General features: G+C 47.0%; 4 protein-coding genes across 4 annotated transcripts; 2 read left to right on the forward strand and 2 right to left on the reverse strand.

The window, feature by feature from the left end:
- Positions 1-7,071: 7,071 nt before the first annotated feature.
- LOC144179715 (uncharacterized) lies at positions 7,072-7,971 on the reverse strand. Its single transcript, XM_077708158.1, has one exon. It carries the CDS (start codon positions 7,969-7,971, stop codon positions 7,072-7,074), a length of 900 nt encoding a protein of 299 aa, XP_077564284.1.
- Positions 7,972-12,269: 4,298 nt separating this feature from the next.
- On the reverse strand, positions 12,270-30,974 carry Boca (LDLR chaperone boca). Its single transcript, XM_077706431.1, has 5 exons — positions 30,619-30,974; positions 30,398-30,551; positions 30,126-30,207; positions 27,523-27,667; positions 12,270-12,496 (listed from the first exon to the last, which is right to left on the reverse strand). The coding sequence occupies exons 1-5, from the start codon at positions 30,769-30,771 to the stop codon at positions 12,464-12,466; spliced, it is 567 nt and encodes a 188-aa protein (XP_077562557.1). The 5' UTR covers positions 30,772-30,974; the 3' UTR covers positions 12,270-12,463.
- Positions 30,975-32,470: 1,496 nt separating this feature from the next.
- On the forward strand, positions 32,471-50,662 carry LOC144178517 (beta-secretase-like). The gene is made up of 11 exons (XM_077706432.1): positions 32,471-32,729; positions 32,870-33,126; positions 34,964-35,052; positions 36,265-36,475; positions 36,783-36,890; positions 37,401-37,523; positions 37,612-37,707; positions 38,756-38,893; positions 40,124-40,199; positions 42,151-42,285; positions 48,016-50,662. The coding sequence occupies exons 2-11, from the start codon at positions 32,917-32,919 to the stop codon at positions 48,204-48,206; spliced, it is 1,377 nt and encodes a 458-aa protein (XP_077562558.1). The 5' UTR covers positions 32,471-32,729; positions 32,870-32,916; the 3' UTR covers positions 48,207-50,662.
- Positions 50,663-55,730: 5,068 nt separating this feature from the next.
- LOC144178518 (protein maelstrom homolog) lies at positions 55,731-99,842 on the forward strand. Its single transcript, XM_077706433.1, has 14 exons — positions 55,731-55,938; positions 56,641-56,751; positions 67,918-68,011; positions 68,161-68,304; positions 68,382-68,423; positions 72,425-72,616; positions 75,724-75,862; positions 80,621-80,683; positions 82,590-82,707; positions 85,850-85,999; positions 91,750-91,795; positions 91,879-92,088; positions 94,988-95,155; positions 99,624-99,842. Exons 1-14 carry the CDS (start codon positions 55,825-55,827, stop codon positions 99,644-99,646), a joined length of 1,614 nt encoding a protein of 537 aa, XP_077562559.1. The 5' UTR covers positions 55,731-55,824; the 3' UTR covers positions 99,647-99,842.
- Positions 99,843-131,580: the final 31,738 nt, after the last annotated feature.

The raw sequence follows: 131,580 nt of genomic DNA on the forward strand, positions 1-131,580 counted from the left end.
AGAGGGTTTCTTTTTTTCTCGAAGAGCCTATTTTAAAGAATTTTTGAAAGTGTTCGCTGAAACACCCTGTATCTCTTCGTGTTTTGATCCTTCGCGTTTCTGCAGCGTTTTTAGATGTTTTCAAGTATGTACACATTCATCGAAACGACAATACTATTGGGCTATCTCTTTTAGCGTTCTGTGCATTCCAGAGCAATCAACGGATTCATTAAGCGTAGTCTGAACGACGCGTACTTGGTTTCTTTCAGTTTTTTTATTGTATTATCGATAGGCCCGCAGCAGCCCGTGACTACACAGCTACCGTATGTGTGTTATTTACAACTTTGCTTTAAGAAAAGAAGCAATATAGATTTAAAATCCGTAAACACGACGGTGCAGCGCTTGTGCCAGAGCACACACAAGCCGTTCCCGGCCGAAGTTTACGGTAACTTACTTCGAAAAATAAAACCCCATTGAAGGCAGGTGATTAATACAATAACCGGACTATTCATCGCTAACTACTACGAAAAAAAAAACGCAGTTAATCAGCGCGCCGACAATAAAAGCAGCGAGCGTTTGCACGCCAAGAGCTGGCCAATACGCCGCACGCGCGGCGGCTGGATGACCTTCGTGCGGAGGTGGCGCCTGCAGCGGCGCGCGCGGTCCCTATATGAACCGAGAGCCGAAGTTTCGTGACCAGTAAAGCATTGAAGGACTCTGGTAATACCTACTGCTGACCAGTTAAATCAACTGCGAACCCCAGTGCCTCAGGAAGTAGGACTTTCCCCAACTCTATCCGGCTGAATTTTTTGGCATTCTATTACTATGTGGTCGATTGTTTCTTTATCTCTGCCACATCCCACACATGTCTCATCCTGTGACGAATATTTGCTCGTGTAAGTTCGAGTTCTCAAGCAGCCAGCCCGCGCCTCAAAGAGCAACGCTCTACCTTTATTGTTGTCATAAAAGTTATCTTTCCAGATCTCTTTTTTGCTTGCTTTGTAGATTCCCAGCGATCCCTTCTTTTCCATTCTCTCTTTCCACATGACTCAGTTAACGCAAAACAAAACAAACCAACCCCTTTCTTCTCACTTGGTTGTGGTGTCAACCACAAGAACCGGTATGTCGCATGCGCAACGGGAGTTGTGTACAGAATTTCTTTGCCCTGTGGCCAAACTTATGTGGGACAAACTGGCTGCTGTATCAACGTGCGTTTGAGAGAACATGAATTGTCATTGAAAGGCCCTGTATCATCCCATCGTTCTTCGCATTGTGCTAAGTGCAGCCAATGCAAACCTAATGTTCCTGCCACTAACATTTTATTTAGGCACCGTAAGCAAACAACCCGCGAAATCATGGAGGCATTCCACATAGCAGAACGAGGTGATAAGTGGGTAAGCCAAACAAGCGTGTGTCTCCATCCTAAAGAAATTGCATATCTGCGTGTGCCATTGACTGTAACATGTGTATACCCACTAGTGGTATCACCGTGACCTTTGCAAACTTGTTTCGACCATGCGCACTGTCCTTTTATTACTTTATTGTTTGTTTTCGGTACTTATATTCACCCTTTCTGATATTAAAATTTAGTTGTTAGACCAGCGGCTGTCCTTGTGTTGCACTTCTTTCGTCTTCGTCTGAGTTCGCGCTGGTTTTATCCAAGAATGTCTTTCCAACTAGCCCAGCTTGCAACCCTCCTACACAGGCAAATTCCTCTGGCTGACAGAAATCTGGCTGAATAATTTAACGATGCACAAGTTCGTAACCTGATTAAGAACGAACGAATAAATTGCAATGCGAATCCACAAAATATAGCTGCAACATGCAATCAAAAAAGCTAAAGTCAAACCTGTACGGTTCAGTCATAGGTACACATCGAGTGCATTAATGGCCGATTGAACACCATTTGTGATGCAACTTCAAAATGGCATTCGCCCTTCCGCAACACGCGATTAGAATGGAATCTCTTCGTCGTGAGGCATTCCCTTGAGAATGAACAAAGGAGTCCGAAGCGGCTAGGTGATGGGTCAAAGAGAGAGAGAGAGAAAACATCATTATTTGTCCTGCAACTTGGACGCTGCCTTACGTCGTGTCGGACTGCCGCTCGTTGTCAGTCACCTACTCATGCAACGCCTCCGGTGGAGACAGCACTTTCGGGGCGCTGACGTTTGAGGGCGTCCAACACCTGCTGGACGGCCATATGTTGTGTTTCGTAGTCCTTGCTCATAGCCGCACTTGTTAGGTGCGGCGGGAACGTCTCGGCTGTACTAGCTTCACTTGGATATACTCTGCAGTCCCACAGGATATGAGCTGCCGTGGCCCTATCCTTCTTGCTCAGCACACACACATCATTCGGGAACACCTCTGGGCAAATGTGTTGAGCTAACACCGGAGCTATTAGCGCATTAGTCTGTAGCTGTCTAAACATAACTGCTTCCTGCCTCGTCAGATTAGGGTGGGGTGGTGGGAAAGTCCGACGGTTGGTCCGGTACCATTCTAAGGTGTCCTTGTAAGTGGTGAGTGGCATCGCCTCGTTGGGCTCTTGCGCCGCAAGTTGGGGACTCGGGCTCGCGCCGCGGCTGGTGAGCGCGTGCGCTGCCCGGTCCGCCTCCTCATTGCGGTTTTCGCCCGTGCTCAGCGGGCCAGCGTGCGCCGGGAACCACTTTATAGTCACCGATGTTCTTCTGGGATGTAGGGCCCCGCACACCCTCACAGCACCGGGGGAGACACAATTGGTGGCATAATGTGTGATCGCTGTTCGTGAGTCACTGATCACAGTGGTGCATTTCGGATTTGTGAGTGCCAGCGCGATCGCTATTTCTTCGGCGTGGTCCGTGTTCTTGGCCTTGACGCTGCCTGCCGTGTACAATGCTCCAGAGTTAGCGGCTATTACGGCTGCGGCATATGTATTCGGTTGGTCCGGGTATTTGGCCACGTCCACGTAGTATGCTCCGGTGTCTGAAGCGTGCGTTGCCGTGAGTGCCTTCGCTCCGGCGAGCCTTCGTTCTTGGTTGTGTTCAGGGTGCATGTGGCGAGGGATTGGTGGCACGTGGAGGTTATGGAGCAGGTCCCGTGGGAGCGAGGCCCGTTCTTTGCTGTCTTGTAGTTCTTGACCTTGATATCCAAGCCGTTGTAGGATGGAACGGCCCGTTCTTGCCTGCGATAGTCTTGCGAGCTGCGCAATGCGCTTAGCTTTAGCTATTCGTTTAGTGTGTTATGAACTTCCAATTCGAAGAGCTTGTCTGTGCTGGTATGTATATACAGCCCGAGTGCCGCTTTGTATGCCTTGCGGATGATTGCGTGGAGCTTTTGGCGTTCAGTCGTTTTCCAGTTGTGAAAAGCCGCAACATAAGCGATGTGGCTGATTGCAAATGACTGAACAAATCGGAGGAGGCTTGCCTCTTTCATGCCTGCATGTCGGGTGGACACCCTTCGTATTACAGTCGAACACGGATATATCGAACTCCAAGGGGATCGCGAAAGAATTCGATATATCGATAATTCGATATATAAAATACGCCTATCCGAAGAATATCTGACAACTCCGCACATCACTGAGAGTTTTCTGAAGTCGTGGAAAACGGTAGCTTACCGTTTTGACCCTCAAAGCACGGAAAATCCGAACCGCAGCATGGTGACCACCGCACTTTATTTATCATTGAAATGTCGTTGAGCTTCGCTTGTTTTTTTCTCCCGCGTCGTAAAGTTCGCCAAATTGTCTTCAAGATTACAAACACGCACAAATGAGAAAATCAACGCTGTACACTGTGCCACAACAGAGGCGATTAACGCTGACGTAACCTCGGCTGCAGTAGGCGGTTGGGAACGTTGTCAGGCACTGAGGGCCGTTAACTTCAGTATCCGAACCGAACACCTCCCCCATCTGGAGGCGTGCAACGAAGTCGCTTTACGCCCGACACGCTCCGGAAAAGCCGGGGCGGGTTGTGCTGCATTCGCCTTTACTTCAACGTTGATGCGTGCATCGCCCTCAAAACTACTGCAAGGAATTCCGAACGCCTTTTATCCAACATCTTTTCAGCAGCCTGCACCCGACGAGTTCTCGCCTTATTTGCTCCGAAATTAATGCCTTGGACAAAACAAACATACAACGCCGCACCAGTCCCCCTGCACGAGCCACCTAACAGCTAAATCACAGAAAAAGAGTGCCTCCGGTCAATTTCTTTTGCTCCTTTATGTCCTTTCGCCCCAACCACTATCCGCGTTCTAGCTATCATGGAGCTGCCCGTCGTGCTAGCGTGAAAACAGCTGTTGAAGGCCATCGAAGCGACATAATGCCGCCAACGCCGCCTCTGTCTCCTCAAGCCAGGCAGCTCCTGCGATGAGTACATTATCATCAACTCCACCCCATCACAGGAAGCCAACTTTCAGGGACACCTTCGGCACGGAATTCGATATATCGAATTTGCCCGTGATCAGGAGTTCGATACACGCGCACTACAGCCCTATACTTTTGCATGGGATTTTCAAGGGGATGTTTGCACTGTTCCATATAGACAATAATTCGATATATCCGTGTTCGATATATCCGTGTTCAACTGTAGTCGGATGGCAGTCGCTACCTCGGTTTCCAACTTACTGATGGTGAGTTCATTTGCCTGAGCGCGTTTATGTGGAGGCCGAGGACACGCAGAGTTTTGACGTGTGGGATAACTGTACCGTCCCTCGTCCGAAGGGTGATGCTTGAGGTGGTAGGGGTACTTTTGCCTCTTCCATGGGGTGGTAGGATGAGAAGCTCCGACTTTGTAGGAGAGCAGATTAATCCCGTTCCCTGCAGTTGGTCCTCAATTGCTTCGATCGCTTGCTGTAGCGTGGTCTCAATGTGGCCATCGCTGCCTCCCGTCATCCACAAAGTAATATCGTCAGCGTAGATGGTGTGCTTGACGTCCGGGAGGCTGGCGAGCTTGTTGGCCACATCAATCATTACCAAATTAAACAGCATGTGGGATATCACCGATCCCTGCGGTTTCCCCATGCCGCCCAATGACTTGGTGGGGAGTTGTATGTCTTCGACGTCGATCGTTGTCGATCGGTCGGTAAGGAAGTCTTTGATATACGTAAAGGTTCTCTGTCCCATATTGGGGCGGGATACTTGTTTGAGAATGGCTGAATGATTGATTCGGTCGAAAGCACTCTGTAGGTCTAGGCCCAGAACCGCTCGGTTGTCTAGGGAGTGAGTTGTCTGGTCAATTACTTCTTGCTTGAGTAGCAGCATTGCGTCTTGTGGGCTTAGCTTTGCTCGGAAACCCAGGATCGTATTTGGGTATAGCTCCTCGTCCTCAAGGTATGATTGCCACCGCTTGAGCAGTACATGCTTTAGGACTTTGCCCACGCAGGCTGTGAGTGAGATTGGACGTAAATTGTCGATGTGGGGGGGCTTACCCGGCTTGGGGATGAGCACCGTTTTCGCCTCCTTCCAGCGCTTGGGTAACCGGCCGCAGCGCCAGCACTCGTAGAATCGTGTGAGGGCGGAAATGGCCGCGTCGTTCAGGTTGCGAAGTGCTTTATTCGTCGTTTTGTCAGGCCCTGCCGCCGATCTGCAGTTGATCGTCTGTAGCACCGCCCTAACCTCCTATTCCTCAATGTCTCTGTCGAGATGGGTGTTGACCGCTCCCGTGTAGTTCGGAAGAGGTTCAGGGGGGGTAGAGGACGGCAGGTATCTTTCGTTCAGACGTCGGCGGACTTCTGACTCGCCAAGTTCCTGCTGGGCTTTGTGTAGGGTGCGGGCAAGGATGTGGCGTTGCGTCCCCTTGGCTTTAGTTTCGTCAAGTGGCGGTGTAGCTGCCAGGTGCGACTCTTATGTATCTGCCCATCGGCTTCTTGGCAAACCGCATGCCACTGTTGGCGGCAGAGGACGACGCAGTGCTTCTCTATCTCTCGATGGAGCAGTGCCACTTTCTTGCGAAGCTTTCGGTTGTTGCGTTGTTTCCTCCATCTGTTCTGTATGGAGTTCCTTGCTTCAAGGAGATGCGCGAGTCGGCTGTCGGCTTCGGGCGGCGGCCCGGATCATATTTGTAAATGTTAGGCGGACGCTAGACACATCGCCAACACTTCTTGATGACGTGATGCGCACGCTTTCTTCGATGTCAGGCGTTCGTTACACAGCATAGCAGAAGGAGCAATTGGATTGGAGAAACGTTTATTGCGCCTGCAGTAAAGCGCGCACGCGCGCTTAGGACGTGGCCTACGTCGTCGTCTTGGCGGGTGCTCTGCGAGGATCCTCGCTCGCCGTTGCCGGCTCGCGAGGTTCCTGCCTATAGCAAGCGCCTCGATGACCTGCTGGACGGCCTGGAGTTGCGTTTCTTGGTGGTCACTCCACATTGCTTCCTCAAGCTGCGGCGGTATACGTCCTGAATTAGCTTCGCTTGGATGTTTGGAGCAGTCCGAGAGCATGTGCTCGAATGTGGCCGTCTCCCTGCGGCACACTCTGCACTTGTCGTCGGGGGGTGATTCCGGGTACATCCGGTGCAGTAGCGCCGGGCTCGGAAGCGTCCTCGTTTGCAACTGCCTGAACAGCACGGCCTGTGACCTGCTCAGCCCTTTGCAGGGCGGCGGGAGAAGTCTACGGGCCAGCCGAAGGGCCTTGGTCAACTCGTTGTAGCTGGTCATTCGGTCTTTGGCGCTGAACCACAGCGGGAGGCCGTTGCACTGGGCGCGGTCGGTTAGTCCTCGCGCTCGGGCGTGTGCCGTTTCGTTGTGGTTGGCATTCTTCTCCGACGCTGCGCCTGCGTGCGCCGGGAACCACTTGATACGAATCCTCTTGTCGCGGTCTGCCTGTCGGATCAGAATTCCTGCCGCCGTTGAGGCAATTCTTCCTTTCGCGTAGTTTCTCACCGCCTGTCTGGAATCGCTGAGGATCGTGTGGCATTCTTGGTCTACGATGGCCAGGGCGATGGCTATTTCTTCCGCTTCCTCGACTTGCTTGCTTGACGTGCTAGCGGATGCCCGCAAGTTGCCTTCGCAGTCGACCACGGCAATCGCGAAGCCGTTGCGGCCAGCATATTCGGCTGCGTCCACGTATCTGGCGCCGGGGTCTTTCGCGTGCAGGTCCGTTAGTGTTTTGGCTCTAGCGCGTCATCTGCCTTCGTTGAAGTCCGGGTGCATGTTCCTCGGCAAGGGGTGTACCCGTACGTTCCGCCGTACGTGGTCGGGAACGGGGCGTTTTGGTCCCTGTTGTTCGTGATAACTGATGCCTAGTTTGCACAGGATCTTTCTGCCGGCCTTGGTCGACGACAGTCGTTCCAACTGAGCGGATCTTTGCGCTTCGGCGATCTCGTTGAGCGTGTTGTGCATGCCCAGCTGGAGGAGACGCTTCGTGTTGGTAGTTTCGGGTAGACCGAGGGCTGTCTTGTAGGCCCTCCGGATTAGGATGTCCAGCTTGTTCTTTTCGCTTTTCATCCACTTGTGGAAGGCTGCCACGTACGCTATGTGGCAAAGTACGAAGGAGTGTATGAGTCTGGTGAGGTTATCCTCCTTCATGCCTCCCTTCTTGTTAGTAACGCGCTTGAGCAGTCTTGTCGCGTTCGCCGCCTTTCCCGTGATGCGGGTGACGGTGCCTCCGTTCCTACCGAGTGCTTCGATCGTCATCCCTAGGACTCGGATCTCGCTGACCTTCGGTATTGTGTTGCCGTCTCTGGTTCGGATTTTGATCTTTTCGTGCTCGATTTGCTGCTTGATTCTGTGCGTTTTGTTCGGTCGGTAGATCAGGAGCTCGGACTTGGTGGGGGAGCAACGCAGTCCCGTGCCTTCCAAGCTTTCTTCGATCGCGTCGACAGCCGTCTGCAGTGTGGATTCTATGTGGGCATCGCTGCCGCCGTCCACCCACAGCGTGATGTCGTCCGCGTATATCGTGTGGTTCAGTCCTTCGAGCTGGCATAGTCTTTTGGCAACTTGTATCATAACGAGGTTGAAGAGCATGGGTGAGATGACGGAGCCTTGGGGGGTTCCCTGACTACCTAATGTCTTCTCATCCATCTTCAGGTCGCCAGCTCTGAGCTCTGCCGTTCTACCGCTGAGGAAGACCTTAATATATTCGTACGACCTTTCACCTAAGTTTAGATTGGATACCTGCGAAAGGATGGCCGAGTGCGTGACTTTATCAAAGGCACTCTGCAGGTCAAGCCCGAGGACGGCTTTGGTGTCCCTGGTTTCGACGTCGATGACTTGATGTTTGATTTGGATCATGGCGTCCTGCGTGCTCAGGTGTTGGCGGAAGCCGATGATCGTCTCGGGATAGAGGTCTTCGTTTTCGAGAAACTCTTGCCATCGGTTGAGTACGACGTGTTCCAGGACCTTGCCCACGCAGGACGTGAGCGAGATCGGGCGGAGGTTGTCCGTGCTCAGTGGCTTCCCGGGTTTTGGTATGAGAATTGTCTTGGCCCTTTTCCACTGCTTCGGCAGGGTACCGCTCCTCCAGCATTTGTTGTAATACGCCGTGAGGTTCTCGATGGAGTGGTCATTGAGATTTTTTAGGGCCTTGTTTGTGATGAGGTCCGGCCCAGGTGCCGAACGGCTGTTCAGGTTCAATTTCTATATCCCTGTCCAGACGCACGTTGGGTCGGCCGCGGTATGGACCGTGGTCGACCGACGGTGTCGTCGGGACGTATTTGTCTTCGAGCTTCTTTCGCAGGGTGGCAGCTCCTGTCTCCGTAGTCTCTCGATGCAGAAGTTTGGCGAGACGGTCTCTTTGGTGGGACTTGGTTTTGGTCTCGTCAAGTAGCTGTTTGAGTAAATTCAATGCCTTGCCGTTGTGTAGCTGGCCGTCAGCCGCATTGCATAGCTCGTTCCACTGCTGGCTGCAGAGCGTGCGACAGTGCTCTTCGATCGTGCGGTTGAGCTCGGCCACTTTTTTGCGGAGCCTTCTGTTAAGCCTCTGCCTTTTCCATCTGCTTTGTATGGATTTCTAAAGGTGTCCGAAGCGGCGAGGTGAGGGGTCCAAGATGCATGGGTCGCGTGGCGGCCTGGTTCATACTTGCAAAGTTATGCAGGCGTTAGACACATCTCCAACACTTATCGATGACGCGATGCACACGCGTCTGATGTGAATAACGCTACAAACCGCTTGTTTCTAGCTGTCTTCTTCCCAAACGTACACACACGCCAACCGCACTTTGATGTTTGTCGCCTTATTGGCTACCCAACGAAGACCATTGAATGGAATTGGCTTGACTTCGTTGCAGTCTTTCCGGCTTAGATTTCTTGCTCTTCTTGCAACTCTGCTTCTTGCGGCCTCGCAGGCGCAGCACTTTTAGCGTTCTTAGCTCCCATCAGGGATACGAGTGCAATAGCTTTTCCTTCACGGTAACAGCCAGAGTTACTGAATATATCCAGTAACTCTGGGTAACAGCAGCGTCAGACGTCGATGTGGATTGTGATCCAAAAGAAATCATACAACGGATCATTTTGGGATCATTCGCAATTCATTGTGATCCAAAATAAGCTCTAGTATGGACCATTGAGGGATCATTTATAATATCTAATCCTGTGGATGCCCCGTGAACGCCCAGTATGGGATCCAAGACGTTTGGACTATTTGAGGACGTCCTCAGGACGTTTTGCGTTATCTGGGGAGCGTCTCTGTTTCCTTCACTTGCTTTTTAACTGCCCCGGAAGCCGGGCGCTGCGAAAACGGAAGCCGGTTTCGCAGCGCCCCCTGTGCAGCGCAGGAGCCCTATGGCGAAAGGGGGCCAGGGGCCCTATTCTCGACTGCACAAATTGCCGGCAACTCGCCATTTTTCCGGCAATTTGCCGGAAGTCTTTTTTGATTGGCTTTCAATTTTGGGCACGTGCTTCCGGTTGACAAAGCGGTTGTGTGTGCTGTCGTCATTTTGACGTTTTATGACGTTTACAGGCACCAGTTCTAAAGTTTGCCTTATTTCTCTTTACTGAAAGCGCATAATTCTTGGCCGGCAATGAAAAACCAGACAAAAAGCACTAGACATGACAACGTAGGCCTGTCTTTGCTATTCAACGACAATACAACAATAGTGCTTGTAATACACACCCCACTGTGATTGGCTGAGTAGGCGTGACGTAATTGACGTAATTTAAACAGTTGGCGGGAACGATTACGTCATGCATTGGCAACTTCAGCCTGCGTAAAAGTGACGTAATGCTACGTAACAGCTTGAAAATGGCGGCTGTTTTTGTCGCAAAATACAACCAAAATAGGGCAAAAAATTGCCCCGGCTTATGGCGCCGCGAAATGTGCGGCAATTTGCAGCAGGCGCAGTTTCGCATGCGCGCTGTTTAAAACATGTTTCCTACCGAAACAAATTATAGTTTCAACTGCTTCCAAGTCAGCGATCATGGAGCATACAAATAACGTGCAGTATTTTGCTTTCATGTTTGGCAATAAAATAAAAATTATTTGTTTGGCGTAACCGCAACATAAGAGGGCAGTACAAGCCTCTCCATGACAGAGAACCCAATGCATGGCATTTGTCCATACTCGTCCTAGTAAGCTGTTGGGTCACATGATCGAACTTAAGAAAAAAATAACAAAGAAAAGTGACTATTTGGTTCATTACAGCGCTGATTGAAGTCGAGCTTGACGAATGAGTGAATCGGCGACATCGGTGCGCTCCGCGGTTATCAGGCGTAGCGGCGGTGGCGGCAGGGAAGGTGATAACGCAACAAAGCTTGCATTGAAGCAGAGAGCCCAGCTATGTTACTAAAAGCGATTGACAGAAATAAATAGATACGGTAAAAATATTGTGTGATGTTCTTTAGCTCGACATCAGCCTTTCCATGGAGGAAAAGAAAGTTTTCTTCCTCCATGCGCCTTTCGCTCGCTTTTGGATCAACGTTACTCGATCGCCTTGTGGTGTTGACGCCAAATTTGACCTCGAGAAATGTGTTTTTCTTGTCAGCCTCAGCTACCGTCTTCATTTCTATAGTACATGCCAAGTGTTTTTATATCATTCTTGCGAAATATTTGATACCTTGATTGCGATCTTTATGAGTCACTCGTCAAATTACACTGCATGTCGTCTAGCTATATGTGCAGCACGTCACTGATTGCTTACGTCGTGCTTACGCAAAAAAACATGGGCGAATTTCCGGCAATTTGTGCAGTCGAGAATAGGGCCCCAGGGCATTTTTTTTAATCTCCTTGGGTAAAGCGAGCTCCGACTCCGAGACCGTACGAATCGTGAGCGCTGACATGATACAATTCCCATGGTTGCCAGATCAATTGTATTCAGCCTTCTAAAAAGTTGTTCCGTACTTATTTAACTAAAACATTGAACTGAAGCAAAATAGTTACAAATACTTGCCTCAGTAATTAAAACTAGCTCTATAAAAACTTTTAGTAGAATTAAGCTCTAATTAGCGAACAAAGAGTAAGTGCGTAGTTTAGTTTTGGTTTCGATTTTTTTTAGGTGTGCTAGGAAGTGGCGAGGCCCTTGCGCCTGACTTGCGCAGTGTGTGTTTGCAGCATTTGCAGTCTCCAGCTCAGATCTGCGTGCGCACAAAATGTGTACTACTGGTGCAACTCGCATGCACGCGCTGAGCAAGTGCATCCCCGGGCGCTTGCGGAGGCTGTCATTCGTTTCACGTTGAGCACCCTATCTATTGCCCCTGAACTGGCGCCAAAACAGCGATTCCGATCTGACTGGCTTCCCCACATTGTGTGTCGCGCAGCGAAGCCTAAACTAAGAAAAAGATCCGACGAACGGGGCTACGAAAACGGCAACGAGAGTGTTATCGCTGACAATGTGCAAATACTAATGCGGCGTTGGACAAGAATTCCTACAAGGTGACATGTAAGCGACAAGCGAGAACCGACAGTGCATATCACGAGTCAGAGAAGGCCGCAAAGTGCCTTCGGCGCCAACTTGGAAGAGTTCAAGTGTGCATACACCAGCTTCCAGAGAGACTTCTTGATGTCGAGTTGCAATTTGCGTGGCAGACTGATGTCCGATAACGACATGACCACAGGTGTAAAAGTCCAACGCGCACTCATTGGACTCCATCCCTGATAACCAGTAATGCCATATAAATTTCATGCAACCAACTCATGTAGAAACACTAAACATGATCCAATTTTGAAGCAGATGTGCTAATTATGCTAGACAACATAGGCCAGTACAGCAAAGGGAAAAGACGTTGCATAGCGAAGTTTACCTTTAAAAAAACTGTCAAACAGCATGGTACATTTTCACGTGCCTACTAAAAGGTGATAACCCCACAAACTATATCAAATTCTTTTTTGCCTATTGCTGCAGCTTTCTTTATATCAGCTGTAAAGAACCACCAATGAAAACGACTCATTTATTATAAATTATGCAGATTTTATTCCCAATGTTCATAACGAGAAATGCTTTTTAAACACGTTTTCTAAAGGAATGTAACAAAATAAACGTGCTTTACCAGGGTGCACATATGAACAAAAAAAGTGATTTTGTTGACTAGCTTGTGACGTCGAAAAGAAGAGACTGCACATGTCGCGTCACAGCAGCAGTGGTCAGAGCTCGTCGGTTGCTTTCTGGCTGCCACCCTGCAGTGGAAAGTATAACACCATGCTCAAATCTCAACACTTCATCTTGTGAGTCGACAAATCAGGGCCCATTTCTCAATTGAAGGAATTGGTAAGAATGTAGGGTATGACAACAGGCGATGAGTGAATTTACACATGTGCGAACAAATCCACCCCACCTCAAGCCACTCTCCTAATTTGAGCAGCAGATGTCTCAATTACTCCTTTGAGAAGGCAAATCATGATTCCACTCTTCAATGTGGCAGGCAACAGATAACTTTTACCCTCATAAGGGCTGTGATTATCCCTTTGTAACATGGCATGTAGAATTGTACACGCGACCGTTAAGAGCATTCTCGTCATCATCCCCACGTGAACTTCTCAGCTAGCATTCGCATCTCCCGCTTTAAGGCTGAGCGGTTGAAGTCGGGTTCAAGAACACCTACTGAGCGGTTCAAGAACACCTACTTGACACGCCAAATACTCGGTGCGCCAAGTAGGTGTTCTTGGTTTTAAGTTTTCTATCTAGTTAATTGTTTATTGAAGCAAAACTGAAGCTATCACCTTAAAATATAAAGGCTACAGATCGCAATAATGTTCACCTAAATATATGAGGGCTACAGATCACAATAATGTGTAAATGTTTTCTACTGGAGCAATGGTTAGGAAACTGGTCACATTTACGATATCGTGTTAATGATTAGGACACGACCTAATTTATTGACTACTTATGAGATCGAGTGTTTAAATTTTGGTTATCAAAAGCATACACAGGCAGTTTCAAATTTTTCTAATGGCTACATCCTAATGTGTCACAAAGGGTTATGGGGAGGGAGGTCATGAAATAGATATGGACACATCTTGATGATGATGATGGTTGGATTTTTTTGGCGCAAGGCCAACTGGGGCAAAGAGCGCCAAACAAAAGTATACAACAGAAAACAGTGGCTACTAAAACGTTGTAGGGACGCAGCCCCTACGTGCGCCCGCGGAGGGTGATTACACTGCTGTGAGAGCCGGTCGAACACCGATAGTGGCGTCAGTGCGTCATGTGCCCGTGCGCGCGTGTGTGATGAACAGTGAGCCACAACGAACACGTGTAGTGCAACAGAACCTGGAGCATGCGCACAACCAACAGAGTGGCTTAAAGGCGGCGCTCACAGTAGCAGTTGGACAGTGCGCACCGGGGGACACGCGAGAGCAGCTGCGGCCGCGGGCGGCCGCGAGCCACGATCATGACGCCCAGACAGCGAGAAGCAACCAGCGTCCGCGGCGGACGCTCTTCACCCTACGTCGGCACAAGGGACTGAAGACGTCGTCGTGAGTGTTCAGCACCATGCTGTAACTTTCTGGACAAGCAGTGCTTCAACCGCCGCAAGGTTTTCTTTACGCGCTTTCCGTGCTTGCTTACTGTACTCTTTTTACATTGCCTCCTAACTTGCTTTGTTTGTTTTTTCCTGCCTTGGTTTTCCCGGAATAAACCGGTGATTCGTTCTCATGCGGATCGGTGTTACTTCGTCGGGCGGGTTCGGGCTCGCGAACCCTTTACGCTCGAAGGGGGATCCTTCAACGTGTAAGCCAGAATAACAGTAAAATCAATTAAAAGCAATGGTGATGGCTGGTGTATAGGGCCAGTGTTGATTACGCATGATAGGATATGAGGTTTAAAAAAAGTTAACATCAGACAAATATTTAAAAACGCGTAGCACAGAAACCATGGCATTGCCACCCCCAAAAACAAGGAAGGGTGTAGCGGAATGTGTTGTCTGTAAAGTTCCTTGAAGTGTCTGTGTCTTGTTGTGTCGAGTGCCTTGCATGTGATTAAGATGTGGACTACGCATAGGTCCTCCCCACACCTGCTACACATGGGTCTTGGAGAGTCAGTGAGCAGGTGTGAGTGTTTTACATGTGTATGGCCTATCCGCAACCTAGCTAAGGTAACTTCAATGTATCTGTTGTGTGAGTCAGTAGTGTATGATCCCAAGTGTGGTTTTACTGCGTGTAACTTGTCTGTCTGTTCACTCCAGTGTGTTTGCCATGTGTTGCGAAGTTGGTGTCTAATGTGTGGCTTCATGTCTGTGTACGGCACTGTTGCTATGTCCACAGTATTCAAGAGTGTAGCAGCAGTGGCCACTTTATCTGCCGTTTCATTCCCGGCTATTCCACAGTGGCCAGGAACCCAACATATTGTTATTTCAAGACTTGAGGCGTATGCCGACATAAGGGCCTTAAAAACAAGATTGATTACATAATTTTTTGAGCATTTTCTAGACAAAAGTGCACGTACAACACTAAAAGAATCTGTAAACACTATAGACTTTGAAATTTGATGTTGAACGATGTGATGCAAAACAAGAAAAATGCTGTGTGCTTCAGCCGTAAAAATGCTGTTGTGGGAGTTCATTCTTTTACACACATTGAAGTTCGGCCCATGTGCAGCACAAGACACAGCCGTAGCTGTCTTTGATGCATCGCAGTAATACCCTGCACACTGATGCTTCTCCTGCAGGAAGAGGAAATGCTGCATAATGGCTACCCTTGGTGCCCTGTTTTTATCGAAATGCAGGGAGGACAAGTCACAACAAACAGCCTAGAGTTGCCACGGTGCAATAAAATCAGTGATGGGTGTCTTGTGGATGTGTGAAAATGACACCGCTAGCTCACAAGCTTCTGCTCTCACTCTGAGAGGGAACGGCATGGAAATAGATGGACGGTTTACAAAGAGCTGCTGTGAGGATGCATCATGAATGGTTGAATTAAACGGATTATTTGTCATAGACATTATTTTAGAGGCATACAAAAAGTTAGTGTACGTCCTCTGGTAATACAGGGACCATTTGTGACACTCTGCATAGAGGCTTTCAACGGGGCTAGTGTGAAAGGAGCCACAGGCAAAATGAAGCCCCAAATGCAGCACTGGGTCAAGCATTTTTAGCGCCGTCTTCGTCGCGGACCCATACACGACACTGCCATAATCCAAGCGAGATCCTACCACTGCAGTATAAATGCGCAGGAGGAGCTGCTTGTCAGCACCTTAGGATTGGTGTGACAGGACTTTAAAAATGTTCATTGTTTTTAGGCATTTCTGTTTTAACTGCTTCAAGTGAGGGATAAATGTAAGTTTACTATCGAATATTAAGCCCAAAAACTTCTGTTCCCCTCTGACAGGAATTACTACACCATTAATAGAGATATCAGGGTCCGCATGAATCCAGCGCTTCCAGGAGAACACAACACAAGTACTTTTTACAGGGTTCAGTTTAAAACCGTTTGTGTCCGCCCATCCAGCTAGTTTGTTCACCCCAAGCTGGACTTGGCGTTCACAAATTGAGAAGTTACAAGACTTAAACGATATTTGGGCGTCATCTACATATACAGAACAGGAAATGGTTGGTGGCAATGTTTTTCGGAGCGAGTTCATCTTAATGAATAGTGTGCAGCTCAAGACAGCGCCTTGAGGAACGCCATTTTCCTACACATATACATTGGAAAGTGCACTACCAACCCTCACTCGAAAGGTTCTTTCCGACAATTAGCTAGCGAGGGCAGTCAGCATGTTGCCGGAGACACCAAACGACTTGAGGTCACTCAAGATGCCGTACCGCCAGGCCATGTCATAGGCCTTTTCCATATCAAAGAAGACTGTTATGCAAAACTGATTATAGATGAAGGCATCTTTTACATACAATTCCAATGCGTAACCAGTTGATCGTTGGTGGATCTCCCAGCCCTGAAACCAGCCTGGCAGCTGTCGAGAAGACCATTGTACTCTAAGTACACGAGTCTCCTATTGATCATCTTCTCGAGCAGCTTACACAGGCAGCTTGTCAGGACGATGGGACGATAACTTGAGGGAGAGGAAGGGTCCTTCCCCTCTTTCAAAAAGGCAACTACGATGGCCTCCCTCCAAGACCCTGGAAGGCACCCCGAAAGAAATATTTTGTTGTAGAGGTGAAGGAGGGTTTCAAGTGTCTATGCGTGTAAGTGTTGTATCTTGGTGTATGTAATGTTGTCTGCGCCTGGAGCTGAAGGTTTACAAGTACTGAGTGCGATCTTCAGCTCATGAAGTGAGAAGGGGGTGTTATAAGATGAAGTCGACTTATTACTATCTCGCAAGGACTTCTTCTCACAGGATGTTTTGTGTTTTATGAAAGTGTTGGTGTAGTGTGCTGAACTGGACGTGTTGGAAGTGTTGTGCGAGTGCGTTAGCCTGGTCTTCCAGTGTGTCCCCTGTTGTACTAACCAGGGGCAGGCTGTGTGCCTGTTGTCCTTTTAGTTTTCGTATTCGTGTCCAGACTTTGTGTGTGTCTGTGTATGAATTGATGGAAGTGAGGAAGGTGCGCCAACTGTCCCTTTTCGCCTCACGACGCACTCGCTTCCCAAGAACCTTGGCCCGTTTAAAAGAAATGAGATTATCTGACGTGGGGTACTGGTGAAGAACACCCCACGCCTTGTTCTGGGCCTCTCGCGCACGCCTACGGTCCTCATTCCACCAGGGCCTCCTTGGGTTGCACAGGGCACCGGAGGCCTGGGGAATGGACTTTTCGGCGGCGGCGGCGAGGCTGTGTGCCGTGATGAGTTGGGTGGCTTCTTCAATGTGTAGGTGTGTTATGGATGTGTGGTGTAGTTTGGATGTTTCTGTAAATGTACTCCAGTTCGCTCTAGCTTCATTGAACCTGTTATGGGAAGGTGAACTGTTCGGGCCTTTACCTATGTATATTAATGGGGTTGGGAATTGGTCACTACCATATGGGTTAGTGCCAACATCCCATTCAAGAGATGGAAAGAGTACTGCAGAACCAATAGCCAAGTCGAGGTGTGAATAAGTGTTGTGTCCTATATTATGGTATGTAGGCTTGTTTTTATTGAATAGGCATGCTCCCGAAGGTGTTAGATATTTTTCGATAAGGTGACCTCGGGCATCCGTGCGAGCAGGGCCCCAAAGAGAGTTATGTGCGTTGAGGTCGCCTAAAAGAATGAAAGGTGCGGGTAGCTAATCTACAAGGCCCTCAAAATCTGAGCTCGAGAGCTGGAAATCAGGAGGGATGTGAACGGAGCATAGTGTTATTACCCTATTCAAAATTATGGTACGAATGGCAACAGCCTCAAGGACGGTCTGTAACTGGATAGAGTGACACGCCAAGGACTTTCGGGCAATGATGGCCATACCTTCCGGAAGATGTACCACCGCCATCCCTGTCCTTCCTAAATACCAGGTAAGTATTCAAAAAATTTGTATGTTTATAATTTAAATGTGTTTATTTTAGACATAGGACACTTGGCTGATTGGAGTGCAGTATCTCGTACACATCGTCAAGATTTTTAAGGCCTCTACACTTCCATTGAATTATGTTTTCTCTTCCCATTATTTAGTGTGAGAGCTACTGGAGTGTGTATGTTTATGTGTCGTCTTTCGGGGCTGTGACTCTAGGATTGGGCTTTTTGGGCCTTTCTGCAGGCTTGGAAGTCGGAGGCCGCTCCTTGCGCTGCGTTGCAGGCAGGAACGGCCTGGCATCCATCTCCTCGTCAGATGTCAAAGAGGCGCCCATGGACCGGGCCCCCCGTACTTGTCCCCCACTCAGGGATTCTTCGTTTGACCCGCCACCGCCGAGGGCGCCAGAGGTGGCACGGGCGGTGCAGTGGCAGTGGGAGCCGATGCGGGGCTCTCGGTGTCCATCCCCTCGGCACCCTCCAACGTACTGGAGGAAGGGGATTCAGGGGCGGAAGCGGCACCAGTCCCAACAGAGGCGGTTGACACCACAACCGCTGCTGCCTTAGCAAGTGGCGTGGTGATGGGTTGGGCTGCCTGAAGCAACCCAGTGGGGGGCGGGGGAGGGACCAGGTCAGACTCGCTGAACTGGGTCCCTGTGGAAGCCAGACGCCACCCCACCCACCGGCGAGCTGCGTCGGCGTACCTCCCCAGGGGGAAAGAGGCAAACCTCTTCCACGCCTCTGGGAAGGTGATGTTCTCAGTGACCTTGATGTTGATTATCTTTTTTCCATTTGAAATTTTTCGCACTTACGGGAGTACGCTGCATGCGGCCCCCCGCAGTTCACCCAAGAGAGGGTGTCGAATGGGCAGTTGTCGCTCGGATGATCGTGTGCCGCGCATTTTGCACAGGTCGTTCGGCCACGGCAAGGAGTTGGTTCCATGCCCGAACCGCTGGCACTTAAAGCAGCGGCGCGGGTTTGGAATGTATGGCCGGATGGGGCACCGGATAAAGCCTGCATTTATATGTTGTGGAAGTACTGCGCAGTTAAGAGTCAAGATGATGTGCTTGGTGGGAATCTCCTTGTCGTCTCTGCGGATGGTGATGCGTCTCACGGCAGTGACGCCCTGATCCTTCAAGCCCGCAAGGAGATCCGCATCCGTTTCGTTCAGAAGATCTGTCTCGGATATCACACCCTGCGAGCTGTTGAGACTCCACTCCGATGGGGTGTGACCCTGATGTCTAGATCAGCCAGTCTAGTCTGAGCTAGAAGCTTTGTGGACTGCTGCTTGTCGTTTACCTCGATGAGGAGTTCACCAGTCCTTTGTTTTATGACCTTATACGATTTTCCTATTACGGCTTCAAGATATTTTGCGATCAAGAAGACTGACTGCGATGCAAGATGGTGGGCTGAATTGAGGGATTCCATCACAAGAAATCGAGAAAAATTATCCGGTTCAGAAAAGGTTACAGATGGCAACGGGAAAAAAGATACTTCGATGCGGCCCCTTTTCAGGGACCGATCACGTTTGGGGAGGGGTTTTAGAAAATACCATATGGCATAGTATAAATGCAGGGAGACGGGGGTACTTTCTTTGTCAGCATTACCCTGATAGCTGAAGAGGTCCCGGAGCTCCCTGCCTGGTAAACAGACAGGGAGCCCATCCGCCGGAGCTTGACCTGGGCTCCGACGGCCACCTTTTGTGGTTTCTGCCCTTCACCTTACAACTCGTAGCCACGGTAGATTACAGCAAGAGTATGGGGGCTCGGGGTTCACGGTGTCGCCAACACAGTCACCAAGATTGCTCAAGGTGCCCCGTGCGGGGTATGGACACATCTTGTTTGGCTCAGAGCTATCACATTCTACAACATAAAATTATACTTACTACAGTCAAAACTTGACCTAATGAAACCCGATCTTACAAATTTCCTGATAAAACAAACAAATTCGGATTCCCCACAGGTGCATTTACGGATCAATGCTTTGATGAACTTTAACTAACGAAATACATTCAGCACCATCTCCGATTTACTAAAGTATTTCGAGAAACACACATTTAAAAAAGGAGCAATTTTGCGTTTCGTCAGAACACCACAATGATTATTGCGCCACGTCAGAAAAGACAAAAACGAGGCCTCTAGTTTTGTTTTCACAGAGCTCCATGAGATAAACTCAGCAGTTCCGTGGCCACAGACCATGGTGTCCCGGCCAGCACACTTTCCACAATCTTGAAGGGACAGGACGCCATCATCCATGCCACTTTATCTAGAATGGCGTCGAAGAAAATAACCTCAAGACCACCCCGCATGAGAAGTTGGGGGAAGCCCTGTTTACACAGTCCAAGGATTTGAGAGCCAAGAACGTTCCGCTAAGCGGGAAAAATGGTAAAACAAAAATGTGCTGTGTTTCGTGCATCTGCTGGGGTGCGAAAACTCCCCGGCTGGCTTATTATTTTCACCGAGGACTTTTAGTGCATTGCTAAATTATTGACAGGCAAGTGCCAGCGCCGCTGCAATCGCGATATCATGGTAGCTGCTGAGATGTGCCTCCCTTTAGACATCAAATCTATGGAATCAACTGCTTCTAATGTGGCAGTCCTGATATTACAAAGTTCTCAATTTAACGAAAGATTTCGCAGTTCCTGGTGTCTTAGTTAGATTGGGTTTTACCTATACACTTCACTCCATGGTACAAGATAGGGAAGCTGAACGCAGTCCAATATTCAAAGCCGCAGGATAAATGAGAATGGCACACACAAAATTAAAAAGAAAAGAATATTAAGAGCACCATAATGAATGGCGCACTGCATTAACAGTGTTGATTTGATGCACTCAAGCTTGCCAGGAAAGCGTATGGACCATCAGGCATGCAGTAAAGGCAGGCTGTGTGATAGCTATCTTAGATTCTGTCATGCAAACTAAACAGTACAGAATGCGCCTATCCCATACAAGAGTCTTTTTATAATGCGTGCTCATTGAAAATACAGCTTAGTATATTTACCTACACAAGTTCTTGTTAAAAACTCCCAAGCATTTCCCCGAGGGGGAACATGGTTAAGTGCGAATGCACGGGGTGATGCTATGAGGGGGAGTAAAGTTAAAATCCGTTGGCATTCGCCCGTGAGCGCGCGCGAGCCGACCCACGGAGGTCTGGCAGTTTATCGCTGCATATATAGGGGGGTACGCCGCGCCGAGCGCGCCGAGCCAGGTGGCTGAGAGAGGAGGCGAGCGCAAGGGGAGAGGGACAGCGGCGCACGGCAGCTGCAGCCGAGCGATGGGGAGAGGAGAGAGTGTGACGTCACGGTGGAGAGAGAGGCGCGCGGCAGCTGCTGGGGAGAGGAGGCGCGCTGTGACGTCATACCATGACGTCACGGCGCGAGGAGCGGTGCGGGGAGCGGCGCGCACCCGCGCAGCCACGGCGAGGAGGCGGAGCGAGCGCGGTCACGTGGTGAAGTGACGTCACCGCGCCGTTGCTACCGACGCTCCTCTCCGCTTCACGCCGTTGCTAGGGAGAGGAGGACTGCAGACGCCGCCGCCGCCGCCGCCGGCGGCGGCGGTGGAAGGTTTGGGGTCGCTTATAAAGTACATTCGCACTTAAAAAACCAGCCTGGGCCTTAGAAAGATTGATTGCGAGGTTTAACGTGCCGACGCATCACAGGCGATGAGGCGCGCCGTAGTGGAGGGCTCTGGATTAATTTAGACCACCTGCAGGTGATCTAACGAGCACTGAAAACTCGAACAGACACGCGTTTTCACTTTTCGCCTCCATCGAAAAAGCGGCCACCGCAGACGATTGATTGATTGATTGATTGATTGTGGGGTTTAACGCGCCAACGCAACGCAGGCGATGAGGCGCGCCGTAGTGGAGGGCTCCGGATTAATTTTGACCACCTGGGGATCTTTATCGTGCGCCGAAATCTCGTACACACGGGCGTTTCTGCTTTTCGCCTCCATCAGAAAAGCGGCCGCCGCGGCCGGGAATCGAACCCGCGACCTCGTGCTCAGCAGCGCAACGCCTTAGCCACTGAGCCACCGCAGACGGGAATCGAAGCAGTGTCCTTGGGCTCAGAAGCCCAACGCCATAGCCACTGAGCCACCGCGGCTGGTTGCGCCTTAAAGGGACACTGAAGTGATATGTAAACATTGCGGGATTACTTGCGCAAATTGTAGTCCGGAGTCCCCAGACCATGTTTCGACCACCCTGGGCGCGTTTACGCGATTTTATTTAGTAGAAAAATTAATTCGAAAATGCTGTCCTCCTCTCTTTACGCTCGCCCATTCTCTGCGGCGTTTTCGTGTGACGTCGAGAGGAGCCGAGCTCGCAATTGGCTGCGCTACTGCACGGCTCCCCTGCCTTCAGACAGTCAGTCGGCCCAGCGTTTCGTCCGCCGGCCGCCGACGGGTCGTCGCAATTCGTTCGCTCAGTTGAAACGAAGCCAGGACACGTTTGTGAATGGTAGAATCTGCCTTTCTTTACTTGGTTAGTTTGTACACTGTATCTAGCTCCAAGTCAAGGTCGCTTCACACAAGCGCTGCACAAGCGCACATGCGACGCTTCGCTGACTGGTACGCCAGTAGGAAAATATAAGGCCTCTTGAAGGCGGGAGAAGAGTCAGCGAAGTCAATATAGGTACTAAGGAAATAAAATCAACTGATATTTTTACCGTACAGCGTAAAACTAGGGTGCGGGAAGCACTTTTTTGAGCTGGGCGAACAAGCACAGCGGTCAGCAGCACGACTATGCATCTGCGAACGCTTTTCCGTCTACGAAATGCAATTGCTAGACGTGAGCTATTGTGGAAACTCGGGCGACGCTTACTGCACGAGCGCAATACAACAAATAGTCACCTAAGCTGCTTGAAATGCCAAAACTAAATAAAAGTGTAAACTGGTTGTACAATATATACCTTATATTACCAAAGCCAGCGGAGCCCGCTCCGTGGCCGAGTGGCTTGGGGGGCTGGATATGCCACCGCAAGTATTTTGCAAGTCAGGAGTTCGAATCCCCGCGGGTACGTGCTTTCTTTTTCTGTAAGTTAACTTTTTCGTTTTCCGCCGATGTTTTCTATATTGAGTTCACCTTTTTTTGGGCCGCAACGTTCATGGCTCCACGAACTAGTTTACAAAACGCGCGCAGGCTGGCACTGGCGCGCTAGCGAGTTCTCGTTGGCGTGCTGCTGCCATAAGCACCGACTGCTTGCAGGCAGTGGGCACAGGCCAGAATGAACAGACCCTTGGCCTGGTGCGAACACGCTTTTTACGATACAGGCATGAGGGAGGCAAGCTCCAAGTATGGGGGAAAAGCGCATGACATTTGGGCGTCTGCGGGTACGCGGAGGGCGTTCATGCACTGCGTAGGTTTCGGCTAGTGAATGCTACGATTCCAAGCCGTCCTAGGAGGCTTATCTTTATGCACTTTTTCAGCTGACAACATGGCAGAAGTGCGGTACGATGATTACTGAGTTATTGAGAATGCCCATCCAACAACGCCAACGGTTGTGTTTTACAGAACCGAAACCGAAACCGCAACTTGTTTGATTGCTCACCTTGGGCATCGTCCAATCACGGTGCCCGCTCCTCCTAACGTCACAGCTTTAGTTGGTGCGGCCGCCGCAAACCGCGCATGGTAGTTTTTCTTCTTTCACGCTTTGTAAAATAATTACCGATTTGTCAATCGTAAAAACGATGAAAAGTGTGCTAATTTGAGCCAGTCTACGCAGTGCAAGCAAAAACGGGAGCTTGACAAATTCACTTCAGTGTCCCTTTAAAAAGCAACATACTAGCTTTTCTCGGGTGTCCTGCTTGTGTGGCTACTATTTCTGTTCCTGAAGATGAACATTTGACCACAGCCGTCACAATCTGATCTGATTTTGAGCTTTATTATCGGCTCCTTTCCTGCGCGTGGAACTTTATTTTTGGCAAGAGTGCGTTTTTGCGCGGCGGTTATACCTGTCACTCTGGCTACGTGTATCACTCCGTGAACGCGCCAGCGTTCAATCGCCCCTCGCCGGGCCACACGTGTGAAGTGACGTCACGAGTTTTTGACAAGAGTTGGAGGTACACGGCTATGTCACTTGTTTTCCCTCTCATGGAGTGATGTCACACTGATGTCCATTTGCTGCGCACCTATCCGCGTCCTGTTTCAGCGGCGCAATAAATCGGATCAAATTGAAGTATGTTCCATGCGTCGCAGGCCACTCATATTTCAGCCAGGGTAGTCTGTTGAGTAAAGGAAGCGAACTGTGTAATAATATTAACACCAAAACCTGGTGTCAGTACCCCTTTAAAAAGGTAACTACACACGCTCGCTTGCGCGCTCACAATGCCGTGCGCCACCTCATGACTGCCACAGACAAGGCGCAAGGTGAAATGCGTTGAGTTTCCCATGGTCTGGAGATGCTAGTTATTTGGGCACATGCCAGAATCTACTTAACTCTTCCGTTACCGCGGAAAATTGACCAATTTTGAAGGGTATAACAAAACATTTTTTTGTGCTATACATATTGGTTAGGCACACATTGCAGTGACCTACAATGCAGATTATTCCACGCGCTTTCCAACGACATTAGTTTTAATAATGTTTTCCTAAATAATGATGCCGAAAAAAATTATCGAATTCGAAATTTTTGTCCACGCGTCGAAGAAAAAAGAAAAAAGTAAGTTGTGTATAATAAACCACCTGTAGTAGAAAAAATTTAGAATATACATTTTGTAGGTAGACATTTCAAAGACCCGTCCTAGAAAAAAAAATTGACTTGCGCAGTACAATTTGTCAGATATAAAAGAAAATGTTAGCCCACGTGGTGCCCGTGCCATGTGGTGAAGCCGAACCTCTATTTCAAGTTTTGCTATTTTGGATAGCTCTCTAGAAGAAATCTGGTGGTTTGACATTATTAAAGGCCCAAATTAGCCTCCACGTGATGTAAAAACACCTTTTCAATGATTATGACCGGCACAATATTGAAGGCAAGCAAGCGATGTGAAAAAATCCGCTTGGAGTTGAGAACCAAACTCTTTGATGCTTGTTGACGTTCTGATGAGACTTTCATTTGCGGTTTATTATCATGTTCTGACTCACTATGGTAGCCCTGCTTGCAGGAATAAGGTACGATGCGCTAGAATCATGCCCAGCAAGCTTTCACCAAGCTGCCGTCGGGCTGTGAAGAGAGTTCAGCACTATGAGCCTACTACATTGCAGCGCCACCTAACAATTTTGAAAAGAAACAAATACAAGGCTGTTGGAGACTTTGTCAGAATAGACAGTACTACTAAGAAGCGACACTAGACCTCCTGAAATACTCTCATATGAAAACGAAACTGGCCGGTGAACAGCTGGCGATGTTCAAGGCCGATTGGAAGCGTTCTCCTCGTCTGAACTGATACCCGACGACTTGGTGTTATCGTTTCACTTTCAGTGGAAGCTCTTATCAGAGAAGGAAGGCGTAGATAAAGTGGAAGCGCGAGCGGCATGCTTGTTTTGAGGAGCAGTAGCGGGCAACGGAGGCGCCATGGCAAATGAGCTTGTAGTTGGGTAACTGCGTAGTAGCGCCAAATATGAACTTTGCAATGCGAAAACGAAACCGAAACTGCTGGAAACTGGTTGAAAATGTCAGGCACACTTGCTAGACATGCGGGGAACCATCGGAAATAAGCTTTGGGAGAATAAAGCTGCCCTTTGTCCGAACCAAAGATCATTATTGAATAGCTGGGGCCATTTTCAAGTAATTATCACCTCTCAACGCTGTCAGATTACAAAGCTGACCCTATTATTTGGTATTTGACTTGCCAGGAGCCTTTTGACAAAAAAAATATTATGGTAATGCAGCCTAACCACGACCGGCATCCTTTTTTCTGAAGTGCAGCAGCCACGCCCCTTTCCTCAAAAACACGCGCACCTCAGCTCGCAAAAAATGCCGCCAAAAATCTCAATGTCGCCGGAGCAGGAAAATTTAAACTGATTCTAAAAGGGCAGTGCCTAGACTAATCACTGGCTGCATTAGGTGTACGAGAAACGACTACAACATGTCGAAATAGGCAATATAAATCATCGATCACCGGTGATCGATTTGAATAGGCATGGTAACGAAAGAGTTAAGACCTTTCCACATGACTGACCGAGTCCGTGGTCCGATCGGTCACGTAATGCGACGATTGATTTGATTGATTGATTGTAGGGTTTAACGCGCCGACGCAACGCAGGCGATGAGGCGCGCCGTAGTGGAGAGCTCCGGATTAATTTTGACCACCTGGGGATCTTCAACGTGCGGCGAAATATCGCACACACGGGCGTTTTTGCTTTTCGCCTCCATCAGAAAAGCGGCCGCCGCGGCCGGGAATCGAACCCGCGACCTCGTGCTCAGCACGTGATGCGACGTCACGGTCCACCACGGTCCAATCCAGAGCACAGCACATCCACACGGCGGGCCAGCTGAGTGGACCACGAATGGCCAACCATCTGAACTCTCAAACAACATGTTGAAACGCACAACAACGACAACATGTTGAAACGCCCAAACCTGCACGCAATATGTTTCATCCCCACGATAACAGCCACCCGCATGCATGCCCGGCAGGCGCGCTCACGCAGACTGCGGCGTCGTTCGCATGAAGGCGATGCGACGAGTGGCGACGACGGGGTGACCAGGGCTGCCAATACAGCTTGTCACTGCCTGCTGGAGCAGAACTCTTCCCATAAATAAAGTTCCACATGCGTGAAACAATGAGATAATGATGGCTAGCATCGCACTAGTAAGAGTCATACAAGTCGTTAGTAAAAGTGCAGATTAAGTATGCATCGCGATTGTAAGCCTAGCCTGCTGCCTACACAACCGGGGGTGATTGACAGGCTCCTTTAAGCGCTTCGAAGCGGCCACGCTGCCCACGCCGTTTTCAAGTGGCCTACAGACTCGGCTCCGCCCACGCGATGCAGGTGTTGCAAGACCACGCTGCTTGATATCGTGGACTGCCATTGAAACTGCGGACCGAAAAGCCTCAGCGAAGTGTTGGACTGTGAGAGCCGTGGTCGTGCATGGTCCAACAACGGTTTGCGCGAACTGGTGACGTCCTATCACGTGACGTGCAACCGCGGTCCAAAAGAGCGATCTAGTCCGTCGTGGGGATTAGCCGGGACCAACTAGAGACACCGCTACACCCAACTCTGTTCTAGAGCCACGGCAGGCGCGGTCAAAGCAGCTGCAACTGGTATCATTGTCCCTGCCTCTGATTTCACTTCAGTCTCCTCGTCATTAACCCGCATAGTTAGTGCATAAGCCACAAAGGTTAACACTTGCACAGGAGCAACAGACACTACTGAGGAATAGAGACGCACACACGATCAGGCTTTGACAGCTTTGGCTTGCCAGTTCGGTCACCATGTGTGCTCAGTGACGCATTGAATCTGCAGTGTTTCTGTAAAAAAAACTAGTAATAAAGGTAATGTTGCTCTGCTGTAAGATGCAAAGCAGACGGTTATGTGTACTATTACAATAATAGTGCTGAGCACTGCCAATAGCATGCTATTTTAGTAGCACGGTCGGACCATTTCAACAAGCCGGTCCCGCCAAGGGCGGAGCAGCATGCGCTTGCACGCGTCCATGTGATTGGTTGCCCCCTCTGGCTTCGCAATGTGCGAGCACCTACACACGTGAGCGCGCGTGGAATTGAGCGCACAAGCGTGTGCGTGTGGTTACCGCTGGTTACGAACCATTTGGGAAAGAGAAAAACCTTTTATGAAAAATTGAAAAGAAAACATTACGAAAAATAATTGTTTTCCTTACCACCACATACAAAGGCACAACAATGTTGACAGGTAGCAAGGCATCATTTCATTAGCCATACCTTTGTGCTGTGTTTGCCATGATACTCCTTATTCTCTATCGATATCGTCTCAAGCCGCTCCTGTTCAATCAGGAAATCTTTCGCTTCCCATGCCTGAGCGCCGTCCTTGAATGAGAAAATGGCCCGATTGTCTCCAATGAGGAACCTGTAATATGAGAACAGGAGCACAAGTAAGCATATCAGACTACTGTTATATTTTATTTTCCTCAGAATGAACTAAGTGGCAAGTGGTTACCATGGGTGCAACTGAGTGCTAAGCTATGCATAAGAAAGCATTGCCTCCTGCACCTTCAGGGTGGGTTTTTATGAAATTAGAAATGGTTAGTTTCTGGCTTACGATGAGGGCATCTCATCACGGGTGATTTGCCACTTGCTGAATGACTTCTGCCGAACAGAGATCAAAGGGTCCTCATTTAGAACATAGATGGCAGAAGCCGTCTTGTTTTTCGCACTTTCACTAATTAAGAGTTTACACACTACCTATATGGTTTTGACATTGCCCTCTTTGTACGAGATTTCCCATGATTTCATACAGACACCTTAGTACACTATTGCTATTCAAACCATTGTTTATCCAGGATCGAAGTGTGCAACACATAATGGTAAATAAACAGTTATTCTTTGACGTTCACCACTTCCAAAGTTATTTTTGCCCTTTAGACATGTACTAGTGCGACATTACATGACAAAAAATGAGCAATTTCAGAACCATTTTTGTTTAAAAGAATGAACCATTGGGGTTCACGGCCGATAAAGCTGAATAAATAATCTTGAAGGAGTGCCTGTTTTAATCTGCTATGACAAATGTAATCCCAGCGGTTGGTTGCCGCAATTAGTGAATGCAACATGTGCATGAGAAAAGTCATGACACAAGGCAAATGTCCAAAGTTGTTAGAGAATATATCTAGGTGGCATGAGAGCCCTGACACATTGATACGGTACAAGTGTACCTTGTGTGCAAAGATGGAGTGAAGCCCCTGTAAGTGAGAAATTAAAGCACAACGAATTTGACTGCTAGGATTAAGCCCACATTAAACAAAACAGAAGCAAAGCTGAGACTCTGAGAGCTGCATTCCAATCAGCTTAGTGTGAGGTGACATGATGAAGGCAACCCGGCAGTCCAGTTGCCAGAATGTAGTTAAAGGCCAACTGAACTCAAATTTCGGCTCGACCAAATTTATTTTTAATGGGTAGTAAGTACCACCAAATCAGCTGGGACACAAGCGGTAGCCCCGTGAAACGCCTTGTTAATCAGTCAGAAGTGTTTAAAACAGCTCCGTTGCAGACCATGGTGCACCTGCCGGCGGATCGCGTAAACAGCCATGACACGCCTATGACGCTCCTTCCGTCCAAGGCTGTTTCTTCTGGCCAGCCATGCAGCTAGAGAACCAGTCGAGCTCTGCTGCAAACGCTTCACCCATTTGCTGCCCCGCATGCGTACAGCCTGCGCGCAGGCTTCCTCCCGAGGTGCTGACCATCCGGCCGTTCACTGGACGGCTGCAACGTCATTTTAATGGCCACACTCTCCTTGATTTCGGTTTCAATTGATTGATTGTAGGGTTTAACGTGCCGACGCAACGCAGGCGATGAGGCGCGCCGTAGTGGAGGGCTCCGGATTAATTTTTGACCACCTGGGGATCTTTAACGTGCGCCGAAATCTCGTACACACGGGCGTTTTTGCTTTTCGCCTCCATCAGAAAAGTAGCCGCCGCGGCCGGGAATCGAACCCGCGACCTCGTGCTCGATTTCGGTTTCAAAACCGCCAATTTTTGCTGACTGCTTGTGGCGTCCACGCGCGCTGTTGTATTTGGAATCTTGCTTTCTTTTTCAGCAGACTATATGGAAATAGTGTTTTCAAGTCTAAATTTTCAGTGCAGTTGGCCTTTATGCCTACAAGACAAAATGACATCACAAGAGAAAAACTGGTGAACAGAAAAAAAAAAAGAGGTCGTTTAATATTCTCACCTGCAAATGAAAAAAAAAAAGGCCTTTTTACTAGAAATACCAGAGCTCAACCATCAACAAAATGACGAGTTAAATTCAAAGCCATATTGATTTGTGCATATGTTACAATGGGTAACAATGACTCCAGGAATTTTCTTTTCAACAATTCTCTGAGCATCCTCAGGTTCTGTCGTAAAACAAGTAGTCTTCCAGACGTTCGCCTTTTATTCTCATCATACAGCCAACCCTAATAATAGCAAGGCCTGACATTCTAGTTAACGATTGCCAATGTAACTGAAGTAAGCTGTATTCCAAGCTCAGCGACGCTGAAATGAAATAATGCTTGACCATCTCTACGAAGAACAAAAATGAGACTACATGCTTAAGTCGGCGAACTGGCACAACTTTACACAGCTTTCCTACAGCTGCAGATTTCGAGCTCCAGAACGTAGCACGTGTCTTTTGATTGCCTCAACGTGCTTGATCACATCAATGAGTTTAGCTTCATTTTCAACTTGTTGCCTGTGCTGTCTTGGTCTTAGACTGACACTGAAAGGTGTTTTTTTTTTTTTTTTGAAATTACCACATAGCTTCTCTTTAAGCTTTTGACTGCCCTAGCCACAATTATCAAAGCTAGCAAAATAAAAAGAAATGCTCACCTGTCCACACCGATATGATTATTCATTAAGCTCGTTTGCCATATAGCCGTTATCTCCTCAGTTTCCTCCTTCGTTGGGTTTCCTGAGGAGCAAAATGGCACGTGCATTAGTCCAGACATGAACACAATTGTAACAGTTCGTACAAGCATTGAAAAAGTATCCGAGAAAAAGTACCCCAGGTGTTACGTGGTCAGTAATCTGGCTGGAATTAGCTACAACTAGTCAATAACCCCGAAATCCAATGCTGTACGCGATAGCCGTCAAATGCTCACCTGACACAGTGACAAACGTCATGAGCATCCTACCCTTCTTGGACGCTTTCAGAATACTTTCCGGGTCTGAAGGGTCGAACTTCTTCAAGTCAATTTTGGGGGCGGGTCGCATGTACTCCGGTAGTTCATCCGGCTCAAGCGGCTCGTCATCCTCCTAAGAAGCAAACAAGCAAAAGCGTTTCAGCGCGTGCTCGTAACCACGTCTCGAAGGTGCCGCTCACCTCCCACTGTTCGTACAGTCTTTCCAAGTCGGCATCGTTGAAGTCACGCACGTCCTTTTTGGCCCAGTCTGGCTTCTCGCCTTCCTTAGATTTCTTCGCTCGGCATATCAGTAACAATGCCCCGAGAACGAAAGTTATTAAAACGTACCGCATAGTGATTTATATTCGTTGCACGCCTCAGGCTACAATCGCTACAATTTCTCAAACTTTCCTGACGTCATCCTTGGAGTTCAAATCTGCGACCGCATCAACCACAGTGCCGACGTACGGATAAAATGAAAAACACGGACGGATAAACCGGTTCACCACCAGCGCCTCCTCTAATTTTCTTTTGCCTGCAGTTCACCGTCGGTTTCGCACACCGCCACTGCCCTTTGCAACCGCGCGGGGGAGCCACGTAAACAGTGGGCCTTCTTGACGGACGGTCCGCAGGCAGTCCGAGGACTGCCCTAGGACCAGAAGTTTTATAAAACTGTATGGTAAAATTGAGCGCCGAATTGCGCCTCGGGCAGTCCGCGGACGATCCGGGACTGATAATCAAGGAGGCCCAGTGTGGCGCGAAGCATGGTAGCGGCGCAGCTGAGCTGCTTGAGCAGACGACAAGCGCGCGCGCTGGCCTATTTTTCCCGTTCACTGACGTCTGCGTGCAATTTTCTGTAAGCGATTCTAAGGATCACTGAGATGACCTATTTTTGTGTCCCTCTGTGCAAATCAGGCGAAAATAAAGAATTAGTGCCCTCCCACTCTGTGAACAAGGATTACCTGCGAAGCTTGACGAAGTCCACGGAGCGCACAAAACACGTTTTTTTTTTGTGATTTGAGATAGATCGTGTCAACCTTCGCCTGCCCGTGCGAGGCTGCTCTCGCACTGGTAGGCTTGAACCACAGCTGACTCCCTCCATGTCAGCCTTTGCCTGCTGCAACTGCGGGGGAGTTAGCCAAAAGGAAGACGAACAAAAAGCCACGCGAGTTAACCAAGAGTAATCCAAAGCCAAGAAAGCTATCCTGCAGATAGAAACCAGTGTTCTGTAAATAGCTTGCTGAGATGTTCAAATAAATTTGTTGCGTGAACGCGTTTTCACAACGTTTTTTTTTTTTTTTTTGTGCAGAGAACGCAATGCAATATGCATACACCAGTGGCTGATCTAAATATATGCTAGTGCGGGAGACAACGGCATGTTTATGACACTAAAAATCAGCATTGCAAGGGGTTTTGGGTATGTCACAGCGAGTCAAAACTGCACTGAAAAAAAAACAACAAAAAACAGCGAGACACAAAACTACAGAAATTATTCCCTACTACTGCATTAGCATTCCCGCGCCGGTAATTCTCTTCATTTGGAGTTCATTCTTCGCGCAATTACCTCTATTTACGCTTTTATGGCGATCACACGTCTAAAGTGCGCCAATTATGCATTTTTGTGCAATGCAGGCACCACACGGTTGGGGCTATGGGCTACTCGGCAAAGATTGCTCACGCAATAATATAAAATGCATGCGGTGCGGCTTCGACGTAACACGGCACTGAAGGGAGCATAGAAGTATGAAATATATGAGAAGGCTCTTAAACGAAACGACGGTCGGGCAGATCAGCAGAATGAACAGTGCGCGCCATGCAGCTACCGCGAGCCGGATTCCTCGGGCTCGTGCAATGCGCTGCAGCACGTCGTCTGCTTCACTCCAACGGTGCCTCTGCGTTCAGTGCTCCTAGCGGCAGCGGCGCGCTTCGGGGACCGCTTTTCGCGGCTGCTTTTCATGGCTTTGCCGCATGATTTGCCGTCTAGCCACCCTACCCATGATTTTTACGGATAGACGAAAGATCAACAATTTCACAAAAATATTACGTTGTTTAGCGACGGTATACCGTTGGTTAAAGTGTCAATCTTTTTTATTTTTAAAATTTTGTTAGTGTCAATACTACCTGAAGCCACACGCGAGGCGGCGACGCGACCTTGCCACACATTTGGCAATCGACAGCGTTTTTCGGCGTGTGAGCCCTCGGAGGCAATTTCGTCTTCCTTCGCTGGCAAGTTTTGTAATTCATGCAGCGCTCGAGATCGATCGGAAGAACCGTACTACCGGATCATTGCTACGGATCATGCATAGATGTAGTGAGTTTTTTTTTTAGCACCATCTGTGCGTCGTGTTGAGTTGCTTGCGCGTTGCCCACGTCTCCCGTGAGCCACCTTGAAAAGTTTTGCCGGTTATCAACTGCAGTGTCGTTGATTCTGCTGCGGTGTTGCCTTTTCAGGTTGAAACTCCGTCCATCTTCCTACCCAATGTTGGATCACGGATCAAATGCGCGCAATTTTTTCCCCTGTAGCGCTTGTTGTCCATCTGCTCGTCTTTAGCATCTTCCGGAGCAGCGCAGAGGATGGTGTCATCACATTTCCGGTTCAGCTTGCCGTGCACACGGCCAATTTCACAAGCGTAGACGGAAATGTTGTCGAAGGAGCCGTTGCCGAAGGTTTCACTGCCAGAGTCAATCTCGGAACGCCGCCGCAACAGGTACTTGCTGCTGGTGTCACTCAAATTTGGTGTTCTTATGCGCATGTTTGAAAACTGTGTGGCCGCGGTTGTTGATTTTTACTAAACCATTCCCTACAAAATTAATCAAAAACCAATTGACCGCCTTCGTTGTAGACGTAATGAAAGTCATTCCTTTTGCGACCTGCGGGCTAAACGATCTCGCTGCCGGCCAAGTCTGTTAATGCAGAATGGTCCCGCTTCTCATCAGCCATAGGTGCAGCAGGGCTTGTAAATAAACATTTTGCATTTAAAACCCTCGAAGGTTGGCTGTAACTTCTATAAAACAACGTTTGCTTCCATAAGGTGCTGGGTTTAATCTTCATTTCACCACCGCCATCAGCGAGACATGTTCACACGTTGCGGTGTGATGCTGAAGCATCCTGTCAAATGCAGTAGAGAACGACGTTTTAGCCAGCCAGTGCACCATAGCGCAGATTGAGTGTCGCGATAACAGCAGTGAACCGGTTGATTTTCCGCCGAGTTGGATGTTGGCGGATAAGACCTCAATAAAGACTGATCGCAGTGAGCTGGCCATTAAGCTAGCCATGTGTACTATGATGGCAGGCCCGTTCACACTGGCTATGGCAGTGACAAAAGCAACACAATGTCTGTTGCCCTCGTCGTGGCAGCAAAAATTGGTCAAGACGAAATGACGAGAGCCACAGAAATTGCGTCGCTTTTGTCGCTGCCATAGCAAGTGTGAACGGGCCTTAATGCTGAATGTTCAAAGTAATGGCACCACTGGGTTAACATTCACGGTCACTCTGAATCCGCTTGTTGTATGTCAGAAGTCGCCGAAAAATTACGTGTGACCTAGCAAGAGCTGATAAGTGAATCTTGACTAATTTAGTGTTTTCATCCATCTACAATGGTCCCATGTCCATACGAAGAAAATTTCAGTTATAAAATATATGACCTGGGACTACTCGGCAGGGCCAATCTTGTTGGACCTGCACCAATTGCATGCTACAGTCACCAATCAATTTTCCAAAGTGCTCAACAATTTAGATGTTATTGCTGGAACTGTATAATAACATATCGATGTGTTTTTGGACTGCTTGATTGTTTGGGCACTTTCATTGTCCTTGTCAGGCCTGAAAAATTGTTCATTGACTGTAACAAATCACTTCTAAAGGGCCTTCTAACATCACAAATTGCCCTCGATGAAAATTTAAAACAAGTTCAGAAGGCGAAATGGCCGCGTCCTACAACCAAATGGTAATGTTGCGAGCCAACCACACGAGTACTGTCATCAAAGCTGCTGCTAACCCGCCGCGGTGGCTCAGCGGAAAAGGCGTTCTGCTGCTGAGCACGAGGACATGGGGTTGATTCCTGGCCGCCGCGGCCGCTTTTCTGATGGAGGCAAAAAGCAAAAACGCCCCTGTGTACGAGATTTCGGCACACGTTAAGACTCTCAGGTGGTCAAAATTAATCCGGTGTCCTCCACCATGACACACCTCATCGCCTGCATCGCGTTGGCGTGTTAAATCCTACAATCAATCAATCAATCAAAGCTGCTGTTAAAAACTGGAATCCGAAAAGGTGGTTTGAGTGCAATGAAGCTGGTACTTCTTTCAGGGTAGAGGGATGGAAATGCTGCGACGGTTAAGGTGCGTGTATTCTAGGGTCTGGTGGTTTCAGTGCAAGTCGTGCATGTGCAGGCATAGTGACACTATGGCGTTGTGCTCACGGGAACAGCACTGTGGCCTTGTGAGGCTGCACGTTTGTTCAGCGTATAGAAAAACTATAGGCAGACTTCCGATATCCCTGTCTGCTCACGTGTTTTGCACTGCACTATTTCATTTTTCCCTTCCAGATAAGTTTGTACATCGACACTGGAAGCAGTGACATCGCTGTGGCATCGTATGATGAGAGCAATTTGACCACGCATTTTTTTACAAGCAGGTAAGCATAGTAGCTTAAACAAAATCGCGAAAAAAGTAGTCTGCACGAAAACTTATTGTCATTGGCCATGAGTATGCCCGCTTTGTTTACCTCCTCAGTCATTTGCAAGTGTCTGCACTGTTTCAGGCCTCTCTGTCAAATCAAGTGCTGTTAAATTCATCAGCCCACCGAGTTGCTTGTCGCCTAGCAACAGCACACCTTGCAAGCATTAGTGGTAGGGATTAAGCAAAGTGATCTGTATAAGGCCAAGTTCTTTGGTTTCACTGTACAGTCGAACCTTGTTATAACGAAATAGTATAGGGACAGCAAATTAGTTTGTTATATCCGATATTCATTATAACAGTAGAGGTAAAAATCAGCTTGACAATCTGGCTCGCGCAAAAATACATAATACAAAAATGCATTTTTTAGGCTTCCAACCCACTATAAACACGGTAGCCCTTACCTTTCTCCTTGTTGCATTTCAAGCTGAATGAGCTGGAACATGAGTACGTGAAATTGCAACAAAACAAGGTACACTTGACAAAACAGGCTTGAGTCTTTATTTATTTGATGAAGGATGTGATCTTCATCTGGTGGCTGCTCACAGCACTGAGCAGGATGGAGTTTTACACAGTGTCCACGAACAAAAGGGCCTTTATACTTATGCAGTTTCAGATGCTGGAGGGTTTTTCCAAGTAGCTTCTCAGCCGCCTGGTCAAATATTTCTCCTTTATATTCGATATCGCGTGCGGCTCACGGTTTCAGCTTCGTTATAAAAGAAAACAAAGCGTGACCAACCAAAGATCGTATTTAGTTCGCTACAGCTGATTATTCGCTATATCAGTGTTTGTTATAACAAGGTTCAACTATACTTGTTTGGCTGTCAGCCCGCAGTGGTAGTCTTGTAATCTCACAGGTTTAGCTGAGGGAGGGTGATGAGGTTGCACCCATTTCTTTGCATTCTGTCTTGTTATTGCAAAATGCCTTACCCACAGTGACTTCATACTTAGGTAGTGCCAGAGTAGCAAAAATGCTTTGTTTTAATCAAAGACCCCAAGTTGAAACCCTTGCTGGTGGTCAGTTTTTTCTCTCAGATTTCTTTCGAAAACACGCAACCATTATAAAACTGGAAATATGACTGCATTACCTGTTTGCTTCTCTTCCATTAACGCTGTGCTGTCTATGTAACCCCCTCGGGTGCTCACTCCGCAAGCATGCATTCTTGCCCAGGTCATCATCGTACGTGGCCAGCAATGAAGCGGTATCAAAGAAGTTTGTCGAAGGCCGGTACAATGGCACTGTCGGCAGCGACATTCTGCACGACCTGGCAACGACGTCCTTTCAAGTCCCGGTCATCGCCATCACCTCCTCACAAGACATGTTTCCAGCCCGATCAAAGTGGCAGGGCCTGTGGGGCCTGGCCTTCCCACATCTCACTGTGGTGAGCTCATTCGTTTTGAAAACTCGAGCCAGTTTTTAGCTGACGTTATGTATCAGCTCATAATGAGCCAGTAAATGTTTCGTGGCAGGATGGTATTTGTAGTGAAGTGTTTCCTTTGTTTTGATGTTTCTTTGTTATGTTATTTTGTAAATAATTTGTAGCTGTGCCAAATGTCAGCCTAGCTGGAAATATGTGCAATACTGTTAGTGTTCAAGCTCTCTTTCATCACAAACATTTTTTATCGAGATTAAAATGCTTTGTACTTATTAATAGTGTAAAATGGTCTTCATATTCTTTCTTGTTTCAGCAAAAGAGTTTTATGGAGGCCCTGAGTGCGGAAAAAGGCATCAATCACTTTCTGCTAGCGTTTTGTGACCGGCATGAAATGGACTCGACACAAAATTTCGGCGTGCTGGTAAGTGTCTTTCTTTATTGTCTTGCAGAATGACTGCTCTTGAACACATAGGAAAGAAAGGCAATGGTTCACACTTTATTTTGCAGCTCTACATCAAATGTGCTGTGAAAATACTGATGCCAAGCTTTATTGCTTAATTACTGGTAACCACTTGTGTGGTTCCAAACTGCATTCGTGCATGAACGCTGAGAAAAAAAAAAAAACTCAAATGACTGCATTTATTGTTATAATTGTTGTAGTAGTGCCATGTCATCAGTAATTTATGATGATTACCGGGAGGCACTCACTTTATGTATTGGTACGAGGGTTGGTACTATAATGATCCTGTTCTATATGTTGCATACCTCTTGTGCGGTCATGAAAGCAAACTACACAGGGACAGCTCACATAGGAGCGCTTTGCATTTAAAGCAGCATGCACAACTGAAAACGGGAGTAGCATGTGGACTCGACTAGCTGCCTGAATGAAATATCCTTTTTTTTTTTTTCTCATCGCACTTTTTTTGTGCAGAGCTTCAACGGAAAGATTCCAGAGGGAATGTTCTTCACTCCAGTATTCATGCCGACCTACTTTTCAGTCTATGTGGCAAACATCCGGGTTGGCTCTAATGAGTGGCCTGGATCATGCAACGAGGTACGTGGTGTTTTATAGTATGTGCCGTTGCTAAAGATGGAAATGCATCAGGGTGGCCTATATATCTTTTCCCTCATTACGCTTACAGCTGAACAGTCTACCTGTGATAATCGACACTGGAACTACAGACCTGAAGCTGCCCCATGCCGTCTTCGACTGGATGTTCGACGTTCTTTGCACCCAGGTTGCTTTGCTTTGCTGTGCAGTCTTCCTTTGCACTGACCGTGTATTCTTAGCTGTCTAATGACTTTAGAAGTTTGCCTCATCGGCTACAGCATGGATGAAAGGTGAAATAACTTGTGGCCGTTTATTTATTTATTTTTTTTCCCCAAGATGCATTTGTGGATCGGAAACCGCAATGCGCGCCATACTTCAACTGCCCCATGATTGCAACCCCCTTTAAAAAAAGAAAACATAAGCACGCCTCAATTCTAAGCCGTGTCACTTCATTTCAGGGTTTAAGATAAGAGAAAGTAACAGGTGTCTGTCTAATGGTGACAGGGTGTCAGTTTGACCTTCAGAGCGAACAGGGTGGCAGGGATGGAGGGAGAAAGAAGAGGAGGGAGGTGCAAGCGGAGGGCTGAAGGTCATTCAGTTCCTCAACACGAATCCTTCACGCAACTGGGAGAATGCGAAATGCATCAATTGCATCTCAGCGACAGTCGTTGAAAATGGGTCCTGTCTAATTATTTTTTTTTAAACGACCTCATTGGGCTGCTTATCGTGTCTGTGCAATCGGTGCGGTGCTTAAGATGGGACACTGCTCTTAAAACACCTTCTTTTAATTTTCAAGTAAACCCTGTGAAACTTGTCAGTCTTGCTGCTTTTTTCCTGCTGATTTCAAATATGCCATTATTTTTTTAGTCAGTCACTTAGTTCCCAAAATAATTATAGATAATTAGCCATTTTTGGAGGAACAATAGACAGAACAGTGTTAGTCACAAAACTAATCTTTATATTTTCCAATACTATGAACCCTGGTGAATGCAATAAATGGAGCTTTTTTTTTTATACACCGCTTGGAATTAATTTTACAGCTCATTAAACTTTTATGGCACCAGCGGCAAGGTACCATTTCAAATGCCCATTTCAAACACCAAAGTTTAATGAGCTGTAAAATTAGTTCCAAGTGGTGCGTCAAAAAAAAAAAAGTCGTCAGGCAATTGCACAGCTATCAGATTGAATAATTTTCCACAAATCTTCTCCTTATTTATGATATTCACCCCTTACAGGGAAAGTACAATCTGTCAAGAAACTTGGATACAGTTTACTGCCTTGAGGACGGGTTCCTGGTCAGCGATTTTCCACCTCTGGAAATTTTTCTGCCAGACACCAAGGGCGAGATTTTTGTATTGAAGGTCCCACCTGAGGTAAGCTTAATCATTGGTGACCGCCCGTCTGTTGCATCCCATCTGCAAGTGACGGTGGAGTTTGATTGGAAGCTATTGCTTTTGTCGGCGCTGTGATACCATCACACATAAGCCCTGTGTGAATCGTAACCTTCGCTGTCAAAGCAAATACAAAGCAAAGAGAACGATGATTTTGTTCCAGAGGTTTCGAAGCAAAGAATATGTTTGCAAATTGAGGTAATAACATTGTGATTTCCCAGGAGGGCAACAGCTGTGCCAATTTGGCCATTTTGATACAATTCCATATTTTTGAGCCAAGCTGTGCCATGGTGCACCAACACGCTCTACTAGGTGCAAAATTTCTCGGTTTCACGAACTTTAGCGGGGAATAAAGGACATGCTGGCAACATTCCTGAGGTTCATATATCATCCAATCCAGTAGCGTAGACAGCGCTTTACATACGCATTCCATAGCACATGCCACCTATGCCATCTATGCCTCCTCTAGTTCACTAGCAAAGAGACGATGAAGGGACGTTAGTTTACTGTAGTACTGTACCTATGCCGAAACTAAAGTTGCTCTAAAGCATACGAAGGGACTTCAGTGCAGACAAGTGCTTTGCCTGCCACTGGTACTATATCCGATGAAAACATTCTCCTTTGGATGTTGTTATTGTACTGTGTGGTCAAGCGTTCTTGCACGAAGTGTTATTAATACGTACCCATTTTGAATCAGTACAGAATTTCTTAAAAGTTCTGTTGAAAATGGCAATGGCAATATGGTTGTGGTGTAGCTATTGCACTAGGTTAAATACAGTTGTGAGCATTTTGTCTGTAGGCCATGCATAGAGACAAAATGCAAATTTTATGCTCACCCTGGTGTTTAATTCTTGTGTAAAAGTTTAAAATATGGGCTGTCAGCTTCACAAGAGCTGTGATTGCAATAACTGAAACATAAATGCTTTATTACAGTGTTGGTGGACAATTCAAAGAAAAAAAAAAGTTTGTAGCACGACAGTGCCCCCCCCCCCCAAAAAAAAAAAAACTCTCAGCGCCAGTCTTTTAATCTTAATCCAGATCATTCAGTTACTTAAACCACTCCCCCCCGTGCTATTGTCCAAGCAAACTTTCATTGCATTTATGTCTGCTTTAAGAGAGCTGTAGTTCAGGCAGGGCCGCAACATTGCGGCAATGACAGGAACGATTTGCAGGCGTTTACGCAATCCGCATTTTCTGTGAACTCTTCTCCAGGTTTACTTTCAAGAGGTCACTCTGAAACGGGGCGACAATGCCTGTTACAAGCTTGGAATGAGTCCTTCATCCTTAGGTGAGCTTCTCAGAATTCAGTAGTGTTTTGTGGCATGCATTCCAGGTCGATCATTCGCGATCGCGTGCTCTCACTTTTGCCACGCGACCTTGCAACTCATGACACTTTACCAGTTGTCGTCCTTGCATGATACCTCTTTACTCGGGGTTTGTGTCAGTTTGTCAAAAACACAGGCATCGGGAGTGCAATATGCAAGAGTGGTTTGTGGAGGTAATTACAGTCATCACATGGAGATAAAGAGTTCTAGTACTGGTTAGAAGGACTAACGCGTGGCAAGTTTAAATGGAGCGAATGGCAGTTAACCAAATCCACTGATTGGTGTCATTACTTGAGCTGACATGGACCAGGCCAGTGTGCTTTAAATACTGTACTGCTCAATACAGGCATAACGCGTGATTTTTAAAAACGAGACATCCTTTGCTTGGTATGAAGGCTGCTGGAGAGATCTAAGCGATTATGAATGGTTAACTGCGAACCAGGAAAAGACATAGTGGCGAGTTGTAAATATTGCGTAGTTACTAGGGTCGCCACCCTTACCCGAAAAAAAAAAAACAGTAAAAAAGGGCTTTTGGGGGGGAGTTGGGAGGAGATGTGGTGTATAGAAAGTTAATTTTTTGTTGAAAAAAAGACTTTCCTTTTTTTTCTACTTTTTTTTTCCCACCTTTACGGTACTGCCCTTCGAGACCCAACCTAGTGCAGCGGCGATTCAAAGCACAGAGATTATATTTTTTGTGCAGGACTTGCTGGCTAGCGGCATTTCGTTGTCTTGTTCCTCTTATGGTTCCCCTCCGTATCAGGGAGCACGCTCACCTGCATATTTTCACTGCTCACGTGTCTTTGCACAGCTTGTCGACACATATTTATCATTGTAGTTGCTGAATTGACGCTTATAAAGCACAAAACAAAAATTGCGGCATGATGTCCAGAAAACCAGCCAATGATGGCCAGTTTTAGGTATGGTCTGGCAACCTGCCCGCTGTCTAAAGAAACAACTGGGCCGGTCATAACCCGGGCAGGTGGCAAGCCTTGTAATTACAGCCCTACTGTAATGTGAATTTGAGGTACATGGTGATGTCTGGTAAATTAAATGCGCATAGTCGTGGGATTCCACAAAACCGCGGCCCATTTGAAATAGGCGGGTATTAAGCGGGGACACTGGTCTTGAGGGAATTTTTGCTGCTTTTTAGCCTATGTGCCTGAGATTTACACATTACATGTATTTTAACATCCAGAGCACAAATATGCAGTCAGTTTTGCATATATGTCATGTAAGTTCAGAGTTGTGCAACATGTTATGCCATACTGTTTCGAGCAATTTTTTCATTATCTGCTTATGAAATACTCGAATACTTTTTATCCCTTTGTGATCTAGAAGGACCAGGGAGCGCAACTATACCACTGCAGTAATTCTAGCATTGCTTCTGCAATTGCTGTAAACTTATTAAAAGGCAGATCATCATTTACCGAAATTTTCATAAAACGAACTCACAAAAAATTGTGCTAGCAAGAACATATTCATATTCTTGTTGTTTTATTGCACTGGTTAGTTCATAAGCTTCCAATTGCAGCAAAAATGATACAAATCTAACGAGTGCATCCCAAGATATTGTACCCAAAAGTTGACCTTGCGGAAAAAAAGTTGGTCCTGAGAAAACAAGGCACAAAGTTTGGAAACATAGGCGAAAATACTCACTTGGGCAACTTCAAAGGGCGACGGCTTTGTAAATATTTATGGTACAGCTATAATATTTTGCAGGTACATCCTTTGGGACCTGTAGACTGCAAATAAAATTAATACAGAAAATAAATATTTTGGCAAATTTTCGGTCCGCAAGACCAGTGCTCCCCCTTAATAAGAAGCCTTAATGCCTCCATGTTTGCGAACTGCAGCAAATATTTTGTTGCCTGTAAGCAACTTGAAGATTACACGCACATGTGACTTCACTTGCAGGCACTGTGATTGGCTTCAGCATCATCAGAGGCCTGACCACGGTTTTTGACCTGGGGAGCAGGAGTGTTGGATTCTCTCCTCTAGAATGCAATGGAAAAGATGTGATAATCAGGCATGCTGACAAGAACTTTTCAGGTAAGCAGATCAGCCTTGTGCTTTGTTTTTGTAAGTGGTCTCACCTGAGCTTACTGCATGCAAATTTGAGAGGGAAGAAAGAATTCAATATTAGAATGTAATATTACAAATCTTGAATAGAAGGCGCTGGAAATTATTAGTGTACTTGTGACAGCACGTAATTACCAGCTTTTTTCTGGTTAGGCAGCAACAAGTTTCCCATACTAGACACTTTTTTTCCAGATTTTAAGAAGTTTCACAGTGAAACCTCACAATATGTCCACTAAGCACGAAAGCAATTTGAATTATTTATTGTAGCTGGATGACAGTACCTCAGGTATTAGTCCTGAGTACCTGACAGTACTTGAGGTGTATTAGTCTATTGTCTTTGGAGCATGATTAACGAATGACAGTAATGAAAAACAGTTACATGATAAGTGTTGTTTGCACTTTATTTTTATTTCTCATCTAATCAGACAGAATCAGACAGGAACATCAATAATCATGCAACCAAGTTCCCAAACATCCCGCCGAATAACCGATTACGTTTTGTGCAATTACCGTATTTATTCGAAAATAGGTCGAGCACGAATATAGGTCGACCCCCTAAAAATTGAAGTCGCCGAAAAAAAAAAATAATATATTCGATTATAGGTCGACCCATACTTTAAAAAAAAAAACTTTAGGAAACTTTTTAAAACTCCCATTTATTTACAACGCGGTCACCTCACTGGTCGGAGCCACACACTGCGTCGTCGTCGGAACTTGCGCCGCATGCGCCGCAGTTCATTACCCACCCCCACCCCCGACTGGCTTCGAAGGCTGAACGGCCAATCCCGCCTCGCAGCGCTAACTGTTGAACTTTGGTCTGAATATCTTCGCAGGACACTCGGTGTCCTTTCGCACGCTCCTCTTCCACGTGCAGCCGGAGTTCTTTCTCGAGAGCATCGTGCCTCCCACCACGAAACGCACGACGCAGTCCCCTACAAGCAAAAAGTTCGTCCCGCTGTTTCCGCCATCCCCTGATCAGCTTTTCATTAACGACTAACTCTCGCTGAGCGGCGCAGTTGTTCAAGTTCTCAGCAAACAGGATCACCCGGCGCTTAAAGTCCGACGTGACATCGCGAAATGCGCACGAGAAAAACGTTGTGTGCGGAAATCACAACGAAGCAAACTCAAAGAAAGTGCATGAAACGGAGAACGGGAGATAGTAGAGACAGCGAGCGAAGCAGGCAACGCCATTCCGTTCACGAGGCGGCTACGCTAGGTGGCGAAAGTCACCTTTACCCCCACCTCGCGCTAGCCGCTACCGCGGCTCCGAAGTCACCAAGCCAAGCCAATCTGGCTCTCTAGCCAGTACGTAAGCTCGCTCGTGCGGTTCGGCCGCAAGTAATGCGCGATAGCCAGCAGTGACTGTGGGTGGTTTTCTTACGCTGATTGTTTTGTTATTTTTTCCTTTATTTTCTTGCCTGTCTTTGTTCTAGATGCTCCGCGCTGCCGCCTCAAATTGAGGAGCGCCGGGAGCGACGGAGAAACGGATCGCTCGGTGCGGTCGCCATTCTTGATCACGACTATAGGTCGAGGTTCTTCGGTCATGATTATAGGTCGACCCTCAATTTTTAAGCACATTTTCGGAAAAAAAAGGTCGACCTATATTCGAATAAATACGGTAGTGTTTTCACGTTCAAATCACCCAGGTCTTTCTCTCCCATTGCACTGTTATTGCACTGAGACAGTTGCACTGTCCCAGTACAATAACATTTTTTACGAAATTGCACTCTCTGTGAGCCAGTTGCTTCATTTAACCAGCACAAAATTTTTTTGAGCAACGTTCTACATTTTCATAAACATCTCATTGGGCCTGTTGTCATTTTCTCTGCTACTTCATCAACCTAGAAGTCTTACGGAGCTTCTTACATGACTCTCTCCTTATCACCTGCATGTTTCTGAGGAACTTGAATAAAGTGTTAATAATCAGCATGAAACTTCAGACAAAATAGACAAAATACAAGTTTGTTTTATCCAAAAGGTTTCGTGTTTTATAGCGTCCCCACTCCCCAGCGCTTGCGTGGCAGCAAATGATGCCGTATTCACTTAGAAATTACTCAATTCAGGTTGAAATATTGATTCTCCCGCGAAATCGTGTGCTTTGGTGTCGTCTACAATGAAGTCGTAACGGCCCGTATACAAACAAACTTCCAATGCGCCATTTGGCTCTGCAGCCTTGCTTGCCGTCAAACCTCCCAGATTGCGCTAGCATAGTCAGCACTCTGTCGTTGCTTTGTTTTTGACAGTATTTACACCTGGCTTGTTTTTGTTATGGTAGAAAGTAGTCTCTTCGTGAAACATGGAGTATGCTTGGCAAACAGGGTCACGTTGGGCAACGTCGCTTACGCCAGTCGGCCAGCGTTGTATAAGACAACTCAAAGCGTCGGACTGCTTTGCAGCTAAAACAAGCATAGTGTGCCCACTTCAAACAGCAGTGCACATCAGTACTTCTATGTTTACATGTATTTTCGTAACTTTTGTTGTTTACCGCACCATTCTTACTGCTGTAAAATGGATATGCATTGCATTTAGGAGCAAATTGCTCGTTCGGCAAGCTTATAAGCTCAGCCTAAATTGCGTTTGCTTTTGGTCCAGCTTCAGCCAATCGCACAGCTGGGCTCATATGACTTCATAGGTTCTGTTGTGGGAAAAGAGCTAGTGGGTCGCATGGCCATTTCCTTTTTTTCTAATTACATAGCTTATTTGAGTGAAGAGTACGTTAAAAGTAGTGTCAGTATGATTCTAACGAGGCAACCTTTCGAAAGAACCAAACTTGTGTTATGTGTTCGTGGCTCCTTTAAGAATCTTGCAGGGCAAACACCCACCTCCGCTAATTTTGCTGCACTAATTTTTGCAACTAACAATATGCAGAGAGAAAAATCAACAGATAAGAAAACATCACTCACATGGGAGCCCTTATGTTGCCGTATACAGTAGACTCCCGTTAAGACCAGCTCGAAGGGACCGTAAAAATTTGTTTGTATTATCAGAAATTTGTCTGAAGCGGAGGTTTTTCGCATTGTGGACGTCACAAGAGAGCAAAAATGTTGCTCGTCTTAACCATAGTGTTCATCTTAACAGAGTTCGTCTTAACGGAGTCCACTGTGTTGCCATATTTAGAAAAGACGCTTCGCAATCATTCCTGCTCGTTGCAAAAAGCGAGTCTAGCTGTAGAGTTTTTGATGTCACGAGCTTGTCGTCACTGGCAGAAAATGCTCACAATGACAATGAATTGTGACGTAAGTAAAGTGTATATTTAGGGTTCTTCGTTTTTGGGTCTTATATTCTTTTAAATTGGGGGACAAAAATTGAGTGCTATTTTCCAGACTGATAATTGGGGAGAAGTCAGGTTTTTTTGTAAAACCATTCCGAAAATCAAGTTATTTTGGGCTAAGTCTACAGATGTAATAAGTAAAACACAAAGTTTGTTTCAGAAGGTATCACGAGCTTCTTAACTTTAACACGTTAAAATTGATGTTTATTCAAGCTGGTAATCGAGGGGATATCATGGTTTTCTAGTACCTAAATACTCTTCAAAATTTGGCATTTGTTTGGAAATGAATGAGAAATGAGGACAGTGAAGAGCGTTGAAAACTTCTAAGAAACGAAACATTTTATTCATGAAGAGTTGGTCATCGATTTTTCGCTCATCCTTGTTTACATACATTATCACCTGCATGCGCAACGTGTTGGCCTCCATTCGAGACGTGTCTGATCGTTGGACGTATCCCAACTGGAAGAAAGTTCTCTCGACAACACAGCTTCCATTAGCTGGGCACAACAATGTCAGTGCAGCATTTCCAGCAAGTACTGGTTGATAACTGCAGACTGTCGGTGCACAATTGTGCAGATCGCTACTTTGAAAAGGTCCATTCCGGGAGAAGTCGGGTTTGACCCGATTCTCCTGAAATATGTTCGGGATGCAAAAATCGAGTAAAATTGGGCGAAAATGAACAGCTTTGTGCATATTCTACAGTCATGAACAAATGCAATGCTGACGTGGAATTATGTACTGTAGCACAATTTCTTATGTAGCACAATAGCACAATTCCTTTCCATGTAGGTGAGGTTGTCACATGGCTCCATATCAGTAACAAAGTTTTAAAATGTGACTTTCCAAATATATTACAACTGCGTCATTATATGATTTCCATGAGCCATAGTCTTGAAATTTGCGTGTTTTGGTTTGTATTTTTGGGTTCACTTTTCATTAGTCCGTGGCTGTGCATTGTGGTGCATTGTCGCACTGCAATCATGGGTCATCACGACAAAACCCGTATTGTCATTGTCATCAGAGTCGTCGTATGTTGGCAAAGAGGCCAGATGAATACTCTTCCCGAATGCTGCACTATGAACAGTGTTTAAGAGTAAAAGCGGAGTGGGTTTTCATGTGAGTGAACACACCTGTCGCTCGTGTCATCACATTTGGTATTCTTACCAATTTTTTCAGAACAAAAACTTTCAGCAATTTTTTTTTTTTTTGCAGCGAAGCTGTATATGTCAGCATATGTCTGTGTACAAAGTTGCGTTGACGAGAAATTTTGAACCTTGCGGCAAAGCCAATTTTTTGGTGAATGTTCTGTGGCTGTCAATTTAATGTAGGGGACTTGAAAAAGTTATACTGAAAAGGACCACTAGGATGACTCTATCATCACGTTGGGTTTCATTTACATCTCATAATTAGATTGTCCACAGTGGAGCTGTAAACATTATAGAACTACAATCTGCTGTCAACACATGGCCATCTCTGGAGAAACTATGATTACAAAAAAATGGCTGTAACTCTTGTTTTATTCAAACTATCCCAAAAGAAATTATGTGACGCATAGCCGCTAAGATGACTAGCATTACACCAGATTTCTTCTACTTTTCAGAATTGCATAGTTCACAGCAAAGTTGTATATGTTGCAGAATTCCCACCTGCCGTCAATATATCGGCTTCTACTGGAGGAAAACAGCCTCGCGTCTGTCCGCTAGAATAGAATCACTACGTAACAGGGGTTAACAAGGTGTACTGTTAGACGAGTTGGTAATTCATTTTAAAAATAGCTACAGCGCGAATATAAACAAGTACACAGAAAGACGACAAGACGAGTGCCGAATTTCTTTTTTAATGCCTACACGTCATCAGCGCTGATGACGGGATGAGCGCTGATGGGTTCCTAGCCTTGGATTGCAAATCTTGCGGGTGCAAACCTCAGTTTGACATGTGCGAGGTGATAGGAAGAAGCGGAAACCAAGCTACGCGAGAAATAATTGAAGCACACAGAATTCAGACAGGGTTGTAAATGTCTGAGCCGGGCATCAATCACCTTGTCCCAAAAAGAGATTAATTTCCTAACCAACACGTGCTGTACAGCAGGTATGACTTGACTTAGTGTCTGTGTAGATTGTGCCTAGTGCGTGAATGCGTGTTGATGAGGTGGTGTACTATCGGAGATTATACGTATTTTTTTTTTTAGTTGTTGTTCTGGTTGTAATTTTTATTTTTATTTATTGACTAATTAATTTTTAGGGGTGTTAACATGAAGTGTGCGTCTAAAAGGTGCAAGATTTCTCTTATTAAATTCAGTTGGAAGTCAGCACTCGTCCCGTCATCTTTCTGTGTCCTTGTTTATTTTCGCGCTGTATTTATTTTTTTAAAAGAAAGTAACAAGGGTGTTCTGTGTGTGGTTGCGGCATCTTTGTTGCGCTCTTCTTTAGGTCATTCGTGTGTCTGGGACCTGCCGGCGATGGGCGGCAAGACGTGGACCGTCTTCCAGTACGTCATCCTCTTCATCTGCCTCATGTGCGCCGCTCCGACCCTCATCATTGGACTCATGTGGCTCAAGAGGAGGATACACCTTTACAAAGCGAGAAGCGCACCGGACGGCGTCGGACTTGTTGAGTTTTAGCCACTTAGTATACGTTCGCGTTTTGTTTTACAGGCGGTCGATTCGTCTTAACAGTGCCATCCTTTAGAGTTTTGTATTTTTTACGCGTTTTATGTCTTTAGGTTGTGTGTATAGACGTTTTTAATTGAGGTTTTAACCAAACGTGTTTTTTGAACATTTAGATACGTATATGCTTAACGAAAACAAGGTATTATATTATTGAGACTGTGTGTCTGTGTGTGTGTGTTTCTTTTTTTTGCACCCAACTCGCATTTCATTTTATATCTGCAGCAATCCAGCCCACGCAAGGCGATATCAGAGTCCAATGCTTCTCTGGTCATGAAACTCCCGGCCAATTTTGTATGTGGACAAAGGCTACCGCGAGTGGCGCCACCGCAGATCGGAGGGCATCGGGCAGCCGCCGCTGTTTTGTAGCCTCACCGGCAGGCAGGAACGCAGTAGCAGCATGCCCGTTCGCACCAAATTTTTTCACTGCTCACAAAACGATAAGTCCATTTGAGCGGCCCACGTCACGTAAAGCGAAAGCGCACTGCTGATAAAGCGGCGAGCGTCTGGTTTATCTTACTCCGTAATCCGTTCCCTGCCAAACGCGCTCTGACCACGCCCCCGGCTGCCCTCTGATCAACACCAGCTCCGCGGCAGCGTACGAAGCTCTCCCATTGTGTGATGGCGAAGTTTCATGGCCAGAAAGGCATTGGAGGACTCTGGCGATATATTTTGTTTTGCCAAGCGACTGGTTAAGTCTAGCTTAATCGTGGCCCCACAGGCCTGGTGCCTGTGGCCTTCTAAATTGCATCTGTGTATAATTGGGAAAATTCGCTGCTATTATTAGCCTTGATTAAAACGTTTTGTCCCAGGGCTTGTATTGCAGTGGACAGCATGCGTGAAGGGTGGCTTGAAACTGTGTGGCTTTTGTGCCTGTCCAGAGTCTTGTCTGGCTTCATGTTTCACTGTACTTTCATGGCATTACGTGTGAGAAGGTGTTTGCTTGGGTTGCTTAACAATGCAAGTAAATGCAAATGCAAAATGCAATTGCGTGTAAATGCAAGTCAAAACCCGTCCATACATTCCTCGCTGTCCCAATTCGAAATTGAGTGTTTAGAAATATTTGTGGATGACGGTATTTACCGCATTGCCACGAAGAACACAATGGAGCAGTTCAATTGGTAGTATTTATTGTTGAAACGTCGACAATTTCAGGCTTAAAAACATTGAATACCATGAAGCATTTAGAAACAAATTTCGACACATTTTAGACGAGGCCTTCTATGGCTGTGGTATCTCTTAAAATTCAGCCAAAATGGCTCGTGATTTCAACGCCTGTTTTTCACATTTGAATAGGGAGGGCTGCCCTTAGCGCAGAAAACGGCATAAAGTGTGGGCATTAAAAAATTGGGTTATGGCTAAGGAGGGCTGCAATTAACAGTGGTAGCCTGTTTTTTTGTTGACAGACATGTTTTAGGAGAATTGCTCTTACTAGATACACTTTAAGATGTGCTTTTGGTGGAATAATTTTAGCTGGAGTGTTTGTTGTCAGCCTATAACAGATGTGCCACAGGACAAACGTATGGTTTTGTGGAATGATATTAAGGGATGTAGTTCTACAATGTCTTTCTTTCTAGAAAAGGACACAAAGATGTGCTTTTGTGCTTCAACGCTGTTGTGGAATCTGCTTTGTTTGCATTCAGCTTTCCAACCGATTTTTCCATGAGGGTGTTGTACGTATTTTAAAATAAGCAAGTAAGTGCCGCGGCATTTAGCTAAATGGGCCATAAAATGCGGTCTTCATGCAAAACTTACACGTAAATTAGTGTTGTTTGATCGGTGATGCTCTAATACCCTGTACGTGACAAAAACTGTAGTAAAGAACACATGATCAAAGAACCTAAGCTTCCAGTGCTTGCATGGCACAACCAAACTGACACTTTCAACTATTCTTTTTTGCCTAAACTAATGCTTTCAACAACTCCTTTTTACCTGCAGCCATTACAGATTGGAATAACCTGCCTAAATGCATATACAACGAACACAACTCCATAGAGTTTAAACAGCTAATTACAAATCATTTGTTAGCAGATTTGTAATTGTTTCAGTTTCTTTTATGTACAATAAAACGTGGTAACAAGAGACGCTTGGTTATAAGAGACATTTGAATGAAAACTGTGAGGTTGGTTTTTCTGTGTTTGCCATGATAGCAACATCGCATACAAGGGACCTTGGTTACAAAAGACATGTTTTTCAGGTCCCTTGAGTGTCTCTTGTAACGAGGTATATTTATTTCCCTCAGTTGACAGTGTTTGGTCATGTACCTCATCCCTGTTTATGCCCTGTACCATTGACAATCATATGCCTGTTGAATCATGTACTTGCCTCTCCCCTTCTGTAACACCCCGCAAGGGGCCTTTAAGGGCACAATAAATGATGATGATGATGATGATGAGTGAGAAGACACACAAGCGCTGCTTCCTATCATTTTGATTGGAAATGTGGAGCACATTTGAGAGAGATTAAAAATGTAGCAGCAGCAAGATGCCCTCAGAACCAGAATGGTAGGGCTGTTGAACTACTGCAGAGGGCAGCACTCTCAACGCAGCACATGTTAACAGAGAGTGCCAAGCAGCCAGCAAGAATTAGGGCATCCCAAACTAGAGGACACCTCCTCCCAGGGCTGGTTTGCCCATTATTATGAAACTATGAGCTCGCGAATGAAATTTTTTTTTTTTTCTCTATCTCTCTCTGGGCATTTGCAATTGCTTCTCGTGGTACACGCACAGCGACAAGTACTGCAAAGTTTTGCAAGGCCTTAATTTCTGTGCGCGTTTTACCAATTTCCTTCAACTTGTGAAAAATAGCTTTTGTGAGAATTGCAAACAAAATATCAGACCCGCCGCGGCAGCTCGGTGGCTAAGGCGTTGTGCTGTTGACTTGAGGACGTGGGTTCGATTCCTGGCCATGGCGGCCGCTTTAATCCGGAGCCCTCCACTATGGCGCGCCTCATTGTCTGCGTTGCATTGGTGCATTAAACCCTACACTCAATCAATCAAACAAATAAAATATCAAACATTTTAAGCAGAAATATTGGATTGTTTAGGGTCTCTAACTGAAGGAAAGTAACCGGGAAGCAAATCCACAGACCTTGCACGCAGTAGCACAGCATCTTAACCACTTAGCACGGCTGGCTTGCCTACCCTGTCGCTTTTCTAGCATGTGCAGGCATATTATTAGGTTGTACAGTCTCGTAGCCAAGTCTGGCTTCCAAGAAAGTACACAAAAAATACCAGTAGCGTCGGTTCAACAATACAGAAATGAATGAAGCTTTCTTGGACGTTTTTTTTTATTTTTGTGCCCCACATTAATGGAAATTTAGTTGTACTTGGGAAGTATTTTGACACTTAAAATTTTAGGCTTGCAAATGATATTGTTTTAGTGTAACATTCCTTGTTCAGAGGAATTGGTCAGAACATGGACTACTGAAGGCAAGTGATTTATGTATTCATAACCTATGGACGCACACCTAAGTTCACTTATCTTGCTGAATCATGGACCCTTGTAAGCAGAGTGACCACTCAAACACTGAGTACAGTGACTACTCCAATGCCTGCTCATTCAGTGCAATTTTTCCAGAAGGGGCTCTTGCCTCTTTTTTTTCGCTTCGACTTGGCCATTGGTGCTGTTGAAATGGACAACAGGCATTCGAAAACAACAGTGTGATGGCCGTTTTCAGTTTTTTTTATCTTTGCAATCTGCTTACGAGAGATTAATGAGGAAAGATGATTATTTTGGAGAAAGTTCCACTTGACGTTGTTTAACAAATGGCTAAGCAGCAGTCGAGAACTGCAGATAAAGATGTGGTAATTAGCTGGTGCCTGTCGCGGCACGCGCTTTCCAATGGATGCCTGGTTCAGCCACTCATTGTTTGTGTGGTGTGCGCAAGTGGGCGTCCCTAGAGTTTTTCTGTATAGCTCTCGCAGGCATCCATATAGAGGTACTCTTCAAACTGTAGGTGTATAAAGGAACTCTAGGCATCTCTATTGCTTTAACTTCCCCACTCAAACTTGACACACAGCATGACAGGTAGACACTTAAAAAATATGGACTTTTAGGAGCACCACCTCACAAAGTCTGTACAAACCCTGTAAATTGTTCCTTATTGCTTTCGCAAAGCGAGGCTGCCGAGCGCGACATGGGGTAGATACAGAGGACCAGATATCCGACCAAATGGTATGGAAAAACCGTAGATAAAAGCGGGGCATGCACAACAGTTAAAAGATAAAGGCAGTAGACACGATGAATTGGGCGGAGACAGCGGGAATGAAAAAAAACTTTGGAGACCTACAGGAAAAAACAGCTTGAAATCTGGAAGGAAGGTTTCTATGGAAACATGCGAGGCAGTGCACTGATCTTTAATGCCTAGAACCACTAAATAAGCTACACTTTTAGTGGCGCTAGGGCAACCTTTATTTAGTGACACTAGGGTGCCCAAAAACGCTGACCTACAGGGGTAGCCGCAGGCAACAGGGTGAAGCATTTTCGGTGCTGTGGCAGGGATCAGGAAACTACGGCGTATTGTGATAGACTGCAGTGATATAGACGCTATTCGTTGAAAAGTTTAGCGGTCAATTTCTTCACTTGGCAATGCTGGAAACAGCCACAGACATGGCTGATGCGCCACGGACACGGCGCAGCTTGGGCGACTGCGGCCGCACGCCGAAGGAAAAAAAAACCACCGGTGTGCGTCATATGCTTTGTTCCAATCCGATTCTAAACGGTAGCGTCAACAGCGATGTTATTAATCGCACTCACATTGAACTCGAGGCAATACTTTGCGTTCGGAAGAGTTTGTAACGCGAAACACAGTCATGTGTTTCACAGTCGTGCTTAGCATGGACAAGTACCGCCATCCCGCGGAGCCCGACGTAATGAGTGACGGCGCACTCGCACGGTTGCATGGAGGAGGGGTGCCTGATCTGCGGGCCAAGCGCACAACGTCGCCTAGCAACAGACGCTTGGCCACAGATATGGTGGCGCACTCGTATGGTTGCCTGCATGCATTCCACACCATTGAATACTGGCTATATAGCTGGCGTGCAAAGATGTAAGCATAGCATAACTGAGGCTCTGGGATTCGGGGTGAGGGGACTTCTGAACTTTGGAGCCACCGAGGTGACGAAGAGGTGGCTCGAGTGAAGGTGGAAGAAAAGTAGGTAGGGACAAGTTCGAAAGCAGGAGAATTAAGTGAGCAGATGAAACATAGAACAGACGGGGGAGGGCCCTGCGGGGAGAAACATGTGCAAGTGTGGTATAAGGTGCTATGGGAGGTACGAAAATAGTCATTTTTCCAGTAGCGATCTGCGCATGCGTGGGCTGCCGGTCCGCCATTCTTGGCAGTAGCCCTGCGCCCCGGGGCGCCCTTTTGGGGAGGGAGCGGCTATGCTTCCTGAGGCTGCACGTTTTTATTTCCTCTTTTCGGACGGTTCGCAGTAAGTTCGTACGTGCACACAGAAAAGGCTTTCAAAAGAAAGGGGCAAAAATGTTTGAGGCTGACCACGCTGCGAGCACTTGGCTACCAGTGAGGGAGCAACGAAAATGAAATAAAGGGAAGAAAAAGGGCGCTTCGGCCACTGTAATTAGTCACGCGAGCGTGCGCCTGCTACCGTGACATTCATGTGAAAAGCACGGGTGACGGATGGGTGCGGGAGGGACTGCAGGACAAAAACTTCTCGCGCACAAGTAGTACCCCGAAAGCCAAAAAAAAACTCCCCCCACCTCCCCGAAGGGGATCGTGCGGAAATGCGAATGCATTGGGTGCACCGATGAGTGCGCTGCGGCAAGCAGTAACGGAGAGAGGCGTGCGCTCCACTGCATTTATATACATTTTCCGAGCGCAGCGAGCGGAGAGAGGGTACGCGGAGAGGAGAGAGAGACCCGCGCAACACGCCCGCCCCGCGCGCGAGCTCTCTCTCCCGCTGAGCTCCGCGATGCGAGCGCCCTCACACGCCCGAGCGCGCTCCTCCTCTCCAGTCACTCTCCGCTACTCCGCCCGAGCTCCGCGATGCGAGCGCCCTCACACGCCCGAACGCGCTCCTCCTCTCCCCTTGCCCTCCGCTACTCCCGCCCGAGCTACCACCTGCTCCGGTTGCTAGGCGCGCCACAGCTGTTGCTAGGGGCGAGGAGGAGCGCGGAGAGATAACACCTGCGGGCGCACGCCGACGGAGCACGACAACCCCCGACTAAGAAATGCATTCGCATTTACGACGACGACGACGACGAAGGCAGAACTACGAGGCGCGCGCTCACGTGCGCTCGCGCTGGAGGAATGCAGGCGCACGCCGACGGAGCACGACAACCCCCGACTAAGAAATGCATTCGCATTTAAAATTTTGGTGCGTGCCTTACAGCCAGTTTAGGTTCGCCGTCGCGCCGGTAGCAGGACTGGCAGGACCAATACTACAAAAAGGTCCATTGCAGTCTCCGGTGGAGGGAGATGAGGGAGCAAAGAATACACAAGTTGCTAAAGTTGGTTAGGAGTAGAACAAATCATTCAGCAAAACAGGCAAAACAGTTGTACCACAGAACAGGGAGGATTTTACCGACGCCCCGATGCAAAGGAAATACCTTATCATCTCGAGATGGGAACAGTGCGGACGCACACGCGAACATTTCCCCATGCACGCAATGTGGGATATATCTCTATTAGAGTGAACTAGAATATTGGATCTCTATGGTGTGATAGACATGGAGGAAGAAAAAGTTAGGAGACGGCATGACGTCACGCAGCTAGCCTTCGCAAGCCCAGCTCCGTTGAAGCCGCTCCCTCCGCCGTTTCTCTTTCTCAAGCCGCCGAAGTCGGCCCAGCACGTGACCTCCATGGTCGGGTGGGCCGGCGGCGGCGGTCTCTGACTCCGGCGCTTCTCTCGTGTTTGGTTGGCGGTAGCTTTTCCCCGTCCTTCCTGCATTTGTCTGCTCGGTGATCTCATGCTCGCGTGCGGGCAGGAGTGCCGCGTATGTGTGAGAGACAAAAGCCGTGGGAAAAAAACTAACATATATCAGGCTTCGCGACGACGGGCAGCAGAGTAGTTTCGAGCAGACGAAATTGAAGAGCTCGCGGCGGCGGCGCGATGAGGTCACGTGGTGCAGTGACGCCTGGGCCGACTTAGATTTTACTTTTTATGTATAGGCTTAACGTTTCTCCGGTAGCGCCGTCTCCTAACTTTTTCTTCCTCCATGGTGATAGAGCAACAGGAATGTGGCCGTTTTGGCAGGCAGAACACGCCGCCCGTTCACGACCAGTGGCGAATCTGGCGATGCCATAGAGTTCATACTAACTACTGGGCGATGCCGAAACAAGCTACGATGGCTACGATGTGTTCCAACAAGCTTTGTTTTCGTTGTCATTCGTCGTTTGGTTTTACACAAAAAGCTCCGGGGCATAATTAAAACATTTTAAATATAAAAATGCAGGACGTTTTATCAATCAGCCACCAGAGGGCTGTGACGTCAAAGTAAATACTTCATCATTCCCATCATTCCTTCACTTAGCGCCGGCATCGTATCGTAGCTCCTGCCGGCGCCGCGCGTCCGTGTTCTCTGCGTGTGCTCGAGTTCTCACACGAGCGTCATGGCACCCAAGAAGAAAGGACCGTTCTACTTTTTGATGAAGGAACTGCAAAGCGCCAGAAGGCCGCCGTGCAGTTTGGAAGATGTACGGCAGGAGGCGGCCGAAAAGTGGAACGTAAGCTGCTTTTCAGGATGCCGAACCGGCCAAATGGTCAAACCGCGTGCGAGTTCGTTTTGAGTTTTGTTGATGTTTAGAAGCGTCGTTAACTTGACGACCGGGTTTGTTCGGATTGTAAGAACCTTCTGTCAGTTTATTATTGAACCAATTTTTGTTCTGGTGAGTTACGAGGGCTAAGGTTGTTGTACTGAGCTTTCTGAGGACTTGGCTCATTATGTTGCAAAGCTCTATACAATTTTGGTAGCTAGAATTAACCGTAGTTGCACGTGCAGCGTTTGTCTGCGTTTGGAGCATTTCCTTCTTAACGTTGTCGCATGCGACTGGTGCGAGCTCAGACTTTCTAAGCTTTCTACTGTTTTTGTATCGTTGCAGGTAAAAGGGCTTGGGTTAAGTTCTGAAAGCCGCCCGTCATTTTTTTTTTTTTTTCTGTTACCAAAGCAGTAAACTTGTAGTGGCTGCCAAAGCTTTTCGAGAGTTCGGTTCATTGTGTTGAAGCAGTGTTCAATTTTGGCAGCTTGCGTTAACGCTACTGGCAGGTGCAGCGTTTGGCTGCGTCTCTGGACGCTGTCGCTTTGTGGCAGCCGCCAGCACGAACGCTGTCAAGGTTTTACTAAGCTCATTGGTTTTTAGTGTTCTTGGTTAAGTTGCGGCTGAAGCGCGTTAACTGGCGTCTAATGTGAACGCGTTCTCACCTCGTAGGTGTTAAGCGACGACGAGAAAGCCGTGTACGAGGCCATGGCCAAACAGTACAACGACCGAGGAAAAGGGGAGCTGCACAACAAGTTCACATCGGATGGACGACCGATTGCTGTGAGTACTGCATTGGCGAATGTCAGACGATACCCACAAAGAAAGGTGGGGCACGGCGTGAGACACGACCTTGAAGAAGTATACAAAATGTCCCAAGGGCTAGTTTTTGCGAGGTTTGCGACATGACATAATGCGAAGAGCACATATTCCGGCGGCTTCGCGAGGAGCCGAAAGAAACGACGCGCGGCGGTCAGGCTGCCATCTTGATCATTGAAAGGTAACACGCGAGAGCGCGCGGGTGTAACATAATACGCCCGTACAAACGAAGACGAAAGCGCAGACAGTGGGCTGCCGTGAATCGGGGAAGGGAGTGTCTAGCGTTCTGTCCAAACGGAACGCTTTCTCGTCCTGGGATTTGGTGTCGCGGTCGCGCCACTGCCTACGGGCGTCGGTCAGATTCTCCCGAGAGTTTTCTTTCTTTCTTTTTTTTTGTGGCCGTGGCTAGCGTTTTGTAATGGATATACTTAACGCCAGCTTTACAATTCGCGAGGTGAGAGCAGTCGGTCTTGACTTTTACTCAATTGGCTGAACAGCAACCGCTCACTGAAGCCAAGGCCGACGTAGCCATCGCTAGTTACGACCGGTCTGCTGTAATTATTACCGGTGGGTAATGATTAGCAGTGACTCTGTCTAGTCAGTGAGCGGAAGCGGTTTGGCCGGTTGGGTAAAAATCAAGACCGACTGCTCTCACTGAAATATTGTGAAGCGGGAGTTTGGTGGTGGTGGCTTGGCCGGATTGAGCTAGTTAAGTCCGATCATCTGCAATTATTAATAATGATTAATAGTGAACAGTGATTCTGGCTAGCCAGTGAGCCTAAGTGGCTCGACTGGCTGAGTAAAAATCAAGACAGACTGCTCTCAACGCGAGTTGTTTCCTGTGGACGGTACGTTATTGTCAGTTGCCATTTGGTCTGGGTGGAACTCGATGCTTTTCTTTTTGCGTTCCGCCTGGATGGAACTTAGCACTTGTTATCGTTCCGTCTGGACGGAACACTAGACACAGCCTTCGGGGGTGGCTCCATGGCATTGGCATTCTGCTGCCGAGCCCAAAGACGCGGGTTCGATTCCTGCTGCAGCGACCGCTTTTCTGGTGGAGGCGAAAAGCAGAAACGCCCGTGTGTTCAAGGCTTTGGTGCACGTTAAAGATCCCCAGCTGGTCAAAATTAATTGAAAGGCCTCCACTACGGCATGCCTCATCGCCTGTGTAACGTCGGCACGTTAAACCCGATAATCAATCAATCGGGAGCAGCACGCTTGGCGCCATCCGGTGGCTGTTCATTACACAACCAGCACTCCTTGGTGAATTGCCACTAATTCAGAGGTGAGCATGCAGCACATGCTTTTCACATTTATTTATTTATTATACCTTACAGGCCCTTTGAAGAGCATTGAGTAAGGGGGGTTACATTTTTGAAAGAACATTAAAAAAAAAAGTGGGGAAAAAGAAGAAAAGACAAGTACACAATATAAAGTTTGGGTAATCGGCTTACAGACGTAAATGAAACACGTCATACACGTTTCTAACAGACAATTATCACAAACGCACAGGGTTTTTGTGGAATCAGAAACATCACAAAAAACACAAATACAAGGGGGAAAACACCCATAAACAGTAACAATATTATTCTGGCAATTCATCATTACACAATTACTAAGAAAAATGTCAGTGCAGATTTTTGGTAAAGCTATCTTGACTAAGTATGGATGCAATTTGGTCAGGAAGATCATTCCAGTGCATGATTGCTCGAGGCAATTCCGATGAATTGAAAGCAAGCGTCTTGCCAAAAAGGCGCGTGAAACTATGACTATTATGAAGGCGTCGTGACGTACGTACTGGAGCGTTAAGAGGAAGCGGGTTAGGTCTAACGCGAACTATGTATTTATGAAAAAGGCATAATAGCGCGATAGTGCGACGGGTATCTAGCGGCTGAACTCTTGTTTGATTTGGGTAACGCTAAGATGACGGTCGTACTTGCGTGTAATAAATCTGGCGGCTCTGTTTTGAATAGATTCCAGCTGGATGATTAGGTAGTTTTGGTGAGGGGACCAGATTGCCAACGCGAATTCTAGCTGTGGACGAATAAAGGTTAGATACGCATGTTTGTGGGCAAGGGCTGGTGCGCATCGTAAATTTCGTCGCAGATAACCCAGTGATTTAGAAGCCTTTGCGCAGATGGCGGAAATGTGGGTACTCCAAGAGATTTTAGGTGTTAGATGAACACCCAGATATTTATAGGAAGCGGCTTGCGAAACTGCACTGGGGTTGATGGAATAAAAAAAATCTGAATTATCGTGTTTCCGACTAAAAAATATTACTTTGCATTTACTCAAATTAAGTGACATTTGTCATGTATTACACCAATTGTAGATCATGTTTAAGTCATTTTGTAAGGAAAGGTGGTCGTTAAGGCTAGTAATCATATGATATATAATACAATCGTCAGCAAAGAGTTGTATCCGTGATGAGATGTTGAGGGGCAGGTCATTTATGTAGATCAGGAACAGTAACGGGCCCAGGGCGCTGCCCTGCGGAACTCCAGGAGTAACATCAGCGAGGTGTGAAGAAAAGTTGTTGACCACAGTAAATTGTTGGCGCATAGACAGAATGTTCCGAATCCATGATAAAGTTAAAGAATCCAGGCAAAGGGCTGATAATTTTGAAATGAGGCGGGAATGAGCAACACTGTCGAACGCTTTTGAAAAACCAAGGAAACTGCAGTCTGTTTGTTGGTTAGCATTCATGTTAGAGTGTAGGTCAGTTGTAAATTCCAGCAGTTGTGTATCACATGACAGGCCTTTTCTGAAACCATGCTGATGGACGAAAAAGAAGTTGGATTCGAGGTGGTTATACACGTTAGATGCAATAATGTGCTCCAGTAATTTACAACATATGCACGTCAAAGAAATCGGGCGATAATTTTCGGGTGCGTGTTTGTTATTGGATTTGAAAATGGGAACAACCTTGGCGATTTTCCAGTCGGCAGGTAACTGACCTGATGTCAATGATTTACTGAAAATATGGAACAGAATTTGACTAGAGATGTGCACAGTGTTCTTTAACTCTTTCGGGACCGCCGGAAAAAGTGATGAAAAAGGGAGGTCTCGGTACAAATTTTTTATTACACCGGATTATTATTAAAGGCACCATCCTGCCTTAGCATATACCAAAATGCAGCTAATTATATGTTCTTTGACATATAATTAATATTAGGAGTAATATAATTAATATAATATTAGGAGTAATATTAATTGGCTGCATATATCTAATCGAATTCGGGAACCATGGGTATGGTGGAATATCTTCCTGAGTGAATACCGACGAGAAGAAAAATGCATGCATACACGCATGTTCCTGAAGGGGAACACCGTTGTCCCCATGTAATACAATGTCATTATTAGAACGATTGTTTGAAATTGTCTTCCAAAACTTTCTGGGGTTATTTTTTACAGCGAAGGCACATACCTACTCCAGAGCCAATTGAAACCGAAACCAACACTGACGATAGAATCATGAAAAAATCTTAAAGTAAGAACTTCGTAAAAAAACTGCAGAAAAAGATAGAAAAAAACGTAAATATAAAAATACTAAAAAAGAATAAAATTATTTCAGGATATACAAAATCTAACACAATGCTTTGTTTCTTCATCGTGAAAGTTTGATGCGGCTAGCTGTAACTGGTTTTTTGATTTGTGTGTGATCTCTTTGGCACTAGGGCCATGGCTACGTCGTTGCCCAGGTACACGCCGGGCTCTCGTCTCGGCAAAAACTTGATCCGTTTCTGCACTGGTGGCAGGAGATCACCACCATAGATAGCTAACACCCTAGTGAACAAATATAAACCAGCCAGAACATATTTCGAGCGCACATACCTACTCCAGAGCAAATTGAAACCGAAACCAACACCCACCTTTGAGCGCGATTTGATGTTCCAGGCTGATCAACACCCAAATCCTCACTCGAGCTGAAATCTGATCTCTAAAGCCGCATTCCGACTCTTCACTGCCACTCTCATCGTTAAAATCCACAGTAGAAGGCTAAGATATGCGAGACGAGACGATCCGGATTTCTTATCGCGCTCGCGCGAGTATGACGCCATGTTTGTTTACATTCGAAACCACTGCCCGTCAGAATAAAATATCTGATGCGTCGCCGCCTGGTGATAAAAAAAGAAACTTCACAAAAGAGAAAACTCCAGTTTTCAAACTATCTTCTAGATGTCGCTAGGTGTTCCATCGAGCGAAAATTTGTATTCTGCAGGCTCGCGAAACCATCGATCATATGTGATCGACGGCCTATGGAGTGGTCCCGAAAGATTTAATATTTTTGAGTTGATGTTATCGACACCAGATGAAGTGGAGACTTTAAGACTGCCGATTAGTGAAGTGGTGCCTTCAGGAGTAATATTAATTGGCTGCATATATCTGTAATCGAATTTGGGAACCATGGGTATGGTGGAATGATCTTCCTGAGTGAATACTGACGAGAAGAAAAATGCATGCGTACACGCATGTTCCTGTTCCTTCCAATTGTCTTCCAAAACTTTCTGGGGTTATTTTTTACAGCGAAGGTAAATCCTCAGAAAAGTATTTTTGTTTGGCACTGTGTACTGCAGAGTTAAAAGTTCTCAGAAATTCCTTATATTTGGCCCTTGACGATGCACTGGAAGTCGATTTAGCACTCTTATACAATTGTTTCTTTTTGTTTCGCATGTTTCTGAGTTGTCTGTTGAACCACAGATTAGATTGATCATTTTTAATTGTTATTAAAGGCACGTGTTTGTCGACCAGTTTGGCTATCTTGTTCTTGAAGAGCACCCAGCTGTCATCTACAGACCGGGAACTGAATGAGGGTAGGAAGGATTCATTGAAGAATTCCTTCAATTCTGCGTTCATTTCCCTCTAATTACCTTTGTTATAATCGCGTATTTTTTTAATGATGGCACCGGGGAATTTTAAAGGAGTGTGAAATGTAAACTGAAGGAGCTTATAATCGCTGGACCCATCGATGTATGATACGGATCCTATGCTTTCCGGTGCAGTGGTTAATACAAGATCTAAGATGTTAGACCCTCGAGTGTGTTTGTCTATAACTTGAACAAGATTGAAGCCTAGGGTTAAGTTAATGAATTTGGTTGAAGTGCTACAAGGGGCTGAGAGGAGCGACCAATCAATGAGAGGGAAATTAACGTCCCCGAAAAGGTAGACTATATCAGCAGGGCATTGTTTCAAGGCACAAGATATACTTTCACGCCCTTCAAGAAGGATGGATCGGAGTCAGGTGGACGGTAGCAGGCGCCTATTAAGACCTTAGCGGATGCTGTCACGCATGCAGGCCAAGTTATTTCAACCGAAGCATTCGTTTCAACGGAAAACGACGTTGTCCCGTTTCTAACTGCGAGCAGAACACCACCACCCCTCCTGTGTGTTCTATCGTATCTGTAAACGCTGTAGTTCCTCTTTTCGTTAAAAAGTTCGCTATCACTGATGTCAGAATGTAACCAAGTTTCAGTTAGCACCGAGATGTCGCTATTACTGTCGTCCAAGTAAGAGCATAACTGGTCGCGTTTAGGAAGTAAGCTTTGAATGTTAGTGTACGTAACCGATAACGACGGCAATTCTTTAGTTGAGTGGTTCTTAGGTCGCAAAGGGTGAACGCCTGTCCTTTGCTATATGTTCGAAGTGATAACAGTATCAGTTACGGGGTCGTATGTGTAGGTTTTAGTTTTATTGTCCATGCGCATTCTATCCAGTATCAGTTACGGGGTCGTATGTGTAGGTTTTTGTTTTATTGTCCATGCGCATTCTATCCACCGATAGCTTAAATGTCTTATTTTCTTCTCTGGCGAAAGCTATTAGTTTTTTTCGGCTAGTCGGGTTGAGAAGGCGAAATCTTCACCGATCATAAAAGTCGACCCCTTAAGCCTGTGCGCCGAACCTAGAATGGTTTGTTTGTCCTTGAAGAAGCAGAACTTCGCAATTATGGGTCGGCATTTATCGGGAGCAAACCCTCCCAACCTATGCACGCGATCAAACTTAAGGGTGTCGGCGGTAACTTTAAGCTTATCTGAGCAGAAATACAAGCACTCACAGCTCACAACTGCCTTCTTTCAATTTAACGGGTCGGTAAAAGTATTCATGGCATTCGTTGGTGACTTAACACCAGGGTGTTGGAACGAGACAGAACCGGAACTGGAAAATGAAAAAATAATAATACTTTTGACCGGAATGAAGACGTAACTGAAGCGTTACTATTTCGTGCAGGAGCAAAACCGAAGAAATTTTGGTGTAAGTAAAAAGCTCACGTATTTGAGCATCCTTAACAATCTCTATGCAGCGAAGAGGGAGATTTACGCCGGTTCGCTGGCATATACAGTTGCCTTTCGTTTTGCTGGCGCCATCTTTCCTTTGGAAGGCTTGCTGCATTCTTCCCTACGCTCTCCGTCTGTTACCATGTTCTGGAACCCTCTAGACCACTATACGTCTGTCTCGGTGGTCATTGCTTAGCTGTCCATGCAATTGCCGCCCGCAGTTAGTTGCGAAGCTGACGTCGTGGCCGTGTTTGTTTATTGCTTGGTCTAGTATTTAAATATTTATTTGTTCATTTATTGATTTATTTGTTTTTTGATAGAACCTACATTCTCCCGTCATTTTTGTAAGAGGGTGCTATACATGAATAAACACAAATTTAGAAAAATGGCATGATAATAGAAGAAAAAGAAAATGCAATGCTTGCATTACAGCAACACACTCAATGAAAGCAGTTACAAGTCATCCTGCGCTTGTGTGTAAGTGCTGCCAGAGCGGAGCGGAAACTCAATTGTCAGTTTTTGTTGTGGGATGCCATGAACCGTTCTGTACCGCTATGAAACATTATTTTTGCATTCAGGAGCTGAACCAGAACGGAACTCTTATTTACGGAACAAAACAGAAACTGGAACAACAAACATTTTGTTCCGACATCCTGCTCAATGCACTGCAGTTGCAGCGACCCTTCTTCGTTGTTTTCTTAGATCTAATGGAGATGATGCTGGTCTCGCATCTGCCGTGCCAAATGCCTCCAAAATATCTTTGGCATAAACAGTCCGAACAAGAGACAACTTCCCACTTTGTTCACTTGCGTGGAGAGAATGTGACTGGCCTCTCCCAGATCCTTCGCATCAGGTTCTTGACCGAAGCGGCTTTTGAAGTTGAAAATTTCCGTCTTGTCTTTTGTGATGATGAGGAGGTCCTCGACAAAAACCTCTTCGTCAAGCTCCTTTTCTTTACTGACATGAACACAGAGATCTGCTTTTAATCTTGTTATCCCTTCCACCTTTGGGAGACTGTCCAAGGTGAAGTTCTACTTTTTTCCCAACTTCTGCAACCCATTTAAAAACTCTTCCTCAAAAGAGAGACCTTGTCGTCTTGACGGGCACGAGAAGACTGTGGCTTTTTCATCTAGGCGGTCTCTCTCAGTGTTCTGTTCATGATGTCAGTTTAGTGGATTTCCCACTCCCTTTCAACGGCCATGGCCAGAAGTGTCCTGATGGACTTGAGCTCCAATACACAAAAGGTTTTTTTTGAAATCTGTTTCCTCCACTTGCGAGTGTCCACATGCTACCAAGCATGCCTTGTACCACTCCAAGCCGTCGTTGGAGTTGCTTTTACAGGATATCCACCTGAATTTTGTGAAGACTTGTCTACCCTTTGGTTGTGGCAAACATTCTGTGTTTCTGAAGCCTGCAGGGGGTCCAGTTTGCTTATGTTGTGTCTGGCTATGCTGAATTTAAGGCATTTTTTGAACATAGTTCCTTGTTTGCCAATCTTGTGGGGCATCCTGGAGCTCGAGTTCCGCCACGTGTGACCCTGGATGGCTGCTGCATAGCTTGCTCATCGTTGTCTTATGATGAACGGGCTTCCCTGTTCTGGTCTTCAGTATTGCTATCATCCGCCCTGTCAGCATCTTGCAGCTCAGTGAGCTTTCTTCAACGTGTAACATTTGCCGCATTATCAGTGCTGTCACCCCATCAGGGGGGGTGGTTGTAGCTTGCGTATGCTTGCATGGGAAGCAGTCATCATCAAAAAAAGACATCCTGGCTCACGAAAAGCAATCTTTTTCCCGAATCCACAACTTGAAGCTTTTCATTCCTTCTGGGTAGCAGAGCAGTGTATATATGCACTCCTCTTTTGTATCCAATTTTCTCTTCTGTGGCCTACTTCATATCGTGTAACTTTTCATCCAAACACCCGTAGGTTGTCTAGCCTCCACCTCCCACCCTCGCTCCGAATAGCTTCCAAAGACCTTCCTTCAGTCGCCTTGGACGGACATTTTTTCTGATGCAGCTTGAAGTGACAACCGCGTCAAACCAGAGCTCTCTGGCGATGCCTGACTCAATGAGGAGGCACCTTGCCATGTCAAGCAATTCCTGATTCAGCCTTTCAGCAACTCTATTCTGCTTAGATGTGCCTGGAATGGTTAGTTGATGCTTTATTACGTGCTTAGTTAAGTACTGTCTCCCGTTGTCACTATAGGTGTCTTCGATTTTGCTGCACTCGCTGCACTCATTCAGGTAGTGCAGCACTCGCCTCTTCGATTTTCGAATGCAGCGTGCGGCGCCTGCACTTTTCTCTTTTACTGACGGTGCAGAGAGTGCAGGGTGAGTTCACAGCTTGCCCTGCACCTCCCAGGGAGGAGGTGCAGAAGCAGACGACAAAAGTGCAGGACCGGTTCTGCAGTGGCGGCGTCTGCGCTGAACTGGCTGAACTCATTCTGAACTCGTGCAGAAAGTGCAGGCCAAATCGAAGAGACCTTATCTCACTCGCTTTTCTGTTGTGAAGATTTTTCGCTATGCATCTGTACTCTTCAGACCTTTGAAGCACTTTGCTTTTTTATACGCAACAAAATTGGATGCACAACGGTGTACTGTGAATAGTCATCCATGAGGTTTGAGAAATAACTTGAACCATCCGCCCTTAGATGTCAGCTTGATTTTTCTGACCGCATCAGTATGCATCAAACATGCTGCACGTGACAGGAAAGCGCAAGTACACAAAACAGCTCCTACTGGTCTTGTGAGCAATGGGTTTTCCCACAAGCCAAGTCACAGGGTGGGGGAGGCCTGCCAGGCAGGCCTCCCCTGCCTCTAAGGTGATTACAGGTTACCGTTTGCGGAAACTCCGTAACACATGTCCACTCCGTGGTAATGGTGCCTCCGTAAGCGTTTCCATGGTGCTGAAGGGGGGGACGCTGCTCTTAATACAGCTTCCTTTAATTGTTAAGTAAACTCTGTGAAACTTGTTGGTCTTTCTGCTTTTTTTCTGCTGATTTCAAATGTGCCGTAATTTTTTGAGCCAGTCAATTAGTTACCGAGACAATTACAGAAAATTGGTCATTTTTGGAGGAACGATAGACAAAACTGTTAGTCACAAGGCTGTAATCTTTATATTTTCCAATACTATGAACCCTGGTGAGTGCCATAAGAGTATTTTGATGCACCGCTTGGAACTAATTTTACAGCTCATTAAACCTTGGCGACACCAGTGACAAGGAACCATTTCGAATGCCGAAGTTTAATAAGCTGTAAAATTAGTTCCAAGTGGTGCATCAAAATAACAAAGTAATGCGCCAAGACACAAACGCCGCTCGCTCTAGTTCTGTGTGAAATCAAGAATTGCAGGATTACTTAGTTTATTATGATAACATTTACAAATTCTTGCAAAAGGTATTAACTGTGGTGGTGTGTGAATCCGCAAATGCTTTATAGCGTTCACACTCCCTTGAGAAAAAAGGTTTTGTCGTCATATTCAAAATGCTAATTTCACTTATGCCATGAGGTATCGTTTCGTAAAGGCTGGGAGAGAAAAAATTCCCCGCATTTCCCCGAGGGGAAGAATGTGAAAGTGCGAATGCACGAGTTGAATTTGCGCGGTTCGGTAATGTTCGCGAAAGAGAGATTACACACACACACACACAACTACAAAGAAAGAAAGATGCATTTATTCACAGACACCTATTTGTGTTGTCGTTGTACTTGATTGCTAGAGCGGATCTCAGCTTTGAAATTTCGTGTCGGTACTCCTTTAAGCAGGTGCATTAGCCCTTCTCACGCCCGATTCTTGGCCAATCCCCCACGTGGGTATGTGCCATGTCAGCGGCCAGGCAGCGCGCGCCCATCTCCCCCCGTTGCCAAGGAAGACGAGGAGATTCCTGGCCAATCCCCCACGTGGGTATGTGCCATGTCAGCGGCCAGGCTGCGCGCGCCCATCTCCACGTGCGCGGACATCGCCGGTGGACGCAGGTTCAGGGTCGCTTAAGAAGTGCATTCGCACTTAAAAGCCCCCATGCATTTCCAAAGCCTGGCTTATGGGGATTTTAGGCGGCCTTATTAAAGGCACCCCCCTTTTCTGGGAATAAGGCTAGCGTGTAACTTGCTAATCAGTGTATGCTGCTTGGGTGGGGCCTGGCTGCTCTCCCAATAGGGGAAATGTTAATTTAGAAGTTCCTCACTGTTTGGGACTATGTGTAAAGCCTTCGCGACGCTCAGAAATGTTAGAAATGGCATAGCTTGTGGAAAGCTCCCTTTGTATTGTTGCTGGGGGTGCTTCGGTCCATGCGATAGGAGGGACACTTGAAAGTTGGAAAATCTGGTGTGACCTGCTGCCGTCATATTTTTGCTCAGAGTTTTATCATACAGTGTGTACCGTATGTACCGGGACCCGTCTATTCGTTCCTGTGGGGTGCAACCCTTCTTGCCGTGCCCGCACACACAGGCGGGCCCTGGTATGCACGGAACGTATGGAACACGGTATGCTAAAGCTCTCTATTATCATCGCTGGGCTCTCACGCGTTCGGCCACCATTTGTCTTGCGTGGTACTTGGGATCCCACTGTACAAATCTCGCAGAAAAATAAATTTGCTTCTCAATGACAATACTACTGTGGGTGGCGCTAAACTTTTCCAGTTCCAAAGAGTGTATTCGTATCGGAGATTTATACTCGAGAGAAGCTTTTCAATACAAATTTTTTAGGTTCAGCTTGCGAGAATAACGGTAGCAAAAAGCTGGTGCATGTGCTGCTCTGCATTCCTCGAAAGTGCCCTTACAGAGCTTTGAAAGTCCTTGAATATCCTTGAATTCTTGTTTCTGAATCTTGCGTGCACCCGCCTTTTATTACCATTGTTATTTGCAGCTGGTGCTTCAAGAGGAGGAGGAGAAGTTGAGACAGAGGAGAGAAATGGTGGACAACACCAATAAATTTGTTGACGATATCGGCTCTCTAGAAGGTGGGTTCACCTTTGCTGTACAATACCGAGTCTTGTTTATCTTGAGACGACATGTGTTAATTTGCTCTTGTTACTGTGATTGTCGTAGTGCTTCGTGCACATACCAAGTTTAACGTTTGTTTTTTCTCTTTTCCCTCTCTGCCGCCCAGATTTGAAGCACCAGAGCATTTACATAATTTCTTTTAACATACTCTGTGAGGCAAATGGTGTGTATTATCCGCTCGAGATTGGCCTAATCGAGTACACCATTGCGCGGGGCTTCACACGAGGGCTGCACAACTTCATAAAACCAGGTACGAGCTTGCCCTTGTGCGGCTTTCGTTCGACTCGAACGGACCTACGAGCGGCCTGCTTGTGTGATCATTTGCAGGCCCGATACCGCTTGGATTCGCAAGCTTGGCCAAAGACCACAGTAAGTGGAAGTGCAACCGATTTGTGATGCTTTAGCGTATTTACTCGCGTAATGAACCCGCTCACGTAATAAACCCTCCCTCCACTTTTCTTCTTGAAAATTTACTTTTTAAAAAATAAGTTTTTATCTCAGCGTGGTTGCTGATGCCGTAGACGATCGCAATAACTTGATATCGCGCAAAAATGCAAAAAACGCATGCCAGCAAAAAGAAATCTCAACAGTAGCCGGAGACGTGAGCGCGAATGCTGTGGCTCACATTTTAAAAATTGCGCGCTTGTGGTGCGCCACCTGCTGAACACAAAACAAACCTTGCACCATAAAAACGTTGCGGCGTGTGAACAAGGCACGAAACGTACTCCGCACTCTTTCCCTGCTCTTTGTTGTTGTTCCGGCTGGTTTTGGCGGCGTGCGCACAAAGCACTAAACGCACTCCGCACTCCTCTGCTCTTGCTTTTCCGCGACGTCGCCATTACGCCCCGTGGTTTTGTTGTTCAACTGTGTTGCAACTTTTTTTTTCTTTTTTTTTCTTTTTTTCTTCTTTTTTTGTGCTTCTGGTGCACACCGTATGATGGGCCAGTACATGAGCTACACAGGTGGTTTTAAACTGAAGGTTGTGGAGCATGCGTTAATGCACATGGAAACCGCGCGGCTGGGCGGCACTTCAGTGTTGACCCAGTGCGTGTACGCTACGGGTGAAAACGAGAGGTTTTTGGGTGGTGAACAGGGATAGCCATGTGTTTCGTGGGCCCATGAAAAGATATTTTGGAGTGCCTTGACGACACGGAAGACGGTGTGCTGTTGGCCGACAACAAATGTGAAGCTACTAACGGCTTCAGTGAGGAGGACAGCTCCATACAATATGAATTACCTACATGTCTTTACGAAAATAGTACGGCTCTAACAGTGTTTCTCTTAGCAACTTTATTGTATGACATTTCAACTTTTAAAAATCTCGCAATTTTTTCCCGCATAATGAACCCTCCCCCTAAATTCATGCTGAATTTTCTAGAAAAAAATGTGGGTTCATTACGCGAGTAAATACGGTACTCTGTTCTAGCCGTAGCTGGTGTGTGGCTACCATACCTCGGCAAAGTTGGCGCGGCTCACTCAAACTCACTCACAATTTTTTTTTTCGAATCACCACTCACTCAAACTCAGACTCAATGCTGAGTTGCACATCTGCGTTCACTCACTCAAACTCACATTGAGCGCAAAACTCAGAACTCACTCGGACTCAAAACTCAAAATGTACTCAGAACTCAAAATGTACTCAAACTCAAAACTCAGAATGGACTCAAAACTCAAAATGTACTCAAACTCAAAGTGTACTCAAACTCAAAATGGACTCAAAACTCAAAATGTACTCAAACTCAATATGGACTCAAAACTCAAAATGGACTCAAAACTCACAATGTACTCAAACTCAAAGTGAACTCAAAACTCAAAATGTACTCAAAACTCAAAATGTACTCAAACTCAAAGTGTACTCAAACTCAAAATGTACTCAAAACTCAAAATGTACTCAAAACTCAAAATGTCCTCAAACTCAAAATGGACTCAAAACTCAAAATGTACTCAAAACTCAAAATGGGCTGAGAACTCAAAAGGAATTCAGAACTCAAATGGCCTCACAGAGATTGAGACAGTGAGAGTGTGAGAGTGAGAGTGTGAGTGAGGGTGTGAGCGAGTGAGAGTGTGTGACTGAGAGTGCGAGTGAGTGAGAGCGAGAGTGTGAGTGTAAGTGTGAGGGTGAGTGAGAGAGTGAGTGAGAGTGTGAGTGAGAGTTGAGTGAGAGTTGAGTGTGAGTGTGAGTTGAGTCTGAGAGTGTGAGTGAGAGGGAGAGTGTGAGTGAGTGTGAGAGTGAGTGTGAGAGTGAGAGTGACAGTGTGAGTGAGAGTGTGAGTGTGTGAGAGTTCAAGAAACTCAACAAGAAACTAAAATAAATCAGACACCCCCTCCCTCCCAACCGATCATGCAGATCGCGATTGGTGCCGTACCCGCAGGTAACCTGAATTCCGAGCCAACAGTGATGCATGAAACTTAACAGCCAACCATAGCTGCCTGCTAGGCTACTCATATGTACTCAAACTCAAAATGGACTCAAAACTCCTATGTACTGAGAACTCAAAATGTACTCAAAACTCAATATGTAATCAAACTCAAAATGTACTCAAACTCAAAATGTACTCAGAACTCAAAATGGACTCAGAACTCAAAATGTACTCAAAACTCAATATGTAATCAAACTCAAAATGGACTCAAACTCAAATTGTACTCAGAACTCAAATTGTACTCAGAACTCAAAATGGACTCAAACTCAAATTGTACTCAGAACTCAAAATGGACTCAAACTCAAAATGGACTCACTCAAAATGGACTCACTCAAAATGGACTCAAACTCAAAATGCACTCAGAACTCAAAATGTACTCAGAACTCAAAATGGACTCGGAGCTCACTAGGTCTCAGGCGTACTCAAACTCAATTGGACTCAAACTCAGTCGGGATCACTCGGCTCAAACTCACTCAAGCTCAAACTCACCATGCCACACTAGCCTCGTGCTCACTCAAACTCAAACTCACGCGTGAGTTTGAGTCCAAATGAGTCTGATACCGCTGTCAAACGTGCCTATTTAAGTGCACTTACACAGAGTGCACTCGGCTAAAATGTCATTCGGGAGCAGCTTAACGGCAAACGCGAATGACACTTTACAAGGAACGCACTTTAAGCTGAGTGTAGTCCCCAAACACACTTTACCGGGGCCAGCTCGCCGAGTGAGTAATCTCGTGAACAGAAGTCAGGAAATCAGAAAAATTAACCTACAACCGCAAGCGTTTAGATGATAATACGTAACGTTTAAAGTTATTTATAGATATATTACTTATTTACTTTTACAAAAATTGAAGCGGCGACGAAAAATAAGAAAATAACCTCTCTCTCAACAACGTGCCAGCGCCGCCTGGTGTGTGTTTTGCTCCATGGCAGCCATTCTCTGCGGCGTTCTCGTAGGTGGTTTCTTGTGGCCCTCTGATTGTGTTCCTGCTTCAGCCTATTTCTGTTGTATTCAACGCTTTCAGATAATTTCCTCCAAACAATAATGCTGCTGTCATTCGCTGCGCAGTGAATAACAGTGAAGATATGAGCGCCGGTGTTCAGTCGCCGTCAACGGCTCTGTGTTTTGTGGTCTTGTGCGAGGCGCCGATTGCGATTTTTAACAATGTAAACACGACGAAATGTTTACATTATTCCTCACGTGATAAAGAAGGGGAATTTCAAGTAATTTTGCGTAATATTTACGCCGGCTATCGTCACTGACATCACGGCCAAGGGCACTTCATTTTGTCGTTTAGCAGCGCGCAGCCTAAGTGTCACTTGGGAAGCCCGAGTGCACTCGGCGGAAGTGCACTTAAATAGGCACGTTTGACAGGGGTATGAGTGAGTGGACTCATGAGTGAGTTCGCCGACCTCTGGTGGCTACAAATTAAAAGCTGTTTTTGTTTGTGTCACTTTTAGATAAAAAAAAGACGCAGTGCAGGGCCTCCAATAGCAGACTAGCCATATTTCTCAGTACTATAATAGTGCTACTTCCATGTCGGGAGTTATGTCCCATAACCCTTGTATCCCATAGCTTCTGGTTTCGGGAAAGGCCTTCGTCCTGCTGTGCACATAAATGCTGATCAAGGAATGAGTGCTACCGAGCATGGGTTCATGTGTTCAGTTCTTGCGTTTGGCGGCCACTTCTTTTAGGGAAGCAAAAAAAAAATGTTTGCATTTATTTGGTGTCGTTCAGCGTTCCCGCGTGTTCTCAATTGGCAGTGGTCTAAATGTGCAGTGCTTCATTAACATCAGCCTTCGTAATGCGCATGGCTCTAGCTTATGAAACACCAATTTTATTTTTTTTTGCTTTTGAAGACACCCGGATTAAGCGATTTATTGAGATGCAGCCACGTCGCACCTTGGGCCCAGTTGGTCCAAGAATTCAGGAATCATCTCTCTGCCCAGGTGAGAACACACATGGCATACCTATCCAAGGATACGAGGACGCAGAGAGTAACTACGAGAAGCTTGTCCAAGACATCTTCAACTTTGTGCAAGTCGACCTTGACAGTGACGACCCGCTGCCGCCGCTGTTCTGCCCCGACAAGCACATCGCCCAGGCCCTGGGATGCCTGCGGTGGCTGGAGGAGCGCTCCCGTGAGTGGCCACCCTTCGCTCGGGGCCGCTGGGTTGTCATTGGCCAATTTGTACGGGACGTGATGGGCTCTGGGGGAAGAAGGCGGGAAAAATTTAAACGGCTGCGTACATTGAGCTAGAATACATGTAGCTTGTATTCACTGGTGAGGCATGCATGCAGGCAACCATGTGAGTGCGCCATCACTGGTTACGTCGGGCTCCGCGGTATGGTGGTACTCATCTGTGCTAAGTGCATAATTTGTGTTCGACGTTCCAAACTCCACTTCACTGAATGCAAAGTAATGCCTCAAGTCCCATGTGAGTGCGATTAATAACATCTCTGTTGACACCACCGTTGAGAATCGGATTCAAACGAAGCAGACGACGCACGCCGGTGTTCTTTTTTTTTTCTTTTTTTTTTCTTCAGTGTGGGCGCGGTGGCACAAGCTGTGCGATGTCCGTGGCTCAGCCGCCATGTTTGTGGCCGTTTCCAGTGTTGCCAATTGAAATGGACAGCTTAACTTTTGAATGATTACCACCTATAGGAGGGGAAACAGCCCATTGCGGCAATCGTGGCCAAGCGACCAGATAATGTCACAATGATAACCTATGGTACTTCGAAGCCCTGTAGCTGCAACGTTGAAAGAGAAGGTAGCGGCAGCTGGTGGACAAAACGATAGCAGCCGCAATTTAATTCGTGGGCTGCGTAGTGAAACGCCAATTGCGGCGGCCACACAGTTTCTTCTCCCGCAACAGATGCCACTAACTTTACCTTGGCCACTTCAGTGCTTGTGATCTCTGGCCGCCCTAGAAAATGCCATTTCTCCTTCTGTCTTGTTCCTACTCCATGCCTGCGTAGAAGCTTCGCCAATGATTTGGCAGTAGGTGACGAGCGTGGTGGGTTGGTTCGTCACGGCTGTGGCAATGTAGGACTACTACTTCTTTTTCAGCTTGAGGCAAGTGAAATTTTCCCCCGTTCTGACGTATTCCTGCTTATTTTATCTTGTTCATTTTATTAGTCATAAACACAGAGGTTATGCGCTGATGGTGACAACTTTTCAGGACTAAAGGACCAAGGCTGCAGGGGTTAGTATTGAGCCCTGCCCAGAAGAAAAACATTGGACTGGGTAACTAAATTACAGGGTTTATTAGCCAGTTTGTCTATACCGAATAGTTCAGAGATCAGCTGTTTGGGATTTTTAACTTGCATTTCATTTTCGGGTTCAAAATGAACGTGGGAGTGTCATTAGAAAAGTTCAGTGTGGAAGGATATAGGGCAATAAATTTCTCGTCCCCCCAAGGAGCAAAGCAGATCTGTGGTGAAGGGGCAGAAGCATTGGGTGGCGGGAGTCTTTTGTGTGCAGCTATTCGACGGTGGGCAGCCAGCTTTTAAAACTGGCCGTTTTGTTGTTGGAAGGGAAGATACCAGGTGGGGGTGCGCATATGTGAATGATTCATGACATGGTTGTGGAGGATCGCTGAAGATCAGCGGGAAGCATTGCTGCATATCTGGGAATGTCTCATTAGGGAGTTTGTGCTGTTATTTGTAATGAATCAGATGTGATTAAGCATGCAGCAAAGTGGATTCCAAACCTTTCAGTAACTGAACAGAAGAGATGCAAATGAATGGTTGCACCAGTGGTCAGAAGAATTGTATTCGGTGGTACTTACTAAGTTTAACGAACAGATATCGGGAGCGCATGAACTTTTGGGGGACATGTAGGGTAGTGTGGCAGTTAAGCTTCCGAGCTCAGTTTTTGTTTTTAATAACTTTGGGTGCCTACCAGCACCATTTCGTAATGTCAGTGCCCCAGTCCAGTTGTACGTCTAATTGCTAAAACAAGAAGTTTGGTTTCAGGATTACTTAGAAAAATTGTGCCAATAAAAAAACAATTTGGAGTTTAGAATGGATGGTGACTTGACGAGGCATCCAGATGAGCTAAGGGAAGAAGAGAGGTGGACATGTGGGACTTGTTCTTTTCGCTGCCAATGCGTGTGAGCACTCAGTCATTGAAGGCAAGTTGAAATCATAGTGGAACATTTTTCAGTGCATACACTGTGCTGCTGAAGCTCGAGATTGGTCCCAATTGTGGCAGCCGTTTTTCTGAGAAAGGTGAGAAACGAGGTTATGGCGCAAGTTTGAAGATCCTCCGGTAGTCTAAATCAATCCGTATCCTGCTATTATATTGCACCTCATGCATAGCTTTGGCACGTAGCCCCCCTCCTCTTTCGTTTCCTGTACATTTGTTATTATTCTTTTTGGCTTTGTTTTTGTTTCCTGGCAGTCCTCTGTGGGCAACAGTTTGAAGCAGACGGAGGGCATTTTTTGCAGTTCACCACCACACAGTCCCCAGCTTACTGCACATTCCTGACCAAGGGGACCAGATGGAACTGTGCCTAAACAGACAATACATCGCTTTGCCTTAGTTTGTCAGGCATCACTGCTCTAGTGATGTCACTGCAGGTTACCTGCTACGGTGGTTCAGGGGCTAAGGTGATGTGCTGCAGAGCCTAAGGATGTGGGTTCGACCCTGCCACCGTGGCCGCTCTTCAGATGGAGGAGGAAAGCAAAAATGCTTCTGTGTCGAGATCTCTGCTCATGTTGCAGGTCCCCAGGTGGTCAAAATTAACCTGCAGCCATCCACTACGGCGCGCCTCATAGCCCAAGCGTAGCTGCGGGTCATAAGCCCCTGAAAATTTGAATTTCGACATCACTGAAAGTTGTTTCACAAGAAAACTAAATGGTCCACATAGACATTACTCAACTTGAATTTTTGGCTGGCAGAATGCTTCTGTGTTTAAATATTCAGACTGCCACATTTTTGAATAGATATAATCCAGGTAAAATGTTTAATTCTGCTTTGGAACTGAAATATTATAATGGGCTGCTGTGTAGCTGCTGTGATATGCGAAGATGTGCTTGCACAGTAGGGGCAGGTAGTGTAGGTGGTCTCGCTTAGACACAATGCTAAAAAAAATTTTTTTTCTCTGGGGGCTTTGGTTGGCAAGCAGCACTCTCGAAACAAGTGTGCTGCCTAGAGCCCCAAGCCAGGTAAATGTTTGGCGTGAAATTGTTTGGAACCTCGTGGTTGCCACTGTAAGTGTGGTTCCCTCTCTCCCCCTTGCAGGCATGCTGGTTGACTTCCAGGTCTGGGACATTCTGCCGCTCCTGCGCAAGCTGCGGTTGATGGCTGGAGAGGAAATCTCGCACGCAGAGGCTGAGGGGATCTTGAACACGGCTCTGTACGACTATGAGATGAAGTCGCTGTAAGTGTGGCATCTCGGGTCTCGCTTTTTTTGAAGGGCTCTTATTTGTACAAGCTTTTTCGCATTTGCCCCCCCACCCTTTTTTTTTTTTGTTTTTCATGTAGCATTGGGCTTTGATACATTAGTAGCTTGCCAAGGGCCTGAGTTGCACAATGAGGAGGCAGAGGTGGCTGTGGTTGGCTTACTTCTGTTGCATGCCCTATTTTGTGAATGCTACTGTGTAAGCCATGTCAATTTATGCAGGAATCTGGATGAGTTTGCATGCTTTTTATTCATGTGAGAACTGCTCTTATTTAAAACATTCCATTTTCCACTATGCTCCCTTTTTCGGGCTGAGGGAACAATCCCACTCACAGTTCAATTACGCACATTAATTTAGAAAATGCCACTTCAGGTTCCTTTTTTTTTTTGGCGTAATTGGCCGACGATTGAAGTTATTGAGCAAGATTTCATCCCCCAACACTCGGTTTCAAATTTCTTTACACGTACAAAAAGTTCAGCTGCACGAGTAAAATTGCGCGCAATGTTGACAGAAGGTTGGATGTCCATGCCGAGCTTACGGTGGGAAAAAAACGCTCTCCACTAGAGCCGTGGTTCCAGGAAAACACTGGGCCAGTTCCGCGATGCTTGAAATCTTAGCGCAGCGTACAATCTGTGGTCATCTGTTTGAATACCGTATTTACACGATTGTAAGTCGACTCGAATGTAGGTCGACCCCCAAAAATTGCCTCTTTCAAAAAAAAAAAAAAAAAAGGCGAGTGCCGCCTAGAAAATCGTATCACAAAGAGAAGCTCTTCCGTCAACCCACACGGCAGCTCTACCATCATCGATGCTCCCACAAGAGCCGTGCGCTCGCGGTATGCGCGGTAGATGTTAAAGGGACACTGAAGTGATATGTAAACATTGCGGGATTACTAGCGCAAATTGTAGTCCGGAGTCCCCAGGCCATGTTTCGACCACTCTAGACGCGTTTACGCGATTTTATTTAGTAGAAAAACTAATTCGAAAATGCTGTCCTCCTCTCTTTACGCTCGCCCATTTTCTGTGGCGTTTTCGTGTGACGTCAGGAGGGGATGAGCTGGCAATTGGCTGCGGCGCTACTGCACGGCTCCCCGGCCAACAGAGTCAGTCGGCCCAGCGTTTCGTCGGCCGGCCGCCGGCGGGTCGTCGCAGTCCAGGAGGTTAAAAAAAATTGCTTGGTCGCAATTCGTTCGCTTAGTTGAAACGAAGCCAGGACACGTTTGTGAATGGAAGAATGTGCCTTTCTTTACTTGGTTTGTTTGTTCACTGTATCTAGCTCCAAGTCAATCACACAAGCGCTGCACAAGCGCACATGCGACGCTTCGCTGACTGGTACGCCAGTAGGAAAACATAAGGCCTCTTGAAGGCGGGAGAAGAGTCAGCGAAGTCAATGTAGGTACTAAGGAAATAAAATCAACTGATATTTTTACCGTACAGCGTAAAACTAGGGCGCGGGAAGCACTTTTTTGCGCTGGGCGAACAAGCACAGCGGTCAGCAGCACGACTACGCATCTGCGAACGCTTTTCCGTCTACGAAATGCAATTGCTAGACGTGAGCTACTGTGGAAACTCGGGCGACGCTTACTGCACGAGCGCAGTACAACAAATAGTCACCTAAACCCGCCGCGGTGGCTCAGTGGCTAAGGCGTTGCGCTGCTGAGCACGAGGTCGCGGGTTCGATTCCCGGCCGCGGCGGCCGCTTTTCTGATGGAGGCGAAAAGCAAAAACGCCCGTGTGTACGAGATTTCGGCGCACGATAAAGATCCCCAGGTGGTCAAAATTAATCCGGAGCCCTCCACTACGGCGCGCCTCATCGCCTGCGTTGCGTCGGCGCGTTAAACCCCACAATCAATCAAATAGTCACCTAAGCTGCTTGAAATGCCAAAACTAAATAAAAGTGTAAACTGGTTGTACAATATATACCCTATATTAGCGGAGCCATCGCATCCCGCTCCGTGGCTCAGTTGTCTGAGGTGCTAGGTATGTCCCCGCAAGTGTTTTCCAAGTCACGAGTTCAAATCCCCGCGGGTACGTGCTTTTTTTTTTTTTTTGTAAGTTAACTTTTTTGTTTGCCGCCGATGTATTCTATATTGAGTTCACCTTTTTTTCGGCCGCAACGTTCATGGCTACACGAACTAGTTCACAAAACGCGCGCAGGCTGGCACTGCCGCGCTAGCGAGTTCTCGTTGGCGTGCTGTTGCCATAAGCACCGACTGCTTGCAGGCAGTGGGCACATGCCAGAATGAACAAACCCTTGGCCTGGTGCGAACACACTTTTTACGATACAGGCATGAGGGAGGCAAGCTCCAAATATGGGGGAAAAGCGCACGACATTTGGGCGTCTGCGGGTACGCGGAGGGCATTCATGCACTGCGTAGGTCTCTGCTAGTGAATGCTACGACTACAAGCTGTCCTGGGAGGCTTATCTTGTGCATTTTACAGCCGACAACATGGCAGAAGCGCGGTACGATGATTACTGAGATATTGAGAATGCCCATCCAACAACGCCATTGGTTATGTTTTACAGAACCGAAACCGAAACTTGTTTGATTGCTAACCTTGGGCATCGTCCAATCACGGCGCCCCTCCTCTCAACGTCACAGCCTTAGTTGGTGCGGCCGCCGCAAACCGCGCATGGTAGTTTTTCTTCTTTCGCGCTTTGTAAAATAATTACCGATTTGTCAACCGGATAAATGATGAAAAGTGTGCTAATTTGAGCCAGTCTACGCAGTGCAAGCAAAAACGGGAGCTTGACAAATTCACTTCAGTGTCCCTTTAAAAAAGAAAAGCTTTTGTATAAGCACCCGGAAGAACACATTCGCTGCAAGATGACAACCATCGAAGGAACTGGCAGCGGCCACTGCCGCGTGATACCAAAGCAAACATGGCGGCTGACGGAAGCGGTGGCGCGCGTGATTTACTTCTGAGCTACTAACCTCCCACCACCGCATTCGGAAGTGTACTGAACAACGTGATACGATTTGGGCTACGTTAGTGCGGCGCATTGAATCAAGGGATTCGCTAATACTCATTTTGTTTGTTAGAGACAAATAAAATGCTTCTTGACGCGTTTTTGCACGCGATTCATGCGTGTCGGTGTTGCGCGGGCGACTTTTTCACGTCCGCGTCGACGATTCCGCGCGCGGCAGCTTCTACTGCTTTTAAGTTCTACCACGCGGCAGCGGGAGGAGCCTGACGACTTGCCCCAATGGGGAGGCGCGCTCTTCGTGGTGGCAGTTGCCGGCTGGCACCGCCGGAGATGTTTAGGCTTATCACGGGGGCGGATATTTGATTGGCGCTTTCCCTCGCGGCGCGGATAATGCTTTATAGTGTCGTTTTCGACCACATTATCAGATCCCTTCTTGCACAAACGTCTTCGTTTGTGCCTTCAGTGATATCTTAGGGAGTGGTTAGAAGCGGTCGCTGGAGCTACGCGCACCTCTTCGCGGCTGGCGACTCCTCCATGTTGCCGCCGCCGCCGTAGCTCGCAGCATGCGCGTGGTATTCACGGCAGCGTCCGCGCAGCACATTTTCGCGAGCAGAAAACGCCTCATGCGGTTCACACTTTAGACCATAACCATGGGAACGAGGGTGCAAAGCTGTCCCCACTTCGTAACACCCCCGATTTCTCGTTTCTCTTGCCGTTACTAGTGGTAGGCGGTTCAACTTCGATTCTAAGTCGACCTCCCGACATTGGATTGTCAAATTTAAAAAAAAAAAAAGGTCGACCTACAATCGTGTAAATACGGTACTTGTACCAATCTCTCAGAGACCAAAATATGTGAAGGGTTCCAGTCTTCTGTCTTCTTTTCATTGTTTTGCTCGACAATGGTCCATTGTTGAAATAAGGCCTCTTCAAAGTCGTATTCAACAAGAAATGTCAGTGTTCTTTGATAAGGATAGATCTAAATTGAAAACTCTTGGCAAATATTTTAAAGTGCTCAAGGTCATATTTGTAAAATATGCTTTTAACGGGTCGACGCACTTTTGGTTTGATCAAATTTGTTAGCGCCGATTTTGAAACTACGCAGTCCTGTGAAAACGGGACATTATCGTGTATTGCGACAAAAAGACGGGGTGCCAGAAGTGGACCTCGAAAATGGGACTGTCCCGGCCAAAACGGGATGTCTGGTCACCCTACTTATGGGAGATCAGAACGGCGCTCCTTGTGGAAGGCAGATGCGGTCTGGCCCACCTTCGCAGTGCTTTTGCACACGATCTGAAGAAGGCACAGACGCAAGACACGCTTTCCCGGGTTGGTGAGAGCCAGTGGTAGCGGTGCTTGTGGAGTCTGAGGGAGAGGGGGAGGAGGAGGTCGTGGCGAGCAGTGTCCGCTGGAAGTTTCAAGTCAACACGCAGAGCAGTTTGTTTTGTATTATGCAACTGCCGTTGGCCGAGTCACCGCAACGAGCACTTGCGCGGCGGAAATGTTCCTGTGCGTTGTAGCTTGTTTGTGGAGTGTGGCTTTACCGCCGAGCACCCAATGCTGCCCCGCACTGCTTTAAACTTGCAGCACGTGCATGCAGGGTAGTGGCACGCTTAATCGTAACAAAATGAAAAATGAGAGGGGGGTGCAGGCATTGCTTTTGAAGGGAGGCCAGTTTCATTTTAGTAAATAAGCCTGACATTTGAATTTGGCCCTCACACTTCAGTGAATGCTTTGTTCTAGGTTTCCACCTGATTGTTATAGTTTCTTTTTACATCACTGAAATTAACCGGAACATTTTCACTTTTCAGGTGCTCCTTCCACCTCGAAATCGACAACAAGAACTGTGCATTGGGGGAGAGCCGCCGACTGGCGTAAGTTAAGCAGAGTTTTTAAAATCGATTTGACTTGGCGTTGATGTTGTTCGTGCATTCACCCTGTGAACTACTGCGTTTGTTAAAACCTGTCAAGGCCAGGTTTAATGTTTAAAAACTTGGCCTTGGTATCGGACTTAAAGCTGCTGTTGGAGGGAAGTGAGATCTGAGCAATGTCTAATGACCAAGCCGTTCAGCTGATTCATGAATGCTGCTGCTGCTTCTTCTTCTTCTTCTTCTTCTTTTTTTTTTTTTTTTTTTTTTTTTTTTTTTTTTTTTTGCGAGAAAAGTGTGCATAGTCTTTCTTTCAGCCCGGTTTACTGACGTCAGCCGTGGTGACACTCGCAAGACCGCAGGGCGAAGTTTTGTGCATTGTGAGCTCTTTAAACCTGTATAAGCTGCGCAGGAACGAACAAAAAGTGGATATTCACTGTGAACTGATTGAAAATCGGAAGTTTTAAAAGACATTGCAAACCACCGAGACAAGGGCCATTGGTGGGATCTTTTCTTCCGAGCATGAGCTAAATTAAAGTTACGGGCTTTCACCAAATAGTGAAATAGCTGTTTGCGTTAAAGTGCCGCAGTTAAGGGTTTGATGAATTCAGTCTCTTATCAAGGTGCATTGCTGCGACATTGATACTGGTTCCACGCAAATTTGTGACTGAATTCGTTTGTTAATTGCTTTGGAATTATAACGAAGCACTTTGAATTTCAGTCCCAGTTAGTTTGACTTCAAAGTACACAACCCTCATTAATTGGCATTTTTCCTTAACCATTGTCAGCTCATCGTAGGCAAGGTGGATGTGAAGCTTTGGGGAAAGTTGCTGGGGTGGGACTAACATTTGTTCTGCTGACGTAATTACTTGGATAATTGAGTGCAGTTTGCGTTACGGTCGCCATATTTGTTAATCTTTCGCATGATGGTTTTTGTAGTGGAGCAAAGTTATGCATTGTCTTCTTTGTGGCGCTCTGAATTCTTCTGTTGTGCTCTAAAGGGTGGTTTTTACAGCAAAGCTGTCTTGTGGTAGGTTCTGACCAAAAATGTTTGCGTCTATCAGGTTGCGTTGACAAAGAATTGCACCGCATCGATAGAGAATTTCGATGCACTTTTAGCTTAATGTGTGCGTATGTGTGTAGTGCAAAGGGGTGTCGCAGGGTGAGTGGCATTACTGGTTTTCGTGCGTTGCAGCAATTTCTTGTGGGTGCTGAAGTTAAAACCCTCGCACACTGCTTTTGCTTGCTTAGCTGTAAAAGGCAGGCTGCTACGAGGGTGGCTGAAGCAATGTTTAAACAAGCTTGTAGACATCACTGCTTTTTATGGGGCAGCCATGTAAAAGCGTTTGGTACCATGTTTTCAGACTTTTTAAGCCCACAAGTGGTTGCTTTCCAATGCAAGAGCTGCCGTTGTTGGCTGCGAGCCACTTCCCTCAGTAATTGGTACAGTTGGTGCTGTGCCCTGGATGGGTCACAAATTCAGAAGAATCTTTTTCGCCACCCTTTCACAGCTGCATGTGATAAGGGGGGCTCTAACATAACGACAAATGGAGTGAACTGTCAGCAGATAGACCCAGCTAAAACCCCCTCCCCAAGTGTGTGTGTGTGTGTGTGTGTGTGTGTGTGTGTGTGTGTGTGTTTTTAAATCTTAGCACCCCCTTTGTTGAGGCCCTTGTCACATTTCTCGTCAAATGTTTCAGGTAAATGTTATGTCGCACTTAGGGCTGCTTTTAGTTGCAGAATGCAGCTTCAGTGGTCGCCTGTTTTAAGTGTAGGGAGTGGGCAGCATAACGATGAACAGGCATACTCTTTCACTCCCCATCATTTGGTGCTTGCCACGGCAGCTACCGTTTCACTTCTGGGGCTCTGATCAGCTGCTGAAAGTGTGTTGGTTCTTCTCGCATGTGGGCAGGTACAAGCTGTCCAATGCCCTGATGGGGGCCTACAAGATCGACCGGTGCATCGAGTACCAGCACCTGCCGCCGCGGCTGGACCCGGACTTGAGCATTGAGGTGTCCCAGATGAACCTGGTAGGTGGTGCCGCTGCTCTCTCCTTGCCCAGAAGCCTGTCCTTAATGTCTCTGTGTCTTCTGAAGGAACGCTCCACTGCTGCAACTTTCACTAGCTTCTCTTCACTTGTGGCGTGCATGGGCCTGTGTCAAATGGGTCGTTATAGGCAAATATGATTGGCTTGTTTTGTATCTAATTTTATCAGGGTCCCATTCGACAATTCAAGCAGCTAAGAGCTTTCTCTCTCTGGGGCCATATTTGTATTCACAAAATTGTGTGTATGCAACCTGAGGGAGCACCGTTTCCAGGCAGTGTAGAATCCTGCTCTGGTTGGCCTTTAACTCTTTCATTACGGCGGAAAAACGGCCAATTTGAGAGCTTCCACAAAAATTTTTTTTCTCTTGAGCTACTGGACACATTTAACATTGCTATGCACGAAATTGTAACTTATAGATAGCTTTTTCAAACACATGACAGCAGTTTTGTGAAAGGTACAATTATTTACGGTTTATTGGTCAAATAAACAGAAAAAAATGAAAAAAGTATTCGCACAATGTATGCAGGCGGTTGTACTGAGCCTAAAAATTATTTTAGGGGTTCTGAGGTATACAAGTTGTTCCTACGTTCCTAAGCTATGATTCGTTGTATACATCAACGTTGTACACCAAGTTTCGGATTTTTACGGACCTGTCAACTTAGCAGCCCTGACTGCTGTGCCATTCCGCAAAGCCACTCGAGAGCAAGTCTATGTTTCTAAAATATGTATCCAGGCATATTTGCTTGTGTTCTCACAAAATCTTTATCACTTCAGTGGTAAAAAACAAAAATTTTACACTCTTAAGAAGTGTCGCGCGTCGCTCTGCAGTGCTAATCTGACACTGACACAGATGCGAGGCTACCTTGAAAGTGATCATGCGATACAGCGCGGTGCATTTGTCAAAATATCCCTGCTGCACATTGTCCAGACTCTACACTTGAAGGTCATGCCGCAGTCATCAGATAGGAAGCACATTTTGTTTATAAATACAGCGCGAAGTCAAAAGCGAACCTTACCTGCAGCACCTGTTGAGGCCGTTAAATGGGAGCCTCTTCAACAAAAATCAGCAGCAGAAGTCGCCGAAGTCTTTGCCACAGCTGTCTGCTTTTTCAGAGCGCGCCGTGAAGTGGATGCCATTTTAGCGCAATTCGCCGCTAACTCGGGCTCAAATTTCACTTTCGGTGCCGTCTCCGCACGTGAAATGTGAGCAAAAGATAATAAAATCGAAAAAGGACTTGTCAATGGATACGCCAGATGGCGTTGTCTGCAAAGCGCCGTTCTTAGCTTTCGCGGGACATTTGAAATCATCGCACTCCATGCCTGATGGCCTATGGCACCGTAAGGAGAGAGTTGAAGGGGCCATGAAGTTAAGATGCAACTTTGTTCAGTTCAAAAGAACTAACCTTTAGTAACTCACTCAGCTTCATTGCATTAACGAAAGATGTTTCTTTGCTCAAAAAATGCACGAAATGCTGAAAAAAATTCAAAATTTTACGCTCAAGTGATGTACCGTAGTTGCATGAAATAACACCAATTTTTTTCCCGCAATTTGTGCCTCCAAAATGCCCCTCACGTTATATTCGGGCTCAAACATAGTGTGACCTTTTTTTCTCGCCTTTCTTTCTTCAAATACCTTCGTCCTTGGCACGTGCCTCGTACTACTACGCCTGGGACGTGAGCCGTTTTCGGCATCTCATACTAAGCGAGGCAACCACTCGAGGATGGAGGAACTATCGTGATTGCATCCTTCAAGCCGCACCGACTCGAAAGGCATTCCGTATACCCAAGAATGGTTGCTACTGTAAACTCAAGAATGACCTGGCAGAATTAGTTTGCGAAAGTCGCTTCCATTTTTTGCCTGTAAATGCTGAACTTGTGCACCTCAAAGCCAGAGAGCTTGCACGTGAGGCCGATGGGCCTCGTGTCATCTTCACATTACTTCGCGTTATAATCGTAATGTATATATATTTTTTCAGCTATGGAAAGGCCAGAAGTGCCCCCCTCACATTATATTCGAGGTCACGTTATTTACGTGCCAGTACGGTATTACGGGCAGAAGTGACTTTAGATGGGCGAGCCCTGAAAACAGTTATCAGTATGTTAACTGCACGTTGGCATTGAAGTGGTATGATTGAAGGGAACTAGAAGCCCTGATACAATCGCCCAATCATGTTTCTAGGCATTGGCTTAGGTAGGCGTCCGCCAATCACACAAACAAGGTTACGTGATGCCACAGAGAAATCGCTGGAAAGTGGCTGGGGCGTCAGCACTGCTAGGTACGTTTTCTTCAATATCTCGGTTACTTGTTTGAAGTTGGCGATAAAGTTGGTGTCACTATTATCGGGAAAAAGCAGCCTTTTAATGAACCAAACGGGGTATTTTGCCTTCGTGACCCCTTTCAGTGCTTGCTGCTGTGTGATTTTCCAGGTTATACAGTACAATCTCGTTGATACGATTCGGCATACGTTTTTCGGCCTAATACATTTTTCTTTTCATTCCCAGCCTGCGACCCTTAAAAATAATACATTTTAGCGCGTTTCATACGATCACAGCTAGGCCGAAAATTGGATATTACGACTGCAAATTTTTAAAACTTTTACGTTTATTCTCCGCTATACTACCTCAAACTGCGATCCGAAAAACCACGAAGTTTACGTTGCAGAGCCTCTGAGGCTGCGACAGCGCCAGTTGTGCAGTGAAAACATTGCTTCCAGGCGTTGCTGCGTCCAATGATGATGACACTGCAGGCAATGCGCTACATAATTGAGCGAAACGTATCATAACCAAGGAAGGTGGAAATGCTCTCGGCAGGCAGCGACTTCCCTTCCCAACTTCTTGCCAAGCTGCGTGCTTCCCAAGCTGTTCCTTGATCATTTTCTGCCTTGTTGCGCTGTTCAGTGGTACTGCTCTTGTTCTGAGGCGATTTTGTTGTTCTCATCTGGCTGCCTTGTTTCATTTACCCTCATTGGATGATGTGATTTTTGCATAATACATTTTGTTTTCAGGTTCCTGTGAGAAACGTATCATCGAGATTCCACTGTAATTGGCTCATTTCTCCCACTGCATTCCCAATCATTTTGCTTTAAGCTGGCCATTCATATCACCTCTTTGCGTCTGTTTTTCAGAGACCGTCCCGCTTTGGCCGGGGATACAGCACGAGGCGTGTGCCACCCATGGGAGGCGGCGACTACTACAGGCCCAGCCAGCCTGCCTACCCAGGCAGTGCCATTCCCAGGGAAAACCGGAACGTGGCAGACTACTACGACGAACAGACGGTCAGCTGTCTCCTTTTCTTTAGCTCTCCCTGTAGGTTCCAAGGGCTGGCGCAGGCTGTTTCCTGCGGTTCGCCATACAGGGTGGTGCGACGATAATTGGAACACTTCAAAAATTGTTCCCGAGCAAACCGCCGCTCTGTTCACGCTCAAACTTCACACGAAGGTCGCATTTTGTAGTCTATTTTGTTTGACACCAGAAACAATGACGGTACTTACCTGTTTGTTCTGAAAACAAATAAAAACGATTTTCGCCGTACGGGAAAATGGCGGCCGATTTGGACGTGCGAGCCAGCGCAAGCCAATCTTGGAACGACGGCACCACCTGGGGTATGCAGAACAGAACGCACATTTGGGATTCACGGTAGGAAGGAGCCAAATGAGGTAGCAGATGATCATAAAACCTGCTATCACATCTTCTGCAGAGCTCTTCGAAATAACTGATTTTCTGATCGTCTGCTGCCTCATTTGGCTCCTTCCTAACGTGAACCCCCATTGTCCATTTCACTCTGCATACCCCAGGTGGTGCCATCGTTCCAAGATCGGCAAGATCGGCTTGCACTGGCTCGCACGTCCAAATCAACCGCCATTTTCCCATACAGTGAAAATTGTTTTTATTTATTTTCAGAATAAACAGGTAAGTACCGTTATTGTTCCCGGTGTCAAACAAAATAGACCACAAAATGCGACCTTCATGTGAACAGCGTGGAACAGCTACGCCGAACCGCCCCTGTTGCGCTAAACTCGTTTTTCCGCACCGTCATATGACCGCCGTGATGATCCGTGCTCGATAACTTGGCTGAAACATTGTGTTTTCGGTTTCATTAAGGGGACACGCGGGTCGAAAAAACGCGATTTTTTCGAAATATACCGATTTTTTGTTTTCCCTTGCATTAGCATCTTTGACTATCCTTCTTTCATGGGTAAAAAAATGAAAACGAAATACGAACGAGAACTTAGTGAAAAATGTGTCTGAATGACTCGCGGTGACCCAAGAAATCGCGCAATCAAGCCAAATTTCGGCCAGGTTTGAGAATTTATTCCGCACGGCAGCGTGGCTAGCCGCCATTTCGGTCACTTGAGAGAGGTAGATCAAGCCTTCTTCTCTCGATTGAGTCGCTCGCCAGTTTCGTATCTCCGCGTAAAAAAAATAAAAAAAATGTTTCTTCCCGCTTGTTTTGCGAGCTCCCACTGGGCATTTAAATCACGTGACGCGAAAGCGGGACCGCCATTGGCTCTTGCCGCTTGTGAGCCGCCATCGCCCGCATCGTTCCGTTCGCTACTTCGCGCTATCTTTTCTATTTCCTTATCGTGCGTTTTTAATCGTGAACGGTGAGGAGAAGCGTGACTTTTGTCGCCGGAAGCAGCGTACTTCATGCCGGTACAAAGGAAAGCGCAAGCGGCGCAGCATTGTGACGACCACGGCCAATGCCGGCACGACCGGCACCGTGAGGCCTAACGGCGCCGGGCCTTCAAGCGTTGCAAGCGCGGCTCTACCAGGCGGGGCTGATTTTATCAGCGAAGATATCGGCTTTATAAGCGCATCGGAGAAGAAGTCGGCAGCCTTCCAAGGTGAGGAGACAGCCAGCCACGGGAGCGGTGCAGTTATCTGTGAAGTCGGCGCTCTGACTGACCTTGAGTGGCGCCATGTGCGCGACGTGCGGGAAGTGCGAACTCGTCGTAGTTGAGGTTGCGAACAAGCGGAAGGGCCTCGCATCGGTACTGGAACTGAAGTGCAAAAACGAGAAGTGCCCTGCGGGAGTGATTTCTTCTGTTTACTCGTCGCAGCGTGCTGCCGCCGTCGGTCGCGGAGGCCGCAAACCGGAACTCTGCAGGGGAAGTCCCCATGATAGTTTCGCCCGTTTCGCCGTCAATGTGAAAGCGGTACTCGCTGCACGCGCGATTGGCATCGGACACGATCAGCTGTGCAGGTTTTGTGCCATTCTTGGTCTACCAGAACCACAGCATCAAAAGACGTTCTACAACACTGCCAAGAAAGTTCATGTTGCGGCCACAAAAGGCGTCTCTGACAACCTTGCTGAAGCAAGGCAAGTAACTGCGTTGCAAGCTGGTCAGACTGACCTCAGTGTGATTTTTGATGGTACTTGGCAGAAGCAAAGACACGAGCCACAACAGTGTTGGCACTGCCATTTCTCTTGACACTGGTCTCTGCCTGGATTTTGAGGTGCTGTCAAACTACTTGTACTTGTAGCCGCCACCAAAAGCTTGATGAGCAAGAGGAGGAAGTGTGGCAAGCCTTTCATGCCTCTTGTGTGTGAAAAAAATGTCGACTGCTCATACCATGCCATGGAGACGGAAGCAGCACTGCGCATCTGGCACAGGACGCTATCGTACAACCTGCAGTTCACTGTAGTGGAGACTGCCACTGCCCTCGCAGGGTTGTGGTTCAACAGGGGCCACACTAGCTTTGAGCAAGTTCTCCAAGAACTGGGAATCTTCCCTTCAGAAGAACTGGTCAGACTAAGCAATGCAAGTGACCAGCGGAGGATCAGGCAGATGTGTGCCAAGCTGACTGCTAAGGCTAGCCCCATTGCCGCAGCCTGGTGAAACGGTCCCATACCATGGACTACCCCAGCAAAAACCGTGAGGGTGCAACTTATGCAGCAGGAGCATTCTAGTTTTAGTACCTCAATGTGGACATTTCAGACTGTATCCCCACCAAATTTCATGTTGTTCGAGCAAGAATTTCTGAATCTGCCAAAGAAATAAACTTTCAATTGCGTTTTTCTCAGCTTGTTGTTTTTGTCCGTTTTCTGAGTTTGTGCACACTTATTTTCCCACTTAAAGTTGTCGTATCAGGATGAAATTTTGCACAGATGTTCATTATAACACGTAGAGTGCACAAATCTTGTTCATTATGCAATTTGTGTCCTTAGATATTTCTGACGGTCATAAAACAAAAATATGCAGAACAAAAAAAGGCACACTACCAGTCATTTTTTTTTCGTGGTGAGGAAAATGATGATGAGGCTTTTTCAGGTAGATTTGTGCACTCTGCAGTTCATAAAGAACCACCTAGGCTATTTTAAAAGTTTCAGAAAAAATTTTTACTATAAAAAAAAGTTTGCACAAAAAAGCCACTTTTCTGAAAGTCGTGCAGCGTAACATTTTATCCAGAACAGCTATTCAAAATCCGATTACATATATGACCAGAGGAGCTCAATCTCTATAAGCTGGGAAAATTTCAGCCTCCTAACTTCATTATTAAAAAAAAAGTTGTTTGGAGGAGCACGTCCCCTTAAGGCAGTTACTGTTTCAGTTTTATCGAGGCTATGAGTGGCTATGAAAGTTGACTTTGTCTTAGCGATAAGGCCGCAGGCTCTAAAAATGCCTTCTCCCACTGATAGTTTCATACGAATATTACTAGGGGGAACTCTGGCGCTGCGATCGCGGGCCGCTGAGGGCGGCGCCATTGCAGCTAGCGACGTTCCTCGCCTACTTGGCTTAGCTAGCCATATGCCTTCTATATTGTCTCAAAGCCGAAACAGCAAAAAGCAGGCAACATCTTTTTCTTGTTCATTTTGCATAAAGCTCTAAATAATTCCTGATGAATAAATCTTTTTGTAGCTTCAATTTTGTAGTAACAAAACAAATTTGAATAATATTTTAGAGTAATATTGTCGCTTTTGAGCAGCCAGAGGCAACTTTTCAACCTGTGCATGAGCCATGCCAAGGACAAGTGAAACGTGCCTGCCCGGTACATGATGGAACGCTCGCTGAAGCACGGCCCCCCTAGGCAGTGGCACCACATTTCCCCCTAGTATATTTTAGTATGAAACTCTATGCTCCCACCTTCTCTGCCTTCTCTTTGCATTTTTTTTTTTTTGTTTCGCATTTGCACAATTTTATCTACCAGCGTCGGCCGCTGCACCACAATAAAAAAAATACCTAAGGTAAAACTTATTTGTGGCTTATCGCTAGCAGATAGAATAATATTCACAAGAAACGTAGTTTAGTAGAGGAAATTTGATAGAATAATATTCACAAGAAACATAGTTTAGTAGAGGAAATTTAGTCGCCCATTTTTGACGATCCTGGCTTTACTTCCCGCAACATTTCGCAGTGGCATGTATTGAACAAACAGGTTCTTGTACGCTTTGCCCTCGCTCGTCAATTCGGTTTGCTGATGTTGTGAGGTAATTACTCATTTTCGCCTGTGAACTTTAGGGTTAGCTTTGCTTATTGGGGGATGGTCCAACATTAATCATGCCTTCTAACACGCTCTAGTTACGTAGTCTACACCGCAAGTTCATCGACTCTCGCAACCCTGTAAAGGGCAAAGACAAAACTATGTTCAGCATCGTACGGAATAAAACCGCTGTTTGATAAAAAATGCTAGCAAACACCTTTTGCGGAATTCCACCATGCGTTTGCTAAAACACTGGCTGGGTCTGGGGCTGGGGCTGACACTGGATGGGGCTGGCCCAGCTGCCAACAGGGAGGTTAGGCAGGCACCATAATGCTGTGAAGTGGTGTTACAACTGCTCCAAATTGCATTTATCGCTGCTCCATACCTGCTCCAAAAGGCCTTCCTGGCTGCCCCGAGCTTCCTACTAAAGGCACTTTTTACCTGCTCCCAGAACTGCTACCAAACACGCGTACCCGAATCCACCCCTGGTGAAATTTGATCGGGAACACAGCAGTGGTTCGCTCAGGAAGAATTTTTAAAGTGTTCCAATTATCGCCGCGCCACCCTGTATTTACCCGATTTTTACGCACACCTTCTTTGCACAAAAGCACTGTTTGAATAGGCATTGCAACTGGATGTGGAATGAAAATGGTTGTGGTCACAGTGTGACGACGTCATCACCGTTGCAAGGTGTAATGTGCATCTTTTGTAGCTTTTCTTCTGGTGCTGATCTGTAGGCCTGTTAACCAGTTTTGCATTGTAGCCTTTCTTTATTTTGTTGCTGGTGTCGTAGAGATACTTGCTAAATTGCTTAGACCTGGTTTTCCTGTTTTTAAGATCGGCATTGGCCTCTGGGCCTTCTTCCTGCTAAGCTCTTTCTTGTCCTTTGTCTTTCATTTTGGACTAGTGAATTGGGTCAAAAATCTGTAAAGGTCAATGCACAAATGGTTCTGTCCACAGTAATCCCTTCCCTCATCAACAGTCCTTCCGATCTGCACTGCTTTTCGAGCATTGCACTCAGAAGTACCCAGTTTCAGCGCTGTTAGCTACAGCAGCACGTTTAACTTAACTTGATGCAAGCAGGTCGACGTGCAACACCAGGTGTTACCATATTTGCTCGCATAATGCTCGCACTCTCGTAATGCTCGCACCCCTAATGTGAGCTGCCAAAACTTGGATTTTTCGTTAGTTTCCTGCTTCATGCCCATGTCAACCTTGCACTTTTATTATTAAGGTAAGTCCTGGTTGGAAATGTCTTGGTTATGTAAAATACCTATTCAAATTTTATTTAAGCTCGTTTTTACCACTCGAAATTTTTTTATGCATAATTGTCTCACTCCTTAAAACTTCACACCAGTTTTTCCGGAAAAAAAAAAAGAAAAGTGCGAGGATTATGCAAGTAAGTACGGTATGCTTAATTCTACGCTGTTTTTCTAATGGAGATGAGAAGGATGACAAAAAAAAAAAATTAGCTTGCATGTGTGAGATTTCAGTGCTCATGAAAGACCTTGTACGTGCCCTTAGGTGGTCCCAATGCAGCCCTGCACTTAATTCCACTGTTCTTGACTTTTGCTTACTATGGTCCCCTTCATGTTTGCACCAGGGTCCAAGGGTGCGTGCCGCTGACAACTGGGGCACCCACCAACCTGGTAAGTTTTGTCACGAGCGCGAAACTGCCTTCTTCGTAGCTTGCCTAGGTTCACACCCGCTGCCTGTTGCTGCGAACGTGCAGGGTGCAGCAGCGTGAGCGTGGACAGCGGTGGCGACGACTTCCCCTCGCTGAGTGATTCGATGCAGTCCAGGCCGGCCAAGGCCAAGAGCGGCCGCACTTACAGTAGCGCGGTGACGGCGCCCTCCGACAGGACGTCCGGCGGGGCTGAAGGCTACAGGGGTGGAGCCTCGTACAGCAACATCAGTGACACTGCCAGCGTTGCTGCTTCAGGTGGGTACTGCACACTCGCCCTGCAGTTTTGGCTGGAGGGCGTTATATCGCACAAAATGTGGTGGCATACAATGACTGCCTGGCTGCATTCAAGAACTTGCTAACCCGTGCAGACCACCGTGATCTGGTTATGCCATCGAAAAAAGAAAGTCTTGCTGGCTGGTCAGTGGCTGGTCGATCAATAAATATTCTGTCTGTCATAAAAAGCTGGATCGATTGGTCTATAATGTGAGCGGTGGGAGGACTCGGTGCTTACCGTCGTGACGAGTGCTATTGTGACGAGGTCGTTGTGTTGATACTGCACTGACATGCTTATACGACAAGCAGTTGTGACGTACGAATGTGCAGCTTTTTTCTGGTTGCTGAACAAACATCACATGTGAGATGTTTGAGTTCAGCTACATTCTTGCCCCAGTTTAGGAGGAGAGCCTTTTGCTTGTACTTACTGCGAGAAAAAAAAAACTTCTATTGAGAATGTTGAGCGATTGTTTTTTGCAATATCGTCACCAACGTCCATGTGTGCGAGATTTAGGCATGCGTTAAAGGTCCCCAGGTGGTCAAAATTAATCCTTAGCCCTCCACTATAGCACGCCTCATCACCTGTGTTGCGTCGACGCGTTAAACCCTACAATCAATCAATCAATCCAGTAATATCGTTGCCTCGTGTTGCTCAGCAGTGTGTGCAGTAAGCGTAGAGTGGATTCTGGAATCGCTGGGGAAAAATTGTGGGATGCTGTCACCACCACTTGACAAAATTCTGCATCAAAATAAAGCTTTGGATTCTTAGCCTCGATGTGCTAGAAAACAAGTTTTTTTTGCTTGTCTAAAAAAAACAGTTACAAGTTACAATTTTTATTCAATGCTGTCGGCACGACCCCAGAACTGTATGACCCCTCTTTTTATCCTGGCTGTGCAGTTTCATGCTAAAAACGTGTGGAAATGCGCGCTTTTCAGTTTTTCAAAGTTTTGAAAAAATCTGGAAGTATTTCGTGTAATTTCTTGCATATTTGGGACCTAAGGTTTCTAAGAAATTTTAAGTATTGGCTTACAAATGTCAGAGTTAACTGCGAACAATTTCTACCGAGCCCAAGGACGCGGGCTCGATTTCCCTGCTTCTGCGGCTGCTTTTCTGATGGAGGCGAAAAGCAGAAATGTCCATGTGTTCGAGATTTCGCCGCACGTGCAGTGGGGTGTGCTTCCCACAAACAGGCCAACCACAAACACGACGCCACACATAGGCAACTGACCCAATGCTTTATTTCCGTTGGAATATACAGGGTGTCCCAGCTATCATGCACCAAGATTTAAAAAAAGAGTAAAGGCGTAACTCGAAAGAAACCAGGTGCATAATGTTTGCAGTACTGTGAAGAAGCGGACAGTATTTTTTTTCTTTAATGAGACTTAATTAACTACTTGTAATTAATTTTCTAATTCGAGAAATACTTTCCTAATCACTAAAGTGTCAATGAGGCACTTGTAGGTAACCACGAGGGGCATCTAACTGCGGTATTTTCAGCGATGAACTAATTGCGTACACATTTATTCTGACTGATAAAGGAAACCCGCGAAATATGAAAAATACCACGTGACGGCGCCTCCGCGCGCACCGTAAAGCAACGCCCTCAAACAGGCTGCCTCTGAGTTAGCCAGAATGAAATAGATAAAAGAAAGAAAGAAGAAATCGCGACCGAGTTTGTTCCTTATCTGCACACGCGTCCAGCGAATCTTGCTGCTGCTGCTCCTTCCATGCATGCTATTATCAAGGTGATGCGCTGCCTCTTCGGGCGGGTAACACGCGAAGCAGTTGCTTTCAATCAGCTTTGTTTGGGGACACTGCTTTACAATGCGCACATAAGTGTCGTCACGTGGTATTTTTCATATTTCGCTGGTTTCCTTTATCAGTCGGAATAAATGAGTATGCAATTAGTTTTTCGCTGAAAATAGCGCAGTTAGATGCCCCTCGTGGTTACCTACAAGTGCCTCATTGACACTTTAGTGATTAGGACAGTATTTCTCGAGTTAGATAATTAATTGCAATTAATTAATTAAGTCTCATTAACAAAAAAGTTACTCTCCGCTTCTTCACAGTACTGCAAACATTATGCACTAGGTTTTGTTCGAGTTACGCGATCTCTCTTTTTTTTTTTTAAATCTTGGTGCATGATAGCTGGGACACCCTGTATACATGACCAATGGAATGGTTGAAATAATGCCCTCTGTTGGTGCGAGCACAGACTGCAGTTAAAGATACCAAGTGGTCAAAATTAATCCGGAGCCCTCCACGCAGTGTGCCTCATAACCTGTGAAGTTTCAGCGCGTTAAAATACATAATGATAAAAAAAAAAATCCGAGAAATTGCTTGTCACACTGTCTTTGGCGGGAAAAAAAAACTGTTTCGAGTGGTCCTTCCTTGCTGTAGGGTAGTACTTGCAGCAATGACTGTGCAAAAATGCTGAGCACCTCATTGTCTGTTTCTAGCAAAACGTACAATCTCTCTCTCTCTCTCTCTCTCTCTCTCTCTCTCTCTCTCTCTCTCTCTCTCTCTCTCTCTCTCTCTCTCTCTCTCTCTCTCTCTCTCTCTCTCTCTCTCTCTCTCTCTCTCTCTCCCTCCCTCCCCCCCCACTAGTGGCAGGGTTGCTATGTTCATAATGTATGGTGTCGTCGATGTTCACTGACTGGTTGGACTGGTAGCGGCACAGCTATAGATAAGCACTAAGCACAAATGACTTTGGTCAGTCGATCCTCACTGTATTTCCCCCAATTAGTCTGGCTGAAGGTGATAGGTGGGATGGGCCCTAAAATTTTTCTTTTTTGCAAAGGGATGTTTCTCGGGCACTGCTTCTCCAGATTTCAAGTCCACCACAGGGTGATGTTGTTTGTGGCCCGTCATTTCCTTCAGAGCGCAGCGCCGTGCCACCAAGCGTGGTTTCCACTGGCGCCAGGCCCAAGGCCCGCCTGGCGGCCCAGTTCCCCGAGCCTCCCGTTCTGCAAGGTCTCGGCCGGGGGACCATTCCTGGTGCAGAGCAACCACCACCGAGGCGCCCGCAAAATGAGCCTCCCTACAGAGGCAAGTTTCATGGTTTTTTTTTTTTTTTTTTTTTTTTTTTTTTTTTTTTTTTTCTCTCGCGATCCTTGCTCTATTTATAGGGATGTGTATTTGTTTAAGGGGGGACATGGCTCTTAAAACAATTTATTTTTATTTTGAAGTAAACTCTGTGAAGCTTGTCAGTCTTGCTGGTTTTTTTTCCACTTATTTCAAATATGCCATTATTTTTTGAGGCAGTCAATTAGTTACCATGATAATTAGAGATAATTAATCATTTTTAGAGGAACAACAGACAAAAGTGTTATGCCTGTGCTACGCGGCTGTTTCAAAGGCCTTCCGAAGGCCATTGAACCAAATGTCTATTGAGTGCCGCTTTGTAAATACATAGGGTTTAATTGTGGGCGGCAGTCCAATTGTCAATTGAAAGTTACCGTGTAGCACAGGCATTGTCATAAAAATGCAATCTTTATAATTTCTAGCACTATGAACCCTAGTGGGTGCAATAGGGGAATCTGTTTTTTGGCGCACCGCTTGGAACTAATTTTACAGCTCATTAAACTTTGGTGTTTGAAATGGGCATGCGAAATGGTTCCTTGCCGCTGATGCCAACAAAGTTTAATGAGCTGTAAAATTAGTTCGAAGTGTTGCACCAAAAAGCCTATTCTCTTGTTGCACCCACTAGGGTTCATAGTGTTGGAAAATATAAAGATTTCAGTTTAAATGACTAATTATCTCTAATTATCATGGTAACTAATTGACCAACTGAAAAAATAGTGGCATATTTGAAATTGAGGATGGGAAAAGCAGCAAGACTGGGAAGTTTCACAGAATTTACTCAAACATTAAAGGAGCCATGAAGACAAAATACAAGTTGGGTTTGTGAGAAACACTGCGTAGTCCCGATAACAATGATACCAATATCATCACAATCTTCGAACAAATAACGGAGATATTAAAGAAAACGTGTGAAGCAGTTGCGACACCCTAGCCAATTTTCCGCAACTTTTCTATGACGTCACGGAACCTTGTTTGTGCGATTGGCGATTGGAGACATGACTGGACGTCTGTAATGGGGCCTCTAGTTTCATTTGGCCGCATCACTTGAATGCTGACGTGCAGTTAACGCACTAAAAATTATGTTTTATTGTTGGCCCGTATGACGTCATTCTTGCTCATAACACGTCACTGTGGCGCAAAATTTGAAAGTTTAGATAATTTTGCTATTTTTCATTAAAAAAAACATCTTTTGTGGCTCTAATGGAGCTGAGTGAGATACTGAATCCTAGTTCTTTCAAATTAAACGGAGTTGCATTTTCTCTTCATGGCTCCTTTAGAGGAAGCTGTTTTAAGAGCAGTGTCTCCCCTTTAAACCTAAGCACCCTGTTAAGGCAAACTGTCGGACACTTGGGACAGCTGCAGAGAAGGAATTGACATCCACCTCAAATGCAGCCATGTGGCTACAGGGGCAAGCTGTATGTACAGCTTTAGAGCTGGCTGTAATCAGGCACATTTTTGCTTTTCATAATTCTTTTTCTTTCTCTTTTATCACCCGGACGACCCGGGTGCAGTTCGGAGAGAAAAAAAAAATCACCACATATATATATATATATATATAGTGTGTGTGTGTGTATGTACTGAGCTTCAAACATAATGCGGGGTGTGACTTTGAGACTACGGATTATGGAGAAAAACCTCACCTTATATTCGTATAAATGCGCTAACTTGTTTCCATCAAAAACCAGAGGCACTTGTGAGAGTAATCTTTGTTTTATAGTGTTCAATAATGGCAATTACTGCTTTCAGCATTTTGAAAAAACGCACTATGACACCGCACTGCACCTCAATAAGGCTTCAAAGGGAAGCATTGAAGAAGCTGAGTCCGAAGGGAGCTGGAAAAAAAATTTTTTACCCATGCAAACATTTCTTTTCACACCACGTCGATACGTTTACCCTGCTTTTCTCACACGGTTAGGTCCTATCAGGTGTTGGAAATTAGTTCGGCATGTCACTCACTATATACACCTCATTGCATGTTAAAAGAAAATGTCTGGAACCTCAGTGCCTACGGCATGCAAGCACGGAGCATCACGGCAAAGACATTTAGGCTTTCGTCACGCGTGAATTTTCCCTAGTAGCGAACAGCGTTGGTGCTGTGAAATCGATTTTCAAGATTGATAGCTGCAGCTGGGCAAGGCTATGAGAAGAGCAGTCCAAGGTCAGAAAAGAATTTACACTATCTCGGAACCCAGCTCCCTCTAATGTTTTTCATGTGTGGGGACTTTTCACATAAGCAAACCCAGGCATCAGTCAACAGTTTTGTGTGTGCGGTCTGCCTGATACGGATTCCCCTTTTATGACTTTCCTGTCAGCTTCTTTTGTAGCAACACCCGGGCGCGACGGCCGCCATTCTGATGGACGCGAAAAGCAGAAATGCCATGTGTACGCGATTTTGGCGCATGTTGAAGATCCCCAGGGTCAGAATTAATCCTGAGCCCTCCACTGTGGCGCACCTCATCACTTGCGTTTCGTCGGCGCATTGAACCCCATGATTAATCAATCTTTTGTAGCAACAATTGAGGGTATAATTACCAACAACAGTTTCTATCGAGAAAGTGCCGCCAAAGGCAGGTTTTACCGCACGGAGCAGCGGTGGCCGCCCGCCCGATGCCCTCCGACCTGTGGGGGCACCCCTCGCGGTAGCCTTTGTCCCCAAACGAAACTTGGCGGAGTTCATGACCAGAAAAGCGTTGAAGGACTGTGCTTTCAGCATAGTTGTAACGAGCCGTGCAATCTACTTCTCATTTTAGAGGCATGTCATGTGCCATACGTTAGCGTCTTTCTGGATATTGCCAGATGATGGGGATCAAGTAGGTAGCATAAACTCTCTATACTTTCCCTGTGTTTGCTCAAGAGCTAGGCCTCCTTGATTTACTTCGGGGAAGTCTGAGGGCACTAATGCACCCTGATCCTTTTCAATGGAACAATACATTACGAGCTATTGGCTTCAGTCAAAGTTTCGGTATTTGAAAGTTTTGTAGTGTTCGGCATGAACGAATAGTGGAGATTAGGCTGATGTTTTTTTCCATAGAAAGATTAAACACATCTGAGGTGAATCTGTACACAAGATGTGCTTATGTTCATGAATCTTTTTCATATTGCGATATGCTTTCACACACTTGGGCTTGGTATATAAGGGGCTCTAGGTCAAATATTGGCCAACCAACCGAAGTCCAAAGTGCTCAGATGCAGTTGAGCACTGGTAAAATCTCATCGGGAGCATAAACCTTGCCATTGTTGCGCTATCTTACATATTGCCATGGTGAAGAATGATGAGCTGAGATGCAAAATTGATATCGGCAGAGAAAAAAGTATTATTACGCATAGTCCGGCCGAGAATGCCAGGGAATACCATAATGTACTCTGCCAGCAATATACTCTGAAAGCAGCGATGCAACATTTTGTGAAGCGGACCGTACCAGATGACAGAAAATGAGGTTGCTGCCTTCAGTGACCTTTGCGGCTGGCTTGGTCCTAGATTTTTCGGTTCCTGGTGTGCACCGAGGCACTTGAGCTACGTAATCATGACGTAACTTTTGCAAAAGGCCTAGTGTACTGAAAGAACACGAAACGCAAAGCCTTTTACAAATGCTGAAAGCCTCGGACGATTAAAGCATTCCCGAATGCCTTCGCTGATGAAGTCAAGCAAAGTGTGAAGCACGTGCAGTCTCCCAGTGACGTTTATTTTTGCAAAAAATGCAGAGAGAAAAAACTTTGCAGTACAGTTGACTATTGCGTGACAATGAAAATTGTCGGTGGCATGGTGATCGGCATTGAAGCAGTCGAGAAGTTTCAGTATTTTTAAGGTTGACTGCTTCAGTTTACTAATAACATTGGCAGACCGTTAACACATAGAAATTTCAAATAATACTTATTACATTGAAATGAGAAAATATTCAAGAGAGCAAAAGTACAAAATGGAACAGAGCTGATGGTGAAGGTGTTCCGGAGTAATTAAGGGACCGGCGATGGGCGGCAGCGTTTCTGAAGTTAGACCCTGGCGCCGGCAGCTGCTCCCCAAGAACCCGGCAAACAGGGCTTTGATTTGTTTCGACCAGGCAATTGGAAAAAAGAAAAAGAAAAAAAGCACATTCTGGACCCCTCCCCTGTAGGTGTCGTTGGAACCATGCATGTAAAGTGGAATAAGAATGCAGCACTGTGGCTTCTGAAGCATTCAGTGAACTGGTCACCAGATCTTAGCTTTGCGCTGGCATTCTTATGACTGCCGCATGACTTATGGTGATCTATTCGACAAGGTCACTCAGTGTGCGCGCAGCGAGTCATAAGTCTCTTGCACATCAGTGCTTTGAATGTGACAAAGTAGTTGAGGAATGTTTTAAACCACATCCCTTTTGCTCCTTTCTATTTTCGTGATAGGGCTGTGGGGAAGAAACGTTGTTAATACCTTGCTTGTTCCTCCTGTTCATTTCAGGCATTGGAAGGGGCAACATGTGAGCTTCCAAGGAGGTGAACTGTGATACGTCGTGCCTTCTTCTTCTTTTTTTTTTTCCTACGTTTTTTAGTCTTCTGTTTGCATTTTTCATGGACATTGCAAAACAAGGTGTTTTGGCACAGTTTTCATCTGTCATTTCAAGTCAAGTCGTGGCCTTCTTGTACAAAGACTCACAATAAACATGTTGCTGAACCTTTCTTTCCTTTTGTGCTGTTTAGTGTGGACCCCCCAATTTGGATGAATAACAGAAGCATTGGTGTGGTATTTTTGTCGAGTCACAGTCAATAAGCCCTTACTTCTGCATCTTGGGAGGAGGTAGTCACCTTATGTGTGAAAGCAAGTTGGCGATGCATAGTGCTCCCAAAAGCATGAAAACCACCATTGCAGCCTTGTGTATTAGAGCAGGTGGGTAGAACCATGTATGCATAAAACAAATGCAGCTTGCATAATTAATTGTACGTGTTTGTAAGAAGGGCATCAAGACAAAATTAAACTTTGCCCAGTTTCAAATGACTTTGGTAACGTGGTCTGCTACATTCCAGCCACAGAAGATGTCTTTAAGGGGGCCATGCATACAAAAAACAAGTTTTGTTAATTCGTTAGAATCCTGGTTAGAATCGTACTGACCTCATTATAATCTTACTGACACCACTTTTAATGCACACTTCGCTCAAATAAGCTATATAGTTAGGGAATGGCCATGCAACCCCCACTAGCTCATTTCCTGCAACAGAACCTACGATATCATATGTCCAACTGTGGTATTGGCTAAGGATGACGACAGAAATTAGGCAGGACTTGAAAGCTTGCGGAACAAGCTATTTGCACTGAAATGTAATGCATATTTATTTTACAGCAGTAAGAATGGCGGGATAAAAAAATGAAAGTTACGGAAATACACGTAAACATAGCAGTACCAATGCACACTGCTGTTGGTACTGGGCACACTATGCTTGCTTTAGCTGCACAGCAGTCTGCCGCTTTGGTGTTGTCTTGCACGACACTGGCCGATTGTCGTAAGCGACATTGTCTTACGTGACTGTTTGTTGAGCATACCACATGTTTCACGAAACGATTACTTTCTACCGTAACAAAAACAAGCCAGGTGCTAATACGGTCAAAAACAAAGCATCGGCAGCCAACAGTCCGCGGCTGACTATGGTAGCGCCTTCCAGGAGGACTGACTGTAAGCAAGGCTCCAGAGCCTAATGATGCAGTGGAAGTTCGTTTGAATACCTACCCTCAAGACTTCATGGCAGACGTCACAAAAACACGCGATTTGGCGGGAGAATGAAAATTTTAACCTAGATTAATTCCTCGGTGAATGCGGCATCGTTTGCTGCTGGACAAGCACTGGGGACACTATAAAGCACGTCGAATAAAACACTTGTATTTTGTCTGCATGGCCGCTTTAAACACAAAAGCGTAAGAAATATTGAAATTTTCTCCACAGTGACATCATGTGGGCAGGAGCGACGTATTATGGGCCAACAATAAAACCATAGTTACCAGGGTTTTACCTGCATGCTAGCATTCGAGTAATACGATCACAGAACTAGAGGCTCCACTACAATTGTCTAGTCATGTTTTTTGGCAGTGGCTTAGGTCAGCAGCTGCCAATCGCACAAGGTTCTGCGATATGAAAGAGAAATCGCCGGAAAATGGCTGGGGGAGTTGCCACTGCTCGTCTGTTTTCTTTAATATCTCCATTATTTGTTTGAAGTTTGCAATGAGATTGTTATTGTTACTGGGGCAAAGCAGTCTTCTAACGAACCAACGTGTACTTGGTCTTCAGATGTTATTTGAGCTTGGTGAACATTACCGAAAGGCAGCCTCAGTACTGTGTGACAGGTTTTGTACCAGTTTCGATTAGGGAAAGGTACTCCTGGGGCGGTATTCTCGTAACTGTCCCTTTTGAAAACGTCCCTTTTGCGTCCCTTTCATCGTGACGTACTTCCGGTTAAGAAGTGGACGTTGGCAGCATGGAGGAAGGTTGGCAGTAGGTTTGCCGCGCTTGCGTTACGTCACTTCCGGTTGTTTGCTTTTAGCCAATCAGGGCTCGCCAAAAGGGACACTTTTGAAAGGGACGCAAAAGGGACAAAACTCGAGAATACCGCCCCTGGTCTCTTATTAGAGTAACATGCATGACCTCCACAAGCAAGGGAAGCACCCACTGCAGGTTTGGATTAGTCAAGGACTCTTGTTTGCGTCGCATTAATGCACGCCATATACAGGTGTGCATCCTTTGTTGGCTTGATCGTTCACAACCCTGGAGGGAGAGAGTCCCATTGCATAATATGGTACATTATGCACACCACACATATATAGAATTTCATGTAATGCACGTCGCATCCAAATCATTCATACTGTCCTTGCATACACATTGCAAGTTCAACCAATCGCAACTTTGGAGGCGGTGACCAGGCCCTCGCACTTTGCCATACGCTCGCCAATATCTTACACAGCCCCTCTCCCATTCCCATCATGACAAACATGCTATGACCACAGCTAGCTGGAACACGTGGATGCCATTTGGTGTCATTAGGCTTAGCCACTTATGACGAACATTTGCATGCCATCTCGACGCTACCGCTGACACAAAAGATGGCCACAGTCGAGGAGAGATGTTCATTTGAACGCTGACTTTCTGGTTACAGACTGAGCCATGACTTAACTGAGAGCCGTACAGGCAGACAAACTGCAGGGTGTGCGAAGTGGGGGAGGGTTTTGTGTAGAAAAGGTGTAGTCGCAACCCGGAAGTGTGTACGCTCAATGCCCAGGCCACTGGGCTCGGCAGTGAGAGCAATTTTCACTCGGAGGCAGGTAGCACAGTGCACTATAGGGCCTCGTGCGAGAGGTACAAGCCTACTGGTAAGTGTTGACACCATGGGCTAACCGTAGCCACTAGCAGGCAGCCAAAGGGAGGCTTGCGGCCTTTCCTGTGCAAGATTGAGGCAACCAGACTTGGAGACATTGTGGCACACCTTGGATGTCCTGGAGAGCCCTCCCTGAACTGTCTCTGTCTCCCGCCAAGGGGGCATGCGGCACATCCTGGCGCGAGAGGGTTTGGATAGGCGGTTAAGATTAGTCCGGCCACCTAACACTAGAGCGGCCGCTGCGTGACAGTGTTTTTTCACCGTGACAGTTTCTGACTGAAAGGTAACTAAAGAACAAGAAATGACCCTCCGACAACTCCAAACAGATTTCCACACCCCACACAGCTACACGGCATTCACCCCACAATATACAACCCCCTATGCCGACGTTTTTGCACCAGCAGGAGTTCAGATCTTTGGGGAGCGCAGGCGAGTCCGCATTCTCATGACCTATCTACCTCGTTCTACATAATGATTGACGGTATACGCATAGAACCCACCGATCACATCAAAATTCTCGGCATGACCTATCAAGAAGACTGCAAGAACACCCGCCTACTTCAAAAACTGAACTCATCCACTGCTCAGATAACGAGAATGATCCGCAGAGTATCGACTCAAAAGTATGGCATGAAAGAACAAGATACGATAAAGCTCGTTCAAGCATTGATAATTTCACGCCTTGCATACGTAACTCCCTACACGATCCTCCAAGCAGCAGACAAACAAAAGCTCAACACCCTTATTAGGAAAGCTTACAAACAAGCCTTGGCCCTCCCACCGACAACGTCCACCGAACGTCTTGCAGCACTAGGGATACACAACACCATAGAAGAAATCGTGGAAGCCCATCTCACGGCGCAGCAAGTCCGGCTCGGCCTCACGAGCACCGGTCGATCAGTTCTGACCTCTTTAAAGCTTAACGCTCTCACGGAGGCGGAAGATGCGGGCATAGTCCCTCTAGAAATCAGGACAAGACTGAAACTTCACCCCTTGCCGAGGAATATGCATCCCGAGCACCATCAAGCACGAAGAGCGGCTAGGGCAGAAGCTCTTCAACGTCAATACGGAAAATCTGAGGAGGTGGTATACACTGACGCCGCGGACTATGCCCGGTATAAAGTAAAAGCTGCGGTAACCGCCACACCCCACTCCCTCCTCAGTAGCTTAACATTACAGAAGGCAACAACAGCCCTCGCAATCACCCAAACCCGAGCATCCACCATCATCACGGACTGCCAAGCTGCATACAGAAATTATGCGGCAGGAAGAATATCCACAATCGCTGTTGGCATCATCCTTCAACACCCACCTCGGAGAAACATAAGAATTATCTGGACCCCAGCCCACTCTTCTCTCTGCGGAAACCAGGCGGCGCACGCCTTCGCTCGAGATTTGGTCAGCCGAGCACCGCTAGAAGAAGAGGAAAGGACAATATACCCCCTTCTCACGTACAAGGACATCACACAGCATTACCGGCTTGGCCGAATGCGATACCCTCCAGTTTCTGAGCAATTAACCAGGCCCCAACAGACTGCTCTTCGTCAACTCCAGACGAACACGTACCCACACCCTACGAGGCTGCACGCTATACACCCCACCCTCTATGATCCCCTGTGCAGACACTGCGGTGTCCCTGCCACGCTTTATCACATGTTATGGGAATGCCAAGTTAACCCCCACATTGACCCCATCCCAAATCCCTCCCGAGAGCAGTGGGAGAGAGAACTCGCTAGCTCTTGTCCCAGCAGACAGCTGCAGCTGATCGAACGGGCGAAGAGGCGGGTTGCTCCAATGGTGCCCTGGACTGAGGGCTCCACCCACAAGGCTTTTCGAAGCAATAAAAGTTGTACTCCTCCTTCTCCTCCTCCCTGTGTCGACACTGACAATCCAGCAGCACTCTACCATATTGTTTGGACATGCCCTTCAAACCCAGATCTTGCGCCAATTCTTAATCCTGTATACGAGCAGTGGGAGAGTGATCATGCCAGCCTTGGCTCGCTGAAAGGGCGAATACGGCAGGCTGCACCAATGGAGTCCTGGACTGAGGACCCCGCCCACTAACCAGCTCAATCTCATTGTTGGAGTCTTCTCCTTCAACGCGGGCTAGAATTGGTAAAGGCTTGTTCGGTGCGAATGGATGATGCTGTGGTGAACTGCCCCTGGCCCATGTACAACAGGTGTAGATCACCGCACGGCAATGCCAGCCAAACTGAAAAGGAAATGGGAGGTAGGTACGCCAGGTTTTTTTATTATTATTTCTAAACAGATAGAGCACAATTTGTTGTCAAATGCAAACTTCTAAGAAAACTGATCTTCTAGTTTAAACAAAATCATTTAAGCTTTGTGCCATGAGAACTCTGCCGTGGTGCCACAGAAAGCCCGGAATCGGCACGGTATGAAAACAACTGCATTACGCCCCCGCCGGTCAGCTTGCCATAGTTCACAATTGCAATATCTCGCTTGTATGCATTGGAAATTAATTGGTCTCTTTATTGGTCTCTTTTTTTTTTTTTTTTTTGTCTGCTCAAAGCAGTTATGAGCAGCTCCGAAACAGGCCCATATTTCATTTGCGGGAGTAGCTCCACGTTGGCTCCGCCCACCTGTCCCGGAGCTGCTCAACTGTATTCTGCACCGGGGAGCAGCCCAAAATGCTCCCGTTGTTCGGGAGGAGCAGCTCTCACGGGGCAGCTAGCAGACAACAGAAAAGCCAGCAGACGACACATGCAAAACGAGACTCGCGGTCTCGTTGCCGTTCTCGCTCGTTCTCGCGCTAGTTGATCGTCTGCTTAGTGCGAGAACAGCGTGCTCGTTTGGTGTTCCTTCGCAGTTCGCGATTATAAGCGACGTTGAGACGCCAGGTCTTCGATGATGACACCGGTGTTTTAGGAAGAGCACCAGGTTTTCGCGTCTGACGGTACGTATATACAAATGGCGACGTTCGGACGCCGACATGAAATGATTGTATGACCGCTCGCGGAAGCAAATGTTATGGGCTCTTTTCCTTGTAGATCAGGGTGCTCCGCAGAGGGGGCGGCGGTGGAAATGACGCCCACTGCTCCGGCCACCCCGTTTGAAATGCGCGCCTGGAAAAACTCAAAAATGGCCGTTGCGCGAGAGCATGGAGAGCAACGCCAGCAGCAGCTTAGGTAGCCACCTTAGCCTAGGTAGGAAGCCTACATGCGCCGCGACAGTCGCGGCGCATGTAGCACAGCCCAGGAACTCTACCTAGGCTTAGGGAACCTACATGCGCCGCGACTGTCGCGGCGCATGTAGGTTCCCTAAGCCTAGGTAGAGTTCCTGGGCTGTGGCCTCGTAGGTGTTGTGAAATCCCCCCCCCCCCCCCCCCCTACCCCGAGACGGCCGCCGCGAGAGCAGTCTGTCTTGATTTTACCTAACCGGCCAAACCGCTTCCGCTCACTGACTAGCCAGAGTCACTGTTGCTAGTCAGTGAGCGGAAGCGGTTTGGCCGGTTAGGTAAAATCAAGACAGACTGGATCCCGTCCAGTACAGCTGGTGTCACGTCACAACTGCGAGTGATTAGTCTGTCTTGATTTTACCTAACCGGCCAAACCGCTTCCGCTCACTGACTACCCAGCGTCACTATCAATAATTAACAGTAACTCTGGCTAGTCAGTGAGCGGAAGCGGTTCGGCCGGTTAGGTAAAATCAAGACAGACTGCTCTCGCGGCGGCCGTCTCGGGGTAGGGGGGGGGGGGGGATTTCACAACACCTACGAGGCCACAGCCGAGTTCCTGTATATAGCTCCCGCAGGGAGCTATATATACAGGAACTCTAAGCAGCGCAGGCGTGCGCACAGGGGGGGGAGGGGGGGGGGGGAGGGGCAGGGGGGGCGGCTGCTTCCCCTAATCATCTGAAGGGGAGCGCCAAATTTGCTCCATACCTTGCCGATGTACACATAAAAGTAAAAATTTCTGCTCAGAAATATTTTGTGTGTTGCAATTCTATGGCATTGAAATAAAAATTTTACGAACATCCCTCTTTGCACTGCGTTCGGACCGCTAGGCCTTCAGTGGGAAGAAGTCTGAAGTTGATGTAGGGGGGGGGCGCAGTGCTAAGATTTTGCCCCCCCTAATCGAGAACTCTGCGCACGCCTATGACTCTAAGCCTAGGCAGAACCTCCTGCCACCTGGTTACGTGAAAAGGAGTCTGAACAAGTGGCTTTGAAGTATCAGAATGCCCGGTATTTGACGAGAGTTGTTCAATATTTGTGATGAAAATTTTAAATTCAACTTCTTGCCCCCCCCCCCCCCGCCCCCTTTCCCCACGTTCTCGGCGTAATAATTTCTAACCAAAGCGTTTATCAGAGTTCTAACTTCGCATTGTTGCTTGCGACCCGAGTTGTACGGTAGCGGTTTGTGTCCTCCGCTTAAACAGGGGGACACATGTCCGTCCGAGCCGTCCGGTTTCCGACGCGGCACGTCAAAATATCCATAGCACGTTGGATGCGCGCGAAAGCGGTCGGTGCGGCGGGCCACCAGGCAGCCAAACCGGTTCTCGGGGCCGAAAACACATTAGCGGAAAAGCACGCGTCGGCGCACGCGTCTCCGCCCCGAGAACCGGTTTGGCTGCCTGGTGGCCCCACAGAACAGGGAGGAAAAGCGGTCGCCGCACCGACCGCTTTCGCGCGCATCCAGCCTGCTATGGATATTTTGACGTGCCGCGTGGGGAACCGGACAAATCGCCTGCCAATGATGTTTTAATATGCCTTAATGTGCCATAATGCTTTAATATGCCACGTTTACAGAGATGTCCATTGTACAGCAGTGCTGTACAATGTAAATTTGATGCACTTGTATGGCACACTGGTTATGCTAGCCAATGTCGTACCTCAAATATTGACTGATACATATAATTATCACGACAAAGTCTTGAAGCTGCGCTTATGAAGTGTTGGGGCGACAAAGTAGTTATCGAGAACTTTTTCTTCCTCCATGTTCTCGCGCATATGGAATGGGTAAATGAGGCACAGTGGTATTGTGGGAAAAACATGCCATATCAAGAATTTCATTCCAGTTCTTGTCCTCTGGCGGGTGCATTGAAAATATCTTGCTTGTGGCTGAGAGCTACTTGGAAACATCACCAGGCGGCACACAGAGAACGCAGACACCGGAATTCCTCTATTCAGCTTTTAAACAAACGCAGCGCAAGCCGGTGCAGTGGTGCCAGAAAAAAAAACTAAAATACAACATTCACGGAAGCTTGCACAGAAGCAAGGCCAGAGTGAGCTCGTCGTTTTGGTCGACGTTTTCGTACGCCACTCTGTAAGAGCGACTTATCGTCCCCAGCGGATGCTTTGCACGCCGAGCCTCTTGAAGCGCGGCCTCTTTCTCGGCCGTGCGAACTATCCGCGGCCGGGCCATGTGGAGTCAGTGATCACCTGCAGCAGCGTCGACATTGAAGCCGCGGCTCTTCTACGGTACAGAGCGCATCCGCACAACGACACGAGGACGAAAGAACGAGGGGCGTACGTTATGACGTGTCTTCCTCGTTCCGAGCAAGTGTTGCCACGATAGGGCGAACTCTGCAGTTTTTTGTGACCAATGTTGGCCGATCTCCCTGAGTGGGTATGCTTGGCTTGACGAACGTGAGCTCAAGGCATGCGGCGAACGCTGGACTTAACTGCACTATTTTTTTGCCAATATTGGCCAATCTTCCTAAGTGAGTATGTTTAGGTTGACGAACGTGCGCTCGAGGCACGCATGCATGAGCACTGAAAAACGCGGGATTCGGCTTGTGACGTGGACGTTGGTTGTGTGGGCTCTTCTGCACGCTCCCGCTCCATCCACAGGAATCGCCTTAAATAATCCCCATCCACCCGAAATTTTTGAGTAGATGACCTGATTAGGACCTTGGGATAACACCCAACCAATTATTTTATGCCAAGAGGATTTTTCGACGCCTTTTCAGGAACAAGAAGAGAACGCCGGAATCGTCTCCTTGGACCAACGCCAAAGCCGCCCGGCTGCCGACCAAGTGCGGAGGCTCCCCGCGCCGACGCCACGACAGCCGCGGTGCTACAATGAAGCCGTTTCAAAGAGACAAGAACGACGAGCCATCGACTTCAAGAACTGAAGAGATGGAGACCGAAATCTCTGGTGCTGTGAACCACGTTGAACAGAACGACGCCAGAGAAACCCACGCCGCGGAGATCGGCACCAACATGTACCTGCAGAGCACCGAGCCACGCAGAAACGAGCCCTACGACCCATCATGGAATCAAGCCGTAAGCAGGAGAACAAAGCAAGCGCTTAAAAAAGAACTCAAGGCGAAAGCTACAGCTGAAAGCGGAGCCACGTTGGCCGCCCCGGCGGAGAAGACGGCGCCGAGATTCAACGTCGCTTTCAAGAGAAGAACCCCGAACCTGCCCAAGGAAGACTTCAAAATTATCATTCGACCGAAGAAGGGGCTACAGCTGAGCTCCTTCACGGTGCCACAACTCACACAAGCCATCGCCAGGGCCTGTCCCAGCGGAATAAAGAACCTCCAAGACGCCATAGTTCGCCCCAAGTGGACGTCAAACATCATCCTGGTGAGCACGCCTACGCAAGACGCTGCCAACGAGCTTAGAAACCTGCAGAGCCTATACATCGGTGGCAAGAAGTATGACGTCGTGTCGTACGTCGCTTACTCAGAGCACGAGGTCAAGGGAGTCGTGCACGGCTTCGAGCCAGGTACCTCTTCGGCAGAACTATTAGCAGGACTGAGAGTGAGAACCCTCGATACCAAGATCGTTTTTGCACGCATGCTTGGGAAATCTACGACCGCTCTCATCACCTTCGAGGGAAATACAGTGCCGAGGGCGGTGTATTTCTATGGCGGTGAGATGACGTGCTGCTTGTATAAAGCTACCAGACTGGTTTGTCAAATATGTAGAAAGACCGGACATCGAGCGGACGTATGCCCCGAACCCGACATCAACATTTGCGCACGCTGCGGAGAAGAACGCCCCAACGAAGACCACAGCTGCTCGCCACGCTGCGCGTTGTGTAAAAAAGGACATCTTACTGGCGCAAAAGAGTGCGAGCTGAAATTCAGAAACCCAAGAATACCCCCGGGCAACAGGAGCAAGCCTGCCAATCAACAGAAGCAACCCAGGTGGTTCGACGACGAATGGCCCGAGCTCCAAGGACGCCAAGTGCAAGAAGCAACACAACCAGCTGACCGCACCCCCCAAACGAGGAAGGAGGATGCCCTACAGAAGAAGAGAAGCAAAGAAGCTGTCAAACGGGTGAGCTGGACAGGTGTAGCCTCCCAGGACCTCAGGCAGTCTTTACAAAAATCAATTAAAACAAATGAAATAAACGAACTGAAGAAACTCATCCTAGACATTAAGGCAGAAAATGCTATGCTAAGAGAGAAACTAGAAAAATACGAACGCGCACAACATGACACAGGCTCTACCACTGCAGGCTTTCAGAATCCCAGAGAACAGTCGAGTGCAGACACGTCAATGTGGCAACAACTTCAAGACTTTAGAAAGGAAATGAGAGCCGAAATCAGAAGGTTGATAGCGGAAATGGTAATCTCCAGGACAAGTCCCAAAAAATCTAGCAAGAGGAAACTATCGAACACACAAGGCAGTAAGACCGTCAGGCACATCGTAATGCAGGAAAATTCAAACATGAGTATGGAGGAATCGGAAAGCGACGACGATATAGTCGCAGTGTACGGCACTAACCATGACGCCTAAATTGAAAAACACGCAAGAACAATTAGTGATATGGCAGTGGAACTGTAGGAGCATTAACAAGAAAACAAATCTCCTGGAGGCCTACATAGACAAGAAGGACATCAAGCCCGACATTATATGTATTCAAGAGGCAGGATGTCTTACCAACTTAAGGGGCTACAATAGAATTGATACATCCAAAGACACCAGGGTGTCTACGTACGCTAAAAAAGACGTAACATGCAATAGATACGATCTTTCTACGAAATCCCCGTCTGCCGTTCTCGTCGAAGTAATACCTATGCAAAGGAAATGTAAGAGCTTCTTTGTTCTCAACGTATACAGCCCACCGTCCAGCAACAAGGAGAACTTCGAACCGCTCTTTAGAGAAACAATGAATATAGTCGCCAAAAATAACGTAATCCTTCTCGGGGATATGAACGCCCCGCACAAAGAATGGAATTATAACTTTGACTCTGCCAAAGGAAAAAATCTTGTCAATGCAATGGAGGCACTTAACCTGCACACGATAAACGACACAGCCTTCCCCACTAGAACGGGTAACAACCGCAGTGTGGATACGTGCCCCGACCTAACAATAGTTCCCGACATGGATGGCCTCACCACCTGGCTTAATACTAAAGAAAATCTCGGAAGCGATCATGACATCGTCGAAGTGAAGACATGCTCAGACAACTACAGAAGAAGGCCCAGAAAACAAAAGATGACCGATTGGAACGCTTTTCGCGAAAAGCTAGGGGCCCTCGGTGACTTACAAGAAATAGGCGCCTGGTCCGGCAACATCAAGGAAGCCTTTCATAAAGCAACCAAAGAGTACGGACAGGAGAACGAATACTTGTGCGTTGACAGCTACCTGATCAGTCTGTGGGACAAGAAACAGAAACTGTACAAACGATGGAAGAAGAAAAGACACAATAAGAAGCTCAAGCTTCGCATCAGAAACTTAGACAAACGGGCCAGAGATCATGCCAGCAAGCTCGCAAACCAAAACTGGAACGATTTTTGCGAATCGCTTAAAGGCACCCTGAACACCTCCAAAACATAGGCTATTATCAAGGGCATGTTGAACCCCGAAACAAGAAGGAGAGAAACGAGTCACCAACTCATCAAAGTGGCTCACGAATTCAAAGGTACTAACAACGAATTGATTTTGGCTGTTAAAGAGCGATTTGAACTGGGTCGAAACATCCCACCGGTACGCAGGAACTATCAAGGTAGCCCCAATGACTTACTTGATAGAGAAATCTCGAAGGAAGAGCTACAACAGGCTATATTGGCCAGCAATAAAAAAAGCGCCCCTGGTGCAGATGGAATAACAAACAATATGCTAAGAAACTTAAACGATGCTCAGATGGAGGCCCTGGCCAAATACATAAACGATTTGTGGCTCGAAGATCGACTACCCCCTCAATGGAAACACTCCACGATAACAACTATACCCTAGCCGGGGAAACCCCTTGAAATAAAAAAATCTAAGACCAATTTCTCTTACCTCATGTGTCGGCAAAATCTACGAAAGAATAATTACGACAAGACTTCAAAAGTACATAGAAGAACACCAACTTTTTCCGGACTGCATGATCGGTTTCAGGCAAGGACTGTCCACCCAGGACGCCTTTCTACAGTTAAAACACGATATCATAGACAACGATAACGACCAAGATCAAATCATCCTCGCACTGGACCTCAAAGGCGCCTTCGACAATGTATCGCACGAGTCTATCCTTAAGGCCGCCGAGGAGACACAGTGCGGGGAAAGAACATACAATTACATTAGAAACTTCCTATCAGACAGAACAGCAACAATCGGCATAGGCAACACTCGATCCGACCCCTTTAAAGGAGCCATGAAGAGAAAATGCAAGTTGGTTTTATTCGAAAGATTTCGTGTTTTATAGTGCCCCCAGCGCTTGTCCGGATACAAACGGTGCTTTATTCACTGAGAAATTAAACAATTTAGGTTAAAATTTTGATTTTCCCGCTCAATCGTGCGTTTTCGTGGTCCCAAGTGACATCACGGGAACCGACCGCTCTGCAGCCTAGAATACCTTCATTCACGCATCCGCCCTACAGGGTAGAGACACGTAACGCTGGCGCCGCCATGTTCGGTTGCTCGCTCGCCGCCGAAGCAAGTCATTGTGTCAAAACCGCGCTAAAATTATCGCCGCAACGCGGTTTACTGAAGAAGTTTGAATCATATTGTCTGTTTCGCGTTGCTAGGTCTCGTGGGAAACGAAAAGAATAACGCGTTGAGCCCGTTGGCCCAATTGCGGCGGCACGGGACCGTTCAAAGGTTGTCTCCACCCTGTACAGCGGTGTTGGTTTGTTCCCGCGTTTCTTTACGTTCCGTAACCTAGATGGTGCCACCATACCGTGGCAAGCGTTTGGTTTGTTTTTGCCCGCATTTAAACCTGGCTTGTTTTTGTTCTGGGAGAAAATATTCGTTCCCTGAAACAGTGCTCGCTCGACAAATGGGGTCACGTAAGACACCGTTGCTTGCGTCAATCGGCCAGTGTCGTCTGAGACAACCCCAAGCCCCGTAGTGCTGTGCAGCTAAACCAAAGCATGCTGTGCGCAGTACGAACAGCAGAACGCATCAGTACTTCTATGTTTACATGTGCTTTCGTAACTTCCACTGTTTGTCCCATCATTCTTATTGCTTTGTAAAGAATGTGCAAATCGCTCGTTCGTCTAGTTTGTAAGCTCTACCTAATTTGCGTCTGCTTCTGCCAGCCTCCGCCAATCGCAGAGCTTAGCTCATGTGACGACATAGGTTCTGTTGCGGGAAATGAGCTGGTGGGTCGCATGACCATTCCCGTTTTTCCTAATTATGTAGCCTATTTGAGCGAAGTTTACGTTAAAAGTGGTGTCAGTATGATTCTAACGAGACAATCTTTTGAATGAACCAAACTTGTGTTTTCTCTTCATGGCTCCTTTAAGGCACCAAACAGAGGCACGCCCCAGGGATCAATTATCTCGCCTCTTCTGTTCAACTTGACAATGATCAAAATTGCTAAGAAACTGGAAGAACGTGAAGAAATTGGAAAAGTCATATATGCCGACGACATTACTATCTGGACGAAAAGCGGAACATTGCAATCTAAATTAGATCTGCTTCAGGATGTTATCAACGACCTCCAAGATCCGATCATAAAAAATGGCTTGAAATGCGCCCCTGAAAAATCCGAACTCATCAGGCTAAGGTCGACGAGAAACAACATCCCTCCAGGCAGCATTATACTGGATGGACAGAACATCCCTTTCCGCCCCGCAATAAGAATACTAGGCATGGTCATTCAGGAAGACAATAAAGCCACAAATACTCTCAACAAGCTTGGCAAGACGGCTCAACAGCTGGCCAGAGTAGTAAGAAGGATTACAAGAGCTAGGAAGGGCATAAGAGAGGAGGACACCCTCCGCCTTGTTCAAGCCCTCATAATGAGCCGCATTGCATATAGCCTCCCCTTCCACCGGATGGACCACAAACAAGAGGAAAGGGCCGATGCCATAATAAGAACAGCTCACAAGACCGCTCTAGGCCTACCAATTTACACATCCAACGAAAAATTCCTGAAGCTTGGCGTACACAACACCTTCAGGGAAATCAAGACTACGCTATTAGATGCCCAGAAAGAACGCCTCCTCAAAACCAGAACGGGCAGAGAAATTCTCAGAAGATCTGGACAGGAGGTTCATGCAGCCTTCATTAATAGGATGGTTGATTTAACACCCGCTCAAAGACACTGTATCAAGACCTCTCCAATTCCCAAGAAAATGGACTCCACTCACAATAAGGGCAGAAGATTGGCAAGAACTCGCTACATCCGAAAAACATATCAGGACAATCCAAACGCAATCTACACCGATGCAGCCGTAAACAAGCAAGGCAATGCGTCAGCCGTAGCTACCAATGAACAAGGGAAGATGCTGGATTTCATCATTACCAAACAACTAAATATTCAAGAAGCAGAAACTGCTGCCGTCATACTAGCAATCAGATGGGCTGAATTCAAGAATAAGGACTCAATAATTATCACTGACTCGACCAGGGCCATAAGGAACTTCATCTGCGGCATCGTCCCAAGGAATGCTGAAAGACTTCTCCCAAAAATTCTAAAACAGAACCACACACTTGTCTGGACTCCCGCCCATCAGGGGCTAGAGGGTAACGAGGCGGCCGATTCTCTTGCGAGGACTACCATACACCGCAGAGACCCGGAACATTCGTACGCCCTCCCTGCTTACTGTCAAGGCACAGACAAATTAGCATCCTACAGGCTTCACCGAAGATCAATGCCTACGCCACACCCCAGCCTAACTGCTGAAGAAGCGAGAAATCTTAGAAAAATACAGACAAACACCTACTTACATAAGTCCAGACTATCACTTATGTTCCCAGAAAAGTATAATGAGGACTGTAAGCAGTGTCACCAGAAGGCCGATCTATTCCACACAGTCTGGAATTGCCCAATTACTTGGGACAAAAATACCCACCAAACCTCATTAGAGTCCTGGGAGGAAGCCCTGTCCAGCCCGGACCCTGCACAGCAGCTTGCGCTGCTTAGTAGGGCCAGGGATGGCCAAATAGCTCCTGGGGTCCTGGAATTTGGATCCCACCCTTGATCTCTCCTCTTTTTCCCTCACCCCTTTTCACCAAATAAAGTTTACTACTACTACTACTACTACTACATGAGCACTCGGCGTCTTGCGCGAGGAAGGTCCTCGAGCACGTGTTGGCAAACCGGTGGCAAAACGTACTACCTCGAACAAGAGGGACTGTATCCGGACTCGATGATCGGGTTCCGGAGGGGCCTGAGCACTCAAGACGCGATGTTGCAGCTTAAGAAGGAGATCACCGAGAACGAGACGAAGTACAGTAAGGTGATCCTTGGCCTCGACCTTCAGAGCGCCTTCGACGGGGTGAAGCACTCGGCTATCCTGGCGCAGGCGTCGCTGCTCAACATGGGAAAGAGAAGCTACGACTACATCCGAGACTTTCTATCGGACCGCGAGGTCGCGTTGCACGCGGGGGAGATCAAGTTACCGGAGTGAGGCGTCGGCAGCGTGGGCACGCCTGAAGGCTCGGTGGTCTCACCGCTGCTGTTCAACATCGTGATGATACGGGTCGCCGAGGCGGTGTCGAGCGTCAAGGGCGTGAGATACACGATGATCTTACCCTGTGGACGACGGGCGGCACGGACGCCAGTATAGAGAAGAGGTTGCAGAACGCGATCTCGGCCATCGAAGAACGGATGGACGGAACGGGCCTTCAGTGTCCGCCGTCCAAGTCCAAGCTCCTGGGGTACTTGTCTCGCAAGACGGGGTGGCAGCAGCCGCCCCCGAGGGAGTGTGATCGCCTGGAGCTGATCACCAAGATGGACCAGAGAATTCCCGAGGTTTCGAAGATCAGAGGCTGCGCGAGAACGTGCGCCATAGCCCTGGCAATGTCTGAGGGAGGTTGAGACACGATCCTGAGCGACTCGCAAGAGGCCGTCCGCAGCCTGGCAAGATGTCGAGTGAGCGGCAAGGCAGCAAGAATTATCGAAAGATCGGGAGTTCGAGACGGAAGACGAGTGGAGGTCAGATGGACCCCTGAGGACGCGGGCAAATGCTCGCCGTACGCGCCGAACCACAACGAGATGGCACACAGGGAAGCGCGCGCTATGACACACCGCGCTCCCAACGTGGGCACCCGTCCCGAGTGAGAGTGGTGGATGGAAACCAAGGACAGAGCCAGGGGATACGGCGAAACACTGAGGACCCTACGTCTGGCCAGACGAGCGTACCCGCCGCACCGCCGGGCGCTGGGCCGCGAGGAGGCGATACATCTAAGAAGACTCCAAGCAGCGACGACAACGTCGCCGGCGGCGTTACATCGAATGTACCCGGACGAGTACCCGAGTGATCAGTGCATTGTGTGTGAGAAAGGGCCGGCCAACCGGTGGCACATCATGTGGGACTGTGCCGCCGACCCTGACGGCGCGGAGGAGTATCCGGGGGAACTCCAGAGAGTCATTGAATCTACAAGCAATACAGACCAGTCATGGGCCATCCAGCATGTCTTCGCCGCGCTCGAAAGGCACGGGCTCTGTAAAACGGGCTTGTGACGAGTAGGATCGCAGAAGAAAGCGCAACGCCAGGCCACGTCAAGGCGGAGCCGGCTCCAGCCTACTGCAGGACTTGTTTCAATAAAGTCTTTGCCAGTCCAGTCCGGCATTTTCTTAGTATTTGTAAGACTGCGAAAACCATACACAAACTATTTGCTCAACAGCTTCGCTGTTAAAAAACATTATGGTGGTATTAACAGCTTTGCAGTCGACAGAAGCGTCGCAGCCCAAAGTATTTACACCCCTATACACTTCAACGTGACATCGCGCATTCGTGTGCTTATATTGCATTCTTAGCAGAAAGCATTTCAGCAGCTGAGAGCTTTGGCGCCACTCTACGAATGCTGAGCTCATTTGGGAGGTCCAGAACAGATCCGCCACCATCCCCGAAGGACCGGTTGCTTAAATCTATCTGACGTAAAATTTCTGTATTCCCTGCGCTTAAAAAAAAAAAAAAGAAAAACTGCCGAATGTTTTGAGCAGCAAACATTCTGATATTCCAGATGGAATTCGATCATGGAGCGAACCGAAGTGAAAGCACGCTCCCCCAACTTCAGTGGACGTTGAGCGTTCTTTTTTCGCACACAATTATCGACTGAAATGATGTACAACTTCAAGCAGCAAATCATAGAGATGGGCCTGGCTTGTTGTGAATTTCCAGCCTTTCCTGTGGTGTCGAATCACCCTGCATTTCACGCAAATTTTAAAATAGCAACTTTTGTGTGGCTTATTTTCACGAAGCAAATAAAATTACTTTCCTACAGCACATGATCGTCCTCTGTTTTCACTGCAAGTAAAAAATTTGTGCTAACACATGCTGCCGAAATAAATAGGAATTGAGCCTATATATGCATATAAGCAAGAGTATTTGGCACCTATATATGCCTAAATGGCACTTCTCAGTGCCTATTATAGGCGCCTAAAACCTTGATTTTTCATGCCTAAAGTTGCGGTCTCTAATGATAACTATTAACTGCATAGAACCTTCAGTTCACAAAAATAAACTATGGAGAGCACATAATGGTCTAGACAACAAACCTTACTTCTAATGGTGTTCACACAACCTGCTTTATAATGCTTACTATTTAAGAATGTAGAGCGCATGCCACGAAGGCATTGAAGGAGAGTACCGGGCCGCGTATCAAAGCCGGTTTTCATTCTGAACGCAGTGGAGTCTCCATCTTGATGCCAGGGGCGCGCGAGCCCTACGTCACGCTGCTGCCGCTGACGCTGTGGCTTGCCGCTGCAAGAACATGCGATAAGCAGGGGTTAAAGACATTTTGCTTAGATGTCCTACGTTGCTCTTTTCTCTTTAGAAAAAAAAAACACTTAGGCAATCTCCACCAATCCCGTTTTATCGATCACGATTTATGATGTCGCAAATCTGCAGCTGCAGCGAGGGGTATATTGGTATTCAGGGCACTATAATCCACCGATATGCAAACTTGTTTTTACACTTTAGTATACTTTTAACATGTTGAGTAGTGAGGTAAAGCAGTAAGACTCAGGCCAGCTCCGAGTGTGCTTAAATATATCGAAGCAAATACCCTTTTATTTACATGTCACCTAGCTCCGGCCCTGATTCCAAGCAGCGCGATGAAGGACACGACACTAGCCAGTGGCCACTGCAAACTTCCACGTTTTCTTCATAGTCTGGGGAGGCAAAGAAAAGTTTCATTTCTGGCAAGACTTATAGTCTGGGAAAACTGGCACGATGTTTCCACAAAAAAGAGGGCTGTACGAGTGCATTTCTTTTTGCGATGGGGATATCCACTCTGTCCTGGGCAACCCCCACCCTTGAGTGGGTACGTGTCACACGGAGGTGACCCTTATATATCATCATCATCATGATTCCAAGCGGCTCATCCAGCCCAATCGAAGTTTATGAGGCGACTACCGATTTCGCGCAGGGGCTCGAGAAGCTTTTTGATCCTATATCTCCGCGAGATTACCTTAAGCTGTGCGTCCAGTGTCTGCACCTGGCCGAGCAAAACATCGGAAAGCCGACCAAGCCTTATGGCGCCATGAATGAAGAGCTGCGCTGCTACGTGACTGCCACGTTCGCAGAGGTCGTGCAGGCGATGAATGAGGAGAAGCTCGAGCGTCTCGCCGCAAGGGTTCCACCAGTCCAGGTATACCTCGTCATCACAATCGTTCAAGCTGAAGGTCTCGTGGCGAGTGATGTGAGCGGGATGTCCGATCCGTACTGCGTTCTCCGTGTCGGCGCCTCGAAGAATAGGCTCACCAGCGTCAAGAATAGGACCGTTTGCCCGGTGTGGGACGAGACCTTCCGCATCCCCGTTGAAGAGCCGGCGAGGGACGTGTTGCACTTGGCCGTGTGGGACAAAGACCCGCGCACCGTATGCGGCGTGTGCCGCGAGATTGGCGATATCCATTCTTGCGGCTCCTGCCTCCACTTTTTGAGGGAGTTTTTCGAAGTACTGCGGTCCCGTGACGGTGCCGACGACTTCATGGGCGCGGCTTCTATGTTCGTCAACGAAATTCCTTGCACGGGCTACGAACACTGGCTGAACTTGAGAGACGCTAATGGTCGTGGAGCCTACGGCCGCGTTTATGTAAGACTGGCTTTTGAATGCACGCCATCGAAGAATTATGATCGTGCTACTGTGCTGCGGTACCACTACTACATGTGCCTCGTGTTTCTGCTGCAACGGGCGTCGGTGGTGTCCCACGTTGTAGCCCTCTCTTGGACGCAGTGGGAACAGTGTCTGTCTGAGGAGGGACTGACCCTGCTCTACCGTCATTCGCAGTACCATGGCCTTTCGCCTGTGGAAGAGCAGCTTTGTCAGATTACCGCTATGGCAAATGTGTTCCACTCGAGGAAGACGAAAATCAACTTTTCCGTATTGTATCGGCTGCTGTCTCAGATGAGGTCGTCAATGAAAGAAACGCAAAACCAGCTCGTCGCAAACTCCGTCGAGGTGGCAGTTAAAGCCCTGACAGCGCCGTGCCTGGAACGCTTGACTAAACTACACGATAACTTTTCTCTCGGCAACAAGCACGAGCGGCTCGACCTACTCGGACTCTTGTTCTGCTGCGTAACGATAGAAGCACTCGTAGAAGTTGAAATTACAGATCCCGCAAGCGTAGAGATAAGAAATGATGCTTCGAATTGGTATCGTAATTTGCTGATGCAAGAGCGAACCAGCGGCGAGGACTCGATTAGAAATATTCTCACTCGCGTACTTCGCTGCATAGAGAACTATCACAAGGAAGCCGATCGCATTTTCAAATCTGCATGGAATGAACCCTACACTCAAATTGTGTACAAAGAACTGGACACGTTCGTTTGTGGGTCCTTCGAGGCAAAAGTGGCGAAATTTTGCTCTTCACTGCTTTGTCGAGAAGATCGCAACGCTTCATCAGCAGAAATAGAAGACAGCCTGAAGCTGTTTTACCTACTGAAGGACTTTCACAGAAGCATTACCAGCGCCTTGCCGCCAACTAGAGAAGAACTGCGGATAGATCGTCTTCAAGACTGGTTTGGTTTTGAGGTGGTGCTGCTATGGTTCAAAGAGGCAAAAGCTCCCGTGTCCGGTTGGATATCCGATCTTGTGACGCACGACAACATGACGCCGGTTGCCCGCGACGTCAAATACGGCTCAGCCATTCGAGACACAATAGATATTCTACACTCCCGCTACCTCAGGCTGTGGCAGAAGCTCGAACTTCGTAACTTCCACTGCGCCATGGCGTTCACCACAGCGGTGGCGGAGGACAGCTCGCATTTTGTGCGCGCTCTGTCGTGTCGCGTCGAGTCCGCCGGTTATTTCGACGTCGTCGGTGAGTTCGAAGTGTCGACGCAGCTTTGCGTAGCCATAAGCAGCCTCGGTCGCATCGCGTCGTTCCTGCAAGAAACCATTACCGAGGTCGAACACACCTGCTCATCCGATGACGACGTAGCGCACAGAACAAGCGAAATCACTTTTCCTCTGGAGAAAGCCCTGGACGCTTCGCTCATATCCATGTCCCGCATTTGCACCGGAGCCGTCGATAAACTCAAGCCTGAGCTTCGCAAGACGTTGTCGTGCGTTTCCGACGCGAGCTCTCTCCACTTGCAAGATCGCGCGCTCTACGAGTTGGTGCGGTACGTCGACGCTTGCATCGGCCTTCTTCACGAACATCTGGACGATATCGCGTTCCGGAAGATGTTGCGCCTTCTCTGGAAGTCCACCATCACGTCAATTAAGGAAGAGGCCTCTCTGGTTCAGGAGAATTACTTGTATCGTTTCACAACCGCGCCTCTGAGCTTTAAGGGTTTGCACAAGGCGCTTTTTCAACTTAAAGATGTGTTCCACGCGGGAGGGGCAGGACTATCTACAGCAGAGATAGACATTCCGGTTTACACTGAGCTTGCCAGGCAGCTGGACAGAACAGTACGAGCCCTGGAAGAGCACGACATTAGTTCACCGAAAGACGCAGTCGCCGTTACTGTGTAAAAACGTGTAGGCCTTTAGTCTTACTTGTGCGTACAACTACATTATTCCGTTTCTTTTTTAATATCTGCGTACTTTCATAAACATCGTTTTAAAATAAATGCTGTTATGTCGCGTGCATGGGGTGGTGTTAAATCGAAGAAAACAGTTTGGGCTTGCGCAGCAGTGTATGGACTGTAGCTAAAACACAGGAGTTGTTATTTTTGCCCTTGGTTTCGTGTTCGCAACCGTCTTGACTTTAGCTGCGTGTTCTACAAATGCGCGCCAACGGAAGTTGATACGAAAGATGAGATTGCTTTATTCCTTTTTTTTTCTTTTTGGTTCGGAAGTTCTTGCGCATTCCCAACATCCGCGCACGTGCCCAAAAGGCTGCGCTTATACTCTTAGTCGCTTAACGCTTCAGGCGTTTCATATAACGAGTAAGGTTGTTACGCAGCCAGCGCTGACTTTCGTCTCTCTTGGTAATTAGGTGCTTGAGCTGCGCGCCTTTGCTCTGCAAGTGTTGTGATGCGATGGGGCGCATACGAAGCCCTTGTACAGCCCCGATCCCGCAGTGTATTTCGCAAGAGGTTGCTGCCTCTTATGGGGCTTAAAAAATCAATGCTCATCATTTTACTGTTTGAGAGATTTAATGGCGGAAACCGATGGGGACCCCTATCTTACGGAACTGCTGTGGGATGTCGCTGTTACAATCATCTCAAAATGTGTACGAACCGACAGGGAGTTATGGGGGAATGCTATGAAGTTTTTAAATGCAGAGCATTTCAGTAACTCACGATGTCACCCGCGTTGACGTCCGTAGTCCGCACCGCACCCCTCCCTACTATACAAAAAAAAAAAAAAATACCGCCGCGCTCCAGCGCGAAGCGTAAACGAGTTTCCCGATATCTCAGTACCGTGACTACATGAGACGGCGATTACGACGATGACAGAAGACGCCAACAGCCCCGGCCCCTAATAGTTTTGCGCCTAAAATTCAGAATTCAAATTGGTGCCGGTGCCTGTGGTGGTTGAATGTGAGGAGGTGTGAGCAAATTGCTTACTGTCGTTTGGACTGAATTGGTTGGGCAATCTAATCAACCCAATCAACCCTGCCCCTTCATTTCTGCACACGTGGCATGTTTCTCCTTGTCCATCCTCCACTGGGACCGCCGGATCCGGCGGTCCCAGTGGAGGATGGGTGGTGGTCGACCACCATGGTGGTCGACCATCCGTGGTGGTCGACCACCACGGATCCGCTGCACGTGTGAACTAATACTCGCTTTAGGAAAGAAGGGCGCTGGATTGCCCAGAAGAGCCACCTGTTAAATTGCCTTTCATTGCTGTGTGTGGAGGCACATTCGGTCTTGAACTGCTTGAACCACCTTCGCGGCGTCCGGGTGGCGAAACACGCGTTCGATGCCCCACTCGCTGACGCTAATTGCGTACGCTAAAACAGCGGCAACAGTGGCGGACGAATAGCGTCGCGACGCCCAATTAACACGCAGGCCTCGTGCTGTCTAAACACCTGCTATACGCGCCTCTAGCGTGGGACGTGTTCGCGTAGTGATGTGTAGCCGTTTCCAAAACAGAAGAGGAGAAGAACGCGTGGCTCTTAGTATTGGCAGAGTCCTTCAATGCTTTTCTGGTCACGAAACTCCGGCCGAAGTTTCATTCGGGGACAAAAGCTGCCGCTAGGATCGCCCCTGTTAACGTGAAGGCTACGCCGGCGGTCGACAACGCTTGCTGGCCGGCTGTTTCTCCGTCGGCACGCGCCTACTTTCATCTGCTCTCCATTTCCACCAGTGAAAATGCGAGCGAATTTTTTGAGTCAGTTTATGAGTCAGTCAGTTGTTGTTTTTGAGTCAGTTGTTGTTCATTGCTATGTGTGGATTGTTGATGTGTGGATTGTGGATCAGCTGTGAAAGTGAGGCAAGACCACGGGTGTTACACTGAGGCGCATATGTTGCAGTGTTCGTTCGTTCCGGCAAGCACCGCTACGTTCTCGCTTCGAAAAGGCGGACACTGGCGTTTTCAATTTTTGACTAGCCTTTCCAGCCGCCTGCCTGATTTGAGTGAACTAGCGCCAGAATTAAATCTGTATTCAGCCCTATAGGCGCGACATGCTGCGCTGAGCAAATAGGTGTGCAAACGTACAACACGTTGGGTTAGAGCTGTGTTTACGCTATTTTATAGCGCGCTAATAATGTAAAACAATAATCGAGATTCGGAAAGTTAGCGGTGACAGCAGGGAAAAAAACGCTCACGAAATGGAAGCAGAATAATGGGCGCGCGGAGGGGCCAGGGTAGGAGTAAATGCTACAGTTTTGAGCTACTTTCTCGGCTGTTCTCCTAGGCATAGGGTGTCAACAGATAAAAACTCGCCCGTTCAGTGCCTGTCACACCCCTCCCACCCAAACGGCAAGTTAAAAAACATTGATTGATTGATTATGATCTTTAACGTGCCGACGCTACACAGGCAATGGGGCGCGCGCCGTAGTGTAGCGCTCCGGATTAATTTTAACCACTCAGGTATCTTAAACTTGCGTCGAAATCTCGAACACACAAGCGTTTTATCGTTTCACCTCCACCAGAAAAGCGGCTGGGAACCCGCGTCCTTGGGCTTATCAGCACAACGCCTTAGCCCCTGGGCAAGCGCGGCGGGCAAGTAAAAAAAAATATATGGAGGCAAAGCTAGCCATGCTCCGCTTTACAAATTCAAAATATCTGGTTGGATAACCAAAATCACAGTAGCCGCAGTCCGATCTTTGTGCGGCGACGAAACGCGACGATGTCTAGCAGACGGATTTTCTCGTTGTGAGCGCGATCGTGGCTTGGGCTGGCTTGGGCTTCGTAAGATACGCCGGCAGGTTTTCAAATATTCGGGGCGACGCGGAGCTTGAGCTTCTCGCGCTGCAGAAGCACAGGTTGTCAACTTATTTTGAACTCATCGGCTCGAATAATGTCCGTGGGGTCGAAATATTTCCCGAACACACGAACGGCCTTCGACTCGAAGCTTAAAGCGTCCGTCTCCTGTCGTGGAATGGCTCGCTTCCACCTGTCGCGTTGTTCGCGGTCGCTTGGGAGGCAGAACAACGAAGCCTTTTCCGTTGTATTCCGATAGCCAGAGCGGCAACCAGGTACACAGCACGTCAGAGGCATGGTAGTTCACATAGTTTGTCCTTCTTGATGAGTTTAGCTAGCTATATCACACAACAAACACCAGCAAGCTCGCGCTCCAACGCACTGAAAATACGGCCGCCGCCGTCGAAGCCGCCTTCACCAGACTCGTAGCGCCACCGCGCGGGAGCGTTGGTCCCCATATGAAGCACTCCCATAGCGTTACGGAGAAGTTTCGTGACCAGAAAAGCATTGAAGGACTCTGGTATTGGTGATGCAATTTCTCTAAAAGGTATTCTTTACAGCATAAAATGGGGTTCGGTCGGCACCAGAATCCCGGGACGCTCGCCGCCGAGTCTGTACACAAAGCAGCCGCGTCGGCGGATTGCCTCGAAAGCGCGTCATCCCTATTTCATATTTGCCGCGCTTTCGAGGCGCTTTTTCAAAGAAAGTGCTACGAGTTGTGCCGCGCCTCCGCCAGATGGCGCCACGGGTCCCGCGACCGAGAGAAGACGCAGTGAAACATCCCCCTCGCGAGGGGCACGATCAAATGCAGAGCTTTTCCGGGGGCGCACGACGTTAAGTAGTTTGCGTTACGTTAATGTTGTTGCACTTGTGGCAACTGCTGACGAGAGAGCGCTCGTCAGCAGTAATTTGAATGAGTCAACGATATAAGGCGCGTTGGTAGCGTCCCATTCTGTGTCGGCTTTGTGGCGCAGTGGGTAGAGCACCATGTACATTGCGTTCCGCCCGCAGGGTCGAGGGATCGAAACCGGGCGCCGAATAGTATTTTAAATGCAGAGCATTTCAGGAACTCACGATGTCACCCGCGTTGACGTCCGTAGTCCGCACCGCACCCCTCCCTACTATATAAAAAAAAAATACTATTCGGCGCCCGGTTTCGATCCCTCGACCCTGCGGGCGGAACGCAATGTACATGGCGCTCTACCCACTGCGCCACAAAGCCGACACAGAATGGGACGCTACAAACGCGCCTTATATCGTTGACTCATTCAAATTACTGCTGACGAGCGCTCTCTCGTCAGCAGTTGCCACAAGTGCAACAACATTAACGTAACGCAAACTACTTAACGTCGTGCACCCCCGGAAAAGCTCTGCATTTGATCGTGCCCCTCGCGAGGGGGATGTTTCACTGCGTCTTCTCTCGGTCGCGGGACCCGTGGCGCCATCTGGCGGAGGCGAGGCACAACTGGTAGCACTTTCTTTGAAAAAGCGCCTCGAAAGCGCGGCAAATATGAAATAGGGATGACGCGCTTTCGAGGCAATCCGCCGACGCGGCTGCTTTGTGTACAGACTCGGCGGCGAGCGTCCCGGGATTCTGGTGCCGACCGAACCCCATTTTATGCTGTAAAGAATACCTTTTAGAGAAATTGCATCACCAATATTAAGAGCCACGCGTTCTTCTCCTCTTCTGTTTTGGAAACGGCTACACATCGCTACGCGAACACGTCCCACGCTAGAGGCGCGTATAGCAGGTGTTTAGACAGCACGAGGCCTGCGTGTTAATTGGGCGTCGCGACGCCATTTGTCCGCCACTGTTGCCGCTGTTTTAGCGTACGCAATTAGCGTCAGCGAGTGGGGCATCGAACGTGTGTTTTGCCACCTGGACGCCGCGAAGGTGGTTCAAGCAGTTCAAGACCGAATGTGCCTCCACACACAGCAATGAAAGGCAATTTAACAGGTGGCTCTTCTGGGCAATCCAGCGCCCTTCTTTCCTAAAGCGAGTATTAGTTCACACGTGCAGCGGATCCGTGGTGGTCCGGCGGTCCCAGTGGAGGATGGACAAGGAGAAACATGCCACGTGTGCAGAAATGAAGGGGCAGGGTTGATTGGGTTGATTAGATTGCCCAACCAATTCAGTCCAAACGACAGTAAGCAATTTGCTCACACCTCCTCACATTCAACCACCACGGGCACCGGCACCAATTTGAATTCTGAATTTTAGGCGCAAAACTATTAGGGGACGGGGCTGTTGGCGTCTTCTGTCATCGTCGTAATCGCCGTCTCATGTAGTCACGGTACTGAGACATCGGGAAACTCGTTTACGCTTCGCGCTGGAGCGCGGCGGTATTCTCGTGTTTTGTCCCTTCTGTGTCCGTTTCAAAAGTGTCCGTTTTGAGCAAGCCCTGATTGGCTAAAAGCGAACATCCGGATGTGGCGCCATGCAAGCACGGCTGAGCTATGAGGCGCGGCTTCTCGGAGCAGACGATTTCGAGCAGACGATTTTTCGTCGCCTTGTTGTTGGTTCGCTGGCGGAACAATAAATACATAAAAGATAGTTTAAAACAAGTTTAGTCGTTTAAAATGTGTACAAGAACAGTTACGCAAAAGTCAACCCAAAGCCCGCCTACAACTGGAAGAACGTCACAATAAAACGGACGCAAAACGGACGCTTTCAAAACCGACAGACACGAAAACCCGATTTTACCCAATTCTTACACCCCGAACATCGTGAGAATCCTGTTACACACGATTTCTCCCTGAACGATATCTTTTAAAAGCAGCGATCTGCACAATTGCGCTTTCAAGCAGTACTACTTGGTGGAAGCAAGTCGCACAAACACAGCTTCCGAACTCATTGAGTAATGCCATGACGCTACCGCTCGCTACCTCAGGCTCGCAAATGCCGCACTGACATTGTTGTGCCTAGCTAGTGGAAGCTGTGAGGACGAGAGAACTTTCTTCAGCGGTCAGACAGGTCTTGAATGAAGACCGACATGTTGTGCAAGCAGATAATAATGTATTTGAACAAGGATGAGCGAAAAATCGATCCCCAGCTTTTCGTGAATAAGATGTTTCATTTCTTAGAAGTTATCAATGCTCGTTACTGCCATCATTATTCATTCATTTTTAAACAAATAGCAAATTTCGGAGTTCAAGTTCTAGAAAATACCCGCGATTATAAGCTTGAAATAAACACCAATTATGGCGCGTTAGAACAAGGAACTCGTGATACCTTCTTAAATCAACTGCGGGTATTACTTAGTACTTCTGTAGATTTACCCCGACAAAACCCTAATTTCGGGATGGTTTTGCAAGAAAACATGATTCCTCTTAGATTATCGGTTCGAGAAATAGCACCCGCTTTTTACCCCCCAATTAAAAAAAAAACATAAAAGTCGAGAACGAACAACCCTAACTATACTCCAAGAGGATGACCACGTAAGAGGATGGTCAGTTTGACAACCGTCACGCAAGGCCGCTAGGCATTTCCGACTTTTTGCACAACAATGTTCTCCATTAATTCAAGTGAACGACACACTACAAAAAAATCCGAGTTTTTCTGTGTTTCATTGCAACATACGCAGTGTTCGAAAAAATGAAGACTTGCTTTTGACATTTTTATCCAAGCACAGTTTCACGTTCGATGTTATTGCCTTATCGGAAACCTGGCTTAAAGTAGGTGAAAATTTTCCTATCACTGGATACAGTGCCGTTTGCAGTTCCAGAAACAACCGCTCACGAGGAGGGGGCGTTGCGCTTTACATTAAGTCATCCTTGCAGTACACTGTTTTGAATGACGTGCTGATAAACGATCAAGCACTGGAATCTGTCTTTATCAGACTACACGATGGCATAGTTGTTGGCGCGCTTTATCGGCCGTCAAATTCTGGTGTGGTGCAGTTCCTAGATTTAATGGAAACCATTTTAGGCAATATAAGCCAGATTCATAAAGGTCCTGTTATAATCAGCGGTGACTTTAATCTGGACACTAACCATAACCAGAATATAGACTACCTCCTTTTGTTACAGTCGTACAATTACAAAAACCTGATTTCCGAACCTACCAGAACTACTGGCACTTCCTCCACATGCATCGACCATATCCTGAGCAATGAGGAACAAATTTGTGCTGGTGTTTACGATGTACCCATTACTGACCACTCACCAGTGTTTGCGCTCTTGGGTAAAAAACAGTCATCCGTTAACATAAATCATGCTACTGGCAAAGGACGAATTAACTACACAACGCTTCAAAGAAAAATAGCCGATATAAACACAAGTATTATATTTGATTCTGACGTCCACAAAGAACACTCAAACCTGATCGAGTTTCTAAAACGCGCAATAGATGAAAGTACTACGTATAATACTAACAAATACACTGAACCGCTCTGTCCCTGGATGACCCACTCGATACTTGAGGCTATCAAAGAAAAGGATACTTGGTACCATAGGTGGAAACAGCACAAAAATAACCTTTACTATCTTCAGCGTTTTCGTGCTTCCCGTAACCTTGTGGTTGGCATGACCAGGAAGCGGAAAAAGGAATTCTATATGTCACTGAAGCAACATGCGAATGGAAACACCAAACAAACATGGAATATAATTAACAACGCCATAGGACGCCCTGTTAAGAAAAACATAACCCCGGATATAGTTAACTCTGACAAAGCAGAAGAATTTAACACGTTTTTTGTCAACATTGGTCAAGAATTAGTTCGCGGCATACCCCCTACCTCATTTAAAATGAATTTACCGCAATTACAGGACACGTTTTCGCTGCGTGACATTACCCATGGCGAACTGATATCTGTAGTTACCAGCTTGATAAACCAAAAAGCTACTGGACAGGACGGGATAACCGTCAGGACATTGAAAGATAGCATCGACGTCCTTGCTCCAGTGCTACTAAGAATTTTTAACCATGCGTTGCATATGAGTGTTTACCCCAACATTTAAAAACTTGCTAAGGTTGTTCCCGTATTTAGAGCCGGAGACGTGAATGACCCTGGTAGTTATCGCCCAATTTCAGTGCTCAGTGTCATAAACACTATCTTTGAAAAACTAATTTCAATTCAATTGCGAAACTATTTAGTTCAGAATGATGTAATTATGAGCAGCCAGCATGGCTTTCGGGCAAATAGGTCGACGTCCACCGCTGTAATGGAATTAACCCAAAAAATACACACCTCTTTGCACAATGGTGACACGGCCGTAGTAGTTTTTTTGGATCTAAAGAATTCATTCGATACTGTGGATCACGCTATATTATTAGACAAATTGCGAATCTTTGGGTTCAGCAATTGCGCGTATGACCTATTTTCAAGTTACTTATCTGGCAGAAAGCAATACGTTTCACTTGACAACTACAAATCCTCCCTCTCGGCTATTAATATTGGAATCCCACAAGGGTCAGTGCGGGGGCCTATTTTGTTTTCTCTTTACACAAATGATTTTCCAGCATACTAACATGCTCTCAGGCTATATCTTACGCCGACGATACTGCAATAATATTTACAGAGAAAACAATAGCTAAGGCGGAAGCTAGTGCTAATGTAGAATTAACGCGCATTTGTCATTGGTACAAGGGTAATAAACTAACAATAAACGGAACCAAAACAAAATATATTGTCTTTCAATCGAAACCGAGGCCTGCAACGGATACAGCCCCTAAAATATTCGTAGACAACTGCGAACTGGAACAAGTAGACTGCATTAAACACCTTGGCGTCACACTAGATTCACAATTGAATTGGAAAGCCCACATTGAAAGCGTTTGTTCAAAACTTGCCTCTATATGCTTCATATTGCTAAGAACTAGAACCTATTTTAGCGGTCCTATATTAAAACAAATTTATTTTACCCTGTTCCACTGTCACCTCACTTACTGTTGCGAATCATGGGCTTTTACATTCAGAAGACATCTCGAACCTCTGGTTCGATTGCAGAAGCGTGCTTTACGCACCATAACGTTCTCACCCTGGTGCGCACCAAGTGCCCCGCTATTCCGCGACCTACAGATTCTTCCCTTAGCGCTCACAGCTGAAATGAAAGTTGCAATCATAATAAATAAGGTGATACACAACAACTACCCAATGCCAGTCGATCTGTCCACAATTCCCACCAGAAATACTCGCCATGCAAACCATGGGAACTTTAACCTACCAATCACTAGAAATAACCACGGCCAAAGACTCATACAATACTACGGAGCGAAAATATGGAACACGATTCCATTGGAAATTAAAGTATCTAGTAATTTTGTGTTTACAGTGAAAAGATTTTTTCAGTGTAAACTTTAAAAACTGATTGCGTTTCCTATATGTGCATCTGCGAAATATCATGCCAAGTATTTCCTAACATTGCAGTGTACGGCTTGCTATTCATTGCTGTGCTTTTGTGTATATGTAATACGTGTATCCAATGTGCGATATGTATGCACATACAGAGAATATGCTTGTGTGTACACAAATATACCGACATTTTTACGTTTATCCAGTCGTTGCTGTGTAGATAATATGCGTGCTTGCACACAGATACTGGCATATATTCATGTACAATTTCATGTATGCACGCGTAAATTTATGCATGTATGATTAAATAGATGAGTGCACTGTCTGTATGTGTATATATGTATGTATATGGACATATATATATATATATATATATATATATATATATATATATATAGAAAGAAACGCCGGCAGTCTACAACACCAAAGAAGGCATAGGTGAGTGGTTAGACTATTTTTTTTTACCGTTAGTGATGCTACATTATTTTTTTATTATTATTAATTACGTGAGAAAGAAAGAAAGAAAAACACGCGCCCAGAGTGGGGACCGAACCCACGCCTTTCGATATATATATATATATATATATATATATATATATATAATATATATATTGCCGCGAACCATACATTGGGTTTGTTTATTTGTGTTTTGCTTTTACCGCCCGGCTGCGCCGGTCTGTGTTATCTCTGCGCCAAGGGAAGCGCGTGTTCCATTCTTTCTTTCTGTGCCGCATGTGTTATCTGTTGTGATAGGGAGAGCATTCCGATCTAACGTGAACAGCCCAGAATAATCTTCTTGGATCTACTATGTTCTCGATGTGAATCGACGTTTCGAGAACCACGCGCGCCGAAAGATAAAAAGCCTGCAGTGCGGACGCCGGGCATTCGATTCGACGACACTCGCCTGTGCAAGTCACTTTGTTGACCGCTGCTTCGCCGCCTCTGTATTCTTTTGAGTTGTTAGGGGAGCACAAGTTCGCTCCAATAAACGTGTTTCTCATTCAAGACAACTGCATTGTCCTTGTCTTCGTGACAATATGTATATATAATCTGCAGAATGAATTCAAGTGTACGTATGTCTATCTGTACATATATGCTGATGTGTATTTACTCTTTTAAATTTACTAGCGTAAACCTTGTGTTGATGTTTTTTGCTGCAAACGCATTTGTATATGGGCCTCCACTATCTTCGGCTATTGGCCCAACATTTTCTTGCCTGTTTATGTACAATTTCAACAAAATAAACTCAAACTTAAACTCAAACCCTTTGTGAAGATACCAAAGTGGCTGCAGCGGATGCGGACCGTGTTTATGCAGACCGTGTTTTCCTGGAGACCCCCAGATCTTTAGCGTTGGATACGGGGACCCTAGCACCGGTTTCTTCTTGGATTTTCCCGTGAAATAGGTGCCATGCTGTACCTTCAAAGTTTCCAGTTATGCCGTCGGGCAATCCCTGGCAATTTTTAAAAAAAAGAGAAATAATCGCAAGTCTAAAGGAGAAACCTTCGCCATGCAGTGGCATGATCTGGCTGATAATGAGGACGACGTTGATGAAGATGCACTGACGTGACAAGGGCCTCTCGTATGCGGCTCTTTATACCAGACTGCGCTGAGCACCGACCAGGTAGTCTTTTGTTACGGCCAG

The sequence above is a fragment of the Haemaphysalis longicornis genome, unplaced genomic scaffold, assembly GCF_048455015.1.
Source record: "Haemaphysalis longicornis isolate Haplotype H1 unplaced genomic scaffold, Haemaphysalis longicornis Haplotype H1 scaffold_4, whole genome shotgun sequence".
Lineage (NCBI taxonomy): Eukaryota > Metazoa > Arthropoda > Arachnida > Ixodida > Ixodidae > Haemaphysalis > Haemaphysalis longicornis.

What these genes read in the sequence shown, in the direction of transcription:
- LOC144179715 (XM_077708158.1), bottom strand. Translation starts at nt 7,971, where the DNA reads ATGGATGAGAAGACATTAGGTAGTCAGGGAACCCCCCAAGGCTCCGTC.
- LOC144178517 (XM_077706432.1), top strand. Translation starts at nt 32,917, where the DNA reads ATGCGCGCAATTTTTTCCCCTGTAGCGCTTGTTGTCCATCTGCTCGTC. An exon ending in TATTGAAGGTCCCACCTGAG is followed by an intron (nt 38,894 to 40,123) that starts GTAAGCTTAATC and finishes ACTCTTCTCCAG; the next exon opens with GTTTACTTTCAAGAGGTCAC. An exon ending in TGCTGACAAGAACTTTTCAG is followed by an intron (nt 42,286 to 48,015) that starts GTAAGCAGATCA and finishes GCTCTTCTTTAG; the next exon opens with GTCATTCGTGTGTCTGGGAC.
- LOC144178518 (XM_077706433.1), top strand. Translation starts at nt 55,825, where the DNA reads ATGGCACCCAAGAAGAAAGGACCGTTCTACTTTTTGATGAAGGAACTG. An exon ending in ACTACTACGACGAACAGACG is followed by an intron (nt 86,000 to 91,749) that starts GTCAGCTGTCTC and finishes TGTTTGCACCAG; the next exon opens with GGTCCAAGGGTGCGTGCCGC. An exon ending in CTGGGGCACCCACCAACCTG is followed by an intron (nt 91,796 to 91,878) that starts GTAAGTTTTGTC and finishes GCGAACGTGCAG; the next exon opens with GGTGCAGCAGCGTGAGCGTG.
- Boca (XM_077706431.1), bottom strand. Translation starts at nt 30,771, where the DNA reads ATGCGGTACGTTTTAATAACTTTCGTTCTCGGGGCATTGTTACTGATA. An exon ending in AATCATATCGGTGTGGACAG is followed by an intron (nt 27,668 to 30,125) that starts GTGAGCATTTCT and finishes CTCATATTACAG; the next exon opens with GTTCCTCATTGGAGACAATC. An exon ending in ATGGCAAACACAGCACAAAG is followed by an intron (nt 12,497 to 27,522) that starts GTATGGCTAATG and finishes TTTCCACTGCAG; the next exon opens with GGTGGCAGCCAGAAAGCAAC.